Source organism: Ranitomeya imitator, chromosome 9 (assembly GCF_032444005.1).
Source record: "Ranitomeya imitator isolate aRanImi1 chromosome 9, aRanImi1.pri, whole genome shotgun sequence".
Classification (NCBI taxonomy): Eukaryota; Metazoa; Chordata; class Amphibia; order Anura; family Dendrobatidae; genus Ranitomeya; species Ranitomeya imitator.
Genome location: NC_091290.1, coordinates 49,655,251 through 49,777,146, shown reverse-complemented (window position 1 = coordinate 49,777,146; position 121,896 = coordinate 49,655,251). Strand labels below are relative to the sequence as shown.

The following is a 121,896-nucleotide window of genomic DNA, read 5'->3' as shown; positions in this document are numbered from 1 at the left end:
AAAATAATTATTTTTTCTATAAAATAGTTTTTATCGTATAAAAGCGCCAAAACATAAAAAAATGATATAAATGAGGTGTCGCTGTAATCGTACTGACCCGAAGAATAAAACTGCTTTATCAATTTTACCAAATGCAGAACGGTATAAACGCCTCCCCCAAAAGAAATTCATGAATAGCTGGTTTTTGGTAATTCTGCCTCACAAAAATCAGAATAAAAAGCGAACAAAAAATGTAACGTGCCCGAAAATGTTACCAATAAAAACGTCAACTCGTCCCGCAAAAATCAAGACCTCACATGACTCTGTGAACCAAAATATGGAAAAATTATAGCTCTCAAAATGTGGTAACGCAAAAAATATTTTTTGCAATAAAAAGCGTCTTTCAGTGTGTGACGGCTGCCAATCATAAAAATCCGCTAAATAACCCACTATAAAAGTAAATCAAACCCCCCTTCATCACCCCCTTAGTTAGGGAAAAATTAAAAAAATGTATTTATTTCCATTTTTCCATTAGGGCTAGGGTTAGGGCTAGGGTTAGGGTTTGGGCTAGGGCTAGGGTTAGGGCTAGGGTTAGGGCTAGGGTTAGGGTTAGGGCTAGGGTTAGGGCTAGGGTTAGGGCTAGGGTTAGGGCTAGGGCTATGGTTAGGGCTAGGGCTAGGGTTAGGGCTATGGTTAGGGCTAGGGTCAAGGCTACAGTTAGGGTTGGGGCTAAAGTTAGGATTAGGCTATGGTTAGGGCTACGGTTAAGGCTACAGTTAGGGTTGGGGCTAAAGTTACGGTTAGGGTTTAGATTACATTTACAGTTGGGAATAGGGTTGGGATTAGGGTTAGGTGTGTGTCAGGGTTAGAGGTGTGGTTAGGGTTACTGTTGGGATTAGGGTTAGGGGTGTGTTTGGATTAGGGTTTCAGTTATAATTGGGGGGTTTCCACTGTTTAGGCACATCAGGGGCTCTCCAAACGCGACATGGCATCCGTTCTCAATTCCAGCCAATTCTGCGTTGAAAAAGTAAAACAGTGCTTCTTCCCTTCCGAGCTCTCTCGTGTACCCAAACAGGGGTTTACCCCAACATATGGGGTATCAGCGCACTCAGGACAAATTGGACAACATCTTTTGTGGTCCAATTTCTCCTGTTAACCTTGGGAAAATACAAAACTGGGGGCTAAAAAATAATTTTTGTGAAAAAATTTTTTTTTTTTTATTTTCACGGCTCTGCGTTATAAACTGTAGTAAAACACTTGGGGGTTCAAAGCTCTCACAACACATCTAGATGAGTTCCTTAGGGGGTCTAGTTTCCAAAATGGTGTCACTTGTGGGGGGTTTCTACTGTTTCGGTACATTAGGGTCTCTGCAAATGCAATGTGACACCTGCAGACCATTCCATCTAAGCCTGCATTCCAAATGGAGCTCCTTCCCTTCCGAGCCCTCCCATGCGCCCAAACAGTGGTTCCCCCCCACATATGGGGTATCAGCGCACTCAGAACAAATTGGACAACAAATTTTGGGGTCCAATTTCTCCTGTTACCCTCGGGAAAATACAAAACTGGGGGCTACAAAAATAATTTTTGTGGGAAAAAATTTTTGTTTTATTTTTACGGCTCTCCATTATAAACTTCTGTGAAGCCCTTGGTGGGTCAAAGTGCTCACCACACATGTAGATAAGTTCCTTAGGGGGTCTACTTTCCAAAATGGTGTCACTTGTGGGGGGTTTCAATGTTTAGGCACATCAGTGGCTCTCCAAACGCAACATGGCGTCCCATCTCAATTCCTGTCAATTTTGCATTGAAAAGTCAAACAGCGCTCCTTCCCTTCCGAGCTCTCCCATCCGCCCAAACAGTGGTTTACCCCCACATATGGGGTATCAGCGTACTCAGGACAAATTGTACAACTTTTGGGGTCCAATTTCTTCTCTTACCCTTGGGAAAATAAAAAATTGGGGGCCGAAAGTTAATTTTTGTGAAAAAATATGATTTTTTATTTTTACGGTTCTACATTATAAACTTCTGTGAAGCACTTGGTGGGTCAAAGTGCTCACCACACCTCTAGATAAGTTCCTTAGGGGGTCTACTTTCCAAAATGGTGTCACTTGTGGGGGGTTTCAATGTTTAGGCACATCAGTAGCTCTCCAAACGCAACATGGCGTCCCATCTCAATTCCTGTCAATTTTGCATTGAAAAGTCAAACAGCGCTCCTTCCCTTCCGAGCTCTCCCATCCGCCCAAACAGTGGTTTACCCCCACATATGGGGTATCAGCGTACTCAGGACAAATTGTACAACTTTTGGGGTCCAATTTCTTCTCTTACCCTAGGGAAAATAAAAAATTGGGGGCCGAAAGTTAATTTTTGTGAAAAAATATGATTTTTTATTTTTACGGTTCTACATTATAAACTTCTGTGAAGCACTTGGTGGGTCAAAGTGCTCACCACACCTCTAGATAAGTTCCTTAGGGGGTCTACTTTCCAAAATGGTGTCACTTGTGGGGGGTTTCAATGTTTAGGCACATCAGTAGCTCTCCAAACGCAACATGGCGTCCCATCTCAATTCCTGTCAATTTTGCATTGAAAAGTCAAACAGCGCTCCTTCCCTTCCGAGCTCTCCCATCCGCCCAAACAGTGGTTTACCCCCACATATGGGGTATCAGCGTACTCAGGACAAATTGTACAACAACTTTTGGGGTCCAATTTATTCTCTTACCCTTGGGAAAATAAAAAATTGGGGGCCGAAAGTTAATTTTTGTGAAAAAATATGATTTTTTATTTTTACGGTTCTACATTATAAACTTCTGTGAAGCACTTGGTGGTTCAAAGTGCTCATCACACATCTAGATAAGTACCTTAAGGGGTCTACTTTCCAAAATGTTGTCACTTTTGGGGGGTTTCAATGTTTAGGCACATCAGGGGCTCTCCAAACGAAACATGGCGTCCCATCTCAATTCCAGTCAATTTTGCATTGAAAAGTCAAATGGCGCTCCTTTGCTTCCGAGCTCTGCCATGCGCTCAAACAGTGGTTTACCCCTATATGTGGGGTATTGTCGTACTCAGGACAAATTGTACAACAATTTTTGGGGTCTATTTTCTCCTGTTACCCTTGGTAAAATTAAACAAATTGGAGCTGAATTAAATTTTTTGTGAAAAAAAGTTAAATGTTCATTTTTATTTAAACATTCAAAAAATTCCTGTGAAGCACCAGAAGGGTTAATAAACTTCTTGAATATGGTTTTGAGCACCTTGAGGGGTGTAGCTTTTAGAATGGTGTCACAATTGGGTATTTTCTATCATATAGACCCCTCAAAATGACTTCAAATGAGATGTGGTCCCTAAAAAAAAATGGTGTTGTAGAAATGAGAAATTGCTGGTCAAATTTTAACCCTTATAACTCCCTAACAAAAAAAAATGTTGGTTCCAAAATTGTGCTGATGTAAAGTAGACATGTGGGAAATGTTACTTACTAAGTATTTTGTGTGACATATCTCTGTGATTTAATTGCATAAAAATTCAAAGTTGGAAAATTGCGAAATTTTCATAATTTTCGCCAAATTTCCCTTTTTTTCACAAATAAACGCAGGTACTATCAAAGAATTTTTACCATTGTCATGAAGTACAATATGTCACGAGAAAACAATGTCAGAATCACTGGGATCCGTTGAAGCGTTCCAGAGTTATAACCTCACAAAGGGACAGTGGTCAGAATTGTAAAAATTGGCCCGGTCATTAACGTGCAAACCACCCTTGGGGGTAAAGGGGTTAAAGGAACGGTGAGTGCCAATACTTTTTCTTCCTATATACTTAATTCACAGCTTGTTCCACATAAAACAAACCCTTACAGGCTCTTAAAGGGGTGGTCTGGCACTCAAAATGCATTTTATAATTATCTATTTATACACCGTAAACACTTTTGTAATTTATTTTATTAAACAGCACCCTACACTTCTCCCTATCTAGCTATTCCTTAACTGTGTTTTTTTACTGTACTTCCTGTGATGCTTATTTTGATAGAAGTCTCAAATGTGACATCACTGGAGGCTAGTCTTGCACTCACTCCCTACTGCGTCCATCACCTACCCTGGAAGAGAGAGTCATATGCAGTTGCTCTCTAGTTTCTTGTATCATTGCCCCCTCTGAAGATGCATCACCACCATCTGCTCTACTAAGTAGCTGTGTTCCTCTGTGAGCCAAACAGGGCACAGCGTTATCTTTGCTAACAGACTCTGTGAAGTAACAGAGTCTGTTTATACTACTTCATTGTACCGCCATATCTAGCAGCAGGTTCTTTCCTGCATGGTGGATCCTGGGTTGCAAACGCACCAACTTCTTCTAATAAATATATATTTGGTGCGTTCCGCCAACCCTAACATGAAGCCCAATATGTCACGAAAAATCAATCTCAGAATCGCTAGGATCCGTTGAAGCATTCCTGAGTTATTACCTTATAAAGGGACACTGGTCAGAATTGCAAAAAAAGGCCAGGTCATTAAGGTCAAAATAGGCTGGGTCATGAAGTGGTTAAATGTGACGGCACTGTATGCACAAGAAATGCTACTGACTGAAGCAATATTTCTTCCATGTTGCATGGAATGTATAAGATGCACCAAATTCATTAACAAGGTTGTCCAGGTTTAGCATGAAAGTCTGTAGTCTCTCTATGTGACTGCAGACTTGTGAATGCACACAGTTTGCATGGCTCTTACTGTCAGGACTCTCCAGTGTTGGCACTGGGAAAGATCGGTCATATGACCACAAACAAGTGATATACCCACCTCCAGCCACATTCACACTAGACGTGTAAGACCTCACTCAATTCTCTTATATACACTGTATTTTAGATACTAGACAACAAAAAATTGAGAATGCTTCCATGAATCTTTAAAGAGAAGGAGAAAGCGCTCCTAATCGCAATACCCCAGCAGTGAAGGAAAAAGGGTGAATACTGTTAACTCACCTAAGGCAATTGTTCGAGGCACAACATTGATGTATGTGTATGGATTATCCTCCCAAGGCTGCAACTACCACTATGGATACTGAAGATGCCAACAGGGATCAGTAAGGAAAAAAATAAAAACAAAACATAGTCTCAGGAGAGCTGCCAATGACAGAAAAATCCAAATGTGTAGAAAAAAAAAGTTTCTTTATTCATGCAACGCGTTTCAGAGTCTGATAAAGGAGTCTTATCGACACTGAAACTCGTTAAATGAATGAAGAAATTTTATTTCTCTACACATTTGGACTTTCCCATCATTGGCAGGGCTTCTAAAACCCTTTTTTGTTTTTATTTTTCTTCTCCATTAATCTTTGAAATTCAAAGTAATTACATTAAAAAAATACATAAAATTCTTGTTTCTGACTAAAAAGTTAAATGTTTCTTTCCTAAGAAGCTCCAAAAATGAAAGAGAACCTATGACTCAGTTCATGCAACTCAAATCCTGGGCAGTATGGGTCAGAGCCGGGTAGCACTATTACAGCCAGTTATATTTTTCTCCCGTTGAGAGAGACCTGTCAAAGATCTGGAGCGAAGCTGGGTAAAACCTGTCGAGGAAGAGTGGAAATAGTTTAATCTCTGCGTATGGTCGCTTGCTGGTTCTTCAAACTATATTTTCTCTGAAATGCTGATGCATTTCAGATTAAAATGTACCTGGCTGCAATCAAGCAATCAAGTTCTGAATTATGCTGCCTATAGTGGCAGCATGAAATTTCTAATAGGTTTCTTTTAAAGTTAAAGGTACACAAAGTTCTTCAAAATCTACTGCAAAAATGTAGGAGAACTCAGCAAGTTCATGCGATGGGGAAACACTTTTTAGATATCATATGTGTGAGATCGTTGTCAAAACAAGTACTGTTTTTCATCTGAGGTTCCTATAAGATCCAATATAAATAATAAGATATGAAAGGGAAAGAAATGTTGGTCTTTTATGTCATGAGAACAGTATAGATGAAATAATATATTTAATGAAAATTGCATTTGTGTCAAATTGTTTGGAAATTAGCTGTACAATTTGCGATTCAAAATTTTCAAAATGTCTAAAAATATGCCAGCTGCCATTTTTCACATTGTAGAAGATTGCATCAGTCAAAGAAAGTTCAAATGACATTGTGCGTGGCTATTTGAGCTTCATCGTCATGCCTTTCAACTATCACACCATATGGTATAGCAATTAATCAACGGGAAGTATCATAGCCAGAAAGATAACAGATGCAAAGAATGTAACAGCCTTTTAAACGTGAACATTGATCATGAGATGACGTTGTAACTCAAAGCTTGGCAGCCGAGATAGGAAGAGAAAGCTATATAATACTGAATAAACACTGCAGATAGTGTGTGACAACACATCAGTAAAGAACTGTTACCATCTTTTTAGCTATAGCCATACATGTTTAGGTCTCTTTGATATTACCAAGGCTTTTTAGTTAAAAAACTTAAAATGAGTTAGAGGAGACCTGAGAGTGTTATACACTTCTTTGTAGGGCAATTGGAGTACTTGCGATTTGCCATATATACATTTGGTTTTAGAAAAATGTTGGTCAACCTTTTATATTTGAATTTAAAAAGATTTTCCCATCTGTAGAGAAAAGGCTATATATAATGGCAGCACTACTGATTGGTGATACAAAAACTTATGTCCATATGTTAGGGCCAGGTAATTAATATTATAAGGCAAATTTTCTTAAATGTTTTATTTCAACCCCAGGCTTCCTTTCTTAGGTCCGCTGTGAGAGCGTCCTCCCGTGTATGACCCTCTCCTGTGCTTGTCCAAAGTGATGTTAAAGACAGAGCAGCCTGGTAGTTCTGCTGATGAGTCACAGAGTGAACGGGGGGCGTAAACAGTGTGATATCACTGAAAGCTGAGTTACGGGACCTCAATGTGGCCACAAACCTAAGTGTTTCGAAGGAGACTGCATCTCCTTCAAAACGCATCAGTTTGTGGCCTCAATGAAGTCCAGTAACTCTGCTTTCAGTGATGTCCCACTATTAACGCCCCCCGCTTTTGCCACCACGCAACAGCAGTGCTTCTGGCTGGAGTGGGCTCCTGTAACCATCACTCTGGACAATCACAGGAGAGTGGCATACTTCGGAGGATGCGCCCGCAACAGTCCTACCCCACCGCAATAAACAATTTCAAGAGTTGGATGACTGTCACACAACTGCATGGACCAGTTAGTCTATTATTCACTTAAACATTAGCACTAACTGTGTTTCATATAACTAGTGAAACTGAATTCAGATAGTTCTCTAATGATGTATCAGGGGACAGTCTTGGACTATTGATCCTCTGAATTCAATACCGTACTCACAGTATGTCATTGAGGGTACAAATTATCCTGCACTGTTGGTAATGATACCTATTAGCTTTTGGGCTCAATCATAACTACTGCTATTGTTATATTTTACTCTCAACACATCTGTGTCTTATTACGGTCCACCAACATAGATGCACAGTTGTTTTATTTATACAGGTGACCTAACATCGTTGATTGTGCACATCTTATCTGTACCATATATACGTGTTACTGTGGTAGTACACACTGATATCTCTTAATACAAAACAGGTTTTAACCAAAATTGGCACAACGTTACAACTACAGTACCATGCTTACAAGGGCTGACACCTTATCCAAAAAAGTATTTTAGACAAAAAAAAGATTAGATATGAGGAGTTAATAATCTTTACATTTAGAGCATTAAAAAGTTGTGCAAATTGTCACCAAAAAATGGATCTATGCACAATATGTTCCAACGTTTCCTGGAAAGTACATGGAAACTTGAAGAACTTTCAAAATCCTATTCCAAACAAGCATTTGCTCTTCATCTAATACTATAGTTAAACTAAGTAAGCTATGTATTTACCATGTAAACTACATATTTATCAAGTATTTGGTAGTTTCTTCCATCCACTCTTCATCACTTCTAACAATTATTTAGCAAAATCTATTTTCATCCAACTGCCAGAACACAAACATCCTGGATCCACAGAAAAACAGCTTAGCATTTGACGTCAGTAGCCATCTTCAATTACTGGCTCTGCCCCTTGCACGTAATTAAAGGCAGGGTTTTTGTCCTATAAGTAGCCCATTTGGGGCACAAGAACAGTGCCAGCTCTGGACAATCACCTCACCGCTTGAGCTGAGGAACCATGGGGACCTTCAATGGCCTTTGGGCATCGATATGTGCCCTTCTCATACTAAATGCCTGCCTTCAGGCACAAGGTAGGTAGCTAACTTCTTTTGCTAAGTATTGTCCATTTATCTTCCATAAAAAATTACTAAAAAACGTTTCTTCTGTTGTTATAAATACATGATTTTAACCATTCTGTAGAGAAATTCTTTGCCTTTCATTGACTGGATGAATTCGTTGAGGACTAATAAGTGCCGTTTGTCACCAATTTTGCATAAATATTACATTCTCGCATATGGCATACTTGGTACATTGTTACGTTCCATTATTTCTCCTCATTCATCAGCATGGGAGCTATAAGCTGAGCTGTTACTGATATTGTAGTTGGTAGGGATCCACTTCATTACAAAGAGTATTTTTTAATATGGTTGTAAAGCATCTGGTCCCTATTCCATTGGCAAATTATTAATATTTTCTAAAAAGCCAGGTAATAAAAGATCTAGATATTAAGTGAGTGAAAGTTGGACACCAGCAATAGATTTCAAGGACGCTGTCAGAATCTTGAGTCATTTCCTTTGGCCTTAAATAAATGGAAAAATATGAATTGACAACATTTTTTTTTCAAACTGCTTACATTTGACGTGTAATTTATTTTAAACAGCAGCCATGCAAGCTTCTGCTGCAAGTGATGCCAAGGAACTGAAACAGAACAGTGCTGACAGCCAAAAGACATCAGGTGAGATTAAAATTTAAATTAATGGGGTTGTCCACTACTAGGACAACCCATTCACACTCTGAATGTTTGCCCCTTTAAAATAAATATACCTATACTCACTTGCATTCTGGGGGCTCACAAGAGATTATTAAGTCACGTGAGCCCTACGCCTAATCAGCATTAGAGTCACTGTCTCCTCCTTCGCTATGGCTGGCTGCTCATCTCCTCTTGATTACTAATATGTCGGAAGCCGGGGACAGTGATACCAGTGATGATTGCACTCAGGGCTCACGAGACACAACAACCTCCGGTAACGCATGTGCTGATACTGCTGGAACGACGCTGGGGCTGGAGGTGAAAATAGGTTTTTATTTTACTGGGGGGCAAACATTCCAAGTGAGAGTCCTAGCACTGAGAATTATGAATTGGGTATAATGGAAAAGTTGCTGTTACTTTTGAAGTTGGAGATTAAGGGCTTGTTTCCACAATGAAATTAATATTTTTTTCTTGGTCATAGTCAATTGGTCATAGTCAATGAGGGATAACATGAGTGGTGTGTTCCCCAAAGCAAATCTGTAACCACTTCCAATAACACCACTAAGATCTTGTTAGAGTCAACTTCCCAACATTAGACTCTGGATAACATACACCTGAAACTTCACAGAATTTACAATAATGTCATTTGACCTTGATCTCAATATTTCTTCTCTTTATCATTTCTATATTTCCCCATATGATATCATGCAATCGGTATTCATCTAGAAAAATAATGAACAAAAACTAAGCCATTTATAGACAATAAGACACATTCAAACCATTTGTTTAACCTCGAAAACATTAAAAAACAAATATCAACTGTCTTTTAAAAATGTCAGGAACATTTTTCATGATCTAGGGTCACATTTTCCTTATTGAATAAGATGACCGTGTTCTTAATCATTAAACTTCTCATTGACTGAACTCAGATGTGGCTGATTACTACCACTTCCAACAAGATAGACCAGCAGCTAATCCTACTCTATTAACAGCATTCATCAGAAATTAACTGATCTCTACACAAGGCATCTTAAGAGTTCTGTTACCGAAACACAATTTTTCCCATGGTTCAGTCCTCTTTGACCCATTGTCACCCACTGCCATTTGCTATGTCTCTGTGAGACATTATATTCTTATTTATAAGCTATGAAATTACAGTAGACGCTTCAATGGGGAATACTACGATGATTACTTTTTCCGCAATGGCCTCAGATATTAAATTGTAAGCACACCATGATAGAATTATGGGCCCATAGCCGCCTACTTGCCCCTTATTGCAGATCCATAAAAAAATAGATTTGTGAGAAAACTGAGTGCAAGAAATTCATTGACCCTTTAGTGAACGGAGTCATTCAAAAGTACAACACATCCCTCGGAAAAAAAAAAACCCTCAAGCAGCGATGTAGATGGAAAAATAAAAAAGTTATAGCTCTTGGAAGAAGGGGAGGAAAAAAAGAAAAATCGCAAGATCGTGAAGGGGTTAAACAAAAGATTGTTTTTATGATATAGGTTATAAAACTCGGGATTATTGTCTTTAGATACATCAAGTGGGCAAGCAATAAGCAAAATTTGCAATGCCAACACTTTTTCCCTCCGGTTTGCTGTATTGCTCACTTACCCTTTGGCTTTCCAACAACCGTGCAGTTTTGAGCTTAAAGTCAACATATACAAAGCGTAGTTCTATGGTTCTCTGGAACATTTGCTTCAAACAATACTGTATAGATTAGACACTTTTGTCCGTGCGGATTAACAAAACGGGAACTGTCCAAGTAGCTTAGAATGTAAATAAAAGCTACACAATCCAAAGTGATGATCATACAAAATACTCCATAATTATGAAAACATACCACAAACCATGTAAAGTCAATAGCAAAATATTGTGAGTAGCGTACTGCTCATCAGAGAAGTCACTCTCCCTGTAAAGGCTCATGACAGTATTTTCGATCTGCATACTAGCCATTAATAAAATGGATTGCGCTTACACCAATGTTATTCCATTGGGCAGTGCAGATGAATTATTTTTATCACTGACCGATTAGCAGCATCATGATTTTCATCCGAGACTAGGATGCCACTCACCCATTCAAGTCTAACAGTCCATGAAAAAATAAACAACTGCAACCAGGTGACACCAGAGTAGTTGTGTCTTCAATAATACTCTGATTTTAGCAAAACTAACACAACACCAGGTGTCATTGTGATATCCAAGTCTTTAGTCCTCCTTTGCAATGAGCCATATACAGTACCTGCTTGTGTAATATTTTTTTCAGATTTCAGTAACATTTTTATTTCCATACTTTATGCTAAAAACTTTTCAGTTTTCAGCGTTATTAAAGGACAATAATTAACCACACTAAGATACCTGGTGCATAAATCTACATGCAATAATCTAGACGATTTCAGCTAAAAATATAGAAATATATTATTATGCGCAGTAGTAGTGATATTTTGTACATCTTAATATTGTGTTTTTGCTTACAGGTGAAGAATTCAATCAGTTTGACCGCAATTATGAAATTCCTGATTTGGATAGCGCGTTGTCCGGTTTGTAAATTATTATTTTTTTTATAAATGATTTTTAATCTAAAGAACCTCTCTTCCTATCAAACTTTTATCCTCTTAATATATTGCTATCATCGCATTATAGCACTGTGTACTTACAATTGCTCGTTTTGCCGTTCTACACAATTAATTCTTCTCGTTTCTCTGCTCTATGTAGAAACAGGATGTCTCTTGTCCCTGCATTCATCATTACCCTCTCCAACTCCTGACCCAGCTTCTCTCTCCTACCCCCTGTCAGGGACTTTTGCAAAGACTAATGGCTCATACAGGGAAAATTGACTTCCTGTTTCTGCACAGAGCTTAGAAAGATTCAGCTAGTCTGTTTTTAATCACGTGATGTCACTGACCTAATGGAAAAGAGGAGTATTAACTTGGTAGAAGGACAAAATTAAACCTTCTAAGCTTTATGTAGAAACAGCAGGCCAATTTTCCCTGTATGAGTCATGAGTCACTGGAAAAGTCCCTGGCAAGTTGGAGAAGGGAGCAGCTGGGTCAGGAGTTGAAGAAGGGGATGATAAATGAAGGAACAAGAGATTTTATAATTCTACATAATGCAGAGAAAAGTGAAGAATTTTCGGGGTAGAAAGGTAAAATGAGCAATAGTAAGTAGGGTTGAGCGACCTTTACTTTTATAGGATCGGGTCGGGTTTCACGAAACCCGACTTTTTCAAAAGTCTGGTCGAGTGAAATCGTCCGATCCTATAAAAAAGTCGGGGTCGGGGTCGGCCGAAACCCGAAACCCAATGCAGTGCATTGGGTTTCCATGGTTCCCAGGGTCTGAAGGAGCGGAAACTCTCCTTCAGGCCCTGCGATCCATATTTTAGTGTAAAATAAAGAATTAAAATAAAAAATATCGCAATACTTACCCTCTGACGCGCCCTGGTACTAATCGGGAACCTTCCTTCCTTAGAATCAGCCTTCCAGGACCTTGCGGTGACGTCGCGGTGACGTCGCGGCTTTTGATTGGCCACGCGGCCGCCCATGTGACCGCTCGCGCGACCAATCACAAGCCGCGACGTCACCGCTGACGTCACCGAAGGTCCTGGAAGGGCTGATTCTTAGGAAGGAAGGCTGCCGGAAAGAAGCAGGGCGCGTCCGAGGGTGAGTATATTCCTATTAGGTATATACTCACCCTCGGACGCGCCCTGCTTCTTTCCAACAGCCTTCCTTCCTAAGAATCAGCCTTCCAGGACCTTCGGTGACGTCAGCGGTGACGTCGCGGCTTGTGATTGGTCGTGCGAGCGGTCACATGGGCGGCCGTGCGGCCAATCAAAAGCCGCGACGTCACCGCAAGGTCCTGGAAGGCTGATTCTAAGGAAGGAAAGCTCCCGATTAGTACCAGGGCGCGTCAGAGGGTAAGTATTGCGATATTTTTTATTTTAATTCTTTATTTTACACTTAAATCTGAATTCCGATACCAATTCCCGATATCTTAAACATATCGGGAATCGGTATCGGAATTCCGATTCCAGATTCAAAAGATCGCCGACTTCATGGCCGACCCCACACAGGGGTCGGGTCGGGTTTCATGAAACCCGACCTTGCCAAAAGTCGGCGACTTTTGAAAATTTTCGACCCGTTTCGCTCAACCCTAATAGTAAGTACACAGTGTTGTATAATATGATGGATGCAATATATTAACAGGATAAAACTTTGGTGGAAGGAATGCTTATTTAATTCTGAAAACAAATCTGCCTGTATATTTTAGAATGGAAACGATTTTGCCATCTAATTGTCAACATCATTTTTAGAAATAATGTATTACCAAAGGTATAGTTTCCATGTGATTCCTTGTCAAGTACTGTAATTAGATCTTCTTCCCACAGATGACGGAAACAGCGAAGAAGCTTCGACTGCTGGCATCCAACAGCAGAAGAATGATAATTCCAACAATGAGGACTCCAGCAAGGCAGATAGTACATGGTACTACAATCAGAGGAACAGCTATGATAAGAGTACGTTATTATGATTCTCACTCTAAAATTACTCAGAATTGTCGACATTTTGTCCCTTACCTACAGCTTTTTTGACATTTCATCCAGGGAAATATAAAATTCACTTTTATATGTATGACATGAAATCATAAAAATACAAAAAAAAAGATCTTGCATAGTTATGAGGCAGATAATTACGGGAGTTTTCTAGTTGTAGGATTTACGTAAAATATCTTAAAACCGTATTAGTAAAATTTTACAAATCGTTCAGGACAGAATCATCAATTTTTACCAGCGCACCCACAAATTTTGAGCCCAATTTATTATTACATTTGTGACTTTTGTTTATTGAGTTATTAGTTTTTGCGTTTGTTTTTTTTTTGCTCCAAATTCATCTTTCTTTTCTGATTATTTTTTTTCGACTTGCCACTGTGGGCTTAGGGCTTCTAGATGTTTTCTCTTGATTCTTCACTTGTAACTTTTCAAAAAAGTGTAAACATTTCTTTCAAATGCACGACAGTCAAAACCTGAAGTGATTTTGTATACGTCTGAAATGTTTGCAACATTTTCAGAAATGTGAAACTTTTTGCGCTAGTTTGGTTAATGGCAGAAAAAAAGATAAAATTCTACATGGCATAACATTTATAAACAGTATGCGCCATTTTGATTAATTTAATGTAATCAAACAGCACAAGACAAAAAAAGAAAAGTGACCTAAAAATGGAAATGGTGAATTTTAGCTAGCATGAATTTTAGCTAGCATACGCTTGGGATATGAATAAGACAAAGGAGACGGATGGAAGGGATGATTGGCGGAGAACTAGAAAACACTGAGCTTGATTAATATCTGCAATCATGGCTTCTTCCAGGGACGTCCCCAGAAGAAGCCAAGCGAAATGTGTCTGGTGGAGGGATGTTGTCCCGGTCCTTTAATAGATGCAGATGTATATACTATTAAAATTAAAAACCTGTGTACTTTATTTTTATGCTGTCAATTATTTCACCATGCAATATATGGATGACTAAGGAAACCACTATTCTATAGGTCTATATTTATACATTATTGTTGACATATATTGGTCCTTGTACTCCATGTATTGCAGTTTTCCTATGTGACCTGCTATCTGTGTTTCTTCTGTTGAGGAACCTTTTTATACTTTTTATACTACGGTGCTATTATTATTTTTAATAAAGTAACTTATTAATTTTTGACATCTTTGTTTCACTTTTTTTTCTGGAGATTTATCTCATCTCTGGTATTACTGTTATGTTCTATGATTTAAATGATGGCCATGAATTAATTCCTTGTGTTAGTATCGGGACAAATGTATGTTGATTAATGGAAAGTTACAGTTTCTGCCACCCTTGTTAATGAAAAATATAGATTAAATAGACCACAATATATCACACTTTATCTAATAATTATTTAACATTTGTCATCTAATCCAGGCACTGAGAAATCCTCAAAGCTCACTTTCATTGCTCCAACAACTCCTCCAGTTCTGAGAAGTAAGTTTTTTGGAAATATAAATAATACATTAGGTTAGGTTCACATTGCGTTAATGGGTGTCCACTAGCGGGCTCCGTTACATGGCGCAATTGTCGCAATTAGCTCTATGTAATGGATCCGTTAGCGCACCCATTGACTGAAATTTGCTAACGGATCTTTAGTGCATCGCTAGCGCATGCCATTTTTGGCATGCGCTAGCAATGTCCCATTAGTTTCGGATGGACCGCGGACGCTGCTTGCAGAGTCTGAGGTCTGTTCCTCGCTAGCGCAGATCGGGTATCTGCGCTAGCGGGATCGCCAAACGCGATCCCTTTTGGGACATTGCGTTAGCGCAATCCGCTAGCGTATGCGCTAAATGGATTGCCCTAACGCAATGTGAACCTAGCCTAAGTAAAATGGTCTTCTCGTCATAAGATATCTACTTAATGAGCATGAAGTACAGACTCAATCAGATTATCTTGCTTCACAGGTATTGTTTCTTCTCATAATGGTCAAGTCTGTAGCACCTGGGGTAATTCTTACTTCAAGACTTTTGATGGTGACATCTTCTACTTTCCTGGTTTTTGTAACTACGTTTTTGCCTCAAACTGCAAGAGTAATTTTGAGGAATTTAACATCCAGTTTAGACGTTCAGTTGTGAACAATCTGCCCCACATCACTCACATTTCTATGAGGATTGAAGGAGTTTCTATTGAACTTTCCAGTGGAACTGTTGCATTCAATGGAGAACAGTACGTGCAATATTCTTATTATTGTCTCGTTAATTCTCCAAAACTTTTCTTTTTCAAAATTAATAACTTTAGGATTTAACTTTTTTTTATGTACTTTAATTTCCAGGGTGGATCTCCCTTATAGTTTCTCAGGGGTCCAGATTGATAGAAGTGGTATCTACATCAAAGTCACTGCAAAAATTGGTCTGGAATTCATGTGGAATGAGGATGATGCAATTTTGGTAATTTGTACAAACATAAACTTTTTTTTCATGAAGAAATGAAGTTGCAGTATCTGGCTCCTGTTCTCGCACTCTCAATCTTTTCTTATATTCCATGGAAGGCTATTTATCATTCACCTAATGCTACATTTTCCTTGAAGCGGCCGCTTTGCCTTACACTGGGAATGGGACTGGGGCAAATCAGCCCATTGTGATGCACTGTTGTGTACACAGAGAAATTCATAATAGATATTACTTGCTCTTTCCAAGTCATATTGTAGAAAATGTAAAAATACTAGATAAAGGGAAAGGAGAAGTACTTGCTCACAACTAACAACTAGATCAATCGGAGGCCATCTTGAAATTAAGGTTGGAATTTGATTGGCTGCTCTTTCACTTCAGGGTGCTAGTTTTTATAAATTTCCCATATGGTGCTGCCATAATCATAATATAAAGCTTTATAATGAAAACTTTTCACTCACGGAACATTTCTTTTCTCCTTTCAGTTGGAACTTGATCAGAAATTTAACAATCAGACTTGTGGTTTGTGCGGGGACTTCAATGGCATTCCTGTCTTCAATGAGTTTATTTCTAACAGTGAGACACATTTGTATTCAATATTCTAAGAGTTATACAAATATTTGGTAAATGCATAGTTAAATGATTATTTTTCTTGTTTACCTAGATGTAAAACTGACTCCTATTCAATATGGAAATATGCAGAAGTTAAATGGACCTACAGAATTTTGTCAGGATGTAACAATCCAGCCCCAAGATGACTGCACTGACTCTGTAAGACCTAGTTTACCCCCAGAAAGCCACTGGTCAAGGATGTTTCATCATAGATTTCAATTGCTGCACAATGACTTAAATCTAATAATTGTCCATCTATCTATCTATCTATCTATCTATCTATCTATCTATCTATCTATCTATGTATCGTCCAATTATTTGTAAATCTATATATAGAATATTAAGACGTTACCCACTTCATTAACAAAAATTTTTTTCATATTTTATGCTCATTTACAGAGGAAACTTTGTTCATCGATCTTGACGAACTCTGCATTCTCATCTTGCAACAGTCTCGTGGACCCAACATTATACATTGATGCTTGTGTACAGGACTTGTGCCGATGTGCAAAAAACGCAACTGGCTTCTGCCTTTGTAACACTTTTACTGAGTATTCCCGACAATGTGCTCATGCTGGAGGACAACCCAATAATTGGAGAAGTGCCAAGCTATGCCGTGAGTTCAATCACACTATCTTATGTGTTATCATTGACTATTAATATATAAAATTATAATCAAAATAAAAGTAATAATTAAAGAAAGTCTGTCAACAATAAATAACTGTCCAAAGCACGCTCAGTGCACCCTTGGCGTGGCCAAACAGTTCAGTGCACCCTCAGTCCACTACTGACTTTCAAAGTATACATTCCTTACAACACTGTGTCATTTCAGTATAAAATTGTGATGCTAGTCACTTCTCACAGCCAAGCCGTGAGTCAGAATAGTCAAGGAGTCCAAGGTCAGAAGCCAGGAGGGTATGTCGTAAACAGTAGGAAGATACAAAAGCGAAGTCAGGTAACAATCCAAGGTCAGAATACAAAGAGGTTAATGGATCAGAGCAGAAGTGGCTAAACAGACGGATAGTCAGAGCGAGGTTCAAGGTCAGGCAATGAAAGATCAAGCATACAGAACTGAAGACACAGAGAGAACAAACCACACTTAGCTGAATGTACATCTTGCAGAGGTCTGGGAGAAATAGGTCAGTTAAGTAGGATGGCAATCACCTGCGATAATGATCACTTGGAAATAGCCGATGCCTCCCAGCCTCCCAGTCTCAGATTGGATAATTGAGCTGTCAATTAACAGACTGACAGCTCAGCACGTCCCTGTACCAGTCTGGATGACTGAGCTGTTTGTCAAAGCACTGACAGCTTCAGTACATCCCGTACAAGAATAGGTGGCTGAGCTGTCAGTAACTGCATCCTAGACACACTGAGGGGTGAAACTATGACACAAACATACTGTACATGACTGTATTAACACAACTAGACTCTGACTCATGCTGCACGTGGTTCGGGCATCATTAATCAGATGACAGATTACCTTCAACGTTTGAAGAAGTCCTCATAAATATTAGTATTGGCCTTTACATATTTATAGGCAAATAATTTGCTTTATGATATATTGACGACTTACACTGAAAAAGTAGTTACATTATGGACAGACTTAATATTTATACAATGACATGAACCAGGAATTTTGTGTATAATTTAATACCATGGTTTGTTTTTCTCAAAACAGCTCTTCAGTGTAACTACAATCTTGAATACAAGGAATGTGGAAACGCATGCCCCGACACTTGCTCCAACCCTGAGCGCTCATTGGTCTGCGATAACCACTGTATTGATGGATGCTTTTGCCCAGCAGGTATATCTCTAGACTTTTTTTATGAATTATTTCTTCTATGTGAGAAAAAGCTATGAATAGAGTTAACAATTCAAATATATTCAATAAACAGGAAGATAAATAAATGCTAGTGAAATTTCCACAATACTAAAGCGGATCTAACTGTGCTACATTGTAATCAATTGATTCTTTAAGTGAAGAGAAGCAACTATGTCACATGTATTGACTGAAGAATAAACGGTCCCTTTTTCATAAAAAATATATGTGGAAAATCTAAAACATTCCGCAGTTTGGTGCTATCAGCTCCATTATTAAATGACAAGCCTCACACAGCTGAGCCTTTTCAGTCCATTGGTTAAATAAAATATTTGCAATGCAACTAAATAATAGCCAATAATAAAATACAACTTAGTACATGCTAACTCTATAAGCGCCTCTCCATTTGGTTTCATGGTCCCACATATTGGATAATGGCTGGCATTTCTGCTGCCTTTTTAATGTTACTATTAATGCATGTTACCTATTACTAATGCATATTACCTATTCCCAGCAAAATAATTACCAGTTTCCAGTCTTCTATTCTTCCCAGTGCCGCTCGGCTCCTGTTTCATCATTTTGTGACTGTACATCCTGTTTGACCAATGACAGTAAATGAGAAGTAATGTCACAAGCTTTCAGTGTCAAGTCTATTAGAATATGGTTCTGGCTCCCATAGACTTACATTGAGAAGTGATTTCTGGTTCTTCCAGCAAACAATGTAGAGATCCAGATAGTAACAACTGGCAGAACAGGAGCAGAGTGGTGCTGAGAACAGACAAAGATGGCTGCTGGTAAGTATTTTACTACTGGCATAGAATCAACATTAATAATGCCACTCCAGTGGTGAAATGACCTCCTCCCCACCTGAGTGGTGATTTAAGGGCAAGTGGTATCTGCTCAAATTGCATGAAAATATTCTGCTATTTGGCAATTAAAGACGACAACTGTCTCATAGTTTTAGAAGACCACATCTTTCACCTCCCACACCTCCAAGCTACCCCCTGACAATTTAAAGTAAACAAAGTTAAGAAAATAAGATAAACAAGGCTGCCCACCCTTTGGTGAGGAGAAGAGGGTACATCGGGGGCACACTCATCTCATGAATACAACAGGCAATATATTATTTTAACTTTCTAGGTTTATAGGAGAACAGACCTGTCTTTGTTCTATTGTTAACTATCGCTCTATCTATCTATCTATCTATCTATCTATCTATCTATCTATCTATCTATCTATCTATCCATTTGTCTATCATACAGTATATATTTATCTATGTTGTTTATGTGTCTTCATTTAAGGAACTGTTTTTGATGACATCAATAACGCTGGCTGTATTCCCAAGCAGCAATGTTCTTGCACTTACAATGGACAGGTCTATGCATCAGGGAATGGATATTCAATTCAATGTCAATCTTGGTAAATACTCTGTCTTTCTACTCCCATGAAATTAATGAATTATATTTTGTTGTAGCTATTAAAGTCTGTTAAGTCTGTTCACATATTTAATAACTAGGAAAAAATAAAAGTGAAGTTTTACCTTTGGCGCGTTTGGTCCATCAGCAAAACACAAGCAAAATTGTTGGTGTCTGGGAACAAAAATTTGCATGAAGTCAGGGGCGCAACTATACTAGATGCAGAGTTTGCAATCACACCCTGGCCCTTGAGTCTAGGGACGTCCAAAAGGTCCCTTTGGCCCATACTAAAAGACCCATTGCTCTTAAACACTTGCAATAGTTGGGAGCCCCATTGGAGCTTTTGGATCGGGGCCAACGATCTTCGAGTTACGCTACTGCGTGGAGCTCATGTAATACTTGGCCACATCTTTCACAGCAAATTACTTCTCTTCATTCCAAAATGCAGAAGAAACATAATAAAGTCTGTATCCTGTAAAAAGATTATATGTTTTGCTGAAGATTCAATTGTCTAAATTGAGTTTGTGAAACCATGTAAACCCAGTAAGTGACAAGGCATAAGACTTTCTGAAACCTCTTTATATTTGATTCATTTGTTTAGCACTTGTTATGAAGGAAAATGGAGATGTTTAGAAAAAGACTGCCCTGGAACATGTGCAATTGAAGGAGGATCCCATATCACATCTTTTGATAGTACCCACTACAACTTTCATGGTGATTGCTCCTACGTCTTCTCTAAGGTAGGGAATATTTTAAGAAGGCATCCTATGAGTAGTGTTGATTTTGTGCGCTATATGTTTCACATCTTTGTGAGCTTCTGGTCTTGTATTCTCCACATGCAGCATGATCTGTGTATGGTGTTATTTGCCTAAGATTCTTTATAGGACAAAAAATTGAAGGAAAAAACATACATGTAAAATAAAAATACAAATATAAGGTTTGTATGAAAATCAACCAAGAACTACAGCGCTTTTTCACAAGCCAGAAAATGCTGCAAAGACTGTGTGTAGGAAGATTAAATGAATTTTATTTTAGCGACTAATCGGGAATTTCTTCCAAATAATATTAGTAGGTTTTGTTTTTTGTGTTCTGACTCAAAGTCCGATTACAGGACCACCAGTGAGGCCTCTCGGTCTAGAGTGCTTGGAGAAAGGAAACGCACACCTGTAGTGAACACAACATTATTTTTATTAACCATGTGATCCAGATTGTTACACGATTTACAGACAAACGTAGATCCCATTGGAAATTTCCATCAGCTGCTCTCTTCTCACAAACAAGTTATGAGATTTTATTAGATATTAGGTCTTTCTCCGTATACTACCCATAACACACAGTTTTCTCAAAATCTTGCATACGAGATAGGAAAATATTAGACCAAAAATGTAACCTCAAGAAGAAAAATTAAACAAAATATAAGACTATGAGACTAATTAAGACTAAAAATATACAATATTAAAGAAAATATTAACCCATTTATATCGTAGGTTTCATGATTTCGTAATAGATTTTGTTCCATCTTGTAAGATATTTAGCCTAATTTTGCAGTATGTGAGTATTTTATATGAGAACTACAAATTATTTTACATTATAAACAATTAGAAAAAACGGAGTCAAAACGCTGCCAATTAGATCAATAAAATTACAAATATTTATTAAATATTAACATAAGATATACAATCACATAAACACCTAAAAAATCTACAGTACATGTAGGGTTACTCATGTGAAGGGTACAGGTAACAAAATCATGTACCACCCCAAAATGTAATACGACTTAAGGTCCAAGGTTCAGAATACAAGATGAGTATACCAAAAGTGAGAGCACACTTGTAAAATCCCTCTAGGAACCTCTATACGCTAGCTGTATCAAAGAATGTCTAGGACTGGACCTTACCCATGTCAGTCGTGGAGTGGACGTGACGATTGCCAGCCCCTACGCGTCGAAGAAGCCTATGCGAAACGCGCGAAGGGGCTGGCAATCGTCACGTCCACTCCACGACTGACATGGGTAAGGTCCAGTCCTAGACATTCTTTGATACAGCTAGCGTATAGAGGTTCCTAGAGGGATTTCACAAGTGTGCTCTCACTTTTGGTATACTCATCTTGTATTCTGAACCTTGGACCTTAAGTCGTATTACATTTTGGGGTGGTACATGATTTTGTTACCTGTACCCTTCACATGAGTAACCCTACATGTACTGTAGATTTTTTAGGTGTTTATGTGATTGTATATCTTATGTTAATATTTAATAAATATTTGTAATTTTATTGATCTAATTGGCAGCGTTTTGACTCCGTTTTTTCTAATTGTTTATATTATCAATGGGAGTTTTTTCTGTCCAGTATAGGACGTATATGTGGCTCTGATCTAATTAATCATAAATTATTTTACATGTATTCATCATTCATTGGTGCTCTCATTTCAGACAAGTGGAAGCAACAAATTCAGTGTACTGGGAGAAATTCTTACATGTGGACTGACCAACACCGAGACATGCTTGAAGAGTGTCACCCTCAGTCTTAACGATGGAAAAGATGTAAGTTACAAAGGCTGATATGGTGATATGATTAGTGTGTAACTTGTTGACTTTGCCACATATTAATTTTTGCATTTTATCTGTCTCACAGTTCATTTACATAAAACCATGCGGCAGCGTCTATGTGAACTCAATATACACTCAGCTTCCCATCTCATCAGGTAAGCTACAATCACCAACCGCAAAGGGTAAATGAACCCAAAGTGAATGCCTAATATATACAGTAAATATACTGAAAGATTCACAAAAATATTCTGGAATATGAAATGACCCCATTAGCTCTTATCTAACATAACAGATAAAACTTGTATCATTTTCCTAAAGTTCATTTTCACTATAAGAATGCTCGTTAACGATAATTTTGCAGTGTAACAAAGAGATTGTTCACGCATTGTATTTTTGCCTGTTTTTTTTCCCACACATTTTTCTGTGGCAAAAATGCCGCATTTCACAGTACCAAAAAAGTGAATGAGATTTTTGAAAATCTCATGCACATGCTGCTTAGTTTTTCCTTTCCTTTGGCAGCATTTTTGCTGCTAACGCTCTGGTTTTTACAGCAGAGAAATCTGCTGCAAATATTAAACCATAGGTCATCTTATTATCATGACATTGTGACATGGGCCATGATCTAGGCTCTCATCAAAGCTGGAAATACTGACTCACTGAGAGAGGCCCATGGATTTATATATATGGCAGTTAGGTTCAGATAAATGGTTGCCAGCAGCCGCCATTTTGCAGACTCTGTGCAACAGCGAATTGTAAAAAAAATCTGCATTTTGATTAATGCAAATACTTCTAAAATCTGAGTTGAATGTGATTCCACGTGTCTAGACTCTACGCATGCAAATTGTCAAAAAGTCCTAGATATATTCTCGTTTGTGTTTGCTCCACAGCCAGTGTCACTATTTTCAAACCATCGACATTTTACATCATTGTACAAACTAAGATTGGGATTCAACTTCAAGTCCAGCTTACACCCACCATGCAAATCTACATCACAATTGACCCATCCTACAAAAATCAAGTGTCTGGTAAGTAACAGTGGTGCAAAAAATATACTGACTGTTAAAAGGTAAACTGTTACTGTTGTATTGATGACTGTGGAAGACTAGCTGTGTAGCTTTAGGCAAAATAGGAACAATGCAATCCGAGACAGCGACACAAAAAATATGTTCAATCTGGGATTACATTGTTGATGTGCAAAATAAAAGTAAAGTCTTTACAGCTAGGTACAAAACACAAATTAACATCTGCTCGGCCGAGCATACACATCATCTTCCCCAACTGTACTTGTGGCAAACAACCAACCATTTAACAAAAAAAGTAGCAAAAAGGATATGTATTACCTCTCACCAGTAGCATCAAAACTCCTCAGTAACAGTGTCTCTTGCTTCTTCAGACATTTCCCCCAACGAAAGAGCACACACAGAATATATTTCTAAACCATGTATTAAATCAGCCCAACAACGACACTTACTGAGGGCTACAGAGAACAACAAGCAAGAAAAGCAACAACAGACCCGTTATCCAAACTTGTCTATCATCTCCTAAAAATCTAGTCTCAAATCAGAAATAGCCAAAGCCCTTAGCAAACTGTGTTTTGCCAGGGATAACTATCTTTTCTGGCTCTTTGGAGCCTGCATATGCACATTTACATACACACACAACTCTGCTACATATGCACATTTACATACACACACAACTCTGCTATATATGCACATTTACATACACACACAACTCTGCTACATATGCACATTTACATACACACAACTCTGCTACATATGCACATTTACATACACACACAACTCTGCTACATATGCACATTTACATACACACAACTCTGCTACATATGCACATTTACATACACACATGTCTGCTACATATGCACATTTACATACACACATGTCTGCTACATATGCACATTTACATACACACACAACTCTGCTATATATGCACATTTACATACACACAACTCTGCTACATATGCACATTTACATACACACACAACTCTGCTATATATGCACATTTACATACACACACAACTCTGCTACATATGCACATTTACATACACACAACTCTGCTACAAATGCACATTTACATACACACATGTCTGCTACATATGCACATTTACATACACACACAACTCTGCTACATATGCAAATTTACATACACACAACTCTGCTACATATGCACATTTACATACACACATGTCTGCTACATATGCACATTTACATACACACACAACTCTGCTACATATGCACATTTACATACACACAACTCTGCTACATATGCACATTTACATACACACATGTCTGCTACATATGCACATTTACATACACACAACTCTGCTATATATGCACATTTACATACACACACAACTCTGCTACATATGCACATTTACATACACACACAACTCTGCTACATATGCACATTTACATACACACACAACTCTGCTACATATGCACATTTACATACACACACAACTCTGCTACATATGCACATTTACATACACACATGTCTGCTACATTTGTACATCTACATACACACACAACTCTGCTACATATGCACATTTACATACACACATGTCTGCTACATTTGTACATCTACATACACACACAACTCTGCTACATATGCACATTTACATACACACACAACTCTGCTACATATGCACATTTACATACACACATGTCTGCTACATTTGTACATCTACATACACACACAACTCTGCTACATATGCACATTTACATACACACATGTCTGCTACATTTGTACATCTACATACACACACAACTCTGCTACATATGCACATTTACATACATACACAACTCTGCTACATATGCACATTTACATACACACATGTCTGCTACATTTGTACATCTACACACACAGATAAAATACATCAGATTTTATTAACCTAATTTATGATTTAAAAAGCACTTTCAAATCATTTGTACAGCTGCTGTGGATCAAAACCGGCAAGCATGAAGATAGGCTTTGTATTTCTGATACTTGTATGTGGTAATTTCCTGCGGAAAAAGTGCTTGCCACTTTGAAATGCGTTGAATAGAATAAAAACCAGATGTTTGAATAAATCGCTGAGATTTAACATCCTCCATACACAGCAGCACGGATTATCCACAAATTATTCCTATTTTCATCTACATACACACATAGATCTGCTACTTATGGACATACACACACAACTTTGTTACATATGTACATTTACATACACACAGCTCTGCTACATATGCACATATAGACACAAACAGCTCTACTACATGCAAATGTGGACAGACACAGCTCTGCTATATATGCAGATTGCATACACAAACAGCTCTGCAACTTATGCACGCATAGACACACGCAACTCTACTACATACACATGTAGACAGGCACAGCTTTGCTGTAAATGCACATATACACACACGCAGTAATGCTATTTTCATATTTACATACACATGCAGCTCTGCTACATGTACATCTCTATACACATACATACGGCTCTATGTACATATATTATATACAGATACAGATACACACACATATACTGTAAACATTACTCCATTTTGCAGTTCCACCCACGCATGTGACTGATTAAATAACCTGAAAGGTCCTGGATCTAGTAGGGTGGAAGGTCCTTCAGTTGTAATGGATGTGCAGCCTTTGTACAGGTCTTGGTAGCTTCCTCTCCTGCTCTGCTTTGATCACAAAATTCAGTGTGGGGTAGGAACAAAAAGAGAAAGCAGGTCTCCTACTGATTGGGTGGGACGCTGTGTCAGTGTTCTCCTCCATCACAGGAAGCTGCCTTCAGACTTTAAGACACATGCACTTTATAGCAAGATTTTGTCTTGCTAAAAAGTGTGTCTTACAGTCCAAAAAATATGGTACTTTAGTTCACTGTCATTTGTTTAGGTCATCAATATGAGGTCGTTGGGGTCTGACATCAGTGCCCCCACCGATCAGTTATTACTAGCTTCATGGCTGCTGCTAGGTATTTATAGATCAGCTTGTAATCTAATGCAGATTCCCACTCAGACAGTGTGATAGAAAACTTTTCCTGCATACAGACTCATACAACAAAAGCTGTTTCCCACTCTGTGGGTTGTAGAACCCGGATTCCCAAAAATGTCCCCCAATGGTGAGCTTTACTCCAAAATTAAAGATTTGGCATTGATGTAGTTCTCGTTGTTTTCAGCATACTACATGAATAACACTAGAGGTCACTAGACAAATATAGATATGACTACTCTACTTGGAGAAAATAAATAGTTCCTGTGTGGCATGTTTAGAAAGGGTGCTAGGTGAAATGTAAGCACTGGGTATGAATGGTTCTATGCAAACACGTTTAATATATAGGGTTTTTCAATAAGATGCAGATTCTTTACTGTAAGAGCAGTGAGACTATGGAATCCTCTGCCACGTGATGTTGTAATGGTTGATTCACTGCTAAATTCAAGAGGGGTCTATATGCCTTTCTTGATAAATATAATATTACAGGTTATGGGCACTAGATTCAGGGATGGGACATTGATCCAGGGAGCTAGTCTGATTGCTGCATGTGGAGTCGGGAAAGGAATTTTTCCCCTAATATGCAAATTTTGCCTTCCTCTGTATCAACGTGTTACCCTATGGGTTGAACTCGATCGACTTAAAAGCTTTGAATCATATGTCACAATCTATGTATTTTGAATAATGTATTGCTCATGACATAACTAGAATATTTAAATAAATTCAGGTCTGTGCGGGAACTATAACAGCATTCAAGCCGATGATTTCCAAGTACTAAGTGGTGTCATTGAAGGAAGCGGCTCATCTTTTGCCAACACATGGAAGACCCAAGCCAGTTGTCCTAACGTTGTCTCAAGTTTTGAAAATCCATGCGCTCTCAGCATTGAAAATGGTAGGTCGCTCTTTATATTAGACTTCTATTACCTTTTCATCAGCCAGTGAAGAGGAATATACAATCAATTAAATTAAACTATAAGTATGATACTGTACGAAACTAATTTACATCTCTCTTGATATAAAAATTTCCCTCTTCCAGAGCAATACGCAACACACTGGTGCTCAATGATAAGTGATACTAATGGACCTTTCTCAGAATGCCATTCTAGAATTAACCCTGCCATCTACCAGACGGTATGCAATTCCATTCATTGTAATTTAAGGGGGTAGACAAAGGTACGGGCAAATTTAGGAGGCTCATATGTTTACTACAGCACAGAATAAATACAAGAGTATGATCTCGCTCCGCCGAAATTTACATGTCCGCTCAATGCATTCCTATCCTAAATCACATGGCAAGGCTAGTTAAAGGGTCGATATTGACATTTAGGATTGCTACATCCAATGGTGGCACTTGTCGTGTTACTCTCTGAAGAGGTTATTTTGCATATTTCGATTTTCAAATGAGCATTGCATTGCCTATACGCTTCCTTACACTGGCTTGGAACTTGCCACAAGAAAAAACATTCCCCCTTAGACCCACTATCAAAAGCCTAGCCAAATCAGACTTCTTGCCTTGCACTGATGAGAGTCAAACTCCCCAAAACATGTATCTGCAAAATGTGTATCTGGTTTGTTCTTTATCCTAAGTCATGTGGCAAAGCTCGTTAAAGGGTCAACGTTGACTATTAGGATATTAGGATTGCAACATCCAATAGGTGGCGCTAGAGTTCAAGTCGTTTTTCTTTCTGAAGAGTCTATTTACACAATTTTGATGGGGACTGCCTCTGGAGGGGCTGTTTGTTACCCCACATTTATTTAAACAAAATGCTAAGAACCTTTGCGCAGAACATTTTGAGTTAAAGACATTTTGAAAATTGGACAGTCCATTATTCCCAATCAGTAAGGATTAAAAATGGAAAAGCTAATTAAAATATTTTTTAAGGAGTTTTGAAGATCTGGAAGTTATTCCCTATCGATAGGGTATAGAATTGCATGCTAATTACTAGGGGTCCAAATTCTGGGAGTTTAAGTGATCCTGAGAATGGTGCTCTGGAACACCAAGAACAGAGCTATGTAGAATCAGATCTTGTCAGTAGTTCTGGCTTAGCTTTTTATGGAGTTCTTCAGTTTTGCAATTACCTTTCTATGGCGGTGACATGGATAATTCTCCAATATACAGCAATAATAATGGCTTTGTTCTTACAGAACTGTATGTTTGACTCTTGCAACTGTGCCAAGAGTGAGGCGTGCATGTGTGCCGCGTTGTCTTCCTATGTACATGCATGTGCCAAAGCTGGAATTTATTTGACAGGATGGAGAAATAATGTCTGCCGTAAGTGTTTTTTTTCTTTATAAAATTAACTTTTCATTTACTACACATTAAGTTGGTGGTGACATAAATTTATACATTTTATGTTTTTCTTTTTAACCCAAAGAACTTTCCACAACAACATGTCCAAAGACCTTGTCCTACAGCTATGTTGTCAACACATGCCAATCCACCTGCCGCTCCCTTAGTGAACACGACATTACTTGTGACATCCCGTTCATTCCTGTCGATGGCTGTGTTTGCCAGAATGGGACTTACATGAATGACAATGGTGTATGTGTTCTTCAGTCTGCCTGTCCTTGCTACTACAAGGGAACTGCAGTGCCACCAGGCGAAGTGGTCCATGACAATGGAGCTCTATGGTGAGAAAACAACTTCACAGTCACTTATACCAGCTCATATTCCTCATCAGTGATAGCAATTTTATGGTCTATTAAGGATTTTTTTTTATCAGACAGTATTGTAATAATTTTTGGCTTACTCACTAGCACATGTTCAAATGGACTACTAGACTGTATCGGGCAGAAAGCACCACAGGAAGGTAAGAAGTCTACATAATATGTAATATTTTATGTTCTTAACATTACATTAAAGAATCAAGCACGCAAAGAAAAAATATATAATGGAAATAAAGCAACGGTTTTACCAAATATTGACGAATAGATGAGTTGTTGAGATTGAATCGCATCCATGTATGCTTTAGTTTGCTTGCATTTACATTTATTACTTCTATCAATTCTTTATCATATTAGCACATATTTGTTAATAATATCAAGTTCTTAAAGCCAATGTAGACTAGACCATCTTAAAATAAGCCAGATTTAGCAAAGCAATAAATTTAGTCTATCTTTACATTATGCAATAGCTGTTTTTCTTTGTGCCATATACTTGTGGCATAATTTTGGCAAATTTTTGGTACACGCTATAGCATGTTAGGCAGAGACCCCTTCTACTAAACCATAATTGTTTTCAGCGAGGCCACACACCCTTGTTGGACAAACCCCAAATATATCTAAAAGAAAAAATACATATGTTTCAAGTCAGTATAGACAGGTTATTTTTTGGTTCAAGTTGCATCAGAATTCCTTACCGGAAATTGCCAGTGCAATTTTAGAGAAGTCCGGAAAACATGACTTGTTGTGGATCCTTAATTCCTTAACCCCCAAGATGGTTTGCATGCTAATGGCCATGTCAATTTTTACAATTCTTACCACTGTAAATTTATGAGGTAATAACTCTGGAACATTTCAATGGATCCAACTGATTCTGAGAATGTTTTTTTCGAGACTTATTGTACTTCATGATAGTGGTAACATTTCTTTGATATATCTTGTGTTTATTTGTGAAAAAAAGAAAAAATTGGTGAAAATTTCAGAATTTTCAAATGTTGAATTCTTATGCACTTAAATCAGAGAGTGGTGTCACACAAAATAGTTACTAAATAACATTTTCCACATGTCTACTTTACATCAGCACATTTTTTAGACTTTTTTTGTTAGGCTTTTATAAGGGTTAAAAGTTGACCAACAATTTCTCATTTTTCCAACAAAATTTACAAAATCATTTTTTTAGGGACCACCTCACATTTGAAGTGACTTTGAGGGGTCTATATGATAGAAAATAGCCAAAAGTGAAACCATTCTAAAAACTGCACCCCTCAAGGTGCTCAGAACCACATTAAAGAAGTTTATTAACCCTTCAGGTGCTTCACAGGTAATTTTTAGACTGTGGAAAAATAATGAACATTTAACTATTTTTTCACAAAAAGTTTACTTTTGCCCAATTTTTTTTATTTTCACAAAGGTAACAGGAAAAAATGGACCCAAAATTTGTTTTACATTTTTTCCTGAGCATGCTGATACCCCATTTCTGGTGGAAAACCATTGTCTGGGCACATAGCAGGGCTTGGAAGGGAAGGAGCGCCATTTGACTTTTTAAATGCAAAATTTCCAGGAACAATTAGTGGACCCCATGTTGTGTTTAGAGAACCCCTGATGTGCCGAAGCAGTAAAAATCCTATACAAGTGACACCATTTTAAAAAGCAGACCCCTCTGGAAACTTATCTAGATGTATGGTGAGAACATTAAACCCCGAGGTGCTTCACAGAAGTTTATAACTCTTAGGGCTAGTGGAACGCACCAAATAATAAAGAGTTAGATATGAGGTGCGTTCGCAGCCCGGGGTCCACCGTGCAAAGATGGTACCTGCTGCTGAGTAATGGCGGATGGACACTTGCTCACACGTGGGTTAGACTTCACCCAGTGTGAATGGAAGCGAACTCTGTTGCTTCACAGAGTCGCCAAAATACGCTGCGCCCTGTTAGCAGTCACAGGGTGCAGCAGCAAGACACTAGTGGGATCCCTATGAATCACCCCCACTAAACTGGTGATTGGACTAGCTCTGACCCTCGGTGGTTTTTGAGCCCGCTCCTGAGGACGCCCCGAGTCAGATGCAGAGTCCAAGTGGGAATTTCCACCCTACACTGAAAGGCTGTTAGGAAAGCGCACTGATTGTGCACGGTGCCGTGCACACTACAAAAAGGCACTGTAACATGTGCTATGTGTGCAGGTGGCACTGTCAGGTGCTAGACAGCTTCCACCATTCGCGAGCAGTCAACAACACAAGGAATGGGAATGATTAAGGAGCTTTCATCCATCGACAGCCATTCATCTACACACACACGTTATCAAGTTTATACTAGCGCATGACCGTGCGGCCATGCAAATCTTTTATAGCAGAAGCTCTCCGGGACCTTCCTAGTGATCCAATAGGAGCTGCTACAGAACCTGAGCATGTGACCCCCAACCTCCAATGAGAGGTCGTCCCTTGGGCATGCTCAGTAGAGAAAAAGCAGGACTTAGTCCCAGGAGCGTCTGCTCACCGCTAATCAGTGCTGGTTACAATGGCTGGACCTGGAAGGGCAGCAGTAGCCAAGTGCACAGTATCTGCCTGAGCCAGATGCTGGGACCGACGTCTCTGCTGAGCAGGCTCCACTGCGGCTGGAGAAGAATGGAAGACCCCAGTGGACATGGTTCAAGATTCCCCCTGTGCAGTGGCTGGAACTCGACATCTAACAATAACGTTAAGATGTGAAAATAGAAAAAAATACTTTTTTCCACAATAATGATATTTTAGCCCCAATTTTTTTATTTCACTTTGCGGGGTCTCCGATCCAAAGGCAGAGGGACTCTCTTTCCTCTGCCTGCTCCTGAAATGCTGAAATCAAGTTCGATCACAGCATTTAGGGGGTTAAAGTGTTGGAAGCGTTGCGTGACGACTCTTGGCACTGAGTGCCGGGTGTCAGCTGTCAGATCAGCTGTCATGATCGCAAAATCGCCAGGGTGTATCCGTATGTCCCAGGTCAATAAGTACCAGGTCACAGGGACGTATGGATACATCTCGAGTGGAAGTGGAAAAAGGGTTAAAAAGTAACCATCTTTTTAATTTGTATTAAAGAAATCAATAGTACGCAAGAAAATAAACAACTTTGCAATCTATGATATCAGGGAAATCTGCTGCTCTCACCGCTTCATTCATTTTCAAAATTCTCAATTCATGGGTAAAAGGTGCAGTCAGACAGCCATATAACATGGATGATGATCACATTGCAAAGCTCAGACTGGCTGTTGGCTCCCCTCACCCAATTGTGACTGCATGTATTTCTACTCAGCTGTCACGCTTGGTGGAGGATAGCTGACGGCCAGTCAGTGCACTGTGAAACGATTGTTATACAGCCTTCTGTGCCCAAAATCTGTATTCACTTCTAATAAGATTCTATGTACACAGAAGAGATGAGGAGGAGGATCTAGAGACAAAGCTAATCATACACATTTTATCTGTGATTTGAGAATTTGGAAAACGAATGATCAGTACTGGCGGTAAAAGAAGAGGATTTCTCTGATACGATGTATTACCAGATTGCGTATTTTCAAGGCTTACTACTGATTTATGAACCAAAAAGTGAAAACAACATTTAATCTATATGGGTTATAGTTGAGAAATCATGCTGTAATGCATTTATGTAGATTATGCTATTCATATTTTATTGAATGTCTCACTCTTACAGCCTGTGCATCCCCCATGGTATACTTTGATTGTACAAATGCAACTGCCGACACAAAGGGATCTGAATGCCAAAAGAGTTGCCACACCCTTGACATGAACTGTGTAAGTAGACTTGTATATACTCACATCTTTAAAATGCACATAGAAACAAATTGTGAACTTTGAGCTAGAAACAGAGGATAATGTTGGTATTGTGCATATTGCACACTAGTAGGATGACAATCTGTAGTCAATAGAGTGACTTCAAAAATCTATGTTGTGCCAGGAAACTTTTAAATTACCCCATTGACATACAAAATATTATTATAGGCCATACAATTGCCCCTACTAAAACTTATCTAATTTACTATAAGTGCATACAGTGAGTACAGAAAGTATTCAAACCCCTTTAAATTTTTCACTCTTTGTTTCATTGCAGCCATTTGATAAATTCAAAAAAGTTAATTTTTTTCTCATTAATGTGCACTCTGCACCCCATCTTGACTGAAAAAAACCCAGAAATGTAGAAATTGTTGCATATATATTAAAAAGAAAAACTGAAATATGACATGGCCATAAGTATTCAGACTCTTTGCTCAGACACTCATATTTAAGTCACATGCTGTCCATTTCCTTGTGATCCTATTTGAGATGGTTCTATTCCTTCATTGGAGTCCAGCTGTGTTTAATTAAACTGGCAGGACTTGATTAGGAAAGGCGCACACCTGTCTATATAAGACCTCACAGCTCACAGTGCATGTCAGACCAAATGAAGTCAAAGGAACTGGCCAAAGAGCTCAGAGACAGAATTGTGGCAAGGCACAGATCTGGCCAAGGTTACAAAAGAATTTCTGCAATACTCAAGGTTCCTAAGAGCACAGTGGCCTCCATAATCCTTAAATGGAAGAAGTTTGGGACCACCAGAAGTCTTCCTAGACCTGGCTGTCCAGCCAAACTGAGCAATTGTGGAAGAAGAGCCTTGATGGGAAAGGTAAAGAAGAACCCCAAGATCACTGTTGCTTAGCTTCAGCAATGCAGAGAAAGGGAGAAAGTTCCACAAAGTCAACTATCACTGCAGCCCTCCACCAGTTGGGCCTTTATGGCAGAGGGGCCCTACAAAAGCCTCTCCTCAGTGCAAGACATCTGAAAGCCTGCATAGAGTTTGCTAAAAACACATGAAGGACTCCCAGAGTATGAGAATTAAAATTCTCTGGTCTGATGAGATGAAGATAGACCTTTTTGGTGATAATTCTAAGTGGTTTGTGTGGAGAAAACCAGGCACTGCACATCACCTGCCCAATACAATCCCAACAGTGAAACATGGTGGTGGTAGCATTATGCTATGGGGAGGGGTTTTTCAGCTGCAGTGACAGGATGACTGGTTGTCATTAAAAGAAATATGAATGTGGCCAAGTATAGAGGATGAAAACCTCTTCCAGAGTGCTCTATACCTCAGACTGGGCCGATGGTTCACCTTCCATCAAGACAATGACCCTAAGCACACAGCTAAAATAATAAAGGAGTGACTTCAGAACAACTCTGTGACCATTCTTGACTGGTCCAGCCAGAGCCCTGACCTAAACCCAATTGAGCATCTCTGGAGAGACCTGAAAATGGCTGTCCACCAATGTTCATCATCCAACCTGACGGAACTGGAGAGGATGTGCAAGGAAAAATGGCAGAGGATCCCCAAATCCAGGTGTGAAAGACTTGTTGCATCATTCCCAAGAAGACTCATGGCTGTACTAGCTCAAAAGGTGCTTCTACTCAATACTGAGCAAAGGGTCTGAATACTTATGAGCATGTGATATTTTTCTTTTTTAATAAATTTGCAAAAAAATTCTACATTTCTGTTTTTTTCAGTCAAGATAGGTTTCAGAGTGTACATCAATGAGAAAAAATGAACTTTTTTGAATTTACCAAATGGCCGCAATGAAACAAAGAGTGAAAAATTTAAAGGGGTCTGAATTCTTTCCGTACCCACTGTAATATTGTATAGGGGTAGTAAAGGGAAATACATTTTTAGTGAGGCTGAGCTGCATTACCAGGTATAGCCTTATGTGCTCATAAATATTTGTACTTGGATAAACACTAAAGAAGCACAATATCTAGTGGGAAATTATGAGGTCAGACCTCTAACAACCTAACATTACCAGCTTCTCTTACCGATAAGTCAACATCCTTTCACTAATAATTATTTTACAATTCTAAAATTGCTCCCTTTAATTTGGTGTTGGTTACGTAATTTCAGTACAGTGCACAGTGCGTGTCCGGGTGCGTGTGCCCAGCTGGACTGATAGCTGACGGAAAAGGAGGCTGTGTGATTGAAAGCCAGTGTCCGTGTATACACAATGACAATCCATACATGCCAGGAGAAACTATCAAGGTCTCATGTAACACTTGGTGAGCAGAACACTATTGTAACATACAGTATACTTCGATACCGCTTGATTATCTTATTTTCAGTGCTTGCATTTCCTAACTATTGATCTTTTTACTACCAGCACTTGCAAAAACAGAAATTGGGAATGCTCCAGTGAACTTTGTATGAGCACCTGCGCAGTATATGGAGATGGCCACTACCTCACATTTGACAGCAAATCATACCTCTTTAATGGAAACTGTGAATATACCTTAGCTCAGGTACATAGTACCTAAAACTGATTCTGAAAACTAGATGACTTTAATATTTATATTCATCTGTTTTATGATATTGTTATAGGAGTCTGATTTATACCTTGTCTTCATCTGTACTTTTGTTTCCATTGTCTTTTGGAATCTCATCCACGTCTACCGTATTTTTTTTTTTCATCTTTTATAATAGGATTACTGCAGTGGTGACCTCAACAATGGAACTTTCCGTATTATAACCGAAAATGTCCCGTGTGGTACCACAGGAACCACTTGTTCTAAATCCATTAAAGTTTTCCTTGGGGTGAGTTTAACGCCTAAAGCTTTCCTAAAATATTCTCTCAAAAAAATGTGTCCGAAATAATGCCATAGAATACACATGTGAATATCATTCTCTTTGGGTAGAACTTTGAACTGATACTTGCAGAAGATAAATTTGAAGTTGTCAAACGGAATGAAGGAACATATATACCATACAAAGTGCGCCAGATGGGTCTCTACATGGTGATTGAAGCCCTCAATGGATTGGTTCTGGTCTGGGACAAGAGAACCAGTATATACATCAAGCTTGAACCAAGTTTTCAGGTAAATTAAATGAAACGTACGCAAACTTTGATTGTTGGTTTCTCGCTAAGATAAAGAGATTGAAGTAATAATCAATATATCAAATCAACCAAATCTAAAACCTTGATGATACATAATAATACATATTATTGGCAAACTCAAAACCTGTAAGAAACATATACCAGTTATTTTGCCTCCCACATTTCGTTATTTTTCTTTACAGGGTAAAGTTTGCGGTCTTTGTGGTAATTACGATGGAAATTTTGTCAATGACTATACAACAAGAAGCTTGTCTGTTGTTGGAGACGTTATGGAATTTGGTAACAGCTGGAAACTGTCCCCCAGTTGCTTAGATACTGTAGAATTGGGAGACTCCTGTGCAACTAATCCCTACAGGAAGGCATGGTCTCAGAAACAGTGCAGTGTCATCACTGGCATCACATTCTCATCTTGTCACCCATTAGTAAGTATATTTATAGGATAAAAAAAACCTTAAAAATTAATATTGGATGTGTGAATCTTCAAAGTGCCTTTTTTCTCTTTCCAAGGCCATAAACAATAAAGGAAGAAACTCCAAAATTCTAATTGTACAAAATTGAGGATTTTATTGCAATGTTTCAGTCCATATGGTTTGGACGTTTCTCAATCAATCAAAAATGTTTAATTCTTCCCAACAGTAATAATATATATATATATATATATATATATATATATATATATATATATATATATATATATAATAGGTAAAATCAGGAGCATCAAGTGGACCTTGTTTGATTTTCCATGACTATCTTAGATCTCTTCTTTTAATATTACTTCACATGTACAAACATATCATAACTTATAAAGCATAAATAAATGCTTATGTTTGTATTATACTAATTAAACAACTATTACCAGTGGTGTACCACCAATGATAGCAAGATATGTAACTACAGTGAGACCTCATTCCAAATGACTTGACCCAATTTCTGGCATCCACCCATTTCTACCAACATTTTCTATATACGTTTGGATTTGTAGTGACTGTCCTTACGCAGTGAGACCACTTCATATACAGCAGGTGCCAGCTGTTTTACTCAGCAGACACTAACTGGTAATTAGTATTGTCGTCATTGGAGCTAGCTCTGACAACAGCAGTTCAGCTACTGGTTATATTGGGGGGCTTCTCTGTCACACCCACTGAGCTACGGAGTCGATTTAGTTAAGTAAAGGCACCAGGAGCCAATGGGAGGTCCTCCATATGAATCTTAGCTATGGGGCCTCAGGCTTCCTTGTTTACGCCCCTGAACATCACCATGCCATTATTAATCTTCCATTCTGGAACTAAGAGAATAAGGACCTGATGAAATGCTCTGGCTTTTGCAGGTAAACCCACTGAAATACTTTGATGCTTGTGTCAGTGATGCTTGTGCCTGTGATACTGGTGGAGATTGTGAGTGCTTCTGTACGGCAGTAGCCGCTTATGCCCAGGCTTGCAGTGAAGCTGGAGCCTGTGTAAGCTGGAGAACCCCAACAATGTGCCGTAAGTACCTTTTAATTTAAAACTATGACAACATGGCGACAAGTGTTACGAGATTGTTGTGTATAATGGTTTCACATCTAAACAGTTTTTTTGGTTTGACGATAGACCTAAGTCATAGTTTAACCTATAACTCTACATTTTCACTCAATGCCAAAAAAGTTAATGCCCTTACTTGATTTTCTTGTTCTCATCTTACCAATTATTTCAGTTCTAAATTCACAGCATTAAATGTCATTCACTTGAACTCATGCCTTTCTAATATATATATTTTTTCCCCTCTACAACAGCTGTTTTCTGTGATTACTACAATAGTCAAGGACACTGTGAGTGGCATTATAAGTCATGTGGTGCCCCATGCATGAAGACCTGTAGAAACCGAGCTGGAACCTGTTACCATAACTTGCCAGGCCTGGAAGGTAAATATGGTCCTGCCTTGGTTAAACGACAGAAGGACAATTTGGATTATTTTAACACTAATAATAATAATAATAATAATAATTTTATTTATATAGCGCCAACATATTCCGCAGCGCTTTACAAATTATAGAGGGGACTTGTACAGACAATAAACATTACAGCATAACAGAAATACAGTTCAAAACAGATACCAGGAGGAGTGAGGGCCCTGCTCGCAAGCTTACAAACTATGAGGAAAAGGGGAGACACGAGAGGTGGATGGTAACAAATGCTATAGTTATTCGGACCAGCTATAGTGTAAGGCTCGGGTGTTCATGTAAAGCTGCATGAACCAGTTAACTGCCTAAGTATGTAGCAGTACAGACACAGAGGGCTAATACTGCATAAAGTGTATGAGAACATGATGCGAGGAACCTTTTTTTTTTTTTTTTTTTTATTATAAATAGGCCACACAGGGATCGTTAGGTTAATGCATTGAGGCGGTAGGCCAGTCTGAACACTATATATAACATAGTGACAAAAACTTTATCTACAGCTTTCAAAAAATACTGTAGACTGGAAGCAGTATTCCAATGGAAATCAGTGAAAAAAATGGACTTTATTCACACAAATACATGCAACGTTTCAACGCCTCATTTGAAGCCTTTCTCAAGCATTTGAATAAAGTCCACTTTTTTCAATGATTTTTATTGGAGTACTGCTTCCAATCTTTTTTTTCTACATTTGGAGTCTTCTTAGCCGGTTGCTTGCGTGAGCATTGCACCCACATCATTAGGACTGTGTCCTGATTATTACCTAAAAATTAAATATTTGAAACTAGTCAGCACGATACGGAATACACTACATAATCCAGTTCCCAAATTTAAACATTGACTCCCAAATTATCTTACAATTTAAGACTATGACAACATGACAACATGTGTCATGAGATTGAAGTGTATTATGGTTTCATAGGTAAACAGTTTTTTAGGTGGAGGGTAGACATAAGCTCACTGGGTTCAACCTATAACCCTATATGTTGATCCAGAGGAATGCAAAACTCCCATGAGGCAGAAGCATTGTGACGTAAATCTAAACATTTCCTATTGTGTTAAATTGTGACCTATTGTGACTGTGACACAGAGTTGAAAATGTGTCCAATTGTGTTTGATTTTCTGCAAAATGCACACAACTTGCTTGCCAATGACTTCAGTGAGAATTGCATAGTCGTGAAACAGCAAGTCGCAGATAAGTAGCGCTAACTTTTTTGATTAAGTGACTTGTTTGAGTATTGCTATCAGAGTGTGGCCCCAGCTATAAGTAAAGACCTTAGCTGTCTGTCTTCATTTTGTAAGCCATTAAAAGGTACCATATTTGCAAGATTATTATTTGTTTCTTTAGGGTTTGTGCAGACAACCATAATAACTGGACGAGTGCTACCATGTTTCCCCGAAAATAAGACCTACCTTGACAATAAGCCCTAGCATGATTTTAAAGGATTTTTGGAGAATGCTTGAAATATAAGCCCTACTTCAAAAATATGTTCTAGTTACAATCAGGGCTTGCATTAGGGGGAGTCAAATTGGATAACTGCCCACAGCCACCACTCTCATAGGGGCCCATTGCATGTCTATTCCAAGGTTAATACTGTTTAAGGACCGTTGGTGACTTTACAGTCATGGACCACGATGTCACCAAAGGTCTTTTAACTTAACAGGAGACAGGCTGGTATGCAGGGCCAGCATTAGTGAGAGCGAAGCGCAAACTAGGCATATTCTCAGGGTTCGCACTCTCTTATGGGACACAGAATTTCTATTCTGAGATTAAGACTGCTCAACGAACTTTGGTGCCATCATGGTCACCATCTCAGTGCGGTCCGATTTACACGGACAGACAGAATGAGGAAGATTTATTTAAAAAATGTATTATTATTATTTTATTTTGTATTATATTTATGAGATATGCTAATAACACTTGACACCAGCTCTGCATCAGAGAATCACATCACAGGGGTGGAGGAGACAGTAAAAGTAATTTATCCATCTCCTCCATTGCCTGTCTTGGCATGTATCGGACAGCACTGGGATGACAGCCAAGTCTCGCTGCCAATTGCAGCATGCTGCGATTGTTCTCTAATGCTGAATAAGCATGACAAAATAATCGCTTATCTGCACTGCTCAAAGAATAACATTGTGTCGAGTGCTATCCGATAAACCATCGGAAAGCACTTGGCAGTGTTATACATTCATATGAGAGAGGTCTTATACTCTTTATAGGACTTCAGAGCCAGATGGCTATCCAAGCGCTACTAATCTGCAAAGATACACTAGTAGGAACATTTATTAGTTTGTAGCAATGAAACAAAATGTAATCAGCTATTGATGCATGTATTTACAGGATGCTACCCCCAGTGCCCACCTGAAAGTCCCTATTTTGATGAGGACAGAATGGAATGTGTAGAAGCCTGCCCTTGCTATTCACTCGATGGAGTAGAGTATCCTATTGGTCAGAATATGCCTCTAGAGGATAGTGACAACATCTGTTCAACTTGGTAAGAAAAGTATCTGTCAGGCATTAGAACCCAAATAGTAAACTTATAGTTTAGTCTGCAATGCTATCTATCCCATATATATTATTTATAGAGGAATTCTCACCGTGTCAAATCTGTGCAGCATTTCATCTTAATTTATTTATTTAGCCTTTAGCAAGGGGGCGTGGATTACATAATTATCTGGGGGCGTGACTTTAGTCTTCTCTGCCTAATTACCCTTTGGGCCATTCCTCCATGGCAAAGACCATGAACATTAGCACTAAATCAAAAGGCCCATATATCTAGAGTTGTATGGCGGATTTTAAAAATACAAAAATGGAATTACTCAGAGGAGCAGCTGGAACAAAATAAGAGCAAGAACTGGTCAATTTTGACCTGGTGATAAGTCCCCTTAAAGTCTCAAGTACATTTTTAATCCCTTTATAACAAGCATTGCTATTATAAATTGAATGAATGAACGAATAATGCTTCTACATTGTTATTATAGCTTATCTAAGCATGGATATAAGAGCTTATTGACTTTTTTGAATTTATAGAATGGCGAATCTGCACACTTTAGAAAGTGACATTTTTTATAGATTTTCTATAGGTTCTAGATATACTATTTCATTATAGCAAAACACATGTTTAGGGTGAAGAACAACTATCAGAAAATACCTAAAAAAACCTTGCGGCCTCAGAAAGTGTTAAAAACTAACTACAGTTAGGTCCATACATATTTGGACAGCGACAACATTTTTCAAATTTTGGTTCTAGACATTACCACAATGAATTTTAAGCAAAACATTTCAGATGCAGTTGAAGTTCAGACTTTCAGCTTCCATTTGAGGGTATCCACATTGAAATTGGATGAAGGGTTTAGGAGTTTCAGCTCCTTAACATGTGCCACCTTGTTTTTAAAGGGACCAAAAGTAATTGGACAGATTCAATAATTAAAGGGAACCTGTCACCCCGTTTTTTGAGATTGAGATATAAATACTGTTAAATAGGGCCTGTGCTGTGCGTTACTATGGTGTATGTAGTGTACCCTGATTCCCCATGTATGCCGAGAAATACATTACCAAAGTCAGCGTTTTCGCCTGTCAATCAGGCTGGTCTGGTCAGGTGGGCGTGTTCACAGCGTTCTTTTCTTCCCCAGGTTTCCGTTGGTGGCGTAGTGGTGTGCGCATGTCCAAGGTCCGGATTCCCTGTGCCCACGTGAAGACACAGCGCGCGATCTGCGCTGTCATTCCTTTCATCGGTGCGGGCGGCTATCTTCCTGGGGCCGCGCGTGCGCAGATGTAGTGCTCTGCTGCACGGGGCTTCAGGAAAATGGCCGCGGGATGCCGCGCGTGCGCAGAAGAGATCGCGGCGGCCATTTTCCCAAAGCCGAGATGCAAACTCGGCTTTGGGAAAATGGCCGCCGCGATCTCTTCTGCGCACGCGCGGCATCCCACGGCCATTTTCCTGAAGCCCCGTGCAGCAGAGCACTACATCTGCGCACGCGCGGCCCCAGGAAGATGGCCGCCCGCACCGATGAAAGGAATGACAGCGCAGATCGCGCGCTGTGTCTTCACGTGGGCACAGGGAATCCGGACCTTGGACATGCGCACACCACTACGCCACCAACGGAAACCTGGGGAAGAAAAGAACGCTGTGAACACGCCCACCTGACCAGACCAGCCTGATTGACAGGCGAAAACGCCGACTTTGGTAATGTATTTCTCGGCATACATGGGGAATCAGGGTACACTACATACACTATAGTAACGCACAGCGCAGGCCCTATTTAACAGTATTTATATCTCAATCTCAAAAAACGGGGTGACAGGTTCCCTTTAAATAAAATGTTAATTTCTAGTACTTGGTTGAAAACCCTTTGTTGGCAATGACTGCCTGAAGTCTTGAACTCATGGACATCACCAGACGCTGTGTTTCCTCCTTTTTGATGCTCTGCCAGGCCTTCACTGCGGTGGTTTTCAGTTGCTGTTTGTTTGTGGCCTTTCTGTCTGAAGTTTAGTCTTTAACAAGTGAAATGCACGCTCAATTGGATTGAGATCAGGTGACTGACTTGGCCATTCAAGAATACTCCACTTCTTTGCTTTAATAAACTCCTGGGTTGCTTTCGCTTTATGTTTTGGGTCATTGGCCATCTGTAGTATAGTACGACCAATCAGTTTGGCTGCATTTGGCTGGATCTGAGCACACAGTATGGCTCTGAATACCTCAGAATTCATTCAGCTGCTTCTGTCCTGTGTCACATCATCAATAAACACTAGTGACCCAGTGCCACTGGCAGCCATGCATGCCCAAGCCATCACACTGCCTCCGCTGTGTTTTACAGATGATGTGATATGCTTTGGATCATGAGCTGTACCACGCCTTCAGCATACTTTTCTCTTTCCATCATTCTGGTAGAGGTTGATCTTGGTTTCATCTGTCCAAGAATGTTCTTCCAGAACTGTGCTGGCTTTTTTAGTTTTTTTTTTTTTTAGCAAAGTCCAGTCTAGCCTTTTTATTCTTGATGCTTTTGAGTGGCTTGCACCATGCAGTGATCCCTCTGTATTTACTTTCATGCAGTCTTCTCTTTATGGTAGATTTGGATATTGATACGCCTACCTCCTGGAGAGTGTTGTTCACTTGGTTGGCTGTTGTGAGGGGTTTCTCTTCACCATGGAGATTATTCTGCAATCATCCACCACTGTTGTCTTCCGTGGGTGCCCAGGTCTTTTTGCATTGATGAGTTCACCAGTGCTTTCTTTCTTTCTCAGGATGTACCAAACTGTAGATTTTGCCACTCTTAATATTGTAGCAATTTCTCGGATGAGTTTTTTCTGTTTCTGCAGCTTAAGGATGGCTTGTTTCACCTGCATGGAGAGCTCCTTTGGCCACTTGTTTACTTCACAGCAAAACCTTTCACATGCAAACACCACAAAAAAATTGCAGCGAAAATATCATTTTTGTGAAAAAATATGATTTTTTATTTTTACACCTCTACATTTTAAACTTCTGTGAAGCACTTGGTGGGTCAAAGTGCTCACCACACATCTAGATTCCAAAATTTCCTGTGAAACACCTGAAGGGTTAATAAACTTCTTGAATGTGGTTTGGAGCACCTTAAGGGGTGCAGTTTTTATAATGGTGTTACACTTGGGTATTTTCTATCATATAGACCCCTCAAAATGACTTCAAATGTGATGTGGTCCCTAAAAAAAATGGTGTTGTAGAAATGAGAAATTGCTGGTCAAATTTTAACCCTTATAACTCCCTAACAAAAAAATTTTGGTTCCATAATTGTGCTGATGTAAAGTAGACATGTGGGAAATGTTACTTATTAAGTATTTTGTGTGACATATCTATGTGATTTAAGAGCATAAAAACTCAAATTTGGAAAATTGCAAAATTTTGAAAACTTTCGCCAAATTTCCGCTTTTTACACAAATAAATGCAGGTAATATCAAAGAAATGTTACCACTATCATGAAGTACAATATGTCACGAGAAAACTTTGTCAATATCATCAGGATCCGTTGAAGCGTTCCAGAGTTATAACCTCATAAATGGACAGTGGTCAGAATTGTAAAAAGTAGCCCGGTCATTAAGGTGCAAACCACCCTTGTGGGTTAAGGGGTTAAGGAGATGAAACTCCTAAACCCTTCATCCAATGTTAATGTGGATACCCTCAAATGAAAGCTGAAAGTCTGAACTTCAACTGCATCTGAATTGTTTTGTTTAAAATTCATTGTGGTAATGTCAAGAACCAAAATTAGAAAAATGTTGCCTCTGTCCAAATATATATGGACCTAACTGTATACTTTTATTAATAATTTCAGCACTTTTCTTTAAGACACAGATGAATGTGTGGAGCCACTGTACCCTTCTCATAACAGGACTTTTTTGATTGCACTTTCGCTTTTTTCTTTATTATTTCACGCATCTATTTTTACCCAGCTTCCAGTTTTAGAGTCACTTAGTTTGTTTCAGCAGAAAAAAACATAACAGTAATGATGATTGTTAACAATTATCTTTTTCGGTATTTTTTTAAAGATTTTTAATAGAACAGTTTTCAAAAACAACCATCATTTTAATTTCAAATTTAATTAGTGCCTATATTTTCCATCTTCTTGATTTTACAGTAACAGTCATCATTACCATTACAGAAATGTGATAGTGATCTTGTTACAATATTACTGGAAAAACATTTTCTTGTAAAAGCTATTCCAATTTTCCATTAATAACCTATTTGGGAAATTAGTTAACTCACACTAATTAAATTAAACGAAAAATTAAAAAAAATCCAAGTGGTATTTTAATTAAAAAAATTAATAATATATAATATAAAATATGTAATATAATAAAAATAAATGTGGCATTACCGTAATTGTACTGACCTGCAGAATAAAATTAATACATTAATACACAATCTGAATACTGCATGGTGAACAACAACCAAAAACTTAAAAAAAAACTTTTCCACAATTGCTATTTTTTTTTTGTACAGACGGATTTTTTATTGGACAGCACACAGACTCCTAATTATATTAGTCCAACTTTCACTATGAACTTTTATAGTTTTCTTTAGGATTTAATGGCGTTGGAAGGAGTAAGAGAGTGACTTGCAGCCAGGCATTTCTGACACTGATTTTAATGGCCGAGAACGATAAAAGAATAACTGAGTCTGCCCAAAAGCATCTTTGCAAGCCGGCCAAAACTGATGGAAATTAAAAACAATAAAAACAATTGTATTGATTTAGGTTTAATTCTAGTCAAAAATACAAGAAAAATAATTATGTTTGATCTTTTTCAAATTTCAGCTTGTGTACTCCAGCTGGCAGAAAGTGTACTTATAAAGGTAAGAACATTCATGTACTTATCAAGTGTTTAAAGATCTAAGAAAAGATAAGTGTATCTCCTCATCTAAAATACATTTATTAAATGAGGAGATGCAAAGTTCATGAAAAAATTACCATCTTGTGTTAATTCTCACCACATATCTATAATAAAATAGTATATAATATCCAAGCTGGAAGGTTTTGGTCTAACGTGTGCAGATTGACAGATGCTGTTCCCTATGCTGCATGCTATAGCTTAGTTGCTCATCATAACAAAGAAAATAAATGCAATTGTGCAAATAAAGGACAACGACATGTCATGCTATAACATTATAGTTGTAGCCTCCCTTGGCTGCTTGCTTGATCACTGCTGCATCTGTAGCTCTTCTTTGGTTCTGTTTTTTTGCACCAAAGTAGTAGAGATGAGATGATCTATCCATGGAAGAGTGAAACGAATTTACTAAAATTCGCAGTTTCTCCACAATTCAAGCATTTCTGATTCAATTTGCAGTACACAAAAAAATCTTGCCCAGCAGCATGTGCCACTCTGTTAAAGCATCAGAAAGTGGGCTAATGTCACTTAGGGTTGCCGCGTGGCCCTTCCAAGAAAACCCTGCAGCTATGACATCTCATGGAATATTTTGTACAGTGGTGGTCCTGGCAAACTGGAATTTCAAAAGATCAGATGATCTCTAGCCGTTAGCTTGAGACCCTCCAATTATAAACCACAGCATAAAGTAAATATAAAGAGTGTAAGCCAGTAAATTACATGGTGGGTCATTCATACGGCCAGTAGCGACTTTCTTTGATAGTTGGAAGTCATCTTGTATTTGTCCTGCTTCATTTGTTTGAATGCATATTGTAATAGCTCAATGAAACTAAAATGGGTGTTCAAACTTAGTAATATACTATATTTTTTTGCAGTATGTTGTTTGTATGAAGGGAAAATATTTAGAACCCTGGAACTTATTTACAATACAACTGATGGCATTGGGGGATGCATTGAAGCATACTGCATTGAAGGAAAGATCACTAGATCCAACACGGATTGTAAATTAGTTACAACTACACCTACAACAGTTTTCAGCTTTTCTACTACAACACCTGTAACAACACCAACAACAACACCACTAACAGGAACACCCGTAATATCATCAACAACACCAGAAATATCAACATCAGGATCACCACCATCGTCCACAACAGGAACACCTATAATATCATCAACAACACAATCAACAACACCAGAAATATCAACATCAGGATCACCACCATCGTCCACAACAGGAACACCTATAATATCATCAACAACACAATCAACAACACCAGAAATATCAACATCAGGATCACCACCATCGTCCACAACAGGAACACCTATAATATCATCAACAACACAATCAACAACACCAGAAACATCAACATCAGTGCCACCACCATCATCCACAACAGGAACACCAACAACACCAAAAACCTCTACACCAACTACCACCACTACCACCGTCAGCACCAGTACTAAAGGTAAGAATGCTTATAATATTAGCATCATTAAGATTTCCTGTGTCAGTAAATTCTGTTGATTTACTCTGGATCTATATTCTTTTTAAATTTGTAGTTTTTTACATTGTATATCTTCTCCTGTGCATGTGTGAGATGATCATAGGTGGGAATTAGAACATGAACTTAAGTTAGCTGCTTTAGCATAAGAGGGTGATCCATTAGAGTCATATATATATATATATATATATATTTATATTTATGGGCAGGGGAATAAATATGAATACGGGAAAAAAAAGGTGGGTATACCTGGGTAAAATCTTGTGCAATTCACTGCTATGTCTCGTTAAGATCTGTTAGGTATTAGAAGGTATATATGAGTTCATACCATATAATAAAGTCAATGTTACACCTGGATGAAGCTTTCCACAGCGAAACGTGCCTCGAGTGTGATAAGTTCTTGGCTTCTTGCACTATTGGTAATGCTACCTTTACAAATAGATCTATTGTGTCTGCTTTTCTTATAAGGTTTCATCTGTTCCTTTTTTGGTTGAGTACCTCCATATGGATGTAAGATATAGCTGTAAGAGTTTAGGACTCTTTTGTCATATCAAATATATTACTATATGGATAAAATACCATCTATATGCATAAACGATATGTATATAAGATACAATTGTTAGAAGTTATTAGGATTTTTCTTACATTGACCAAGCTCACAATTATATGGGCTTTTTATTGAATAATTTGGAATAACAATATTATGTCTTTATTACATGGTATGAACTCCTTGATTTTATTCGATAGGTACTTTTTTACAGATACAGATATTTCTGATATTTGAGTGACACACAAGTGTTCACCTCATTAAAAAACACAGCTATCAAATCCATACTGTAATGTAAAGAGTAACTTGTTATAATTTTTATCTTGCAAATCAGTCGAACACATAAAAAAAGCAACTTTAGAATATATCTTATCAGAAAAACCTGCTCCTTTATCCTCCTGGACTGATCGTTCAGTCTCCAAATTCTCAATTCATGGGGGAAATGTGTATTTTGTGAGGACAGAGTTTCACATTACTGAGGTTGAAGATGATAGTTGTGATTGATGACATTTTATGAAGACTGGAGGGGGAGTAGCGGCAGGAGGGGCTCTGCATTTAGCTCCACCCTTCACTTCCCGCCCTTCTACATGGAGTTTCATTAGTTGTAACTGTCTTCTCCTAGCTCAACAATGTAACAATGAGCGTTCATTGAATGCAGATGTTACCTGAGAATTTAAAAATGTGAGAATTAATGATCAGTAGTGTTGAGCGATACAATCCGATACTTGAAAGTATCGGTATCGGATAGTATCGGCCGATACCCGAAAAGTATCGGATATCGCCGATACCGATATCCGATACCAATACAAGTCAATGGGACACCAAGTATCGGAAGGTATCCTGATGGTAACCGGCAGGCTTCTTTGTTTAAAATGAGCGCGTTTAGGACCTGAGAATGACGTCGCGGCTTCTGATTGGTCGCGTGCTGCTCATGTGACCGCCACGCGACCAATCAGAAGCCGCGACGTCATTCTCAGGTCCTAAATTCCTAGAATGAGGAGTTTAGTGCCTGAGAATGACGTCGCGGCTTGTGATTGGTCGCGTGGCGGTCACATGAGCGGCACGCGACCAATCAGAAGCCGCGACGTCATTCTCAGGTCCTAAACGCGCTCATTTTAAACAAAGAAGCCTGCCGGTTACCAGCGGTGATGTCCAGGGGCCGCCGGAGAGGTGAATATATCAATATTTTTTATTTTAATTCTTTATTTTACACATCACTATGGATCCGATACCAATTCCCAATGCCACAAAAGTATTGGAACTCGGTATCGGAATTCCGATACCGCAAGTATCGGCCGATACCCGATACTTGCGGTATCGGAATGCTCAACACTAATGATCAGTCCTGGTGGAGAGAGAAACAGATTTTGGTTGTAAAGTATATAACAAAGTTGTTGATTTTGTTGTGTACTATTGCTTTATGAAATACCAATTAAAATGACAGTTACTTTTTATATCAGTTTGGGTCATGACTGTCCGCGATCAGGATGAATTTTTATCTACTACCAGCAATAAAAAATTACAGCAAACAGAGATCTTAAAAACCTTGAGAAATTTACACATAAAAATGCAATGACAAACTGTTAAAGGCAACCTGTCAGGCGATGCATACTGCTCAAACCGTGGGAAGCAGAAATCCCAGCCTGGTATATAATTTTCTGAATTACTCTGGGGTTCAAAGAAAGTTTTGAATAATAATTTTGAAGATACAGCCGGATACCATAGCCAAGAACAGTCTGGCTCGCTATCAGTTGGCTCCTCCCAGGGCTGATTAAGTTGATTGACAGGTCTATCCCTTGAGTCTACATAGCTAAAGACCTGTCAATCAGCAACAAAGGAGCTAGAGAGAAACTGTCCGGGCTGCACTGGTCCAGTCTGGATCTTCAAAGTAAATACTAACTCCTAAAATCGTGCAGCCAGGTTCTGATTCATGTTGCCCGAGGTTAGGGTAGCATGAGTTGCCTGATAGGTTTTCTTTAATAATAACAATTAGCATGTGTGTATAGCACGACGTTGCCTGCTAAAAAAAGTAAATAAAAAAAACTTTGAGCATTTCTCCTTGAAATGTACAATAATTATAGACTTCACCCATCAATTTATTAAGTTAGTTTAACTAAAATATATAAAAAAGGAAAGAAATAAACTGTCTTACATAATTGTACAGCACAAAAATTGAAACAATTCTGAATTAATGGCATGGTATCACATCATGTTTCACAAATATGGAAGAAGTTAAATAAGATATACACAGAGCACATGATTTTGTGTCAAAGAAGCAATAATCTAATATATATTGGGAAACTAAATGTTCAAATATCTTCCAACTATTTACTATCAAAAATTAAGTTACATTTAGCGGCCTGTAGTTGACAATGTAGTCATTTAGAAAAAAAAAGAATATAATAGTATTAGGATCATAAATACTATGACTGGGTGACAAGCTACTGTTTAAAAATGTTGTGAAGATCAGGGCTATTTTCACAAGTGTCAGAGTTTAGCCACAATTCCACTACAATTTAGAAATCCAAGACATCATCTGCTGCATGCAGATTTATTAAGTAATTCATCCAAACTCGTTTTCAAAACAATACAAAGAGTGAAATCCTTACTGAAATTATACACAACAATAAGCAAGCTACAATTTCAAAATACATAGCTAGCAGAATTTTTAGTAGATTTTATTTCCTAATTATAAATAACATTTTAAATTCCTATTTATTGGTATTATGCTGTAGATTGCTGCATATTTGATTAACTAAATTCAGAAATATTAATGTACAGCAATTCCTAAATTCTAAATGTAAAAGTGGTTGAAAAATACAGAATGAGTCACTAAGATACATATTTTTTTTATTAATCTTTTCATTGCAGTATGCACAGTAGCTCCAGAGACTGTAGGATGCAGGTGGTCAGTCTGGTATGATGTGGATTATCCTACTTATGGCAGTGAAAATGGAGATTTTGAAACCTTCGACAACATAAGAAAAAAAGGTTTTAACATTTGTGATGCACCACAAAATGTCGAGTGCAGAGCAAAAGCTTTTCCAGATGATTCGCTAGAAGACCTTGGTCAACAGGTCACATGCAACAAATATGTGGGTCTTATTTGTCTTAACAGTCAACAATTAATGAGAATATGTTACAATTATCAAATCAGAATACAATGTTGCTCTTCAAGCTCTTCAATACCTGATTGCACAACAGCATCAATACCATCATCTACCATTGAAACACCTACACCTACCTCTACTTCTACAACATCAACAAAAACAATTACTTCAACTCCATCAACAACCTCATCTGAGACAACAACTTCAAGCACACCAAGTACTACTGTTACGAAGACAACGCATATTGTTCCACCTTCAACAACATCTACAACTGGAACAACAACCATATCCACTTCAAAAACAACAACAGAGACAACTCTGACAACTACTCCTGTTTCTACAAGTACTAGTAAAACTACAGTTTCAACAACACCAATCACTCAGTCCTCCACTAGTGTTTCCACTACTTCTTCTACTACTTGTCCTTATGCATATTCCATGAAATGCTATTGGTCATCATTGATGATAGATGATGATACACCAACAAACCCAGGTAATGAAGGAGAAATATATCCATCAGGAGATCATTCCAGTGAAGAAAATGGCATATTCTCAAAAGGCTTCTCTAAAGAAAAAGATGGTCACTCTGCACAAAAAGGTTCTAATGAAAAAGTTAGAAAGCCTCAGAAAGGATATTTCAATGAACTATTCAAAAAGATTTTCAAAGGTTTCTCAAGTGAAGAAGATGTCAGCCATAACACTGGTAGGAAAGATTCTAAACAACAAGACAGCAAGCCCAGTAAAGGATATTTCAATGATTTGTTCAAAAAATTCTTTAAAGCTTCTTCCAGTGAAGAAGAGCAAAGTCATGATTTTGGAAGACAAGATTCTAAAGAAAAAGTCAGCGAAACAGATAAAGTATTTTTAAATGAAATAGTCAACAAAGTGTTCAAAGATTTTTCGAGTAACGAAGATATACCTTCAGACGTTTTCTCTGCTGATGATCTTGATAGTTCAGAATTGTTAAAGTTTGCTACTTATGAAATATGTTCAATGCAAGAAATGGCCAGTGATGTTAAGTGTGAAGTAAGACCAGAATTGAAAAACATTGCAAGCGATGTACTATCACCGTGTACCAGAGGCACAAGCATTGCTTGTCTTCTGGCCAAACAGGGAGGAATTGATGCACCAGTATGTGACAAATATATAATAAGGGTGCAGTGCTGCTCTAAAATCTGTGGTGAAACAACATCAACACCCGCATCATCTTCAAGCAAAATATCTACAAGCTCTATCTCAACAACTATTGTACATTCAAGTTCCACAACAAACATTACACCTACAACAACACCACCTACCGCAACATCAACTGAAACAACAACCGGCTCTCTCTCAACTACAAAACCTCACACAGTATCTTCAATCTCCACAACACCAAGTATAACAACCACTTCCATTTCATCAACAACACCAATCACTCAGTCCTCCACTAGTGTTTCCACTACTACTTCTTCTACTACTTGTCCTTATGCATATTCCATGAAATGCTATTGGTCATCGTTGATGATAGATGAAGATACACCAACAAACCCAGGTAATGAAGGAGAAATATATCCATCAGGAGATCATTCCAGTGAAGAAAATGGCATATTTTCAAAAGGCCTCTCTAAAGAAAAAGATGGTCAATCTGCACAAAAAGGTTCTAATGAAAAAGTTAGAAAGCCTCAGAAAGGATATTTCAATGAACTATTCAAAAAGATTTTCAAAGGTTTCTCAAGTGAAGAAGATGTCGGCCATAACAGTGGTAGGAAAGATTCTAAACAACAAGACAGCAAGCCCAGTAAAGGATATTTCAATGATTTGTTCAAAAAATTCTTTAAAGCTTCTTCCAGTGAAGAAGAGCAAAGTCATGATTTTGGAAGACAAGATTCTAAAGAAAAAGTCAGCGAAACAGATAAAGTATTTTTAAATGAAATAGTCAACAAAGTGTTCAAAGATTATTCGAGTAACGAAGATATACCTTCAGACGTTTTCTCTGCTGATGATCTTGATAGTTCAGAATTGTTAAAGTTTGCTACTTATGAAATATGTTCAACGCAAGAAATGGCCAGTGATGTTAACTGTGAAGTGAGACCAGAATTGAAAAACATTGCAAGCGATGTACTATCACCGTGTACCAGAGGCACAAGCATTGCTTGTCTTCTGGCCAAACAGGGAGGAATTGATGCACCAGTATGTGACAAATATATAATAAGGGTGCAGTGCTGCTCTAAAATCTGTGGTGAAACAACATCAACGCCCGCATCATCTTCAAGCAAAATATCTACAAGCTCTATCTCAACAACAACTATTGTACATTCAAGTTCCACAACAAACATTACACCTACAACAACACCACCTACCGCAACATCAACTGAAACAACAACCGGCTCTCTCTCAACTACAACACCTCACACAGTATCTTCAATCTCCACAACACCAAGTATAACAACCACTTCCATTTCATCAACAACACCAATCACTCGGTCATCCACTAGTGTTTCCACTACTTCTTCTACTACTTGTCCTTATGCATATTCCATGAAATGTTATTGGTCATCGTTGATGATAGATGAAGATACACCAACAAACCCAGGTAATGAAGGAGAAATATATCCATCAGGAGATCATTCCAGTGAAGAAAATGGCATATTTTTAAAAGGCCTCTCTAAAGAAAAAGATGGTCAATCTGCACAAAAAGGTTCTAATGAAAAAGTTAGAAAGCCTCAGAAAGGATATTTCAATGAACTATTCAAAAAGATTTTCAAAGGTTTCTCAAGTGAAGAAGATGTCGGCCATAACACTGGTAGGAAAGATTCTAAACAACAAGACAGCAAGCCCAGTAAAGGATATTTCAATGATTTGTTCAAAAAATTCTTTAAAGCTTCTTCCAGTGAAGAAGAGCAAAGTCATGATTTTGGAAGACAAGATTCTAAAGAAAAAGTCAGCGAAACAGATAAAGTATTTTTAAATGAAATAGTCAACAAAGTGTTCAAAGATTATTCGAGTAACGAAGATATACCTTCAGACGTTTTCTCTGCTGATGATCTTGATAGTTCAGAATTGTTAAAGTTTGCTACCTATGAAATATGTTCAACGCAAGAAATGGCCAGTGATGTTAAGTGTGAAGTAAGACCAGAATTGAAAAACATTGCAAGCGATGTACTATCACCGTGTACCAGAGGCACAAGCATTGCTTGTCTTCTGGCCAAACAGGGAGGAATTGATGCACCAGTATGTGACAAATATATAATAAGGGTGCAGTGCTGCTCTAAAATCTGTGGTGAAACAACATCAACGCCCGCATCATCTTCAAGCAAAATATCTACAAGCTCTATCTCAACAACAACTATTGTACATTCAAGTTCCACAACAAACATTACACCTACAACAACACCACCTACCGCAACATCAACTGAAACAACAACCGGCTCTCTCTCAACTACAACACCTCACACAGTATCTTCAATCTCCACAACACCAAGTATAACAACCACTTCCATTTCATCAACAACACCAATCACTCGGTCATCCACTAGTGTTTCCACTACTTCTTCTACTACTTGTCCTTATGCATATTCCATGAAATGTTATTGGTCATCGTTGATGATAGATGAAGATACACCAACAAACCCAGGTAATGAAGGAGAAATATATCCATCAGGAGATCATTCCAGTGAAGAAAATGGCATATTTTCAAAAGGCCTCTCTAAAGAAAAAGATGGTCAATCTGCACAAAAAGGTTCTAATGAAAAAGTTAGAAAGCCTCAGAAAGGATATTTCAATGAACTATTCAAAAAGATTTTCAAAGGTTTCTCAAGTGAAGAAGATGTCGGCCATAACAGTGGTAGGAAAGATTCTAAACAACAAGACAGCAAGCCCAGTAAAGGATATTTCAATGATTTGTTCAAAAAATTCTTTAAAGCTTCTTCCAGTGAAGAAGAGCAAAGTCATGATTTTGGAAGACAAGATTCTAAAGAAAAAGTCAGCGAAACAGATAAAGTATTTTTAAATGAAATAGTCAACAAAGTGTTCAAAGATTATTCGAGTAATGAAGATATACCTTCAGACGTTTTCTCTGCTGATGATTTTGATAGTTCAGAATTGTTAAAGTTTGCTACTTATGAAATATGTTCAACGCAAGAAATGGCCAGTGATGTTAACTGTGAAGTAAGACCCGAATTGAAAAACATTGCAAGCGATGTACTATCACCGTGTACCAGAGGCACAAGCATTGCTTGTCTTCTGGCCAAACAGGGAGGAATTGATGCACCAGTATGTGACAAATATATAATAAGGGTGCAGTGCTGCTCTAAAATCTGTGGTGAAACAACATCAATACCCGCATCATCTTCAAGCAAAATATCTACAAGCTCTGTCTCAACAACGTCACATTTTGTAACATCAACATCAAGTCCATCACCTCCATCATCCACAATAGGAACATCTATAGTATCATCAACAACACAATCAACAACACCAGAAACATCAACATCAACAAAGTCAACAAGAACGACGACAGGAACACCAACAACAAGAACACCAATAACTTTTACAACTACCACCCCTACCACCATAAGAACTAGTACTAAAGGTAAGATTGCTTTTAATATTAGTATCATTAAGATTTCCTGTGTCAGTAAATTCTGTTGATTTACTCTTGATCTACATTCTTTTTAAATTTGTCTTTTTTTACATTGCATATCTTCTCCTGTTGTGCTTGTGTGAGATAATTATAGGTGGGAATTAGTACATGAACTTGAGTTAGCTGCTTTAACATAAGAGGGTGATCCATTAGACAGATCCGTGAGGCAGTTTCAAAACCAGTAAAAAAAAGTGAACATTATGAAGAGAAAACTAAATTATTTAACTGTAAAGGAAAGTGTGGTGAAATATTTGGAAGAATAATATCAACATTACTAATTGGTTGATTTTAATATTCTTTATTATTATTTATCTATATACTAACACTTACATAGATGAGCTTTATATTGAATGGCTAAAAACATCCTTTTTACAATACATTAAAAATTAGAATACAAAATCATATGTATATATAAATGGGCGGGCGAAACAAATATGGGGAAAATGGTGGGTATAACTGGGTAAAATCTTGTGCAATTCACTGCTATGGCTAGTAATCCTCTGTTAGGTATTGGGAGATATATAAGAGTTCATATCATATAATGAAGTCAAAGTGTCACTTGGACAAAGGTTTCCACAGAGAAACGGGCTTCGGGTGTAATGAGTCTTTGGCTTCTTGAACGATTGGTCATGTTACCTTTACCATTAGATCTAATGTGTCTGCTTTTATTATAATGTTTCATGTGTCCTTTTTTTGGTTCAATACCCCCATATTGTTAGGGCTAGCGGAACGCACAGAGAAAATAGAAATGTTTATTATGAAAGGTGAGTTCGCAGCCCGGGGTCCACCGTGCAGGAGGAACCTGCTGCTAGCGAATGGCGGCACTGTTAGGCGGTATAGGCTAGCTCTGTTACTCCACAGAGCTGCCGTAAAAGGGAAGCACTGCGCCCTGTTAGCCTCACAGGAGCACAAGCTTACTGCCAAGCTGATAGCAGTCAGTGGTTATGCAACATGCAATCTCCTCACCGGAGGTGCCGGTATTCTAGGGACTTGTTTCAGCTGGGTCCCTGAACACACTCATACATAACCACACTGGCGCAAAGCATATATATGAATTGACACTAGCGCATGGCCATGCGGCCATGCGAGCCTTAAATAGCTGCAGCACGTTTAGGACCTTTGAAAGAAGGACCAATGAAGAGCTGCAGTGCCTGAGCATGTGACCCCAGACCTCCACTGAGAGATCTTGTCCTGGGCATGCTCAGAGTGCAAAGCAGGATTTAGTCCTAGCACCTACAAGGACCAAAGCTGCAGTATCTGATCATGTGACCCTCGATCTCCACTGAGAGATCTTACTCTGGGCATGCTCAGAATGTGAAAAGCAGGACTTAGCCCCAGAAGCGTCCGCTCGCCGCTGCCCAGCACTGACTTCAATGGCAGAAGCAGGAAATGCTGCAGTAACTCTTAGCACAGAGTCAGACTGAGCGAGACGCTGGGATTGACATCTCCACTGAGCAGGCTCTGCTGTGGCAGGAGAAGAATGGGAGACTGCAGCGGAGATGGCCCGAGATTCCCCCTGTGCAGAGGCAGGAACTTGACCCCTAACATTACCCCCCCCCTAGGGCCCCCCTCCTTGGGCCTCGCTACGTTCGAAGGCAGCAATGAGCTGCGGAGCCCAAATTTGCTCAGCAGGCTCCCAGGACCTGTCATCAGGACCATAACCCTTTTAGTCCACCAAATAACATTTTTTGCCACGTACCACCTTGCACCCCAAAATAGCGTTTACCTCGAAATCGTCCGCAGACAAACCCGATGTCCCAGCAGATGACTTGGAAAACCGGGACATATATACGGGTTTCAAGAGGGACACATGATAGGTGTTGGTGATACCCAGGCGTGGCGGAAGGGCCAAGCGATAGACCACAGGATTAACCTGTTCGAGGACCTTAAAGGGGCCCAAGTAGCGAGGAGCAAACTTAGTGGACTCAACTCGCAGCCTGATGTTACGGGTGGAGAGCCACAATAAGTCGCCAGGAGCAAAGGTCGGAGTGGGGCGCCGATGTGCATCGGCGGAGGACCTCATTATGTCCTTGGAGGCCCGAATGGCATTCTGAGTGCGGTCCCAAATATCCCGTGCCTCCACAGCCCAGTCTGCCACCCTGAAGTCGGTGGAAGACACGGGCATAGGCACAGGTACCCGCGGATGCTGACCATTGTTGAGGAGGAATGGGGTTTGTCCAGTGGAGTCAGCTACGGCGTTGTTCAGTGCAATCTCTGCCCACGATAGCAAGGATGCCCAGTCATCCTGCCTGGCTGAAACAAAATGTCGCAGGTATGTGACCAAGGTCTGGTTGGCCCTCTCTACCAACCCATTCGTCTCGGGATGATATGCGGAAGAGAGATTTAACTCAATGCTGAGAAGACGACAAAGCTCTCTCCAGAACCGAGACACAAACTGGGGACCCCAGTCACTGACAATTTTGTCTGGCATACCATGTAGGCGGAAGATGTGTTTTATGAACAACGCTGCCAAGGCCCGTGCAGAAGGTAACCGTGGTAGCGGCACCAAATGCACCATTTTTGAGAAATGATCGGTGATGACCCAAATGATGGTACAGCCGCGAGACTTGGGTAAACCCACAACAAAGTCCATCCCGACCATCTCCCAGGGCCTATCTGCCACCGGCAAGGGATAGAGTAACCCAGCTGGCCTTTGATGAGGAGATTTATTTTTGGCGCAGGAGACACATGCCTGAATATAATCTCTGACATCCCAGACCATATGTGGCCACCAGTACGTCCTCGCCAGCAGCTCAGATGTCCTCTTTGTCCCAAAGTGTCCACCCACCCTGGACGAATGAGCCCAAGAGAGAACCTCCGGTCGCAAATTAATGAGCACAAAATTCTTGCCCAGAGGCACAGACTCTAACAAAACCGGCGCTACGGTTCTCAGGCTCTCTGAAGGGACAATAAGCCAAGGCTCCCCCTCCTCCTCCTCAGATGACACAACAGAGCGAGAGAGAGCGTCAGCACAAATGTTCTTCTCCCCAGCGAGATAATGAAGGGTGAAGTGGAACTGGGAGAAGAACAAGGACCATCTGACCTGGCTAGAATTTAGCCGCTGGGCTGTTTGCAGATATAACAAATTTTTGTGGTCCGTGAAGACTTGAAAGAGAAAACGAGTCCCCTCCAAGAGATGTCTCCATTCCGAGAAAGCCAGCTTCATTGCTAGCAACTCCCTGTCCCCAATGGAATAATTCCTCTCCGCAGGTGTGAAGGTCTTGGAGAAGAAGAAGCACGGATGCTTCCAACCTTGAGCATCCTTTTGGAAGAGGACTGCTCCTGCACCAACGGAAGAGGCATCCACCTCCATTATGAACGGCTTATCTAAATCGGGACAATGTAGGATGGGAGCGCTAGCAAAACGGGACTTAATAGAAGAAAAGGCCCTGGAGACCTCTTCAGACCACAATTTGGGATTTGCTCCCTTCTTGGTGAGGGCTACCAAGGGAGCTACCAAAGTTGAGAAGTGAGGAATGAACTGGCGGTAATAATTAATGTACCCCATAAAGCGCTGCACCGCTTTAAGAGAATGGGGTTCTTGCCAGTCCATCACAGCCTGTAGTTTGGCAGGATCCATAGCCAATCCCTGGGCGGAGATGATATAGCCCAGGAAAGGTAAAGACTCCTGCTCAAACATACACTTCTCCAACTTTGCATAGAGAGAATTTACCCGTAAGAGGTCGAAGACTGCCAACATCTCTCCGGTGGGAGTCAATATCTGGAGAAAAGATGAGAATATCATCCAGATAGACTACAACCAAGGTGGAAAGCATATCCCGGAAGATGTCGTTGACAAAGTCTTGTAAAACGGCTGTGGCATTACAGAGCCCGAAGGGCATCACCAGATACTCATAGTGCCCATCTCTGGTGTTAAACGCCGTCTTCCATTCGTCCCCCTCACGGTTGCGAATCAGGTTATAAGCACCCCGCAGATCTAATTTGGTAAATACCTTAGCTCCCCTTAGCCTATCAAAAAGCTCAGAAATCAGGGGCAGCGGGTACTTATTCTTAACGTTGATGGCGTTAAGACCCCTGTAATCTATGCAAGGACGTAATTTTCCATTCTTCTTCTGCACAAAGAAGAACCCTGCCCCTGCTGGTGACACTGACTTCCTAATGAACCCTCTTGCCAAATTCTCCTGGCTGTATTGGGACATTGCCTCCGTTTCCGGAAGAGAGAGGGGATAGACACATCCCCGAGGAGGTTCTGCTCCAGGCAAGAGATCTATAGGACAGTCATAGGGGCGGTGAGGCGGAAGGGTCTCCGCAGCCTTTTTGGAGAAGACGTCTGCATAGGACCAATAGTATTTGGGAAGAGAAGAGAGATCTGCGGGTATCTCAGTGGTGGAAACCTGAATGCACTCTTTCACACATCTGCCCTTACAGGATTCACACCAACCCAATATCCTCCCAGAGGACCACTCAATATGTGGGGAGTGGAAATGGAGCCAGGGTATTCCCAGCAGAATCTCATCCATTCCCTCGGGAAGGACAAGAAGGGAAATTATCTCCTGGTGGGATGGGGACATAGCTAACGTGAAAGGGACAGTCTGGTGTGTGATCTGAGATGGAAGTGTTGACCCATTCACTACTCTAACAGTCACCGGTTTGGTGAGCATCACCAGAGGTATTGCATGGCGCAGAGCAAAAGCCGAGGACATGAAATTCCCCTCTGCTCCGGAGTCCACACAAAGCTTGACTGTTAGAAAGTAAGAGCCTAATATGATTGTCCCCTTGAAGGACAGCTTGGAGGAAAATGCCGCTGTGTCTAGAGAACCTCTTCCAACGGTTACTAGACACGATCGTTTACCCAACTGCCGTGGATATTTATTGGCATAATGTCCCTCTTGCTGGCAATTTCTGCAAACCACGGGTACTCGAGTGGTCCGAGACTTAGGTCCCGCTCGAGAAACCTCCATGGCCTCATGGGAGTCGGAAACCTCTGCCTACACTGGGCCCGCTCCAACCTCTGCTCATTAAAATGGAGGTCGATGCGGGTAGATATAAATATAAGCTCCTCCAGTGTGGCGGCAATCTCCCTGGTGGCCAAGGCGTCCTTCACATGGTCTGCCAGTCCTCTCCAGAACACCAGAATAAGGACTTTATCCGGCCACTCCAGCTCCGAGACCAGAGTCCGGAATTTGACGGCGAACTGGCTGACCATGGACGAACCCTGGGTTGTTGCCAACAATTGGAGCGCGGTATCGTGGGTGACACGAGGTCCCAAAAAGACCTGTTTCAGAGCATCCAGGAAGAGAGGAGCACTCTGCACCACACGATCATTGCGCTCCCATAGCGGCGTTGCCCACTCCAACGCCCTGCCCGACAATAGGGATAAAATAAATCCCACTTTCACCCGTTCCGTAGGAAAACGTGCAGGCAGAAGCTCAAGATGTATGGAGCACTGACTCACGAATCCCCGGCAGTGCTTACTGTCACTAGCAAACTTGTCTGGAAGCGGGAGACGGGATAAAGTCAGAGCAGGGGTGGCAGAGGACAAACCGGCTGCAGCTACACTTGCAGCCTGAACAGCGACTGCGGTAACATCCACAGCTGAGGTTGTGCGCTCGAGAGCCGCCAACCTACCCTCCAGCTGCTGGACGTACCACTGTAAACGCTGATCGTCCGCCATATACTAGCCAGGAGCACAAGCTTACTGCCAAGCTGATAGCAGTCAGTGGTTATGCAACATGCAATCTCCTCACTGGAGAAGCCGGTATTCTAGGGGCTTATTTCAGCCGGGTCCCTGAATACACACATACAATCTCCTCACCGGAGGTGCCGGTATTCTAGGGGCTTATTTCAGCCGGGTCCCTGAACACACTGATACATAACCACACTGGCGCAAAGCACATATATGAATTGACACTAGCGCATGGCCGTGCGGCCATGTGAGCCTTAAATAGATGCAGCACGTTTAGGACCTTTGAAAGAAGGACCAATGGAGAGCTGCAGTACCTGAGCATGTGACCCCAGACCTCCACTGAGAGATCTTGCCCTAGGCATGCTCAGAGTGCAAAGCAGGATTTAGTCCTAGCACCTACAAGGACCTTAGCTGCAGTATCTGATCATGTGACCCTCGATCTCCACTGAGAGATCTTACTCTGGCATGCTCAGAATGTGAAAAGCAGGACTTAGCCCCAGAAGCGTCCGCTCGCCACTGCCCAGCACTGACTTCAATGGCAGAAACAGGAAATGCAGCAGTAACTCTTAGCACAGAGTCAGACTGAGCAAGACGCTGGGATCAATGTCTCCACTGAGCAGGCTTCACTGCAGCAGGAGAAGAATGGGAGACCGCAGTGGAGATGGCCCGAGATTCCCCCTGTCCAGAGACAGGAACTCGACCCCTAACACTTATGGATGTAAGATACAATGGTAAGAGTTTAGGACTCTTTTGTCATATCGATCAAATATATTAGTTGATGGATATAATACCATCTATATGTATGTAAGATATGTATATAAGACACGATTTTTAGACATTATTAGTATTCTCCTTACAATGACCAAGCTTACTATTATATGGGCTTTTTATGACTAATTTGGCATCTCATATTGTATCTACATGACACTTTGCCTTTATTATTTGGTAAGAACTCCTTGTTTATATTCGATAGGTACTTTTTTTTACAGATATAAATATTTCTGATATTTTATTGACACACGAGTGTTCATTTCATTTAAAACCACATCTCACAAGTCCATATTGTAACGTAAAGAGTAACTGTTGTTATAATTTTTATCTTGTAAATCAAAAGAACACATGAAAATAAGCAACTTTTTAATATATTGTATCAGAAAAATCTGCTTCTTTATCCTCCTAGACTGATCTTTCAGTCTCAAAATTCTCATCTCATAGGGGAAATCTGAATTTTGTGAAGATAGATTTTCCCAGTACTGAAATGGAGATGACAGGTATGCCTGATGAAATTTCATGAAGACTGGAGGGGGAGAAGAGGCAGGAGGGGCTCTGCATTTAGCTCCATCCTTCAATTCCCACCCATCTACATGGAGTTTCATAAGTTGTAACTGTCTTCTCCTAGCTCAACAATGTAATAATGAATGTTCATTGAATGCAGAATTTACCTGAGAATTAAACATTCTAAGAATGAGTAATCAGTCCTGGAGGAGAAAGAAACAGATTTTTGCTGTAAAATATATAACAAAGTTGTTAATTTTGTTGTGTACTATTGCTTTATGAAATACCAATTAAAATTACATTTACTTTTTATATCAGTGTGGGTCATGTGTGTCCTTGATCAGGATGAATTTTTATCTACTACCAGCAATAAAAATTCCTATTGAATCACAGCAATTAGGGATCTAAAAATCCTTGAGAAATTTACACATAAAAATACAATGACAAACTGTTAAAGGTGACATGTCAGGCAATGCATACTGCTCAAACCATGGGAAGCAGAAATCACAGCCTGGTATATAATTTTCTGAAATACTCTCATGGTTCAAAGATAAATTTGAATAATAATTTGGAAGATCCAGCTGGATACCATAGCCAAGAACAGTCTGGCTCGCTATCAGTTGGCTCCTCCCAGTGAGGCTAAAGTTGATTGACAGGTCTCTCGCTTGAGTCTACATAGTTAAAGACCTGTCAATCAGCAACAAAGGAGCTATAGAGAGACTGTCGGGGGCTATACTGGACCAATGTGGATCTTTAAAATATATACTAAACTCCTAAAATCATGCAGCCAGATTCTGATTCATGTTGCCTGAGGTTTGGGTAGCATGAATTGCCTGGTAAGTTTTCTTTAATAATAACAATTAGCATGTGGGTATAGCATCATTGTGCCTGCTAAAATAAGTAAATAAAAAAATTAACATTTCTCTTTCAAATATACAATAATTATAGACTTCACCCATCAATTTATTAAATTAGTTTGACTAAAATATAAAAATAAAAAATAACAGAAATTAACTGTCTTACATTACAAACATTATATAATTGCACAGCACAAAATTAAAACAATTCTGAATTAATGGCATGATATCACATCATGTTTCACAAGTGTCAGAGAAGTTAAATGAAATATACACAGAGCACATGATTTGGGGTCAAAGGAGCAATAATCTAAAATATATTGGGAAACTAAATATTCAAATATCTTCCAACTATTTATTATCAAGGATTATGTTACATTTAGCGGCCTGTAGTTGACAACGTAGTCATTTAGAAAGGAATATAATAGAATTAGGATCGTAAATCCTATGGCTTGGTGACAAAGAAAAGCTCTAAAAATGTTGTGAAGATCGGGGCTATTTTCACAAGTGGCAAAATTTGGCCACAATTCCATTACAAGTTAGAAATCCAAGTCATCATCTGTTACATGCAGATTTCTTAAGGATTTCATCCACATGCATTTCAAATCAACGTAAAGAGTGAAATCCTCACTAACATTATACACCATAATAAACAAGCTACAATTTCAAAATACTTAGCAAGCTGAATTTTGAGTAGATTTCATTTTCTAATTGTAAAAAAAATTTGAAACTCCAATTTATTTGCATTATACTGTAAATTGCTACATATTTGAGGAACTAAATTCAGAAATGGTGAGATGCAAGGAGGGGAGAGGGATGAAGGCGCTTAACATGCTGACAAAGTGTAGCTTTAAATTTGGACCACAGTTCCTCGTGAGGGTGCCGTTTCCACTGGTGATCATAGGAAGGTAGACGAAAAAATGGGGAAAGATTCCGACACAACCATCCAGGGATAAAAAAAATCCTTTATTCAAGCGTAGTTAAAACATTAAAAGGAAATGCCTTGGACCTCGCCTTTTAATGTTTTAACTACGTTTGAATAAAGAATCCATTTTATCCCTGGATGGTTGTGCCAGAATTTTTCCCCATTTTTTAATCTAAATTCAGAAATATTAATGTACAGCAATTCCTAAATGTTAACTCTAAAAATGGCTGAAAAAATAAAGAATTAGTCACTAAGATATGTTTTTTATTAATCTTGTCATTGCAGTATGCACAGACACTGGAGGATGCACGTGGTCAGACTGGTATGATGTATATTATCCTGCTTATGGCAGTGAAAACGGAGATTTTGAAACCTTCGACAACATAAGAAAAAAAGGATTTAACATTTGTGATACACCACAAAATGTTGAGTGCAGAGCAAAAGCTTTTCCAGATAATTCCCTAGCAGACCTTGGTCAACAGGTCACATGCAGCAAATCTGTGGGTCTCATTTGTCGTAACAGTCAACAACAATTTCCAGGATTATGCTACAATTATCAAATCAGAATACAATGTTGCTCTACATCTTCAATACCTAATTGTGAAACAGTACCAACACCATCAACTACGATTGAAACATCTACACCTACCTCTACTACTGCAACATCAACAAAAACAAGTACAGAAACAATTACTCCAACTCCATCGACAACCTCATCCCAGACAACTTCAAGCACACCAAGTACTACTGTAACGGAGACAACACGCAGTGTTCCACATTCAACAACATCTACAACTGGAACAACAACCATATCCACTTCAACAACATCAACAGAGACAACTCTGACAACTACTCCTGTTTCTACAAGTACTAGTAAAACTACAGCTTCAACAACACCAATCACTCTATCATCCACTAGTGTTTCCACACCTCACACAGTATCTTCAATCTCCACAACACCAAGTTTAACAACCACTTCCATTTCATCAACAACACCAATCACTCAGTCCTCCACTAGTGTTTCCACTACTTCTTCTACTACTTGTCCTTATGCATATTCCATGAAATGCTATTGGTCATCGTTGATGATAGATAATGATACACCAACAAACCCAGGTAATGAAGGAGAAATATATCCATCAAGAGATCATTCCAGTGAAGAAAATGGCATATTTTCAAAAGGCCTCTCTAAAGAAAAAGATGGTCAATCTGCACAAAAAGGTTCTAGTGAAAAAGTTAGAAAGCCTCAGAAAGGATATTTCAATGAACTATTCAAAAAGATTTTCAAAGGTTTCTCAAGTGAAGAAGATGTCGGCCATAATATTGGTGGGGAAGATTCTAAACAACAAGACAACAAGCCCAGTAAAGGATATTTCAATGATTTGTTCAAAAAATTCTTTAAAGCTTCTTCCAGTGAAGAAGAGCAAAGCCTTGATTTTGGAAGACAAGATTCTAAAGAAAAAGTCAGCGAAACAGATAAAGTATTTTTAAATGAAATAGTCAACAAAGTGTTCAAAGATTTTTCGAGTAAGGAAGATATACCTTCAGACGGTTTCTCTGCTGATGATCTTGATAGCTCAGAATTGTTAAAGTTTGCTACTTATGAAATATGTTCAACGCAAGAAATGGCCAGTGATGTTAAGTGTGAAGTAAGACCCGAATTGAAAAACATAGTAAGTGATGTACTATCACCGTGTACCAGGGACACAAGCATTGCTTGTCTTCTGGCCAAACAGGGAGGAATTGATGCACCAGTATGTGACAAATATATAATAAGGGTGCAGTGCTGCTCTAAAATCTGTGGTGAAACAACATCAACACCCGCATCATCTTCAAGCAAAATATCTACAAGTTTTGTCTCAACAACAAGTATTGTACATTCAAGTTCCACAACGAACATTACACCTACAACGACACCACCTACCGCAACATCAACTGAAACAACAACCGGCTCTCTCTCAACTACAACACCTCACACAGTATCTTCAATATCCACAACACCAAGTATAACAACCACTTCCATTTCATCAACAACATTAACAGAGACAACTACTCCTGTTTCTACAACGACAAGTACTAGTAAATCTACAGTTTCAACAACACCAATCACTCAGTCATCCACTAGTGTTTCCACTACTTCTTCTACTACTTGTCCTTATGCATATTCCATGAAATGCTATTGGTCATCGTTGATGATAGATGATGATACACCAACAAACCCAGGTAAAGAAGGAGAAATATATTCATCAGGAGATCATTCCAGTGAAGAAAATGGCATATTTTCAAAAGGCCTCTCTAAAGAAAAAGATGGTCAATCTGCACAAAAAGGTTCTAGTGAAAAAGTTAGAAAGCCTCAGAAAGGATATTTCAATGAACTATTCAAAAAGATTTTCAAAGGTTTCTCAAGTGAAGAAGATGTCAGCCATAACACTGGTGGGAAAGATTCTAAACAACAAGACAGCAAGCCCAGTAAAGGATATTTCAATGATTTGTTCAAAAAATTCTTTAAAGCTTCTTCCAGTGAAGAAGAGCAAAGCCATGATTTTGGAAGACAAGATTCTAAAGAAAAAGTCAGTGAAACAGATAAAGTATTTTTAAATGAAATAGTCAACAAAGTGTTCAAAGATTTTTCGAGTAAGGAAGATATACCTTCAGACGTTTTCTCTGCTGATGATCTTGATAGCTCAGAATTGTTAAAGTTTGCTACTTATGAAATATGTTCAACGCAAGAAATGGCCAGTGATGTTAAGTGTGAAGTAAGACCCGAATTGAAAAACATAGTAAGTGATGTACTATCACCATGTACCAGGGACACAAGCATTGCTTGTCTTCTGGCCAAACAGGGAGGAATTGATGCACCAGTATGTGACAAATATAGAATAAGGGTGCAGTGCTGCTCTAAAATCTGTGGTGAAACAACATCAACACCCGCATCATCTTCAAGCAAAATATCTACAAGTTTTGTCTCAACAACAAGTATTGTACATTCAAGTTCCACAACGAACATTACACCTACAACGACACCACCTACCGCAACATCAACTGAAACAACAACCGGCTCTCTCTCAACTACAACACCTCACACAGTATCTTCAATATCCACAACACCAAGTATAACAACCACTTCCATTTCATCAACAACATTAACAGAGACAACTACTCCTGTTTCTACAACGACAAGTACTAGTAAAACTACAGTTTCAACAACACCAATCACTCAGTCATCCACTAGTGTTTCCACTACTTCTTCTACTACTTGTCCTTATGCATATTCCATGAAATGCTATTGGTCATCGTTGATGATAGATGATGATACACCAACAAACCCAGGTAAAGAAGGAGAAATATATCCATCAGGAGATCTTTCCAGTGAAGAAAATGGCATATTTTCAAAAGGCCTCTCTAAAGAAAAAGATGGTCAATCTGCACAAAAAGGTTCTAGTGAAAAAGTTAGAAAGCCTCAGAAAGGATATTTCAATGAACTATTCAAAAAGATTTTTAAAGCTTTCTCAAGTGAAGAAGATGTCGGCCATAACATTGGTGGGAAAGATTCTAAACAACAAGACAGCAAGCCCAGTAAAGAATATTTCAATGATTTGTTCAAAAAATTCTTTAAAGCTTCTTCCAGTGCAGAAGAGCAAAGCCATGATTTTGGAAGACAAGATTCTAAAGAAAAAGTCAGCGAAACAGATAAAATATTTTTAAATGAAATAGTCAACAAAGTGTTCAAAGATTTTTCGAGTAAGGAAGATATACCTTCAGACATTTTCTCTGCTGATGATCTTGATAGCTCAGAATTGTTAAAGTTTGCTACTTATGAAATATGTTCAACGCAAGAAATGGCCAGTGATGTTAAGTGTGAAGTAAGACCCGAATTGAAAAACATAGTAAGTGATGTACTATCACCATGTACCAGGGACACAAGCATTGCTTGTCTTCTGGCCAAACAGGGAGGAATTGATGCACCAGTATGTGACAAATATATAATAAGGGTGCAGTGCTGCTCTAAAATCTGTGGTGAAACAACATCAACACCCACATCATCTTCAAGCAAAATATCTACAAGTTTTGTCTCAACAACAAGTATTGTACATTCAAGTTCCACAACGAACATTACACCTACAACGACACCACCTACCGCAACATCAACTGAAACAACAACCGGCTCTCTCTCAACTACAACACCTCACACAGTATCTTCAATATCCACAACACCAAGTATAACAACCACTTCCATTTCATCAACAACATTAACAGAGACAACTACTCCTGTTTCTACAACTACAAGTACTAGTAAAACTACAGTTTCAACAACACCAATCACTCAGTCATCCACTAGTGTTTCCACTACTTCTTCTACTACTTGTCCTTATGCATATTCCATGAAATGCTATTGGTCATCGTTGATGATAGATGATGATACACCAACAAACCCAGGTAATGAAGGAGAAATATATCCATCAACAGATGATTCCAGCGAAGAAAATGGTATATTTTCAAAAGGCTTCTCTAAAGAAAAAGATGGTCAATCTGCACAAAAAGGTTCTAATGAAAAAGTTAGAAAGCCTCAGAAAGGATATTTCAATGAACTATTCAAAAAGATTTTCAAAGGTTTCTCAAGTGAAGAAGATGTCAGCCATAACATTGGTGGGAAAGATTCTAAACAACAAGACAGCAAGCCCAGTAAAGGATATTTCAATGATTTGTTCAAAAAATTCTTTAAAGCTTCTTCCAGTGAAGAAGAGCAAAGCCATGATTTTGGAAGACAAGATTCTAAAGAAAAAGTCAGCGAAACAGATAAAGTATTTTTAAATGAAATAGTCAACAAAGTGTTCAAAGATTATTCGAGTAACGAAGATATACCTTCAGACGTTTTCTCTGCTGATGATCTTGATAGCTCAGAATTGTTAAAGTTTGCTACTTATGAAATATGTTCAACGCAAGAAATGGCCAGTGATGTTAAGTGTGAAGTAAGACCAGAATTGAAAAACATTGCAAGCGATGTACTATCACAGTGTACCAGAGGCACAAGCATTGCTTGTCTTCTGGCCAAACAGGGAGGAATTGATGCACCACTATGTGACAAATATATAATAAGGGTGCAGTGCTGCTCTAAAATCTGTGGGGAAACAACATCAACACCCGCATCATCTTCAAGCAAAATATCTACAAGCTCTGTCTCAACATCGTCACATATTGTAACATCAACATCAAGTCCATCACCTCCATCATCCACAATAGGAACATCTATAGTATCATCAACAACACAATCAACAACACCAGAAACATCAACGAAGTCAACAACGACGACAGGAACACCAACAACAAGAACACCAATAACTTTTACAACTACCACCCCTACCACCATAAGAACTAGTACTAAAGGTAAGATTGCTTTTAATGTTAGTATCATTAAGATTTCCTGTGTCAGTAAATTCTGTTGATGTACTCTTGATCTACATTCTTTTTAAATTTGTTTTTTTTTTACATTGCATATCTTCTCCTGTTGTGCTTGTGTGAGATAATTATAGGTGGGAATTAGTACATGAACTTGAGTTAGCTGCTTTAACATAAGAGGGTGATCCATTAGACAGAGCCGTGAGGAAGTTTCAAAACCAATAAAAAAAAGTGAACATTATGAAGAGAAAACTAAATTTTTTAACTGTAAAGGAAAGTGTGGTGAAATATTTGGAAGAATAATATCAGCATTACTAATTGGTTGATTTTAATATTCTTTATTATTATTTATCTATATACTAACACTTACAGAGATGAGCTTTATATTGGATGGCTAAAAACATCCTTTTTACAATACATTAAAAATTAAAATACAAAATCATATGTATATATAAATAGGCGGGCAAAACAAATATGGGGAAAAGGGTGGGTATAACTGGGTAAAATCTTGTGCAATTCACTGCTATGGCTAGTAATCCTCTGTTAGGTATTGGGAGATATATAAGAGTTCATACCATATAATGATGTCAAAGTGTCACTTGGACAAAGGTTTCCACAATGAAACGGGCTTCGGGTGTAATGAGTCTTTGGCTTCTTGAATGATTGGTCATGTTACCTTAAATCTAATGTATCTGCTTTTATTATAATGTTTCATGTGTCCTTTTTTTGGTTCAATACCCCCATATGGATGTAAGATACAATTGTAAGAGTTTAGGACTCTTTTGTCATATCGATCAAATATATTAGTATGCGGATATAATACCATCTATATGTATGTAAGATATGTATACAAGACACAATTTTTAGACATTATTAGGATTCTCCTTGCAATGACCAAGCTTACTATTATATGGGCTTTTTATGACTAATTTGGCATCTCATTTTCTATCTACATGACACGTTGCCTTTATTATTTGGTAAGAACTCCTTGTTTTTATTCGATAGGTACTTTTTTTTACAGATATAAATATTTCTGATATTTTATTAACACACGAGTGTTCATTTAATTTAAAACCACATCTCACAAGTCCATACTGTAACGTAAAAGTAACTGTTGTTATAATTTTTATCTTGTAAATCAATAGAACACATGAAAATGAGCAACTTTTTAGTATATCATATCAGAAAAATCTGATTCTTTATCCTCCTAGACTGATCTTTCAGTCTCCAAATTCTCATTTCATAGGGGAAATCTGAATTTTGTGAAGATAGATTTTCCCAGTACTGAAATGGAGATGACAGGTATGCCTGATGAAATTTCATGAAGACTGGAGGGGGAGAAGAGGCAGGAGGGGCTCTGCATTTAGCTCCATCCTTCAATTCCCGCCATCTACATGGAGTTTCATAAGTTGTAACTGTCTTCTCCTAGCTCAGCAATGTAAAAATTAATGTTCATTGAATGCAGAATTTACCTGAGCATTAAACATTTTAAGAATGAATAATCAGTCATGGAGGAGAAAAAAACTGATTTTGGTTGTAAAATATATAACAAAGTTGTTAATTTTGTTGTGTCCTATTGCTTTCTGAAATACCAATAAAAATTACATTTACTTTTTATATCAGTTTTGGTCATTTGTGTCCATCACGTGATCAGGATGAATTTTTATCTACTGCCAGCAATAAAAATTTCTATTGAATCACAGCAATCAGGCATCTTAAAATCCTTGAGAAATTTACACGTAAAAATACAATGACAAACTGTTAAACGCGACTTGTCAGGCAATGCATGCTGCTGAAACCGCGGGAAGCAGAAATCACAGCCTGGTATATAATTTTCTGAAATACTCTCATGGTTCAAAGATAAATTTGAATAATAATTTGGAAGATCCAGCTGGATACCATAGCCAAGAACAGTCTGGCTCGCTATCAGTTGGCTCCTCCCAGTGAGGCTAAAGTTGATTGACAGGTCTATCGCTTGAGTCTACATAGTTAAAGACCTGTCAATCAGCAACAAAGGAGCTATAGAGAGAAACTGTCCGGGCTGCACTGGACCAATGTGGATCTTCAAAGTATATACTAACTCCTAAAATCATGCAGCCAGATTCTGATTCATGTTGCCTGAGGTTTGGGTAGCATTAATTGCCTGGTAAGTTTTCTTTAATAATAACAATTAGCATGTGGGTATAGCATCATTGTGCCTGCTAAAATAAGTAAATAAAAAAAATTAACCTTTTTCTTTCAAATATACAATAATTATAGACTTTACCCATCAATTTATTAAGTTAGTTTAACTAAAATATAAAAATGACGGAAATAAACTGTCTTACATTACAAACATTATATAATTACACAGCACAAAATTGAAACAATTCTGAATTAATGGCATGATATCACATCATGTTTCACAAGTATTAGAGAAATTAACTGAAATATACACAGAGCACATGATTTGGGGTCAAAGGAGCAATAATCTAAAATATATTGGGAAACTAAATATTCAAATATCTTCCAACTATTTACTATCAAGGAGTAAGTTACATTTAGCGGCCTGTAGTTGACAACGTAGTCATTTAGAAAGGAATATAATAGAATTAGGTCGTAAATCCAATGGCTTGGTGACAAAGAAATGCTCTAAAAATGTTGTGAAGATCGGGGCTATTTTCACAAGTGGCAAAATTTGGCCACAATTCCATTACAAGTTAGAAATCCAAGTCATCATCTGTTACATGCAGTTCTGTTAAGGATTTCATCCAAATGTATTTCAAAACAATGTAAAGAGTGAAATCCTCACTAAAATTATACACAATAATAATCAAGGTACAATTTCAAAATACTTAGCAAGCTGAATTTTGAGTAGATTTCATTTTCTAATTGTAAATAAAATTTGAAACTCCAATTTATTTGCATTATACTGTGAGTTGCTGCATATTTTAGGAACTAAATTCAGAAATGGTGAGATGCAAGGAGGGGAGCGGGACGAAGGAGCTTACCACGCTGACAGTATGTAGTTTGAAATTTGAACCAGTGTTCCTCGTGAGGGTGCCGTTTCCACTGGTGATCATTGGAACGTAGATGAAAAAATGGGGAAAGATTCCAACACAACCATTCAGGGATAAATGGATTCTTTATTCAAGCGTAGTTAAAACATTAAAAGGAAAGGTCTCATACCTCGCCTTTTAATGTTTTAACTACGTTTGAATAAAGAATCCATTTTATCCCTGGATGGTTGTGCCGGAATCTTTCCCTTTTATTCGTTTAAACTCAGAAATATTAATGTACAGCAATTCCTTAATGTTAAATCTGAAAACGGCTGAAAAATACAGAATTAGCCACTAAGATATATGTTTTTTTTATTAATCTTTTCATTGCAGTATGCACAGATACTGGAGGATGCACGTGGTCAGACTGGTATGATGTATATTATCCTGCTTATGGCAGTCAAAATGGAGATTTTGAAACCTTCGACAACATAAGAAAAAAAGGATTTAACATTTGTGATGCACCACAAAATGTCGAGTGCAGAGCAAAAGCTTTTCCTGATAATTCTCTAGCAGACCTTGGTCAGCAGGTCACATGCAGCAAATCTGTGGGTCTTATTTGTCGTAACAGTGAACAACAATTTCCAGGATTATGTTACAATTATCAAATCAGAATACAATGTTGCTCTACATCTTCAATACCTGATTGTGAAACAGTACCAACACCATCAACTACGATTGAAACATCTACACCTACCTCTACTTCATCCCAGACAACTTCAAGCACACCAAGTACTACTGTAACGAAAACAACACACAGTGTTCCACCTTCAACAACATCTACATCTGGAACAACAACCATATCCACTTCAACAACATCAACAGAGACAACTCTGACACCTACTCCTGTTTCTACAAGTACTAGTAAAACTACAGTTTCAACAACACCAATCACTCAGTCCTCCACTAGTGTTTCCACTACTTCTTCTACCCCAACATCAACTAAAATAACAACCAGCTCTCTCTCAACTACAACACCTCACACAGTATCTTCAATCTCCACAACACCAAGTATAACCACCACTTCCGCTTCATCAACAACATTAACAAAGACAACTACTCCTGTTCCTACAACTACAAGTACTAGTAAATCTACAGTTTTAACAACACCAATCACTCAGTCATCCACTAGTTTTTCCACTACTTCTTCTACAACTTGTCCATATGCATATTCCATGAAATGCTATTGGTCGTCGTGGATGGTAGATAATGATACACCAACAAGCACAGGTAAAGATGGAGAAACATATCCATCAAGAGATCATTCCAGTGAAGAAAATGGCATATTCTCAAAAGGCTTCTCTAAAGAAAAAGATGGTCACTCTGCACAAAAAAGTTCAAATGAAAAAGTTAGAAAACCTCAGAAAGGATATTTCAATAAACTATTCAAAAAGATTTTCAAAGGTTTCTCAAATAAAGAAGATTTTGGCCAAAACACTGGTAGGAAAGATTCTAAACAGCAAGACAGCAAGCCCAGTAAAGGATATTTTAAAGATTTATTCAAAAAATTCTTTAAAGCTTCATCAAGTGAAGAAAAGCCAAGCCATGACTTTGGAAGACAAGATTCTAAAGAAAAAGTCAGCGAAACAGATAAAGTATTTTTAAATGAAATAGTCAACAAAGTGTTCAAAGATTTTTCAAGTAAGGAAGATATACCTTCAGATGTCTTCTTTGGTGATGATCTTGATAGCTCAGAACTGTTAAACTTTGCTACTTATGAAATATGTTCAACGCAAGAAATGGCCAGTAATATTGAGTGTGAAGTAAGACCAGAGTTGAAAAACATAGTAAATGATGTACTATCACCGTGTACCAGGGACACAAGCATTGCTTGTCTTCTGGCCAAACAGGGAGGAATTGATGCACCAGTATGTGACAAATATAGAATAAGGGTGCAGTGCTGCTCTAAAATCTGTGGTGAAACAACACCACTCACATCATCTTCAAGCAAAACATCTACACCCTCTGTCTCAGCAACAACGCCTCCTATTGTGCACTCAAGTTCCACAATGAGCATTACAACTACAACCACTCCACCTACCACAACATCAACTAAAACATCATCCAGCTCTATTTCAACTACAACACCTCTGACAATATATTCAAGCTCCACAACACCAAGTATAACAACCACTTCACCTTCATCTACATCAACAAAGACAACTACTCCTGTTTCTACAACCACAAGTACTAGTAAAACTACAGTTTCAACAACACCAATAACTCAGTCGTATTCATCAACACCACTCACATCATCTTCAATCAAAACATCTACAAGCTCTGTCTCAACAACATCTCATATTGTAATATCAACATCAAGTCCATCACCTCCATCATCCACCAAAGGAACATCTATAATGTCATCAACAACACAATCAACAACACCAGAAACATCAACATCAACAAAGTCAACAACAACGACGACAGGAACACCAACAACAAAAACACCAATAACTTTTACAACTACCACCCCTACCACCATAAGAACTAGTACTAAAGGTAAGATTGCTTTTAATATTTGCATAATTAGGATTTCCTGTGTCAGTTAATTCTGTTGATTTACTCTGGATAAACATTATCTTTAAATTTGTCTTTTTCACATTGTATATCTTCTCCTGTTGTGCATGTGTGAGATAATCATAGGTGGGAATTAGTACATGAACTTGAGTTAGCTGCTTTAACATAAGAGGGTGATCCATTAGACAGAGCTGTGAGGCATTTTCAAAACTATTTAAAAAAATGTGAACATTATGAAGAGAAAACTAAATTATTTAACTGTAACTGAAAGTGTGGTGTAATATTTGTAAGAACAATATCAACATTATTAATTGGTTGATTTTAATATTTTTTATTATTATTTATCTATATACTAACACTTACAGAGATGAGCTTTTTTTGGAAGGCTAAAACCTTCCTTTTTACAATACATTAAAAAATAGAATACAAAATGATATGTATATATAAATGGCGATACAAATATGGGAAAAAAGATGAGCTTTATATTGGATGGCTAAAAACATCCTTCTTACAATACATTAAAAATTAGAATACAAAATCATATGTATATATAAATGGGCGGCGAAACAAATATGGGGAAAATGGTGGGTATAACTGGGTAAAATCTTGGGCAGTTCACTACTATGTCTCATAATCCTCTGTTAGGTATTAGGAGATATATAAGAGTTCATACCATATAATAAAGTCAAGGTATCACTTGGACGAAGGTTTCCACAGCGAAACGGCCTTCGGGTGTAATGAGTCTTTGGCTTCTTGAACGATTGGTCATGTTACCTTTACCATTAGATCTAATGTGTCTGCTTTTGTTATGTTTCATGTGTCCTTTTTTGGATTAATACAGACATATGGATGTAAGATACAAGTGTAAGAGTTTAGGACTCTTGTCATATCTATCAAATATATTAGTATATGGATATAATAACATCTATATGTATGTAAAATATGTATATAAGACACAATTTTTAGACATTATTAAGATTCTCCTTACAATGACCAAGCTCACTATTATATTTACTTTTTTCTGACTAATTTGGCATGACATTTTGTGTCTACATGACAAATTGTCTTTATCATATGGTATGAACTCCTTGTTTTTATTTAATAGGTACTTTTTTAACAGATATAAATATTTCTGATATTTTATTGACACATAAGTGTTCATCTAATTAAAAACCACATCTCACAAGTCCATACTGTAACGTAAAGAGTAACTGTTGTTATAATTTTTATCTTGTAAATCAATAGAACACATGAAAATAAGCAACTTTTTAATATATCGTATCAGAACAATCTGCTTCTTTATCCTCCTAGACTGATCTTTCAGTCTCAAAATTCTCTATTCATAGGGAAAATCTGTATTTTGTGAAGATAGATTTTCCCAGTACTGAAATCGAGATGACAGTTATGCCTGATGATATCTCATGAAGACTGGAGGGGGAGAAGAGGCAGGAGGGGCTCTGCATTTAGCTCCACCCTTCAATTCCCGCCATCTACATGGAGTTTCATAAGTTGTAACTGTCATCTCCTAGCTCAACAATGTAAAAATTAATGTTCATTGAGTGGGAAAGATATATATCTTGGTACCGTGTTAGCCAGGCGATAGAAAAATATTAAGAATTGAGAGTCCTCAGTGGTTGATACCTTTTAGTGGCTAACAGAAGAGTTGGTAACAAATTCCAAGCTTTCGAGACTACACAGGTCCTGATGAAGGGACCTGAGTAGTCTCGAAAGCTTGCAATTTGTTATCATCTTTTCAGTTAGCCATTAAAAAGGTATCAACCACTGAGGACTCCCAATTCTAAATATTGTTCATTGAACGCAGATTTTACCTGAGAATTAAAAAATTTAGAGAATGAATGATCAGTCCTGGCAGAGGGAGAAACAGATTTCTGTCATAAAAAATATAACAAGTTGCTAATTTTTCTGTGTACTATTGCTTTATGAAATACCAATTAAAATGACACTGACTTTTTATATTAGTTTGGATCATGTGTGCCAATCACGTGATCAGGATAAATTTTGATCTACTACCAGCAATAAAAATTCTTATTGAATCACAGCAAACAGAGATGTTAAAATTCTTGAGACATTTACACATAAAAAGGCAATGTCAACCTGTTAAAGGTGACCTTTCAGGTGATTCAAGCTGCTCAAACTGGTGGAAGCAGAAATCAGAGCCAGGTATATAATTCTCTTAAATATTCTGGTGGTTTAAAGAAAGTTTTGAATAATAATTTTGAAGATCTAGCCAGATGTCATTATCAAGAACAGTCTGGCTCGCTATCAGTTTGCTCCTCCAAGGGCTGATAAAGTTGATTGACAGGTCTATCCCTTGAGTTTACATACTTAAAGACCTGTCAATCAGTGACAATGGAGCTAGAGAGATACTGTCGGAGCTGCACTGGACCAGTCTGGATCTTCAAAGTATATACTAACTTCTAAAATCGTGCAGCCAGATTCTGATTCATATTGGCTGAGGTTTGGATAGCATTAATTGCCAGATAGGTTTTCATTAATATTAACAATTAGCATGTGGGTATAGCATGATGTTGCCTGCTAAAACAAGTAAACCAACAATGCTTGAGCATTTCTCTTTCAAATATACAATAACTATAGACTTCACCCATCAATTTATTAAGTTAGTTTAACTAAAAAAAGGAAACAAATAAACTGTCTTGCATTACAAACCGTTGACAATGTAGTCATTTAGAAAACAAATGAACATAATTGTATTAGGATCATAAATACTATGACCTAGTGACAAAGAAATGCTCGAAAAATGTTGTGAAGATCAGGGCTATTTTCACAAGTGGCAAAATTTTGCCACAATTCCATTACAACTTCAAAATCCAAGTCATCATCTGTTACATGCAGATTTGTTAAGGATTTCATCCAAATGCATTTCAAAACAATGCAAAGAGTAAAATCCTCACTAAAATTATACACAAGAATAAACAAGCTACAATTTCAAAATAACTAGCAAGCTGAATTTTGAGTAGATTTTATTTCCTAATTGTAAATTAAGCTAGAAAAAGTGTTTATTTCCATTATACTGTAGATTGCTGCATATTTGAGGAAATAAATTCAGAAATATTAATGTACAGCAATTCCTAAATTCTAAATCTGAAAATGGCTGAAAAATACAGAATTAGTCACTAAGAAATGTTTTTTATTAATCTTTTCATTGCAGTATGCACAGATACTGGAGGATGCACGTGGTCAGACTGGTATGATGTATATTATCCTGCTTATGGCAGTCAAAATGGAGATTTTGAAACCTTCGACAACATAAGAAAAAAAGGATTTAACATTTGTGATGCACCACAAAATGTCGAGTGCAGAGCAAAAGCTTTTCCTGATAATTCTCTAGCAGACCTTGGTCAGAAGGTCACATGCAGCAAATCTGTGGGTCTTATTTGTCGTAACAGTGAACAACAATTTCCAGGATTATGTTACAATTATCAAATCAGAATACAATGTTGCTCTACATCTTCAGTACCTGATTGTGAAACAGTACCAACACCATCAACTACGATTGAAACATCTACACCTACCTCTACTTCATCCCAGACAACTTCAAGCACACCAAGTACTACTGTAACGAAAACAACACACAGTGTTCCACCTTCAACAACATCTACATCTGGAACAACAACCATATCCACTTCAACAACATCAACAGAGACAACTCTGACACCTACTCCTGTTTCTACAAGTACTAGTAAAACTACAGTTTCAACAACACCAATCACTCAGTCCTCCACTAGTGTTTCCACTACTTCTTCTACCCCAACATCAACTAAAATAACAACCAGCTCTCTCTTAACTACAACACCTCACACAGTATCTTCAATCTCCACAACACCAAGTATAACCACCACTTCCACTTCATCAACAACATTAACAAAGACAACTACTCCTGTTCCTACAACTACAAGTACTAGTAAATCTACAGTTTTAACAACACCAATCACTCAGTCCTCCACTAGTGTTTCCACTACTTCTTCTACAACTTGTCCTTATGCATATTCCATGAAATGCTATTGGTCGTCGTGGATGGTATATGATGATACACCAACAAACCCAGGTAAAGAAGGAGAAATATATCCAACAAGAGATGGAAATGAAAATGCTAGAAAGCCTCAGAAAGGATTCTTTACTGATATATTCAAAAAGATTTTCAAAGGTTTCTCTAGTGAAAAAGATGTAGACCATAACACTGGAAGGAAAGATTCTAAACAACAAGACAACAAGCCCAGTAAAGGATATTTCAATAGTTTCTTCAAAAAATTCTTCAAAACTTCTTCCAGTGAAGAAGAGCAAAGTCATGACATTGGAAGACAAGATTCTAAAGAAAAAGTCAGCAAAACAGATAAAGTATTTTTAAATGAAATAGTCAACAAAGTGTTTAAAAATTTTTCAAGGAAGGAAGATATACCTTCAGATGTCTTGTCTGGTGACCTTGATAGCTCAGAAGTGTTAAAGTTTGCTACCTATGAAATATGTTCAACGCAAGAAATGGGCAGTGATATTGAGTGTGAAGTGAGACCAGAGTTGAAAAACAAAGTAAGCGATGTAGTATCTCCGTGTACCAGGGACACAAGCATTGCTTGTCTTCTGGCCAAACAGGGAGGAATTGATGCACCAGTATGTGACAATTATAGAATAAGGGTGCAGTGCTGCTCTAAAATCTGTGGTGAAACCACAACACCACTCACATCATCTTCAATCAAAACATCTACACCCTCTGTCTCAACAACAACCCCTCCAAGCAGCACAACTGTTTCTAAGTCAACAACAAGTTCAACATCTCATTCTACCACATTAACTACTCTTACATCAAGTACCACATATACTATTACATCTACTTCTGGAACAACCACTTCTCCAGTTACTACAGCATATTTTACCACATCATCAACATCATCTACTTCTTCAACTACTCCTTTATCTACAATTGTTTCATCTTCTACCAGTACGAAGATTACATCAGGACCTAGTTCAACACTTTCTCAGACGACACCATACGTTTGTTTCTGTCAAGTGAATAAATCACTATTTTCACCTGGTAAGTGTTTATATAGTTACATATATTTATATTTTATTAGTGTTATATTATCATGATTGTATTATTTGATTTATCGGTTTCTTAACAGGCCAGTTTTCATTTTTTTCTCCTTTCTTGTTTTTTCCTTTTTGTCTAAAAAACAAATGTTTCTCTTTGTTGTCGACAAAGTCGTATGAGGTTTTGTTTGTGTCAGGACAAGTTTTAATCTTTCATGACACCATTCACTTAACTATAAAATTTACTGAAAATGTTTGTAAAAATTACAAGTGCAGTGAAATTGTGAACAATTACATCTCCAACATTATTTTTATATTGTATTTTAGCCCCTTCACTCCCGGGCCATTTTTCATTTTTTTCGGTTTTGTTTTTCGCCCACCTTCTTCCCAGAGACATACATTTTTCTGTTCAATATGGCCTTGTGAGGGGCTTTTTTTGCAAAACTTGTGTACTATTGAGCAACACCATTGATTTCACCATATTGTGTAACAGAAAATGTGACAAACATTCCAAATGCGGGGAAATTGCCAAAAAAATACAATTTCACAATTGTTTTTTTTGCCATGTTCATTAAATCCTAAAATTGACTTGCCACTATGATTGTCCAGTTTTTTATGTAAGTGATAACAAAAAAAATTAATAGCTTGTTAAAAGAAAAAAAAGGCGCCATTTTCCGAGACCCATACCGACTCCATTTTTTTAGATCTGGGGCTGGGTGAGAGCTTATATTTTGTGCACTGAGCTGACTTTTAACATGATTTTTAGGTAAATACGGTGTTTTGATCTCCTGTTATTGCATTGTATTCCAATTTTGGGGCAACCAAAAACCAATAATTCTGGAGTTTTTACTTTTTTTCTCCTTACGCCATTTACCAATCTGAATAATTATTTTTATATTTTAATAGATTGGGCATTTCTGAACACAGTGTTACCAAATATGTGTATTTTTTATTATTGTTTTATTTTGAATGAGACAAAAAGGAGGTGATTTGAACTTTTACGATCATGTTAAATGCCTCTGCCAGCTGTAGGTGAAATTGGAATCTACCCGCGGCTGTTGGGGGCACATATGAGCTGATGAAATGTGCTGGAAAGGATGAAAAGCCTGCGTTAATAGGGAAGACACAACATATGATGTATTTATATGTCATATGTCGTAAAGGGGCTAAGGTTTTCCATAGGCGGTAAAAAAAAAATCAGATTTTAGTGTAAATTTCACATCTAGGTCATCGCAAAGTAGAGGCATGTTGCCATTGGTGCATTTAGACAATAAAAATATCATTCGCATAGAAGCATTAATCAAAAAAAGAGGAGCGTGTCTTGCTATGAATGTGGGAGAGCAGCATGTACAAGTATGTCCAAATTTGTAACCTATCTTTTATCCTATTTGGACACACACGGATGCTAAAACAGGTTACAGATTGAGGAAATGCTACTCCAATAAATATTTAATACATTGCTAACAATACTGCAACTATTTGTCCCAAATTCTTTAATGTGTTACTAAAGTTTGATGTATTTTAAAATTTGTTTAGGTGATATCATCTACAAAACAGCTGATCAGAGTGGCTGTGAATACTCAGCAAAATGTAACCTTAACTGCGAGGTGGAAAAGTTTGTTGAGGACTGCCCCACAACACCTGTGACAGCAAAATCAACAGTTTCAACTCCAGTATCCAGTTCAACAACCACTGTCTCCTCAACCCCAACAACTGCATCAACTCTATCAAGTACATCACCATTCACATCAACATCTGCCAACATATCGACAACTGTCCCAATCACAATTTCATCGCCAAGTAAGTGCAATGATATTTTTATGAAGTATAGATGTTGATTAAGTCTGTTGGACTGGTCCAGTAACCAGTTGATATCACAGTGGAAACAGCTCTAATCATTAAAGGGTTAAATTTTATGGTCATCAAGATTTAAACAAGCCATTTTGTAATGTAATTCTTATTATTTATTATATTTGTTTCCAAGAAAAGAGAGAATTTTATTTCTTTAGTTTGGTGCTTTAAGTCTAGGTTACCTGCCATATCAGACTTACCAGTTTCCTAACAAGGAGCTCACGCTTGGCAAGTTATTTGCTTTGCAATTTGCAAGTGCCGCTCTGAAGTTGGATCCAGCCAGCTTCAATGTTCCAGAGCTACTTCCATGCTGCACAGGCAAAACAGCCCCTGATAAAAGTATCAGAGAGTGGGAACTTTAGACAAAAAGTAAAGACTATGCTGCTGGTTTGAACTGTCAATTTTCAGGAGAACAACATTTCCTGGCAACGAGTATACCATGAGGCAGGGGAGCGTTGTGTTCCTGAATACCAAAGATGAGAACACTCCTTTACTTGATGACATAGTCCCAGCCTTGAAAGTGAACATACTTGGTCCAAAAGCCATATTCACAATTGCAATTTGTGATACTATTTTGGTGTTATTCTCAATCAAATGGCTGGAAACAGCATAAGAATAGGACTTTCACCAGATTTCTCTGTCCTCATTCCTGTTTTTGACTAAAAAGGGTTGTGCGTTCTAAATGGCTAAGTTGCTCTGTGTGACTGGAAAATTATGAATCCTCCCAGTGCATGCACTCCTGGGCAAAACCCAACTAGTGGTTGCAGCCTTGCTCTACACAATTGGATTGAGCTAGGGCTCGACTAGTCTAGTGACACGGCCATCTAGTGGGCATAGCTTTCTAGTGGTGGTGGCCTCTCTAAATACAAGAGAATAGAGTGAGGTCGCGTCCACAAGACAGGCTCAGCCCAGGAAAATCCATAACACATACATCACCAATCTTCCCGGCACAGAAACCGGTGAATCCTCGCAGCTAACAGTGCGAGCCCTGGGGGTATCATAAGTCTGTAGTTATACAGAGTGATTGCAGACATCAATTTGAACTGAACAACTCCTTTAAAAATTACCCTAAGAATACACTAAAACCCCCACTAAAAATTGAATGTATTAATATATTAATGTTTTCAGGAATTGATTGAATATTGAGAAGGAAAACATAATTATCTATTCTGATAGATCAGAACAAAGTAGAATCTCTAGTCTACCTTGTCCCAGTAAGGCAGGAGCAGACAAGTGTTTTTGCTGCTTGAGTGCAATCCGACAAAACTTTGGATCTCACACTGATTTTAGCCTATGGGGCCATGCACATGTCCATTTTTTTTCTCAGACAAACACAGTCCGAAGAAAAATTTGCTGCATGCCTGAGTTTGATCCTATACTCGGCTCACTCGCGGCCATGCAAATCAATGAGTGTGTGAAAACCATCGGACTGCACCCAGATGACATCTGAATACCGTTCGATTTCTGAGCACTCACAAAATAGAGAAAATGAAGAACATTTTTTCTCCATCTTCTCTTCATCCGAGAGAATCGGATCACACTATGCTGACAATCGGATCAGAGTTTGATCAGAGTATCATTTGCAAAATCTGCCTGATTCACTAAGATGAAAGCATCTACAGCTTTTTGCACCTGACCTTAGAAAGACAACAATGGTGATATGGGGAGTGCATTTTTTTTGGATGCTTTTGTATGTTTAAAAATGTTGTCTATACAAAGATAACCTAAATTATCACTAATTCCTTGTCATTGATTTACAGCTTGTGGTGAATGTGTATGTCTAATGCCAAAATGTGGATCTGGCTACAAAGTTGTTTCTTTCCTGCCACCTGGTGCCTGCTGTGTTAATATTACATGTGGTATGTATGTTATTGCTTTCCTATTTACTTACAGTATGATCAATTTGGAATAGAATATTTTAATGGAAATATTATCACTTAAATCAGAAAATGATAACTAAAAATAGCACATTACAAAATACGTTGTCCAGCCTTGTACATTTGGTCTAATATTTATAGCCAAAAACTATTTTTTAACTGCAATATTCAAAACATATAAATCGGGAAGTCTATTTTAAGGGATATCAATAGTATGTGTATGCGATTGTATAAATCTAGATAAATACATCCGCATCTTTTGTTTTTGACATGTGGAATGCAATGTAAGTCTACCCTAGCAAACCACTATGAGGGCTAATTCACTTGTCCGTTTTTCATGTAAATGTTCACAGAAAGGACTCATACACATTATAGTCTATGAGCATGTTCCAATGACTGCTCGTTTGTGGTCGAATTGCCTGCAAAGAGAAACTGAAGAAATGTCTATCCTTGATTTGATTTGCCCAATCAAACTTAAAATTAATTAAAATTAATGGGTCCATCAAGAAACGGATAGAACTTGGAATATTTAATTTTTTTTTGCTTATGAGAAAAATCTATTCCGCACAATGGTAAAAATAAATCCTTTGCCACACTCATGGTAAGAGTGGACACACAGAGCAAAGATAGATGAAAATCCCAATTAAAGGCCCCTCAAACAGCCAAATCAGATCTCCTACTTTGCACTGAGGAGGGACAACACTCCGAAACACGTGTTTGCAAATGAAGTTTCTTGTTTGGCTTCTTATCTTACGTCATGTGGCAAGACTAGTTAAAGCACCATTCCAGCATTTTAATTTTATTGCTGTAGGGGTGCTACTAATCTAATTTTCCTGTTCCTAGTCTCATCCTTCCCAGACACCGTCTTCATGTGTTCTAGGTGCAACTTCGGTCAGTCTCAAGCAGTTTGTGTCCTGCCGGATTGTTCCAGTGTTTTCCGGGTGATCCAGAAATCACAACTCAATGTAGGTCTTTGAGAGCCAGAAAGAGGCCACAGCAAGGTTCCCATAGACCCACAGTGAGGTCTTGTGACTGTTACCTCTGACTCCCGCTCAATCAGAAGTTGCAGTCACAACAGACTGGAGTGGCCCTGGGAAGAACTGAAGACTGCTGGTGAAAAAACTTGCTGGAATGGTTGACATTGACATACAGAATGGATACATCCAAAGGTGGAACCAGAGGTCAAGTCCTGTTCTTACTGAAGAGACTATTTGCATAATCTGATCTAGAACATTCATACCTCTTAAAAAACTGGATGTGTAAATGAGACCTAAGATTCAGGAAGCTACAAAAATATATTATTTTTCTCATATATTAGACAATTAATTGTAACTTTTGTTTTTTTTAGTGCCTGACTCTGTCTGTGTATATGGAACTGATGTATATCAGGTAAAATGCCTTGATGTTTTCTGCAGCAATATTACCTGTATGCACTTATTATCATTTGAGGCAAATGCTAAAATAGAAACCCTAAGTGAATTAAAAGGAAATTAAAAATTAAGTCCATCTATTAATGTATTTTCGTTGCTGTATTTTTGGTATTTTATTTGAAAGGATGGAAGGATTGTAGATTGTATAAATATTGCGAAAGCAACTTATCATTCTCATAGCAGTAACAGCAGGTTGTTGGATACAAATGTTTAATAAAAAAAACACAAATGTCTTAAATGAATTGGTAAATTTATAAAATACTCTCAATTTGGGGGCAAAATATTTGTGAATGTGCATGTTTAGCGAGGAGAGAAATATGTGCAAGAGGTTAAGTAAATTGCACCAAATTTATTTGGCAGTGTGCTCCATTTTCATAATTTTAGTGTGATTTGGCCCAGTTTCATGAACTCAGGAATGTATGCAACGCTACTAGTGATGAGTGAACGTGCTGTGATAAGGTGTTATCCGCCATGCTCGGGGGCTAACCGAATGTCTTCGGTGTACTCGAATAATATGTTCGAGTCCCGCGGTTGCATGTCTCTCGGCTGTTTGACAGCCACAACATATCCAGGGGTGGTCTGTTTGTTAGCACCTTCGCTCATCTCTAAAAGATACTGATAAATTTTCACAATTATAAAAACATCCTGAAATTACATTAATAATGTTTATTTTTGTTCTTCTTCAGAGAGGCTCTATCATTCCACAGCCAAAAGATGCCTGCCAAACATGTCAATGTTCCTATGATATGGACAACGATTCTGGATTCTACGCTATTAAATGTGCCCCAATTGCCTGTGACACCACCTGCAGTCCTGTAAGGATATAATCTAGTGTCTTTTTAGTTTATAACTTCATAAATTGCCCTAATAATGCAACAACTATAACTAGAGCTATACCTAAGTCCAGTTTGGAGTTAGGAAAGATGGCACATGATATATTCTATAAAAATCTCATTTTAGTATTCTAGGAATACCCTAGCCACTTTTGTTTGCTATCTTTCATTATTTTATCATGCCTAGATCAACTGCCTTAAGCAGAGTGATCCATGGTATCCTAGCATTCAATTGAAAGACCTCATTCAGACTTTACAAGTAACAAACCTCACTGACATTGTTACATATAATAGGCTGTCGCTATGCCATCATTTGATTGGATCCTGAAATGATGACGGTCTCTCTCTTGTTTTTGCTATGTGTTGAACTTTCAGCCGTTTTAGGTCAATGTTGTAATTAGCGCAAATTATTTTTCAACATTCCAGCTAATTGGTAAAAAATTAAATTTTGCATTCATTCATCAAAAGTGGGATTGTCAAAGCAATGACTTAGTACAGAAGCCATCAAGTATAAAAGGGAACATTTGAATTTTAGCATTTTTCAGTTTTTCTTTCTTGACTTTATTTTTGTGTATTTTTTGCTCCAGAAGCAGTTTCCAGAAACAAACTACAACTATTACTAAATTAATATAATAATTTCTGGGTAAATTAACCATTGCATTGCCTGTTCTTTCTTGTATCCTAGGGCTATGAATACAAAACGAAGAGTGGACGGTGCTGTGGAGAATGTGTGGCAAAACAATGTACTATGACGGGAGATGATGGCACTGATGTTTCCATTGAGGTAATCAACTATCCTTTTCCTGTGACCTCTATGAAATTAGACAGCTTTCTATTTCTATCTAGACATTAAATTCCTGCACATTTATGCTAACTCACAGACATCTTTCTAGATATTTTAATATTCTCTTATTTGGCCGAACGCAGGGCAAAAGTAAAAAAAAAAAAACATTTTAAAGGAAATATGTCAGAAAGATCAACCCCCACAAATCACATATATGGGCCTTCAGGTTTTTGAAATTTGAAGCCATTGACACCTTTATATATTCCATCTGTTGCTGCATTTCCTAGAAATTAGCATTTTTATTCAGATGCGAATGAGGCATTAAATGCTCTGGGAGTTACAGAGCATTTCATGAGCCTTTTGTTTCTTTCCCAACCCAGCGCCAACCTCTCTACTTTAATGAATTAATGAATTGATTAATTAATTTAATAGCTCTAGACCTGATTTTTTCGCCTGGTGCCTGATGTCAGAGAGTCAGCTATCAATCAATTTTAACAGGCCAATGTGGGGGCAGGGAAGTGACCTTAGGAGGCAATACCCTTTAAGTGCTTTATCATGCCCACAGATCTTTACACCTCATTTGTATATGTTAGAAGACCAAGGTGTTGATGGATTTCGAAGACCTGCTGCCAATATATGTGGTTTGAAGGTTTAAGATCAATAGATATATTATCTTCAACGAAGAAATCTCATTAACATTTTTTTTAATCTTTAGAAATTATGTATTTAATGACAAGAAAGTGTATTAAAACACTTACCGATCACCATCTTCCCCAGTTTCCATTGCCGCTCTAGTCTTCTTTTAAACTGAAATCAGACTGGGACTGGGAGTTGCTTTCTTCATTTAAGTCTATAGAGTTTCATTCTGAGTCTCATAGAATTATACTGGGAAAGCAACTATTGTTCCATATAGTAGATGCTGTAGGAACTGACAAAGCTGTAGAGCTATGACGAGGGAGCACAGCGGCATTGGAAACTGGTAAAGACAGCTATCGGTAAGTATTTAAGTACATAATGACATTTCTTCTTTAAAAGAATCTGTCACCAGATTTCTGCTACCTCATCTGCAAGCAGATAAATGTAGGGAAACATATCCTGATTCCCATCATGTAATTCCTAGTTTATTGGGTGCAGCATTTGTGACACAGAGTTTTAGATGTAACATGTAGCAGAGCTCAGAAAGCCAATACTGCCATTAATATAGTTTTTTGTGTACATTGTCTATTGACAGTGAGCTGCTTATTACAGGAGGGGGCGTGGTCAGACCAGGGCTCATAAGAACTGTAGTATTGAATCAACAGTTCAAAGCCCAATAAGTGATACATCCAGGAAATATGTGTCTCAGCCCCTATCTCATGCTGCCCTCAGATTACATGGCAAAAAAGATTCCCTTTATGGGTGCAGAGGATATTATTGATAGGGGCACTGGTGTACACATCATATGGCATGTGTATGAGAAAAGGGGGAAAGGGAAGGAAGATTCATGGAAACTTCCCTTATGATAATTGTTATATGAAAATTAGAGCAAATAATCACTGATTGACTTCCTATATCGTTGGTCATCACTTGGTATGGGAAGTTTTCCACAAATGGCGCGGGATCAATTTAGACAAGGAGTATTCAACGTTGGTTCTTCTAAGTACTCACTGCTAAGAAAGCCTGTACAAGCAACCGAAGATAGCTGATTCCCATTACTTCTATATGTGTCAGTGGCAAACTTTTGGGTTTGAATGGCCAATAAATAATATTTAACAAGTTGAAAAATGTAAGTAAATATTCTCTGATATTTGATCTGCTCCATAACATTATTTTCTCTTGTCACATACCTATTTTGTTTAAAATAAATACCTCAACCTTGGAATCTAAGCTTAATATGATCTCCTATTTATACATCAGGTAGGACAGATGTACCGCAATACTGAAAATAAATGCAGCTACTACGAATGTAACGAAGAAAATGGTCAGCCCGTCCTTACCAAAGTAAAGAACGTTTGCCAGGAGTTGGACATCAGCAGATGTGACCTGGTAGGTTTACATTACGAATGTTTCGTTACCATTTTATATTTTACAAATTGGTTTTAGACAAACATTTTAGAATTATATTACAATTTTAGAAAAATTTAACTTGTTAAAAAAAGGACATTGGGATGGGAAATTCTATTATGTGACTATTTTGACACGTAGTAGGCAAAAGACTGACAACTTATGTCACTTGAACAATTTCTTGGCCTTCTAGTACACTAAACAAAGTATCCCAAAAAGTCAAGTGTCCAAAGATCTATCTCAGGTTGACGTCTTTGCCACCGATGACTTTAACAAATAAGAGAAATGTAGCAGGTATTTTACTTGTATAGGTTTTAGCATTTGCGATAACAGCATTAAAAGTGTTTGGCATATAACTTCAACATAAGGGTTATGCAACATGTGGTTTATAAGTCTGACTTTTGTTATGAGCAAGAAAGTAAAGATAAATTATATTTGATATATCAGTGAAAAATCACAAGGTGTAGTAGCATAGTTGTGGAAAAAATGTTTTATCATGACATTTTCTTTTGTGTATCAGGCAACAATAAAGTATGATGAAGATGGTTGCTGCAGAACTTGTCAGCCACGACAAGATAAAGGTATTAAAGGCTTTTTTTGGACAATAATATCAACAATTGACACAGAGAAATACGTCCATATATTGTAATTACAGTTTTCTTAAGTTTTACATAAATCTGTTCTTACATTTTTTTAGACTCAACTACACCTGGTCCAGGATCAGACATAAGTAAAGTTACTCCAGGATCATCAGTCACCTCTAAATCATTCAACCCGCCAGAAGACTGTGGTGTTCGTACAAATTCGACTGTTGTAGAAGAAGATGGCTGTGTTGCAACAGTTGAGCTCACATTCTGTGGAGGCCCGTGTATGGGAACTTCTATGTAAGTATTTGTGAATTGCAAATTTCTTCAAATTCGTAAAAAAATAGTCAATAAATAATATTTTTTTCAAAATTTACTGCACTGGTAAGAATTGAAAATAACTTGTAGAACAAGTAGAGTAGAACATAAAGCTTACATTCACCTCTGCATGCAAGTTTTATAATAGATACCTTGCAATGATCTACACACAAAGAGGCTTTCTTTAATCAACTTATCTTTTAGTGATTTTAAGTTTCAGCTTAAAGATTTTCTACCAAGTTTTTTTTTACCTATTAAGAGGACGGGGGATACCTTCATGATCACTGGAGATCTAACCACTGGGACCTCCACTATTCCTGTAGACCAATGCTCTGGAAAGCCTTGTGTGAACTAAGTGGTGGACAACCATCTGTAGAACTGCTCCGTTCATTCTTAATGGAGTAGCGAAGACCAGCGAATGTATCTATCTGCTATTTCTGGCATCCACGAGAGAATGAATGGAGCAGAGTTGGGTCTGATCAACCACCACTCTATTCACACAAGGATTGTTAGAACCCAGGTTCTCAGGATAGTGGATAACTTCCAAACTTGCCACAACGCCCGTAAACTTTAGCCATCCCTGGCTTAGAAAGAGCTACATGCAGTGTTTAGTATTCTGATGACTTTTGAGCCCAAATCTACCCACCTTTCCGTGGAATTTCATTGTCTCCATGCAGCATGCTCTAATGATTTACATTGCAAGATTTTACACCAACCTGAAGAATAATAATTTATTTTTCACAGAATGAAGTGGCATAGTTTGCATTGTATTATATCAACTTATATAATAACATAGAATTATGTCTGTAAATAATGTTGAATAGTTTCTGCAAAAACTAGTGGAATAGGGGGTACTATAAAGAGTGCAGCTCAGCATACACTGTGGATAACTTGGTAACAGCTATTCCTTATGACCCCCTAAGACATGCACACATACCTGGGCCAGACTTACATCCTTTCTTAAGACATCACTCAGCTATTCATTCTGTGTTTTTCACTTGTATGCACATACCCATCATTGGCTATAGGGCTGTTCATATGTTTGTGTTTTCTTTATGAACCAAGTGTCCTCAAAAAGAAAAAAATATGTCATTTCTGAACCATAGATCCCATTCACTCCTTCCAATTAATGACTCTTTAAAAAAAGAAAATAATGCGCGCAGGTGCCATCCATGTGCCATCCATGTGCCATCAAAGTGCATTACTTTTTTACTTTTTAATGGGAAGCCTGAAATTTTTTGTTGCATACAAGTAACATGAATGCCACACTGATGACAAAAATGGACACATAGACCAAAAATGGATGAAAATCGTATCCAGCATATTGATGTAAAATGGTCCTTTTTGTTATGCAAAGGAAATGGACATTTGAATCATGCCTAGATAGGCAGGTGCAGATGAGCATCTTCTCCACGTTCAAGAAACTCTGTCCTATTATGCTAAACACACTCATACCAGACTTTGTTCAAAGTTTGATGAGGGTGTGATCTGATTTTCTCACAGGTAGAGAGAAAAAAAAAAGGTTTCTCCACCTCCTCTATAATATCAGGTCATGAAAATCAGACCACACTCAGATAGCTTCCGAGTGTGGTCCGATTGTTTCCTCAGACACATAGACATGAATGGGCAAGTGACATTGAACATGCTGTGATTTTTTACTTGAACCGGCTAAGTCTGAAGAAAAAATCTAAAATGTGCACATCCCCTTAAAATAATACGGGGACGAGTGCTATAACGACAGATTGAAACGATCCGGAAGAAGATCTACGCTGCTGTTGATGAATCCACAACGGTTTCCTAAGGATACATTTTTTTTAAGAAAACAGGTTTACAGGGTCAACGCATTTTGAGGTCGCACATGACCTCTTCATCAGGACAGAAATCTTTTTGTTACTAGTTAAGACCCTAATGCACTTTCTTTCTTTCTCAGTTTCTTTGTTTGCATAATGACAGATAGCACTCTTCCTAGTTATACCGTCATCTACATATCCAGTCATCCACATATAAAGTCATCTACATATATGGTCATCTACATTTATGCTCATCTACATATACGGTCATCTACATGAGCCCTTAGAGGGAAGGGGAAGTAAGCCTCAGCCAGATATTCCTGACCATAGATTTTCTCCTGTGAATTCAAAAGTAAGGCAGGATAAAATTCATCGTGCAGTATCCTTTTTGGCTCACAAATCTTGGGTTATGACCAAAAACGCAAGATAAGTAGTGCAGTGCATTTACAAAATTTTATATGTAGACTATAAAATGGATCAATAAGAACATTATCCTGAAATTGATCAACCTTTTGAACTGTATCTTCCGAAACTCCCTGCAATCTGCTGTTAAAACCATTCCAAGAATGTATGAAAAAATTGAACGTGATAGTTTTGTAGGCTGCTGATATACTACAAGGGATTCTTATTGAAATGTATAGATCTTGATTGCAAACTTTTTTTTTGTTTGTTTCTTTCTCAGATACTCTGTGACTACCAGAAGTATGAAGCACACATGTTCTTGCTGCACAGAGCTTGAAGTAGGCAAAAAGAGTGTCCAACTTCTTTGCAGGGATGGAAGACGTAATGTCTACACTTACACAGATGTTCTCAGATGTGGCTGTGTTGGTGCCTTCTGTACACCTGAAAAACAACTGAATGCATACGCAATTGGAAGCAATGAGAAGTCTAATAAGCAGAACAATGACTACTATTAATGACATACTGAAGTCATCGGAATTAGCACACGTTAAAATCTGAGCCTTTTAGAATTAAGAATTAGAATTTAGGATGAATTTGGTTGTAGTATTATAGAAAATTAGTGTTAGTGATATCATCATTAAATCATTACATCATTTATAAAGGCCAGATTTTTAATATGCTATACTTTTTTGTAAATTGTAACTTTTCAGAGCAAAAATAAAAAATAAAAAAAACATGCAAATACCATGTTTGTTTGTTAATTATTTAGTTCTTTAGATTTCTTGGTAAGTTTTATTGGATACAAATGAATTAGTAAAGAAAAACTATTAGAGAATTAATGTTTAAACATATAAATAATTGTCCATGCAGCCATACACATATCGGCCCCTGTGTAAGATACTCCCATGAAGGTCTTATGCCACTATACTGATTGGCCATCAATGTTTATTTATTGAACGTCTGATAATCACAGAAATCCAGTGAGTACCATGTCCCATTTATTATTTATTGAAGGAGCAGAACAGTACATATGAATATGCCCATATCTAGTATTGCAGCTTTTTATTCAAGTCAAAGGAGATGATGTTAGCTGGAATACTGCAACGCTTTGAATATGCAGGTTGCCATTGGTATCAAAATCTTTACCCTCGCTGGTTATCAAAAATGGGGTGACCCCATGTCATTTTATAAAATGATTCCTTCACTTACTTCCCAGCAGCGACCTGGAGGCAGAGATGAGTCCATTTGAACATTTTTCATCCATTTCAACTATTATCATTCCCTTCTAGCCCTCCTTTTAGGGTTTCCCAGAAAAATCCTCGAATTTCCCACTAACTTACATTACACTCATTACTCAAGTTGAGCACGTCCTAGCATCGGACCTGCTTGATACGTGCACTGAGCACTCAAGCATTTTAGTGCTCGCTCATCACTAATGATGAGTTTTTGATGCTACAGATTTTGCTGTTAAAAAAGCAGCATCCTACAGTTCCAAGAAAGTGGATGGGATTCATAGAAATCTCATGTCCACTGTGCTTTCTTTATGCTTCATAAACTCACCAAAACCTGATTGAGGGAACTTAATTTTAAACCAGCCTGGCTTCTTTTCTAAAAAATTAAAGGGCCAGAGAGATCTACTATAATTCAAGACACAAACCAGTGTAGAATAGCCTGTTCAGATTTCAGTTCACCAATACGGAACTCTGTAAATAATGTGACTTCACAATACAATCGTGTACTGTATATGTAAGGACTAGAAATGAGCGAATGTGTTCGGAAAATGTTCACCAATCTCAAATTCGGCATGAACAAGCATTTTTACTCAAAGTCGGCAAAAGTCAGTCCCAGTTCGGTAAATCGTTGCGCTTTCTATAATACTTTTGTACGACTTTGGCTATGGTGATGCATAATGAGTGGGAGGGACAAGGGTGTCGTGTTTGATGAGAAGAGGGGATGTGGAGAGATTGGAGGAGCATCTGAAGAAATTACAGGATAGGCAAGAACCTATTTTTCACTTAACTGTGTGTGTTCATTCCGGCAACGAATTAGGGTGCAGAAACCATCCTCAAATTCATGAAACAAGGCCTTCTGTGATTGGCTGCAAAAGTAACATGTCCCTGGCCATATACAAAGAAGACATTTTATTTTGCTGGCGCCATTTGCTCAGTGTCACAGTACAGAGAGGTCACGTCTGTTCTAGTACTGGGGCTGCTGAAAGTGAACTTGTCCTGTGTGAAATGAATCTTCAAACATCAAAGTAGATTCTGCACAAACTGTGTGCCAGACTCCAGAAGCCCCATTTTCTATTTCAAATCTTTTGTGCCAAAACTGTGTTTCAGTGGCAAATCAGAAAGCCAAATTTCCACGTAAAAATCATTAGGCCTAATATAGTGGTGCAGCCATATGGCCCAATTACCTACTCCAAATTGTTTGTGCTAAAACTGTGCTTTAGTGGCAAATCAGAAGGCCAGATTTGAAAATATACATTTCTTGTGCTAATTACCATTGTCCTGAAACAATACCACATTTTGGCAGAATAATATGTTGTGCTGGTAAAATTTTGGCCTGGACAGGAGTCCATATTTCAAAATATAAATTCTTTGTGGTAATTCTGTGGTTCAGAAGTAAGGCCTCATTTCATCCGAAAAATATTTTGTGCTAGTAACATTTTTTTGCCATGCATGAATCTCCATTTGAAAATAAAAATTGTCAGTGCTAATAGCATGTTTCTGAAATGAGGCCACATTTAAGTATATAAATATTTAGTGCTACTAGTTTTTCTTCAGCCAGGAGTCCACATACTGCAGAAACAAACTGTGGAGGAAATCAGCGCAACATGGTCTTATCCGATGTATAAAAAATTAATCAATTCAGATTGCACTAACCTGATAGATCTATAAATAGGGCATATAGATCTTTTTGAGGAAATCAGCTGCAGCAGATCCACGGGTCCGCAAGTGACTGTATCAGATATGATGAAATAAAGGGTTTGTGAATGTAATTCGCGCTGCCGAAATCGATGTAGAGTCAGGATATCCAGATAAAAGAAATTGGTTCATTTAACGTATTTCAAAGTTCAAATGACTTCTTCCTCAGGACATAACCACATGTAGACCTACCTAGATGTACACCTACATCGATTTCTGCAGCACGGATTCATCCACAAACCTTTTATTTCATCACACATACTACAGAAAGCATGTTACATTTCAGTATAGAAATCCTTTGTGCTAATTGTGTGCTCCAGCCAGCAGGCCACATTTCACATTTCAGCAAGGGACAGGGCCTGAGACAGAGCTTGGAGCAGCATTTGTAGTTTAAACATTGATCATTTATAGGTGGAAGAGTGACAGGTGTAGGCCTGGTGGTCTGAGAGCCCTGCCAAATTCAGACAAGACACATGAAGGAGACCCAACTTGGAGTCCAAACATTTTCAAAAATTAGGGGCAGACACCACTAAAGTGGCATCAATTTATTTCATTTATGTATTTTAGTCACTTATATAGTGTCATTAATTCCACCAGGCTTTACAGACATTATCAATTTTCCCAGAGTAGAAACAGTACAATGGGGCCCTGACAAGCCTTCAACTACAGGCAACCCACCAGATTGAGACCCAAATTGGAGTCTCCGCATTTCATAAAATTGTAACAATATCAGTAGTAGCAACATCAGGCACAGAAGCCACGACAAAAGTGTCACAGACTGCAATAACATGAGAACAAGGCAGCACACTAAAAACGACACCATCACCTAGTCTGCCCTGTCTGCTGGGGCGCAAAAGTCATTGGAGATCCATGTTAGTTAGGTGGTTTACACTTTCAGGGGACAGGCGGTGAGCTTCTCCATCAGGCTAATAATAATAATAATAATAATTTTTATTTATATAGCGCCAACATATTCCGCAGCGCTTTACAAATTATAGAGGGGACTTGTACAGACAATAGACATTACAGCATAACAGAAATACAGTTCAAAACAGATACCAGGAGGAATGAGGGTCCTGCTCGCAAGCTTACAAACTATGAGGAAAAGGGGAGACACGAGAGGTGGATGGTAACAATTGCTTTAGTTATTCGGACCAGCCATAGTGTAAGGCTCAGGTGTTCATGTAAAGCTGCATGAACCAGTTAACTGCCTAAGTATGTAACAGTACAGACACAGAGGACTATTAACTGCATAAAGTGAATGAGAACATAATGCGAGGAACCTGTTTTTTGTTTTTTTTGTTTTTTTTAAATAGGCCACACAGGGATCGTTAGGTTAATGCATTGAGGCGGTAGGCTAACTATCTATCTATCTATCTATCTATCTATCTATCTATCTATCTATCTATTTTGAGGCTGTGGCCTCTGATACAGCTAGGGGGCGCTGTTTGTTCTCCCCAGAATGTGCATGCAGACGGATGAAGCCCATAGGTGTGCATGAGAGTCACAGATCTCCGGTCCGGGTTTTCCAGGTGGCTGAAGGCCACAGGTTTGTGTGTGTTTAAAAACCCTGCAGTAAGGGGTATGGGTGTGTCAGGTGTCTGGCCAGGTCAGGCCAGGTGTGCGAGGTGCACGCCAGTGTCAGTCTGGTGTGTGCTGGTCTGCAGAGTGCATGGAGGCCAGCAGAGCCAGCACCCAGGGCAGCTGAATAGCCTGGCACCCGCAGTGTACACAGAGAGGCTAGTCATCCATGGTACTGGTCTTGGATGTGGACAGTCCTGTGCCCGGAGGTGGATGTCCTGTACCCGAAAGAGGACTAGCATGTGCAACGATTGCAAACAGGTGGATATGGTGCCAGGCTGCTATCCGGAGGATATCCTGAACTGTGTACGACTGTGTGAGTAAAGAGTCTGTAAAGAGACTGTGATACAGCGATGCAGGACACCCACGAGAACTAGTCAGAGGAGGGCTAGCGTGCGTAGTGTCTGCAACATATGATGCTGTGTGTACGGAGAAGTATAGAAACTGTGAGATGGCGTGTGGTCGCCCAGGGAAACTGGACAAGGGAAGTCTGGCCTGTTTAGGGACCACAAATCTAAAGCCATGTGATATGTATTGCTTTGAACTGGTGTAAACTGGTCACTGATAATATCCACTGAAGTTATATGCATTTATATGAACTGGACTTTAATGCTGTGAAGAAACACATTAAAAGAGACTTTTGTGTTTCAAATTGTGGGTCACTGCTTCTTCACTGCGTACGATGCTACTGCAGCTTTACACTATCTATCTATCTATCTATCATACATTTATTTGTCTATCTATATAAAAAAAATATTAAGATGTTACCCACGTCATTAACAACTATTTTTTTCTATTTCATGCTCATTTACAGAGGAAACTTTGTTTATCGATCTTGACTAACTCTGAATTCTCATCTTGCAACCGTCTCATGGATCCAACATTATACATTGGTGTTTGTGTACAGGATTTGTGAAGTAGTTGCTCTCAGCTAACAACTAGATCAATCGGAGGCCATCTTGAAATTAAGGTTGGAATTTGATTGGCTGCTCTCAGAGTGCTAGTTTTTATAAATTTACCATAGGGTGCTGCCATAATCATGATATAAAGCTTTATAATTAAACTTTTTCACTCATGGAACATTTGTTTTCTCCTTACAGTTGGAACTTGACCAGAAATTTAACAATCAGACTTGTGGTTTGCGCGGGGACTTCAATGGCATTCCTGTGTTCAATGAGTTTATTTCTAACAGTGAGACACATATATATTCACAATTCTAAGAGTTACACAAATATTTGGTCCATGCATGGTTAAATGATTATTTTTCTTTGCTTTAACCTAGATTTAAAACTGACTTCTATTCAATATTGAAATAAGCCGAAGTTAAATGGAACTATGGAATCTTGTCAGGATGTAACAATCCAGCCCCAAAATGACTGCACTGACTCTGTAAGTTCTAGTTTACCCCCAGAAATCAATTGATCAGGGATGTTTCATTATAAATTTCAATTGCTGCACAATGAGTTGAATCTAAAAATTGTCTATCCATCGATCTATTATCTATCTATCTATCTATCTATCTATCTATCTATCTATCTATCTATCTATCTATCTATCTATCTATCTATCTATCTATCCATCTATCATACATTTATTTGTCTATCTATATATAATATATATAGATATAATACCCTTCATTAACAACTATTCATTTTTTCCTTATTTCATGCTCATTTACAGAGAAAACTTTGTTTATCGATCTTGACGAACTCTGCATTCTCATCTTGCAATAGTCTCGTGGACCCAACATTATACATTGATGCTTGTGTACAGGATTTGTGCCGATGTGCAAAAAACGCAACTGGCTTCTGCCTTTGTAACACTTTTACTGAGTATTCCCGGCAATGCGCTCATGCTGGAGGGCAACCCAATAATTGTCGAAGTGCCAAGCTATGCCTTGCGTTCAATTACACTATCTTATGTGTTATTATTGACTATTGATGGATAAAATTACAAGCAAAATAAAAGTAATAGCTAAAGAGAATCTGTCAGCACTAAATGACTGTCCAAAGCAGGTATGCATGCTCAGTGCACCTTGGCGTGGTCAAACATTTCAGTGCACCTTCCTTATTTGTTTTCCATCTATCTCGTCCTTCCTCTTGCTCCTGTAAACCCAGAGCTCTTAACCAATAAATGCAAAGCAAGAAGATGGGAATCTGCACTAAACTGTTTGTTCACATCAAGGCAACGTCAAGAACCTGGGCTTGGTTTGAAAGGTAATTTTGGTTTGAACAGCCATTTACATGTAAGATAAGTAACCTGACTTGTGTTTCTGAACTAATTACTTAAAGTGAACCTGTCACACGAAAAAATGTTATTAACCTGCAGATATGGGGTTAATCTGCAGATTAATAGCATTACTAACCTGCCTGGCGCCTGCACTTAGACCCACACTGCTGGGAGAAAATTACTTTTATTCTCCTTGAAGGGTTCCGATTTCAGTCACTGGGGTGGAGCTGGTGCGGGTTCAGTCAACACGTGATTATTAGTGATGAGTAGAGATAAGCGACTTTTACTTTTTTAGGATTGAGTCAGGTTTCACGAAACCCGACTTTGTCAAAAGTCGAGTTGGGTGAAATCGGACGATTATTTTGAAAAGTCGGGGGCCGACCGAAACACGAAACCCAAAGCAAGTCAGGGGGAATCAAAGTCGGCAGTGAGTCGAGGACAGGAAAACACCTACAGTGCCCATTTCAATGCCAAAAACATCAATTCTTATTTCTTAAGCTTGTCAATCTTAATTTACTTTATAATAATAGTTATGCATTGAAAACAGGGGCTCATTTGGTTAAAGTTGTGGGGGGGTAGGGCTGGCTCAAGATTTTTGTGGGCCTGTGAAACACGGAATATGTCATGGCGGTAGAGCTGGGAGAGGTAAGTATTTCAACTTTGCTAGTGCTGCGATCCTGAGCAAGCAGGGGGGCCCACTAGTTGGCACTGGCATAGGGCCCCTCATAGTACAGCGGTGTGTTTGATGGCAAACGGCGCCTCCCACTGCCAGAGACACTTTTCTGTACTATGAGGGGCCCTGTGCCAGTGCCAACGAGTATGCCCCCTTCACCTGATGATGGAACCTGCACTTTCATCTGCACCTTCCTCTTTGTCCCCATGTAAGGTGGTATAGTATGCGGGAAGGGGAACCTGACTTTCAGCAGAGTCAGATTCTGGCTGTGTAGAGTGCAAGGGGAATGTAGTGGTCTGGGTCAATCTACCAGCAGACTCATCTAGCAGTGGCTGGCCAATGGGCAGGATGAGGAGGAAACACAGATATAGGCCCAAATAATAAAGTAGGCTAAATGCAGTTCAAAAGTGGTAACAAGACTAAACAGGCGGCATTGCTTTGTTCAGTGCAGGACAACTGTAATAAGTGGCAGACACAGTTAGTAGGCCCAAGTAATAAAGTGGGCCAAATGCAGTTCAAAATTGGTAACAGGAGTAAACAGGCGGCTCAGCTTTGTTCAGTGGAGGAGAAAAGCAAGGAGCGTCAGACACCGTTAGTAGGCCCAACCAAACAAGTAGGCCAAATGCAGTTTAATATCTGAAACAGGATGAAAATTGAGGCTCAGCTTTGTTCAGTGGAGAACAACAAGCAGCGGTAGACACCGCTAGTAGGCCCAACCAAACAAGTAGGCCAAATGCAGTTTAACATCCGAAACAGGATGAAAATTGAGGCTCAGCTTTGTACAGTTGAAGGAGAACTACAAGCAGCGGCAGACACAGTTAGTAGGCCCAACCAAACATGTAGGCCAAATGCAGTTTAATATCTGAAACAGGATGAAAATTGAGGCTCAGCTTTGTTCAGTGGAGGAGAACAACAAGCAGTGGCAGACACCGTTAGTAGGCCCAACCAAACAAGTAGGCCAAATGCAGTTTAATATCTGAAACAGGATGAAAATTGAGGCTCAGCTTTCTTCAGTGGAGGAGAACAACAAGCATCGGCAGACACCGTTAGAAGGCCCAACCAAACAAGTAGGCCAAATGCAGTTTAATATCTGAAACAGGATGAAAATTGAGGCTCACCTTTGTTCAGTGGAGGAGAACAACAAGCAGTGACAGACACCATTAGTAGGCCCAACCAAACAAGTAGGCCAAATGCAGTTAAATATCCGAAACAGGATGAAAATTGAGGCTCAGCTTTGTACAGTGGAGGGGAACAACAAGCAGCGTCAGACACCGTTAGTAGGCCCAACCAAACAAGTAGGCCAAATGCAATTTAATATCTGAAACAGGATGAAAATTGAGGCTCAGCTTTGTTCAGTGGAGGAGAAAAGCAAGGAGCGGCAGACACCGTTAGTAGGCCCAACCAAACTAGTAGGCCAATAGCAGTTTAATATCTAAAACAGGATGAAAATTGAGGCTCAGCTTTGTTCAGTGGAGGAGAAAAGCAAGGAGCGGCAGACACCGTTAGTAGGCCCAACCAAACAAATAGGCCAAATGCAGTTTAATATCTGAAACAGGATGAAAATTGAGGCTCAGCTTTGTTTAGTGGTGGAGAAAAGCAAGGAGCGGCAGACACCGCTAGTAGGCCCAACCAAACAAGTAGGCTAAATGCAGTTTATTATCTGAAACAGGATGAAAATTGAGGCTCAGCTTTGTTCAGTGGAGGAGAACAACAAGCAGCGGCAGACACCGTTAGTAGGCCCAACCAAACAAGTAGGCCAAATGCAGTTTAATATCCGAAACAGGATGAAAATTGAGGCTCAGCTTTGTACAGTGGAGGAGAACAACAAGCAGCGTCAGACACCGTTAGTAGGCCCAACCAAACAAGTAGGCCAAATGCAGTTTAATATCCGAAATAGGATGAAAATTGAGGCTCAGCTTTGTTCAATGGAGGAGAAAAGCAAGGAGCGGCAGACATAGTTAGTAGGCCCAACCAAAAAAGTAGGCCAAATGCAGTTTAATATCTGAAACAGGATGAAAATTGAGGCTCAGCTTTGTTCAGTGGAGGAGAAAAGCAAGGAGCTGCAGACACCGTTTGTAGGCCCAACCAAACAAGTAGGCCAAATACAGTTTAATATCTGAAACAGGATGACAATTGAGGCTCAGCTTTGTTTAATGGAGGAGAAAAGCAAGGAGCGGCAGACACTGTTAGTAGGCCCAACCAAACAAGTAGGCTAAATGCAGTTTATTATCTGAAACAGGATGAAAATTGAGGCTCAGCTTTGTTCAGTGGAGGAGAAAAGCAAGGAGCAGCAGACACCGTTAGTAGGCCCAACCAAATAAGTAGGCCAAATGCAGTTTAATATTTGAAACAGGAGTAAACTGGCAGCTCAGCTTTGTTCAGTAGAGGACAACTGTAATGGGAGGCAGACACAGTTAGTAGGCCAAAATAAGTAACTAGGCTAAATGCAGTTCAAAATTGGTAACTGGAGTACACAGGCGGCATAGCTTTGTTCAATGGAGGACAGCTGTAATGAGTGGCTCAGACAGACTTTGTAGGCCTAAAATAAAAAAGTAGGCTAAAAGCAGTTCAAAATTGCTAACAGGAGTAAACAGGTGGCTTGGCTTTGTTCAGTGCAGGACAACTGTAATGAGTGGTGCAGACACAGTTTGTGGGCCTAAAATAAAAAAGTAGGTTCAAAGCAGTTCAAAATTGGTAACAGGACTAAACAGGCGGCATAGCTTTGTTCAGTGGAGGACAACTGTAATGAGTGGCGCAGACAGACTTAGTAGGCTTAAAATAAAAAAGTAGGTTCAAAGCAGTTCAAAATTGGTAACAGGAGTAAACAGGCGGCTTAGCTTTGTTCAATGGAGGACAGCTGTAATGAGTGGCGCAGACAGATGTAGTAGGCCTAAAATAAAAAAGTAGGCTAAGAGCAGTTCAAAATTGGTAACAGGAGTAAACAGGTGGCATAGCTTTGTTCAGTGGAGGACAACTGTAATGAGTGGAGCAGACACAGTTAGTAGGCCCAAATAATAAAGTAGGCTAAATGCAGTTCAAAATTGGTAACAGGACTAACCAGGCGGCATAGCTAGGTACTGGGGTGGGCTCCTCTGCTGAGTAGCAGACAGTGGTAGTAGGCGCAAAGCATTAACTGGACTAAATGGAAGCCAGGGCCCCTGTATATTTTAACTATCATCTAACATTTCAACAAATTTGTATTGGCAGTGCCATTGAAGGATTTAACAGCACAGACTACACAGTGGTGGAGCAGGGAGAGGTAAGTATTGCAAGAGGTAGAGCACTGTTCAAGCTAGGGGGAAAACTCTCTTGTGTGCGGCGGTACTGGCACAGGGCTCCTCATATTGCGACAGTGTGTCTGACGTTGGGTGTGCACCACCACCGTCAGAGACACTTCATTGTACTATGAGGGACCCTGTGCCAGTGCCATTGCCCAAAAGTGGGCACACCCACCTGTCCAGGCAAACAGCACTCGCACGGGTGCTTGTGCCAAGTGGTGACCACGGCCCTGTGGGGGGAGTCAGACCATTTAGGGAGGTATAAAAATGGCCTATGGTGGACATTCAGCAGCTGCAAATGGATGAATTGGAGCAGTCAGTAAGAGGAGGCCAAAAGCAAGAAATTTATCAGGCAAGCTACGTGTCAGCAGGGGAAGATGGGGCAAAATAATTTGAAATCCATGATTGGTTCATTTTAATGAAGGTTAGATCATCAACATTTTGGGTAGCCAGACGTGTCCTTTTTTCGGTCAGTATTGAACCAGCAGCACTGAAGACTCTTTCTGATAGCAGCTGGGCAAGCAAGCTCCTATAATGCATATTCTGCCAATTCAGGCCAGGTGTCTATTTTTGATGCCCAGTAATCAAAGGGGAATGACCTGTGAGGGAGAACATCGATAAGGGAGGAAAAATAGTTTGTAAACCTACTGGACAAATGCTGTCTCCTGTCACTTTGAATCGATGCAGCAGTACCTGTCGTGTCTAACACCTCTGCCATGTTACCCCCTACAGTTCGTGTGAGAACCATCACCGCCGCTGTGTGCTGGGAATGCCTGAACCAAACGGTCTACAAGAGTTGCTTGTTTGGCAGCCAATATTTGCCCAAGGTTCCCATGTGGCATGATATTTTGTAATTTCCCTTTATATCGTGGATCCAGGACGCAGGCCAACCAGTAATCGTCATCGATCATCATTTTTATAATGCGGGGGTCCTTTTTTAGGATACGCAAGGCATAATCAGCCATGTGGGCCAATGTTCCAGGTGTCAATTCACTGCTTGTGCTGGGTTGAGGAGCACTTTCTTGCAAATCAACATCACTTGTCTCCCGCAAAAACCCTGTACCTGACCTTGCAATGCCACCAGTTTCTATTGCCCCCTGAGAAGCATCCTCCTCACATAAATATTCATCCCCATCATCCTCCTCCTCCTCCTCTTCATCCGCCACCTCGTCCAGGTGAGTTCCCTGATCAGACAATGGCTGACTGTCATCAAGGCTTCTCTCCTCCTCGGCTGCAGACTCCAGCTCCTTAATGTGCGTCAAACTTTGCATCAGCAGATGCATTAGTGGGATGCTCATGCTTATGATGGCGTCATCTGCACTTACCAGCCGTGTGCATTCCTCAAAACACTGAAGGACTTGACAGAGGTCTTGGAGCTTCGACCACTGCACACCAGACAACGCCATGTCTGCCATCCAACTGCCTGCCCGTGTATGTGTATCCTCCCACAAATACATTACAGCACGCCTCTGTTCGCACAGCCTCTGAAGCATGTGCAGTGTGGAGTTCCACCTTCTTGCAATGTCGATTATTAGGCGGTGCTGGGGAAGATTCAGCGATCGCTGATGGTTCAGCATACGGATGGAGTGTACGGGCGACCGGCGGATGTGTGAGCAAAGTCTTCTCATCTTCAGGAGCAGGGCTGGTAACCCCGGATAATTTTTCAGGAAGCACTGCACCACCAGGTTCAAGGTGTTAGCCAGGCAAGGTATGTGTTTCAGTTCTGAAATGGCTATGGCAGCCATAAAATTCCTTCCGTTATCATTGACTACCTTGCCTGCCTCAAGATGTACACTGCCCAGCCATGACTGAGTTTCTTGCCGCAACTACTCGGCCAGTACTTCCGCGGTGTGTCTGTTGTCGCCATAACACTTAATTTCCAACACAGCCTGCTGACGCTTACCACTAGCTGTTCGATAATGTGACACCTCGTGTGCAACACTGGCAGCTGCGGATGGAGTGGTCAGGCGACTGGCTCTGTGGACGATCTTTCGCTTCTGGAGGAGGAGGAGGAGGGGTGTCGAACGCCTACTGCCATCTGTTTCCTAGACCGTGGGCTAGGCAGAACTGTTCCACTATGGCTGTCCCCTGTGGACCCTGCATCCACCACATTAACCCAGTGCGCCGTGATGGACACGTAACATCCCTGGCCATGCCTACTGGTCCATGCATCTGTTGTGAGGTTCACCTTTCTACTGACTGATTGCCTGAGTGCATGGACAATGTGGTCTTTGACATTCTGGTGGAGGACTGGGATGGCTTTTCTCACAAAGAAGTGTCGACTGGGTAGGTCATAGCGTGGTACTGCGTAGGCCATCAGGGCTTTGAAAGCTTTGCTTTCAACCAACCGGTAGGGCATCATCTCTAACGAGATTAGTCTAGCAATGTGGGTGTTCAAACCCTGTGTACGCGGATGAGAGGATGAGTACTTCCTTTTCCTAACAAGAGTCTCTTGTAGGCTGAGCTGGACTGGAGAGCTGCATATGGTGGAACTAGCGGGGGATATAGCAGATTGAGAGAGGGTTGGTGATGGTATTCTTGATGTTGGCCTACCTACAGTGTTTCCTACCAAGAACCTTGTGATTCCCTGACTGCTTTGGCCTGACTACCTTCACTCTGAGCGGGTGCACCAACGGTACGGGACGTTTGGTAGTTAGTCCAGGCTTGCAAGTGCATGCTGGTTAAATGTCTACGCATGCACGTTGTATTTAAATTTTGAAGATTCTTCCCTCTGCTAAAGGTCTTTGAGCATTTCTTACAGATAACTTTGCACTGATCATTCGAATCTTGGTTAAAAAATTCCCACACTGCACTCTTCCTACTATCGAATACCTTTTCAGGCATTGCACGCTGTTCTCCTTTCACCGGATGGCCACGCTGTCCTAAAAGTGTTTTTGGTTTTGTCAAACGTTTTTGGCCAGATGCGGGCCTGCCAGATGAAAGCTGTTGCGATGTAGATGCCTGCTGCGGATCATCTTCCTCCACTTCAGAGCTACTGCCAGTGGCACTCTCTTTCCCCAATGGCTGCCAATGTCATGTGCACCTTCCCCTGTGTCAACGTGTAAGGTGCTATAGCATTCGGGATGGGGCACCATAGTCTCATCAGGGTCAGATTCTGGCTCAGTACACTGCGAGGGCAATGTAGTGATCTGAGTCAATGGAACAGCATAATAATCTAGCTGTGGCTGTGCATCTGTGCACTCCATGTCCGATTCATCTTGTAATGGGCTGTTAACTATTTACCTTTCTAACCCTGGCATGGTATGTGTAAAGAGCTCCACTAAACTGTGGTGTCGCCTGCCGCATCCTTCACTTTTGCTTTGGGTGAAGGACACAAGGAAACGTCTTGTTCCTGACCGGAAGCATCCACTGAATAATCGCTGCTTTTATATTTCGAACTTTCTGAAGAGGAGGCGAAAGAGCTAGAGGCTGAGTCAGCAAGGAAAGCCAAAACTTTTTCCTGCTGCTCCGGCTTTAAAAGCGGTTTTCCTACTCCCAGATAAGGGAGCCTTCGAAGCCTTGTGTAGCCAGACGATGATGCTGGCTCAACACCTCCAGCCTTAGGTGCTATTTTGCTTTTCCCACTACCACCAGATGCTCCACCACCACCACCACCATCAGTACCAGCTGGCAATGACCGCCCACGGCCTCTTCCACCAGACTTCCTCATTTTTGGGGAAAATCTAACCAAAATAACAACCATTATATGGTACTGTAAAACAAGGTAGAAGGTGTATATAAACTTGTTGGCAGCTTAAATCTCCCTTTTTGGGGGGGGAAACTGCAGCAAAAACCAGGCCCTGTGTATTACACTACACAATGTAAGTGGCACAATGGCTGGCAGATATACGACAAACAGAACTGACGTATAGAAACTTGTTGGCAATTTAAATCTCACTTTTTTTTTTGGGGGGGGGAGACTGCTGCAAAAAACAGGCCCTGTGTTTTACACTACACAATGTAAGTGGCACAACGTGGCTGGCAGATATATGACAAATAGAACTGATGTATAGAAACTTGTTGGCAATTTAAATCTCCCTTTTTTTTTTTTGGGGGGGGAGACTGCAGCAAAAAACAGGCCCTGTATATTACACTACACAATGTAAGTGGCACAACGTGGATGGCAGATATACGACAAACAGAACTGACGTATAGAAACTTGTTGGCAATTCAAATCTCACTTTTTTGGGGGGGAGACTGCAGCAAAAAACAGGCCCTGTGTATTACACTACACAATGTAAGTGGCACAGCGTGGCTGGCAGATATACGACAAACAGAGCTGACGTATAGAAACTTGTTGGCAATTTAAATCTCACTTTTTTGGGGGGGAGACTGCAGCAAAAAACAGGCCCTGTGTATTACACTACACAATGTAAGTGGCACAACGTTGGGGGAGATATATCAAAAAATACAAGGGCTGTAGTACAATTTCAATCTCCCTACAATGATCAAAGGACAAGTATGGCAGCAATAAAAAGGACTGCTGCACACAAAAGTGTGGACAAAGAAACAAGAGAACTGTGCAGAAAGGAGCAACGGGATTTTTGCTTTTAAAAAAGCAGTTGGCTTGCACAGCAGCATGCAAACAGCAGTGCAGCTATCAGGGAGCCTTATAAGGCAGCCTAATAAGCTACAGAGATGATGCACAAAAATATAGCCTCCACTATCCCTGCAAAGAAAAGGTGGTGTTGGACAGTGTAAATCGCTACCGCACAAGCAGTTTCGGGGTTAATCTTCCCTCCCTAACTACATCCCTTCTTCTGATGAAGCTGCAGCAACCTCTCCCTATGCTAAGATCGGCAGAAGTAAGATGGTGGTCGGCGTGCACGCCCCTTTATAGCCCCTGTGACGCCGCAGAAAGCAAGCCAATCACTGTAATGCCCTTCTCTAAGATGGTGGGGACCGAGACCTATGTCATCACGCTGCCCACTTTCTGCGTTCGCCTTCATTGGATGAGAAATGGTGCTGAAAGCGTCATACGAAACGCGACTTTGGCGTGAAGATCGCTGACCTCATGGCCGATCCCACACTAGGATCGGGTCGGGTTTCACGAAACCTGACTTTGCCAAAAGTCGGCGATTTTTGAAATTGTCCGATCCGTTTTGCTCAACCCTACTGTTGGCTGTTACCTGGATAGAGCCTTCTCAGTTCCCTGCTCTGCTGCACAGCCATACATAGGTGGTTAGGTCTTTTCTATTGCTGCATGACCATCCACATATGCGGTCCCTGGTTGCCGCTGTGGAAGTTGTCCGCAGGTTGCCAGGTCATTTGCAGCTGGTGCATGACTTTCCACATGAGTCAATGCGTGCAGTCACAACCTGGTGCCCTGAGCCTCAGTTCCTGCACTGTTTGTGCTGTAATGGTTTCTGTTTGTGCATAGGGTATGCACGGCCACACCTCCCCTGCTTTTATCAGGGTTAGGGTGTGTACTTGAAATGCTGTTCCCAGCCAATTGCTGAGGGGCAGCTCCTATATAAAGTTCCCCTGCCCTATGGGCGGGGGCTGAGCTACTCACAAAGCTCCTGAACTTTGCTATGTGTGTCTTTGTTCCTGCACCTCTCCTGTCTATGTTTTGGTACCAAAGTCCTTGCCTTGATTCCTGTTTTGTCCTGTTCTGGTGACTGTCCTGGGGGCGGTATGTTCAGGCCCGAATTCTTGATCCTGTACCTGAACCTGTCTGTTAGGTGTCGAGTTCCTGCCACTGCACAGGGGGGAATCTAGAACAATCTCCGCTGCAGTCTCCCATTCTTCTCCAGCCGCATTGGAACCTGCTCAGCGAAGACATCGGTCGACTGGTTACTGCTGCCCTTCCAGGTTCTGTCTTTGTAGCCAGCAGTGATCAGCAGCGAGCAGGTCTTTCTGGGACTAAGTCCTGCTTTTCTCATACTGAGCATGCCCATGGGATGACCTCCCGTTGGAGGTCGGGGGTCACATGCTCAGGTCCTGTTGCGGCTCCTATTGCTCCATCTGGAAGGTTTGTTGCACTGCCGCTTTAAAAGGTTCGCATGGCCGCTCAGCCATGCGCTAGTGTACATTTGAAAAACGTGTGTGTTGATGAGTGCAAGTTGTTCTTTAAACATCCCCTCCCTTGTGTATGACTGCTCACGTAAGGTGGATGTCTGCTATCTAGTGCCCGGCTGAGCTATCAGCACAATAACACCCCAAACAGCGTCTAATTGCTTTGACCACCAGTGTGGCACCGTGCGCTATTAGAGCGCTTTCCTTACCCAAGTCTGGGTGGTTAATGGTGTCCGCCAGAGTGGCACAGCACGCAATCTTGTGCATTTAAGTTACTTTCTCAGTTACTCTGATACCCCAATTGTGGTGTCGAGCGCAAGAGGTCTTCACAAACTCTAATCCTGTGTTCTGGGACAGAGTTCTGTGGTTCCTTGCTTACACTCTTTGTGCGGTACAGCAACAGGGTTCGCTTCCTTCATACAGGGTGAAGTTAACCCATGTGTGTATCCACATTGCACCGCCATATAGTCCGTCATAACTCAGCAGCACGTTCCATCTCTGCATGGTGGACCCCGGGCTGCGAACGCACCTCACACCTTCTCTCTAATTATTTGGTGTGTTCCGCTAGCCCTAACACATTCTGAACTGTGTCTGCTGTGATTATGTTCCTGGAATCCCTCTGCATCTGGAACCTTGCACCAAGTGACTTCGAGTCTCTAGTAACCGGTGTTTCTGCTGAGCATCTACTATTTTGTCCTCTGGCTACCATGCGGTGCTAGCTCCTGGCAGGCCCAGCAATCCTGCGGTTCTATCACCATCCCGCTTGAGCTCCTTCCTAGGTCCGATGCCTGGAGCCTGACAACCACTGTCCGGAAACTGATGACCACAGTCTGGAGCTTGGAATCTGTAGGACGTTTCGGATGTCCGGAACCGAACGACTTCTGTCTGATGTCTGCCGGTGACCCTGGGTCCAGATGGCCTGATGTCCTGCCTGCGTCCTGATGACCTTGTGTACCCTGATGTCCTGATGACCTTATGCACCATGATGTCCTGACATCCTCGTGTGTCCTGATGTCTCGCCTTCGTCCTGATGACCTCGTGTACCCTGATGTCCTGCCTGTGTGCTGACGTCCCACCTATGTGTGCCTCTGGAATCCGTTGGTGCCTTGGGGTCTACTGGGTGGTACCCTTTGGGAGGTGTGGAATCGGGAGCCTGGCATAGTCATGTTTGATTTATGTACTGTGTGACTTTACTTTAGTAAACTTTATTTTCTCTATACCTGAAGTTGTGTGGTGTAATCAAGTCCTACGTGTTTCTTTCCTTGTCCACATGCTCAGCTGCTACAGAACCCCGATCTCTGCCCTCCCTTAGTTTGGGTAAGCCCGGGTCCCCCTCTGCTGTATAAAGGGTTCATATTGCATCCCCGAGGGATGTGCGCCCCACACCTTCTGAGGTCGGTCGGCTTGGGGGCGTCTATGGGCTGGGCCGCATCAGCAGCTGCAGCTAACCGTGACAGGACACACATGACCCAAACTGATATAAAAAGTAATTGTCGTTTTAATTGATATTTCATAAAGCAATAATACACAACAAACTTAGCAACTTTGTTATATAATTTACTACCAAAATCTGCTTCTCTCTCCGCCAGGACTGATTATTCATTCTCAAAATGTTTAACTCTCAGGTAAAATCTGCATTCAATGAACATTCATTTTTACATTGTTGAGCTAGGAGAAGACAGTTACAATGAATGAAACTCCATACAGAAGGGCGGGAATTGAAGGGAGGAAATAAATACAGAGCCCCTCCTGCCTCTTCTACCCCTTCAGTCTTCACAAAATTTCATGAGTCACAACTGTCATCTATGACGTCAGTAATGGGAAAATCTATCTTCACAAAAATACATATTTTCCATATGAATTGAGAATTTTGAGACTGAAAGATCAGTCCAGGAGGTTAAAGAAGCAGGTTTTTCTGATAAGATATATTGTAAATTTGTCTATTTTCATGTGTTCTATTGATTTAAAAGATAAAAATTAAAACAACAGTTACTCTTTAAGTTACAGTATGGATTTGAGAGCTGGGTTTACAAGAGAAGATATACAATGAAAAAAGACATATTTAACTCCTTAACGACCGCCGATACGCCTTTTAACGGCGGCAGTTAAGGGTACTTAAACCACAGCGCCGTTAGTTAACGGCGCTGTGGAAAAAGTGAATAGCGCCCCCCAGAGTCAGATTTTTTTCTGGGGTCTCGGTTGCCGGGGGTAGCCGAGACCCCAGAGAACATAATTCGGGGGTTTCTACCGACCACCCCGTTGCGATTGCCGGTAATTAACCATTTACCAGCGGTCGCAAAAACCCCCCAAAAAACGCGATTTCCCATTTCATTTCTCTGTCCTCTGAGGACAGAGAAATGGGGTCCCCGATAGCCCCCCGATACTCACCTGTTTCCCCCGGTGCTCCTCATGGCTCCCGATGGGCACCGCCATCTTGTTCCTGCCAAAAACTGGCAGGCGCATGCGCAGTGCGCCCGCCGGCCGGCACCCCAAATAATATGATCGGGGTCGGTTTTTACCGACCCCTGTTTTGCGATTGCCGGTAATCACTGTTTACCGGCGGCAGCAAAAAAAAAAGAGATCTGTCATTCTCTGTCCTCTGATGTGATCGCACATCAGAGGACAGAGAAATAAGGGGATTCGGGGACCCTGCTATACTTACCGGTGTCCCTGGGTCCTCCTGCGTCCCCTCCTGGATGCCAGCTTCTTCATCCGGTAAGAAAATGGCGGGCACATGCGCAGTGCACCTGCCATGATCTGCCGGCCAGCAGCTGGAGGAGTTGGAGGTAAATTTAGGGTTAGGGTTAGGGTTGGGGCTAAATTTAGGGTTAGGGTAAGGGTTGGGGCTAAATTTAGGGATAGGGTTAGGGTTGGGGCTAAATTTAGGGATAGGGTGAGGGTTGGGGCTAAATTTAGGATTATGGTTAGGGTTAGGGTTGGGGCTAAATTTAGGGTTAGGGTTGAGGCTAAATTTAGGGTTAGGGTTGGGGCTAAATTTAGTGTTAGGGTTAGGGTTGGGGCTAAATTTAGGGTTAGGGTTGGGGCTAAATTTAGGGTTAGGGTAAGGGTTGGGGCTAAATTTAGGGTTAGGGTTGGGGCTAAATTTAGGGTTATGGTTTGAGCTAATTTTAGGGTTAGGGTTAGAGTTGGGGCTAAATTTAGGGTTACCAGCCCTGCTCCTGAAGGTGCGAAGACTTTGCTCGCACATCCGCCGGTCACTCGTACACTCCAGCCATATGCTGAACCATCAGCGATCGCTGAATATTCCCCAGCACTGCCTAATAATCGACGTTGCAACAAGGTGGAACTCCACACTGCACATGGTTCAGAGGCTGTGCGAACAGAGGCGTGCTGTAATTATTTTGTGGGAGGATACACATACACGGGCAGGCAGTTGGATGGCAGACATGGAGTTATCTGGTGAGCAGTGGTCGAAGCTCCAAGAACTCTGTCAAGTCCTTCATTGTTTTGAGGAATGCACATGACTGGTAAGTGCAGACAACGCCATCATAAGCATGAGCATCCCACTAATGCGTATGCTGATGCAAAGTTTGACACACATTAAGGAGCTGGCGTCTGCAGCCGAGGGGGAGAGAAGCCTTGATGACAGTCAGTCATTGTCTGCTTAGGGAACTCTCCTGGACGAGGTGGCGTACGAAGAGGAGGAGGAGCATGATGGGGATGAATATGTATGCGAGGAGGATGCTTTTCAGGGGGCAATAGAAACTGGTGTCGTTGCAAGGTCAGGTACAGGGTTTTTGCGGGAGACAAGTGATGTTGATTTGCAAGAAAGTGCTCCTCAACCCAGCACAAGCAGTGAATTGACACCTGGAACATTGGCCCACATGACTGAGTATGCCTTGCGTATCCTAAAAAGGGACCCCCGCATTATCAAAATGATGACCGATGACGATTACTGGTTGGCCTGCCTCCTGGATCCACGACATAAAGGAAAATTACAAAATATCGTGCCACATGAGAACCTTGAGCAAATATTGGCTACCAAACAAGCAACTCTTGTAGACCGTTTGGTTCAGGCATTCCCAGCACACAGCAGCAGTGATGGTTCTCACACAAGCCATAGGGGGCAACATGGCAGAGGTGTTAGAGGTGCACAAATCCGAAGTGGCATTGGAAAGAGGGGTTTTATGACCAGGTTGGGGAGTGATTTCGCAAAGACCGCTGACACGACGGGTAGTGCTGCATCGATTCAAAGTGACAGGAGACAGCATTTGTCCAGTATGGTTATGAACTACTTTTCCTCCCTTATTGATGTTCTCCCTCACAGGTCATTCCCCTTTGATTACTGGGCATCTAAAATAGACACCTGGCCTGAATTGGCAGAATATGCATTACAGGAACTCGCTTGCCCTGCTTCTAGTATGCTATCAGAAAGATTCTTCAGTGCTGCTGGTTCAATACTGACCGAAAAAAGGACACGTCTGGCTACCCAGAATGTTGATGATCTAACCTTCATTAAAATGAACCAGTCATGGATTTCAAATTATTTTGCCCCACCTTCTCCTGCTGACACGTAGCTTGCCTGAAAAATGTCTTGCTTTTGGCCTCCTCTTACTGACTTCTCCAATTCCGCCATTTGCAGCTGCTGAATGTCCACCATAGGCCATTTTTATACCCCCCTAAATGGTCTGACTCCCCCCACAGGGCCGTCGTCACCACCACCCGTGCAAGTGCCGTTTGCCTGGACAGGTGGGTGCGCCCACTCTTGGGCGACGGCTCTGGCACAGGGTCCCTCATAGTACAATGAAGTGTCTCTGACGGTGGTGGTGCACAACCAACATCAGACACACCATCATAATATGAGGGGCCCTGTGCCAGTACCGCCGCCCATGAGAGAGTGTTCCCCCCCAGCTCGAACAGTGCTCTACCACTTGCAATACTTACCTCTCCCTGCTCCACCACTGTGTAGTCTGTGTGGTTAAATCCTTCAATGGTACTGCCAATACAAATTTGTTGAAATGATAGATGATAGTTAAAATATACAGGGGCCCTGGCCTCCATTTAGACCAGTTAATACTTTGCGCCAACTACCACTGTCTGCTACTCAGCAGAGGAGCCCACCCCAGTACCTAGCTATGCCGCCTATTTAGTCCTGTTACCAATTTTGAACTGCTTTTATCCTACTTTTGTATTTGGGCCTACTACTTGTGTCTGCACCACTCATTACAGATGTCCCCCACTGAACAAAGCTATGCCGCCTGTTTAGTCCTGTTACCAATTTTGAACTGCTTTTAGCCTACTTTTTTATTTTGGGCCTACTACCTGTGTCTGCGCCACTCATTACAATTGTCCTCCACTGAACAAAGCAATGTCGCCTGTTTAGTCCTGTTACCAATTTTGAACTGCATTTAGCCTACATTTTTATTTTGGGCCTACTACCTGTGTCTGCGCCACTCTTTACAAATGTCCTCCACTGAACAAAGCAATGCCACCTGTTTAGTCCTGTTACCAATTTTGAACTGCATTTAGCCTACTTTTTTATTTTGGGCCTACTACCTGTGTCTGCACCACTCATTACAATTGTCCTCCACTTAACAAAGCTATGCCGCCTGTTTAGTCCAGTTACCAATTTTGAACTGCATTTAGCCTACTTTTTTATTTTGGGCCTACTAACTGTGTCTGCGCCAGTCGTTACAATTGTCCTTCACTGAACTAATCAATCCGCCTGTTTAGTCCTGTTACCAATTTTGAACTGCTTTTAGCCTAATTTTTTTTATTTTGGGCCTATATCTGTATTTCCTCCTCATCCTGCCCATTGCCCAGCCACTGCTAGATGAGTCTGCTGGTACATTGACCCAGACCACTACATTCCCCTTGCACTCTACACAGCCAGAATCTGACCCTCCTGAAAGTCAGGTTCCACTTCCCGCATACTATACCGCCTTACACAGGGACAAAGAGGAAGGTGCAGATGAAAGTGCAGGTTCCTTCATCAGGTGGCGGGGCATACTCGTTGGCACTGGCACAGGGCCCCTCATAGTACGCAAAAGTGTCTCTGGCAGTGGGAGGCGCCACCCGCCGTCAAACACACCACCGTACTATGAGGGGTCCTGTGCCAGTGCCAACTAGTGGGCCCCCCTGCTTGCTCAGGATCACATCACTTGCAAAGTTGAAATACTTACCTCTCCCTGCTCTACCGCTGTGACGTATTCCGTGCTTCCTGGGCCCACGAAAATCTTGAGCCAGCCCTACCCCGCACAACTTTAGCCAAATGACCCCTTGTTTTCAATGCTTAACTATTATTATAAAGTAAATTAAGATTTACAAGCTTAAGAAATAAGAATTGATGTTTTTGGCATTAAAATGGGCACTGTAGGTGTTTTCCTGTCCTCCACTCACTGCCGACTTTGATTTCCCATTGACTTGCATCGGGTTTCGTGATTCAGTCGGCTACCGACTTTTGGAAATAATCGGCTGATTTCACCTGACCCGACTTTTGACAAAGTCGGGTTTCGCGAAACCCGACTCAATCCTAAAAAAGTAAAAGTCGCTGAACTCTACTCTGCACCACATGATCGTCACGCTCCCACAGCGGCGTATCCCACTCCAACGCCCTGTCCGACAGAAGAGAAATAATGAATCCCACCTTTGCCCGCTCTCTGGGAAAACGTGCAGCCAGAAGCTCGAGATGTATACTGCACTGGCTCATGAAACCCCTACATGATTTACTGTCACCAGAGTACTTCTCTGGCAGCGGGAGGTGGGATAAGGTCGGAACAGAGGTGGCAGTGGTTAAAGTTGCTGCAGCCACGCTAACAGCCTTAACAGCTATTGCGGTAACATCCATAGCTGAGGTTGCACGCTCGAGGGCTGTCAACATGCCCTCCAGCTGCTGGATGTACCCCTGCAATCGCTGTTCGTCTGCCATTACTTAGCCAGACCCTGGCGCTAGTATACTGTTAGGGCTAGCGGAATGCACCGAGTATAGATAGGTAGCTACAAGGTACGTTCGCAGCCCGGGTCAACCGTGCAGAGATATCTGCTGCTAAGTAACGGCAGATGGACACTGAGCTCACACGTGGGTTAACCTCACCCCGTGTGAAATGTAAGCGACCTCTGTTGCTTCACAGAGTCGCGCTGTACACGGAAGCTAATACCCTAACTAGGGTTGCGCTTGCTCTGGTACTCTTCTGTGCTAACTGCACACATGAAGGAACCAGATGCTAAGTCAAGGCTAATTGCCCCCACTGATGCTAGCTGCCTGCCTGAATGTATAGCCCCAAGGCTACACAGACTCACACCACGTATGTACAGAGTGGTAGAGTATTCACTGGCAACTGCCAAACATAAATGATACTAGCATATGGCCGTACGGCCATGTGAAACTTTTATAGTTGCAGCTCTTCAGGACCTTTCTGATGGACCAATGGGAACTGCTACAGGACCTGAGCGTGTGACCCCCGACCTCCAATGAGAGGTCCTCCCGTGGACATGCTCAGTGTGTGACAAGCAGGACTTAGTCCCAGAAAAGCCTGCTCGCCGCTGACCAGTGCTGGCTACAAAGGCAGAGCCTGGAAAGGCAGCAGAAACCATTTGCACAGTATCTGGCTGAGCCAGACGCTGGGACCAATGTCTCTGCCGAGCATGGGCCTATCTGGAGAACCAGGGCTTTCCTGACAGCAAATGGCCACCCCATTAAACATGCTGAGGCAGTCCAGCAACTTATGAATGCACTACAGCTTTCCACCCAAGCAGGCATCGTAAAAGTAAAGGCACATACAAAAGGCACTGATGGACAGACGAAGGGTAACGCACTGGCAGACCAGGCTGCCAAGAAAGCAGCAAGCACTACTGTAGTACGTCACCTGGACACCCCACCCTGGTGTATGCTCCAAAACGTATCTGCATTTGTGGACTTAGTCCATAAATTGGTACTGCAACTTTCAGCCCTAAGGGATTTGCCTGATGGTATGTTCTGGGTATGTGGAAACAAAGCATATAAATGACTACCAGTAGGGGTAACAGGCACCTGCACTCTGGGTCGCTTAACTCCGGCCATCTTTGCAATTCCAAACAAGCAATTGGATACACAGGCAATACCTAAACATGCGTTATATAAAAGAGCTGCGGACAATACGTCCCGCCCTTCTGGGAGACCACACATAGTGCTAATGGGTATAGCCAATAAAATTGTCAGTTCTATTTTTATTTACCTTATGATTACACAAATGTGGGATAAATTGGTTAGGGCCACAGACTATCTTGATGACCAAATTTTAGATATATTGGATATACTAAATACCACCATTGCCGTCCAAAATCAACTCATTATAGTAACCAACCAGCATACTATAGTATTAGACTATCTAACAGCAGCACAAGGTGGTATGTGTCAGGTTATTGGACCTGCTTGCTGCTATTATATAGATCCAAGAAACAGGAACACATGGGCTACTTGCACAGTGAACAAGTCTGTAGGAACATGTTCACACACCACCAAGAAACCTGAAGACACAAAAGAGAATAGTAAAACCAAAAACACTCAGTTTGAAAAAAATCGCAGTAATCCGCAAGTGCTAGTAAAAGATGTAAAAAACAGGGTATTTGGTGTTAGGGGTCGAGTTCCCGTTTCTGCACAGGGGGAATCTCGGGCCATCTCCGCTGCGGTCTCCCATTCGTATCCAGCCGCAATGGAGTCTGCTCAGCAAAGACGTCGGTCCCAGCGTCTTGCTCAATCTCACTCTGTTCTAAGAGTTACTGCTGCTTCTCCAGCTTCTGCCATTAAAGTCTGTGCTGGTCAGCAGCGAGCGGACTTCTCTGGGACTAAGTCCTTGTCTGCACACACTGAGCATGCCCAGGGCAAGATCTCCCGTTGGAGATCGAGGGTCATGTGCTCAGGCTCTGCGGCACATTCCATTGGTCCTTTTGGCAGGTCTTGGAAGGGCAAAAGTTCTGTAGCCACTTCCTGTCCTGCAACTATATAAACTGCGCATGACCGCACGGCCATGCGCTAGTATTGTCAAACAATTATATATTGTGTGTGTAGATGGATGTATGTCGAAGGATGAAAGCTCCTAAATATCCCTCCCTAGTGTTGTTGTCTGTTCGCGGATGATGGTAGCTCTCTAGCGCCCGACTAACCATCTGCACGTTACACACTTCTCAGCGTCCTGTGGCTGTGTCCGCCAGTACGGTGCCGTGCGCTTGCCTTGCGCTTTCCTTACCCAAGCCTGGGTGGATAGTGGCGTCCGTCAGTGCGGCTTCGCACACACTCTTGTGCTCATAGAACATTAATAAGGTTCTTTACACACCTAGTTTTGGTGTTGTGCCAGCAAGGGTCTAATCGGACTTCAATCCCAGTTGGGGTTAAGTTCGCTGACCACTTGCTCGCGCTCTATGTGCGGTACCGCGGTCCTGTGACGCAACAGGATCGCTTTCTTCACACTGGGTGAGGTTAACCCACGTGTGTATGCTTTTGAGTACCGTCATATAGTCTGCCATTTACTAGCAGTGGGTTTTACCTGCACGGTGGACCCCGGACTGCGAACGCATCCCTATCATCTTTCTTGGTGCGTTCCGCCAGTCTTAACAGAATACTAGCGCCAGGGTCTGGCTAGTAAATGGCGGACGACCAGCGTTTACAGAGGTACATCCAGCAGCTGGAGGGAAGGTTGGCGGCTCTCGAGCGTACAACCTCAGCTGTGGATGTCACTGCTGTAGCTGTTCAGGCTGCTAGCGTAGCCGCAGCCAGTTTGTCCGCTGCCACCCCTGCTCCGACTTTATCCCGTCTCCCGCTTCCTGACAAGTTTGCTGGTGACAGTAAATATTGTCGCGGATTCGTGAGCCAATGCTCTATACATCTTGAGCTCCTGGCGTCACGTTTCCCTACGGAACGGGCGAGAGTGGGATTTATCCTATCTCTCTTGTCGGGCAGGGCGTTGGAGTGGGCAACGCCACTCTGGGAGCGAGATGATCGTGTGGTACAGAGTGCTCCTCTCTTCTTGGACACTCTGAAGCAGGTCTTTTTAGGACCTCGTGTTACCCACGACACCGCACTCCAGTTATTGTCTATTACACAGGGTTCGTCCGTGGTCAGCCAGTTTGCCATCCAGTTCCGGACTCTAGCGTCTGAGTTAGAGTGGCCAGACAAAGTCCTTATTCCGGTGTTCTGGAGGGGACTGGCAGACCATGTGAAGGACACCTTGGCCACTAGGGAGATACCTGCCACACTGGAGGAACTTATTACCGTATCTACCCGCATCGATCTCCGTTTTCACGAGCGGAGGTTGGAGCGGACCCAGTGTAGGCAGAGGTTTCGGCTGGCTCCAACTTTCGCCAGACCTCTTGAATCCCCTGTCTTGGCGTCAGATTCCCATGAGGCCATGGAGGTTTCTCGAGCGGGACCTGAGTCTCTGGCCGCTCGAGTACCCGTGGTTTGTAAAAACTGTCAACAACATGGACATTATGCCAATAAAATGTCCGCGGCGGTCGGGAAACGATCGCGTCTAGTAACTATTGGGGGAGGTTCACTAGACACAGCTGCTTTCTCCTCCAAACTGTCCTTTAAAGGGACAATCCTGTTAGGCTCTTCCACTCTAACAGTCGAGCTTTGTGTGGATTCAGGAGCAGAGGGAAACTTCATGTCCTCTGCTTTTGCTTCACGCCATGCTATACCACTAGTCATGCTCGCCAAACCAGTAACGGTTAGAGTTGTGAATGGGGCGACACTCCCTTTGCAAATCACACACCAGACAGTTCCGTTCTCGCTGTCCATGTCCCCTTCCCACCAGGAGAATATTTCCCTTCTTGTCCTACCCGAGGGAATAGATGAGATTTTGCTGGGAATACCCTGGCTCCGTTTCCACTCCCCACATATTGAGTGGTCCTCAGGGAGAATATTGGGTTGGAGTAAATCTTGCATGGGCAGGTGTGTGAGTGAGTGTGTACAGGTTTCTACTACCGAGGTACCCGCAGACCTCTCATCTCTTCCAAGGTATTATTGGTGTTATGCAGACGTATTTTCTAAAAAGGCTGCTGAGACTCTACCGCCCCATCGCCCTTACGACTGTCCTATTGACCTCTTGCCTGGAACCGAACCTCCTCGGGGAAGGGTATATCCCCTCTCTCTCCCAGAGACGGAGGCTATGTCTCAATACATTCAGGAGAATTTGGCAAGAGGGTTTATAAGGAAGTCGGTGTCTCCGGCAGGGGCGGGATTCTTCTTCGTGCAGAAGAAGAACGGGGAGTTACGTCCTTGCATCGATTACAGGGGTCTCAATGCAATCACTATTAAGAACAAATACCCGTTGCCCCTGATATCGGAGCTCTTTGACAGATTAAGGGGAGCTAAAATTTTCACCAAATTAGATCTGCGGGGTGCCTACAATCTGATTCGCATCCGTGAGGGGGACGAATGGAAAACGGCTTTCAATACCAGGGATGGGCACTATGAGTACCTGGTGATGCCTTTCGGGCTCTGTAATGCCCCAGCCGTTTTTCAGGACTTTGTCAACGATATCTTCCGGGATATGCTTTCCACCTCGGTCGTAGTCTATCTGGATGATATCCTCATCTTTTCTCCAGAAATTGACTCCCACCTGAGAGATGTTGGCAGAGTCTTCGAACTCCTACGGGCGAATTCCTTATATGCAAAGTTGGAGAAGTGTGTGTTTGAGCAGGAGTCCTTGTCTTTCCTGGGCTATATCATCTCGGCCCAGGGATTGGCTATGGATCCTGCCAAACTACAAGCAGTGATGGACTGGCAGGAACCCCATTCTCTTAAAGCGCAGCGCTTTATGGGGTTCATAAATTACTATCGCCAGTTCATTCCCCACTTCTCAACTTTGGTAGCTCCCTTGGTATCCCTCACCAAGAAGGGAGCGAATCCCAAATTGTGGTCCGAAGGGGTCTCCAAGGCCTTCACTTCTATAAAGTCCCATTTTGCTAGCGCTCCCATCTTACATCGCCCCGATGTGGATAAGCCATTCCTTATGGAGGTGGATGCCTCATCCGTTGGTGCTGGAGCAGTCCTCTATCAAAAGGATGCTCAGGGTCGGAAGCATCCCTGCTTCTTCTTCTCAAAGACCTTCACACCAGCGTAGAGAAATTACTCCATCGGGGATAGGGAGTTGCTGGCGATGAAGTTGGCCTTTTCGGAGTGGAGACATCTCTTGGAGGGAGCTCGGTTCCCATTCCAAGTTTTCACGGATCACAAGAATTTGGTCTATTTACAAACAGCCCAGCGGCTGAATTCTCGTCAGGCCAGATGGTCCTTGTTTTTCTCCCGGTTCCACTTTACCCTACATTATCTCGCCGGGGAGAAGAACATTCGTGCTGATGCTCTCTCTCGCTCCTTTGTGTCAGCTGAGGAGGAGGAGGACGAGCCTCGGCTCATTGTCCCTTCGGAGAGTCTGAGAACCGTAGCTCCGGTTTCGCTAGAGTCTGTGCCCCCGGGCAAGACTTTTGTTCCCATCAATTTGCGACCGGAAGTTCTCTCTTGGGCTCATTCGTCCAGAGTGGGTGGACACTTTGGGGCAAAGAGGACATCTGAGCTACTGGCGAGAAAGTACTGGTGGCCACATATGGTTCGTGACGTCGGAGACTACGTTCGGGCATGTGTCTCTTGTGCCAAGAATAAGTCTACCCGTCAACGGCCAGCTGGTTTGTTATACCCTCTGCCGGTGGCAGACAGGCCCTGGGAGATGGTCGGGATGGATTTTGTAGTGGGTTTGCCCAAGTCTCGTGGCTGTACCATTATTTGGGTAATCACCGACCATTTTTCTAAGATGGTGCATTTGGTACCGCTTCCCCGGTTACCTTCTGCACGGGCCTTGGCAGCCTTGTTTGTTAAACACATCTTTCGTCTTCACGGTATGCCAGACAAGATTGTCAGTGACCGAGGTCCCCAGTTTGCGCCTCGGTTCTGGAGAGAGCTTTGTCGTCTTCTCAGTATCGAGTTGAATCTCTCTTCGGCTTATCATCCCGAGACGAATGGGTTGGTAGAGAGAGCCAACCAGACCTTGGTCACATATCTGCGACATTTTGTCTCTGCTAAGCAGGATGACTGGGCATCTTTGCTACCGTGGGCGGAGTTTGCTCTTAACAACGCTGTCGCTGATTCCACTGGACAGACTCCATTCCTCCTTAACTATGGTCAGCATCCGCGGGTTCCTGTGCCCATGCCCGTGTCTTCCGCCGACTCCAGGGTGGCAGACTGGGCTGTGGAGGCACGGGACATTTGGGATCGCACTCAGGATGCCATTCGGGCTTCCAAGGAGAGAATGAGGTCCTCCGCCGATGCACATCGGCGCCCTGCTCCAACCTTTGCTCCTGGCGATTTGGTGTGGCTCTCCGCCCGTAACATCAGGCTGCGAGTTGAGTCTACCAAGTTTGCACCTCGCTACTTAGGTCCTTTTAAGGTCCTCGAACAGGTTAATCCTGTGGTTTACCGTCTGGCCCTTCCTCCACGCCTTGGTATCACCGACACCTTTCATGTGTCCCTCCTTAAGCCCGTCTACATGTCCCGGTTTTCTGAGTCTTCTACTGGGACGTCGGGTTCGTCTACGGACGATTACGAGGTGAACGCTATCTTGGGGTTTAAGGTGGTTCGTGGCAAAAAATTTTATTTGGTGGACTGGAGGGGTTACGGTCCTCAGGATAGATCCTGGGAGCCTGCTGAGCACATTCGGGCTCCGCAGCTCATTGCTGCCTTCGAGCGTAGCGAGGCCCAAGGAGGGGGGGCATGTTAGGGGTCGAGTTCCC

The 121,896-nt window shown here is 40.3% G+C and overlaps 1 protein-coding gene across 1 annotated transcript; it reads left to right on the top strand.

Moving 5' to 3' along the window:
* Positions 1–8,123: 8,123 nt before the first annotated feature.
* LOC138648609 (mucin-5AC-like) lies at positions 8,124–88,654 on the top strand. Its single transcript, XM_069738396.1, has 44 exons — positions 8,124–8,196; positions 8,766–8,840; positions 11,337–11,399; positions 13,244–13,372; positions 14,801–14,860; positions 15,331–15,592; positions 15,699–15,813; positions 16,299–16,389; positions 16,478–16,745; positions 16,918–17,041; positions 17,258–17,393; positions 18,107–18,232; positions 19,549–19,666; positions 20,264–20,402; positions 22,092–22,202; positions 22,294–22,363; positions 23,096–23,233; positions 26,938–27,102; positions 27,247–27,341; positions 28,356–28,482; positions 28,586–28,841; positions 28,968–29,020; positions 32,547–32,647; positions 34,776–34,927; positions 35,029–35,167; positions 35,349–35,459; positions 35,561–35,740; positions 35,943–36,182; positions 37,088–37,244; positions 40,038–40,191; positions 44,984–45,021; positions 45,926–46,519; positions 49,974–54,785; positions 63,826–68,925; positions 72,309–74,474; positions 77,683–79,560; positions 81,093–81,356; positions 83,168–83,266; positions 84,633–84,673; positions 85,401–85,529; positions 85,735–85,806; positions 86,233–86,331; positions 88,228–88,356; positions 88,568–88,654. The coding sequence occupies exons 1-44, from the start codon at positions 8,124–8,126 to the stop codon at positions 88,652–88,654; spliced, it is 19,536 nt and encodes a 6,511-aa protein (XP_069594497.1).
* Positions 88,655–121,896: the final 33,242 nt, after the last annotated feature.

Bases quoted from the DNA above. Each gene is read 5' to 3' on its own strand.
- LOC138648609 (XM_069738396.1), top strand. From the start codon at position 8,124: ATGGGGACCTTCAATGGCCTTTGGGCATCGATATGTGCCCTTCTCATA. The intron at 16,390-16,477 runs GTGAGACACATT...TTGTTTACCTAG, and splicing joins CAATGAGTTTATTTCTAACA to ATGTAAAACTGACTCCTATT. The intron at 84,674-85,400 runs GTAAAATGCCTT...GTTCTTCTTCAG, and splicing joins ATGGAACTGATGTATATCAG to AGAGGCTCTATCATTCCACA.